The sequence below is a fragment of the Molossus molossus genome, unplaced genomic scaffold (assembly GCF_014108415.1).
Source record: "Molossus molossus isolate mMolMol1 unplaced genomic scaffold, mMolMol1.p scaffold_m16_p_4, whole genome shotgun sequence".
Classification (NCBI taxonomy): domain Eukaryota; kingdom Metazoa; phylum Chordata; class Mammalia; order Chiroptera; family Molossidae; genus Molossus; species Molossus molossus.
Window position 1 is genome coordinate 63039963 of NW_023425377.1, and position 140428 is coordinate 63180390.

Here is a 140428-nt window from a genome sequence, read left to right on the forward strand (position 1 = left end):
AGCCTTCCCCCGGGACCTCCCTGGCTGAGCATCCCTGACCCCACCTTCCTCTTTCCTCCCCGAAGTCCTTTCAGAGTCTCTTCCCAGCACTTGGGACTCCTCCCGGGCAGGGCAGGGGACAGAGTGGAGCAGTGCCGCTGGAGGAGGGCGGAACGCAGTCTCCCAGGCGAGGGCCTGCCTACTAATTCCTCTGCTCAGGGTGGAGGATGTGGAGGCCTCATTCAATTATGTCACATCCACTCAGCCGCTCCACCCAGATGATGCAGAGCAGGCCACTGGCCCTTCCCTGCCAGAACCTAATGGAGAGAGATCTCCTTGGGCCTGGCTAACCACAGGGTCCTCCTGAAATGGGGATGGGCCCGGCCTGTCTGGCCTGGGGGTTCTCAATCTGCTGTGATTCGCTGTTCACCCTAATTACACCCAACAGTTGGCCTCTGGAGTTTGTTTCTCTCACCTTAATGCTTGTGGAATTGGATCTCAGCGCCTCTCATTCCATTACTGTCGCTCCCAAAGCCCTCCCCCTCCACTTGGCCGCTGCCTGCAGGAGCCAGGCCAGCCCTGCCTCTCCAGTGAGGTGTGAGGCCCCGGGGGAGACCAGGGAGGTGACAGAGGGTCACAGGGCCTGGGATCCAGGCCAGGCTGCTCCTCTAGTCTGAAGTACAGACAGACAGACAGACAGACAGACAGACAGACAGACGGGCGTCGCTGTGGTGCTTATTCCAGGCAGCTGGTCTTCACTGACGAAGGCTATAGCAAGTACTGTGAGAGATCCCACAGAAGCCCCGAGTCCTGTCCCTTTCCTCACGGAGCTTAGCCGGGAGAGGAGGGCAACAGAGGAAGATGATTAAGGGCAGTGCCGCCCATAAATAGAACTGGATTCAGAGAGGGGAAGGTGGAATAACCGGAGAACAAACGTGTTGGGAATTTACTGAGCGGCAGACTCTCTCGTGTGTCACGTCATTAACTTCACACCAACCTGTGTGGAAGCCTTTGTCTCCATTTCCACGTGGGGAAACTGAGGCCCAGAGACACCAGGAGGCTTGTCTGACCTCCAGCAGCCGGTAAGTGACAGAGCCAGGGCTCAGGGCCTTGGGGCCAATCCTTTCTTTCCCACCGGCTCTCGGGCTGGGCTGGTTGGGGAAGGCTCTGGGGCAGAGGGAAGGAGAGAGGTCCCTCTGGTGGGAGGACAGCTTGAGCAGTTTAGTGACATCCTTGAGGACCCTGAGGGGAAGTGGGGGGACTGCTCTGGGGCATGCTGCGAGGACGGGGCCAGGCAGTGAGGTGGGGACCTGAAGTCGCGCACAGGGGAATCTGCACCTCAAAGTTTGGGAGAGGGCGTCACCTGCGGGAAGAGGACCGGTAGAACAATGTAGTGGAATGAATTGTGTCCCCCCCAAAGATATGTCCAAGTCCTAACTCCTTGTATCTGGGAATGTGACCTTATTTGGAAATAGGGTCTGTGTAGATACAATTAAGTATCTTGAAATAAGGTTACCCTGGATATAGGATGGGCCTTACATCCAATGACTGGTGTCCTTATAGGGAAAGACACAGAGCTGAGACACAGGGAAGGCCCTGTGAAGACAAAGGTAGAGACTGGGGTGATGCTGCCACTAGCTAAGGAATGCCGGGAGCCCCCGGAAGCTGGGGAGGCGAGCAACCATCCTCCCCGAGAGCCTTTGGAGGGAGCATGGCCTTGCCGATATTTTGATTTTGTACTTTTGGCCTCAAGCACTGTGAGGGAATAAATTTCTTTTTCTTCCACCCAGTTTGACGTGCTTTGTTACAGCGGTCACAGAAAACGAGTACAGCCAGGAATTCATCCGTCCAGCGTACGGAGAGTGACAAGGCCGAAGGCTGCTGGGAGCTGCTTCCCCGTGGGCAGTCTGGGACCCCACACTCCCCGCCAGAGACCCTGGATCCTGCAGGGTTCGCCCCCACCCCTGCCCCGTGGCAGCAGGACCCACCAGAGATTTCAGTCTCGTGCTCCTCTCCTCTGTCCAGGAGGACGCCCCGAGTGGAGAACAGGGAGCCCAGGGGGCCTTAGGAGGCAGTTTGAGACCGAACAAGGAAGCCCGCGCCCTTGAGAGGACTTGCTGGAAATGGAACCAGGTCCACTGAAGTCCACTCACTTGGCGGACGACGGTTCCATGGCGCGATACAAAAGGAAATAGAGGGCGTTCAGCATGAGAATGTGAGGAAGCGACCACCCCCACATACTCTCCCCAGCAGAAGGCACCCCTCAAGGCACCTGCTGCACCACTTACACCTGGGCTGGATCAGCAGGGTTTCACCTCAGACAACAAGTTCCGGGATCTGGTACAATGGTACCGACACAGTTGTTCTGTGAGAACTGCTCTTTTGTTTTGTTTTTTCCATTTTCCCTCCTCATGGGCCCTGACTGATGCACGGGCCTGGTGTCTACAAACTGCTCTCCCCAGTGGCTGCCGCACCCAGTCCAGGAGCTTAAATTCCACCAGGCAGGCTTGAGTTCCGCTTCCAGAGAAGTTTGTAATGAACTGAGACATGTCCACGGGGATTGATGCAGAGAGTGAGGCCTGGAGTATGTCTAAGAGTTAAGGGAATATAACTTAAAATGCTATTTTTAATATAGGAATTATATAAAAATACAGAGACCTAGGACTTGAGCTACGCTCAGAGGCGCCTCCTGTTGGGAGTTGGCAAGTGGAAACACACACCAGGAGCGTGAGGGGTGAGGCTGCCGGGCCGTCTCGGCACCCAGAGTGGTCCTCTCTGCTTCTGCTGGTGGCTCTGTTTGCTTGTGGCGTTTCCTTCGGTAAAGGGTGAGGTGTTTTCCAGCCCACCCTCCCCCTGAGTCATCTTCCTGCCCCTCCCTGCCACTCAATTAAAGTGAGACCCAGACCACAGTCAGCATTGGAGGCCTCTGACCTGCTTCTAGGTTTTTTTTTTTATCCTCACCCGAGGACATTTTTCCACTTTTTGTTCAGATAGAGTGGGAGAGAGAGAGGAAGAGAGAGAGAGAAAGAAACATCAACGTGAAAGGGACACATCTAGTGGCTGCCACCCACACGACCCAACCAGGGCCAGGGACAAACCACAACAGAGGCACATGCCCTTAGCGGGAACCGAACCCGGGTCTTTCCAGACCGCAGGGCAACGCTCTAACGGCTGAGCCAAACCGGCCAGGGCTATTTTTTAAAAGGATGCTCGTACTAAGGGCCGCCTCAGTTTCTGTCTATAAAATGGGGAAAGTGACATAGCTTTGTGCAAGACTGAAGCAGGAAGGGTCTCCCTGTGCCCTTCTGTCATTTCCCTCTCTGGAACTCCATCTTCTCGGGGAGCCCCTCTTTCCCCCTCAGCTGGGAAGGCATGGTCAAGGGGGTGAACCCCGGTTGCGTGTGCATGCGTCCATCATGTTAAGCACACCCTCTGTCTGCCAGCGGGCCACGTGCAAGGCCACTGTCCTGGCCTCCTACAGCACACCCTTATCAAGCCGTCGGAGCAGACAAGCCACAGCGAGGGTTCCTGGGCTTCGCCCAGCCAGCACGCTCTCTCACCGCCCAGCCCTCCCCCGCATCTGTCAGTCCCCCAGAAGGCCCACATTATGCCTAATGTCTTACAGCCGCCCCTCCCAGAACATTACTGCTGGGAGGGCCTGGCCCAGTCCTGGTGTTTCAGCCGATGCTGAGGCTGAAGGGGACGCAGCTGTCCAAGGTCACAGAGCAAATGCTAGGCAGTGCTGGGGCCAGGACCCCAGCCTGCACATACCTGTGCGAGTCCTGTTTTGGTGTCCTTCAGACAGGCTTTCTGAATTGTGCCCCACCGTTTTTAGGGAGGTTGGACATGGTGCCCAAGGGGAGCATTGTGGAGTTCCTGCCCAAACCCTGACCATGTTAGTGGAAGTGGGATCCAGTTACCAAAGAAAGGATCGGGCACTGTTTTACTTCTTCATCCCACTGGTGTTTCTGTGTCCTTTATAAATTCCTGCCCAGTTGACCTGCCCCTTAATGCAGCTGGTGGCACGAGAGCCCCGGGCCCCGCCCCACCTCTCAGAGCTCTTTCCCTAATGCCCAGCATCTCACTTAGGGCACGGGGACACTGTGTGCCCAGGGACCCCGGGCTCTCTCCACGTTGCCTTCTTGTCCTGTTACCCGCCTTTCCTCTTCTGGCTGCTTCTCCGACTCCTCCTCTTTCCTCTGACACCTACCTCTTAGAGCTCTGGGGCCTAGAATCTTTTTCTCTTGTTTGGTCTCTAAGGCTCGCTCCTCAGACCTCCCCTTTCCTGAGTGAGGACGGCTGCAGCCACGTGGAAGCCCAGCGCGTTTCCTGTTCCTCGGTGCTGGTTCTCTGGTGCCCACACCGGCACCTGCAGTCCCGCACGTGCCCTCGGGGGCGTGTGAACCCTGAGAGGGGCTGCTGAGCTGCTGGACAGTGTGAACGACCACCTGCAACCTTAAATGCAAATGCCCTTGGGAGTAGCCGCACATGAAGCCATTGCCAATGTTGGTGCTTGAAGGATGGGAAGGGCTTTATCAGTGAGAGGAGAGGGCGCCTCAGAGTCCCTGTGCCTCGGGCCGGGAACAAGAAGATGAGCATGGTGTCTGGGGAATCAGTAGCAACTTCTGATTGTGCACCTTGGGTTGGCAAGCATTTCCTGTCAAGGGCCAACAGTAAGTAGTCTGCAGATGGTAAAAGTCTGTCTCTGACAGTCGTGGAGGAACACGCGGGTTCTGTGGCAGCTGCAGCGTAGGTGACCTTATGGGCTGAGTTGTGTCCCCAAATCCATATGTTGAAGTCCTAACCCTCAGGACCTCAGAATTGGAGACAGAGTCTTTAAAGAGGTGATGAAGGTAAAATGACATCACTAGGTTGGGACCTAATCCAATATGACTGGGTCCCCACAGGAAGAGGAGATTAGGACACAGTCACACATGTGAGAAGGAGAAGGCCACCCTCCCCAAGCCAAGGGAGACACCTCAGGAGAAAACAGACCTGCTGTCACCTTAAGCTTGGATTTCCAGTTTCCAGACTGAGACAATCCGCCACTGTCGATTAAGCGCACCCCGACTATGATACTTGGTTTTGGCTGCCCTGGGAAGCTGATACAGACTTCATGTAAACAAATGTGTGTGTCTGTGGGCCAATAAAACTTTATTTATAAACATTGAAATTTGAATTTTTTATGCTTTTCACATGTCACAAAATATTCTTTTGATTTTGTTCTCATTATTAAAACAGTGTGAAAGCCATTCTTAAGTTGTGGGTTGTACAAAAACAGGCGGCGAGCTGCGCGGGCCTGGGGCTGCAGCTGGCCGACCTCTGGCTCAGCTTCGCCTGTGGCGGGATGGAGCGGAGCTGCGGCCGGAGGGCGAGAATGGGACAGTGGAAGGGGGTGTCACGGGACATTTTAAAGCTGGGTAGTGACAGAACTCAGACTGGATTTTCTGAACAAAGGCCGGTGTCCTTGATGTAGAAGGAGGTGGGAGCTTACTAATTCTGCTTTCCTGCCGGAGCCAGAGCTGGTTCTGCCAACATTGTTGTGTTCTTCAGATTCCTCTCTGCTCTCTCCCCGGGAACATTTAGCCGTCACACAGTGAGGCTTGTCTCCAGAAATTGCTACCCATCTCTCGCAAGCTGTCTTCCCCTTAGTCTTTGGTCACAGAATGGTAGACACCTTTTCTCCGACTGTCTGGAGATTAGGCTCCCGACGTCTTTGCACACATCCCTCTGCACCGCTGTTCTCCTTCTGGGCTGCTCTGAACTCCAAGATGACACGTTTGCCTTCTTCACAGCTCCCGTCCCTCCTGTGCATGGTGTCTGTCATTTTCAGCGCTCAGTAATTTCTTCCTGGAGGATCAGAATTAAGCTGCTGCCTTTGTCACCTTCTAAACCTTCTGGGATGAAATTGTGAGCAAGGTGATTCAAGAGGTTATGAAATGCTCTGTTTTGAGCAGAGTGAGATTATGTGTGTTTGAGTCATTGCTAATGTATCTTGATCCCGTGCTGGGTTTATGATCTGTGTTCGGAAAGCGTCATTTGCTCTGGCATCTCAAAGCTACAGAAGAAGAGAGCAGGGTCCAGGGACACTCCCTCTACCCCAAACCTGGCCTGTGGTACCATTTGGTGGTGATCTGGTCCTGAGAGGTAGGTTGTGGGGAGCAGGTGTGTGGTGAGCCACCCCACATCACAGAGGGAAGACAGCGTGGCTCAGAGGGGAGGCGGCCTGCCCAAGGCTAAGCGGCGTCCTGGTGAAGTGGGAAGCAGCACAGTCTGTGATGCTGTGTGCTCCACGTTCGCCAGCAGCCTAGAGCCCCTGCAGGGCCCACAGGACTCCAGGTTCCAGAGGAAGCCAGCCTCCACCTCTCACTAATGGGCATCTTCCTCCCACCCATTCTACCCCAACTTACTGACCCTCCTCTCTAGGCAGAAAGGCTTTCTCACTATTTCCTGTTCTCACCCTGTTTTTGGACCTTTGCATAGGGTTGAGACGCTTCCTTTGCCTCCCAGCTTTCTAGATCATATTAGCATTTGAGGCCCAGCACAGCCCTGGCCTCTCCACACAGCTCTTCCCGCCCACCCGGCTCCCCTTTCTCCGACTCCAAAGCTCCTGTTGTCCGGAGTCCTCGCTGGCACCAGCTGTACATCATCTCACTACATCCAGTGCAGGGACTCATCATTTCATAGTTCCCTCGTTTCCACCACAAGACCAGGGGCGGGAATTAAGTCTTGTAGGTCTTTGTATCCCATCACATGTAGAGCAGCCTAGAATGTGGAGGCTGCTCAGTGGGTTCTGGGGGCAGCCAGGAAAGAAGGAAGGAGGGAGGGAGGGAGGACGAGAAGGAGAGGGAGGAAGTAGAAAGGGGAGAAGGAAGAATGCTCGAAACCGTCATGCCTTTAGGCAGGCAAAGTGCTGTCTCTAGGAAAGGAAATGAGTGGGGACTTGGGGGTGTGTTGTGGGTGGGCGGCCAGGAGAGACGTTGGCTCTGGATGGCACGGGACCAGGAAAGACCGGCTCCATTCTGGCAGTGTGTGGGTGAGGGGAAGGCAGAGAGGGAGGTTCCCTTCCTCCAATCACTGTGTCTGTTGTATTTCTCCGAGTGGTGAGCAGAGCTGGGCTGGGTGCAGGAGGTGGTGGAGGGGTGGGTGTTGATGCCTTTGGTGACAGGAGATAAATGAATCCATCCTAAAGAGTGTCTCCTTTTCTAGGAATCTAGCAGTTCAGCTCTTGACTTCACTGCCTTGGGGTTTTAATTAAATGTCAAATATAATTTAGGGCCGGAGTGGTGATGGGCATGTGAACATGAGGTCCAGAACCTCACCTTTAAGGGTCTCCTTGGTATCTACCTGATTTGGGGGGTTAATTGAGCACTCTTTATTTGAATGCCACCAGAGAAAATATCTGATTTCTCTTCTTTCCTTGTTCTTGGTTTTGAAATAATAGTTGGAAGAATAAAACCAAACCAAACCAAACCCCTTGCATATATGTTATATAAGAGGAAGAGCCAAATTGGGATCTGGGTAATCTGAGACCTACAGACATATGTACACTTGATCAGCAGTTTTTCTTCCCCAAATTAGACTTGGGGACATAGCTATTGACCCATCTTCTCTGCTCAGCGTTTGGGGCCCCTGGACCTTGGTAAAGCCGTTCCACCCACTACCTTGCCCATTTCGTGGGAGGAAAGAGGAAGAAGCCCCACAACTTCTCCTGGCTGCTGACTGCAGTCAGCCAGTCCCCAGGATCACTGTAGAAAGTGATGCGAAGTTATACACTGATCTTGTGCAGATGAGGATGCTGAGGCCCAGAGGGAAGAGACACGGCCACAAACCTTGGTGGCAGAGCCAGAAGCACATCCAAGACCATTCTGAATCGCTTTAAGCCGTCGATTGAAGCTGTGTGTGTCACAGGCAAATACTTGGGGTGACTCCATTTCAATTAGATTCAACAGTGTTAAATGGCGACTGTCGTAGAGGCTGTAGAAGGTACAAAATCGTACAGGAGGCAGTGTGACACGAGGAAAGCAGCCTGGATTTCCGAGCTTCTGCATGGAGCTGGCCCAGGGTGGACACAGCTTACGGATCATCTGTGTCTGTGAGGCGGTGACAGGCCTTCTTTACGGAACCCAGACACTTATTTCCTAAAACACAGATATGACCACCTTCCTCCTTCGTCCGAAGTTCTCAAAGCTCTCTTTTGACCTCCTCTGCATGGCAAAGAGGGCCTTTATGTTCCGTTCCTGACCTTTCCTGGCAGCCTCTTTTCCTCAGTCTCTAATGCACACTCCGTCCTGCAGACGCCGAACCTCTCACAGCCCCAGGCACGACTCACTGCGCAGAGGTCCCTCTGCCCGAAGTCACCACTTGGGCTGGCTGGGTGGTGTTGGGCTGCAAGGAAAGGGTATTGGAGTAAAGGGGGCTAAAGTCTGCGCACCTTAAAATTTCTCATGACAAGAAGAAATACAGTTGCCAGACACTGTTCTGTGATACGGTCAGTACTCCAAGTCCCTTCTCCATCTCCACTCTGCCATCTTTAGCTGGTTGGCATTGTGTCCTCCTGCTCAGCATTGGTGGTCACAGGATGGCTCCAGTGGCTCCAGGCATCATGTTTGCATTCAGGGCAAGAGGAAAGGAAGGGACAGCAACAAACCCATCTGTTCTCTTGCTTAGGAAAGTAAATTCTGCTTCAGAACTCTCCTCAGAAGAACTCTTTCCCTTCTCACTGGCCAGAACCAGGCTACGTGACCACTGCTCCATACAAGAGGGGCTGGGAGACTGTGAATCTGGAGAGGGAGATGAGGATTTCATGACTGGCTTATGGAATGGGTTGATAACTCCCTCAGTTCCTTGGCTCAGGGTCTACTTTCAGGGTGATCCAATTTAGAGCACTGTCTTAGTCATCTCTGTATTTCCAGAGCTCAGGACAGGGCTTACTTTAGAGCAGACCCCAGATGTGGTGTGGAATGACTAACGGTGCCCGGGGAGGAAGGCACACACAGAGCTGAGCACAGCTAAGGAAGAGGTAAACGGCTCACGCCATGTGGTTGTAGAGATGTTCACTGCTCCCCCGATTTTACGTGCTTCTCTGCATTTCCCACCCTTTGGGAGTTCGGTGGGGGCCGCGTGACAAGGCTGGGCCAGTGGCCGGAGGGTATGGATACGTGTCCCCACGTGCAGCCCTCTAACTCTCTTTCCTGCCCCGCTGCCTGGAATCCATGCGTTTCTACAGTAGGCAGTGTGACATGAGGCAAACAGCCTAGATTTCTGAGCTCCTGCGTGGAGCTGACCCAGAGTGGACCTCGCATGAATGGGAAATAAACCGTGTTCAGCAGTGCAGATGTTCTTTTTTGTTATCCTAACTTGTGCCATCCATTACTAGCTGCAAGTAAAGTTCTAGGTGCTGGGGAGAGAGGTAAGCGAAGAGGCCAAGTTCCTGTCCTCGAGAGCGTCCACCTCATCACATGCCAGGTGCTGGGCAGGCCTGACAGTGTTTGGCCAGTTCATGCTTTCTCTTCCGGCAGGAGTGGCTCCATCTTGGCCCCCACACCCTTTCCTGATCTTCTGGTAGATTCTTCTGTTGGAGAAGCTGGGTAGATTATATGTTCATGGTACCATTGAGGATGGAAGGCATTAATATCCAATATTTAAAAATAAGTTTTGACTGAAACTCACAGTGAGAACTATATTCTACGTGCATCAGTATGCAACAAACATATGTGTATCTGCAGAGATATGCCGGGACCCATGCTGAGCACTGGCAATATATTCTGATACTTCATAGTCTATTCAGTTTTGTTAAAGAATGCTCATTATGACCACCGAATTGGTTCTCATTACCCTCTAATGATACACAACCTGCAGTTTGAAAAAAATCAGTCTACACAATAGAGACTTTGGGGAGCTAGAAAATGATAGTAAACACTGTGGGCTACCGATGGCCTAGGAGGGCTTCCTGTAAGAAAAGGCCCTTGACCAGGGTCTCAGAGGATCAGCAAAGGAAAGTCATTCTGGGAGAGCAGAGTGACCAAGACCTTGGAGCACAAGCCTAGATGTTTGGGGAGTGGTGGACCTACCTGTAGGGGAGTAGGCATAGGTGAAGGGATTGTGGAAACAGGGAGGGATGGTATTCAGAATAGCTAATATGTGGAGCAGCTCTGATGTCTGGAAGAACATGAGCTGTGACCCCCCACCCCAACCCCAGACCACTTGTACCAGTGAAAGCCTGAGTATCTTTCTGGAAGCAGGATAGGCAAGGAAAGGGGTTAGCTGGGAATGGGGGGTGAAGGTGGAGCTGGGAATGGCAGGGTTGGAGCCCAGGAGCCCTGGCAGGATGGAAAAACATGTCTGCATCATGCTCCTTTTAGAAGAGCAGTCTTAACACATTTGCATACGATTTCAGACTCCTCAAGGTTATGAACATCTTATTCCCAGGTGATGATTCTATTGGCTGAAGTCTGGGAGAAATGCAGGACTCGGTGAAGGTCAGGGGCAGGTCACAAGTAGGAACGCCGTGTGTGCTGGGGCAGGCAGCCTGTCTGGGCTCAGTGTTGCTGGACCGAGGGCTGTGAGAGGCATTGGCTGTAGGTCCAGCCAATAAAATTCCTCCACCATGAGTGTCAAGACCTAATATAGAGTGTAACAACGTATGCCCCATTGACCTCAGGGTTATACTGTGAGCATATGATGAGAAGCAGTTAGAAATCACCTTGAAATGAAAAAGTGTTTTATTGAGCACAAACACTACTTTGGAGTGGTAGAGAAAGCACTTTCCTCCTAACTTGCCCGAGAAGAAAATTTTTTTGTTTAAATAACAGAAATGCAATAGAACTGTCCACAATACAAGATTTTGGCAATGAAATTTGTGGGATCTAACTCGTGGTCCTCTTAATTTTATAGCACTGTAAAAATAATAAATTTTTCATCAAGATAGAGATAAAAACAATAATAAAAATCTAACATTTATTGTGTGCTCATTACGTACCAGCAGGTACTTTGCATCTGATTTAATTCTCACAACCAACCTGTGCGGTGCATACTATTATCATCCTCCTTTGGCAAAGACAAACGAAGAGCAAGTTGGTGTAACTCAGCTGACGATGACGTGGCGATTGTTCTCACGCAGAGCTGAGAGAGCAGCGTCCCGCACCTGCGAGCATTTGGGCTGTGCTGTGACCAAGTCCACAAAGGCCAGGCATTAAGGGACAGGCCAACCCGCTGCCCATTCCCAGTCTGTGCAGGGCTGTGTCATCCTGACCAACAGCCACTTTCTGTTCCCACTGCATTCTCTCTGTCCCCTGATTTCTCTCTGCAAAGCCTCTTAACTTCCCAAGAGCTTGGGTAGGAGCTTGGTATATGGAACTAGGCTCTAGGAACACAGTAATTGTCACCTTCTCTGAGGTCTGGTCAAGTCTCCTGTCAATTCAAGGGTGAGGGAGGGTGGAGAATGGGGAGGACGAGCTAGGCTGAGAATCTGCATCACTTCTCTCTCTCATAGAAACAGCCACCAATACCCAAGGAAGCTAATTGGTCTTACTAGGTCCTCCTTGAGATTCCCTCAGTTCCAGGGTCCTCCCTTCTTTCCTCGGCCTTCCCAGATCCTCCTCCAGGCAACCTTTTCCAGGAGTCCTGTCTCATCTCTGACACGCAGGTGCCATGTTTGCTGACAGCGGCCACACGTGGTCCTTACTGTGAAGGACATATTAAGTTGATGTTATCAATGGAGATCCAACGCTGGGGCATTCCAATAGGTAGCTTCCAGAACTTCTCCCACCGGGACACACTCACGTGTTCACAAACCCACTTAGACTTGATTCTTTCTGCCGCTGATGGACATTTATGAGAAAGAATGGTGTAATGAGCTTGAATCTCTCGTCTACCACTTTCTCTCTGCCTGCCCCTGGGCAAATCACTCCATTTTCTCAACCCCAAAATGGGGTGGGGGATATGATATCTCAAATTAGATGTAATTTGTGTAAAGTACTTGCCCAGTGCCTGGCTTCACTAACCGGCCCTGGGGTAGTGGAATAAACCAGGAGTCAGGAGAACCGAGTCCTGATCCTGGCTCTGTGACTTGAGCAAGTTACTTACTTCTCTCTTCAGAGCCTCAGTTTCCTCATTTGTGGAATGAGCAGGTCTGGATGGTATCTGAGGTCTCTCCCAGTTCTGACAGTGTCTCTGACCCAGTCCCCAGAGCCCCCAAGGCCTAGACGAGCCCAGCAGGACTCAGCTGGCTCCCAAGAGCTGCATTTCCAAGGTGCCTGCTTTCCCGGGAACCTGGTTAGCCTCTCATCTGTGATTGAGGAAAGTTGGGCCCTTGGCTGTGTGGGCCTGGCTTGGGGAGGACAGAAAGGGCGGGAAGGAAAGAGGGAGGGCACTGGGAGGGGGACAGAGAGAACCTGAGTCAGAGCCCTGTTGTCAGCCCGGAAGTGACAGGTGGAGGGGGTTCTGGCATGCTGCTCTCCTCAGCTGTAATTACTATAATTCTGAGAAGACTCAAGTCTGTGCCTTAGAATTCCGCCACTGAAGACTGTCTTTGCAGCGTCCGCAGACAAGGACGTTAGCAAACTGGCGTCAATGCTCCTTCAACTCCCCACGCAGGGAGGGCCACACTGACAGATGGAGGTGTGTTTGTGGCCTGGGTCACAGCCCTCCGAGCACCTTCTCTCGTGCCCGGCTCCCCTTTCTGTGGGGTCACATGCCGACTCAGCCACAGTCACAATTACAGAGATAGGAAGTTGGCTGTTACCTCTGGTGGAGGGGTGGGGTGGTGGAGAGAAAGGACAGAGCAATTCTAAATGAGGTGGAAAGAAGAATCAGAGATGTTGACTTTGGGCGTCTCTAAGCTGGATGGCATGTCCATGTTAGAGGGGCTGCAGGGTCCTCTGAGTGCAGTCTGGGGTGTCCTCTGCATGTGCACGTGTGTGTGTGTGCCCGTGCATGCATGTCTGTGTGTGTGTGCATGCATGTGATTATGATGGTGAGCGAGAGAGGAAGGGACAGCCGCTGGGCTTGTAGAAGTCTGGCTTCCATGTGAGGCTCTCACTCATTCATCGACCCCAGATAGCCTAGGACCTTTCCTGATTCTGGAAATGATTATTCAGTAATTTCAATGTTGACTCTGCAAAATTCCAAAAAAAGATGACTGAAACTGATGATCTGTGAGTTCTTAGAAAAGAAAGGTGATTGCTAGAAGCTAGCATGAGTTCACTTTGAACAAAGCTGATCAACCCACGTTCTTTCTTCTTCTTCTTTTTTTTAATCTTCACCCGAGGACATTTTTTTCTTTTTTGTTTGCATTCATCTTCAGATAGAGCAGGAGGGAGAGAGGGAGGAAGAGAGAGAGAGAAATATCAATGTGAGAGAGACACATTGAGTGGCCACCACCCACACAACCCCAACCAAGGCCGGGGAAAAACTGCAACTGAGGTATGTGCCCTTAGGGGGAACCAACGGGGGCCTTTCTGGGCCAACACTCTAACCACTGAGCCACACCGGCCAGGATCTTTCTTTTTTTTTCAATCCTCATCCGAGGATATTTTTACATTTATCTTCAGATCGAGTGGGAGGGAGAGAGAGAAACATCAACATGAGAGAAACACATTGATTGGCTGCCTCCCTCACGACCCTGACCAGAGCCAGGGACTGAACCACAACCGAGGTACGTGCCCTTGACCGGAATCAAACACAGGACTTTTCAGTCCGCGGGCTGACACTCTAAACACTGAGCAAAACCAGCCAGGGCTACCCTTTCTGTTCACTTTTTTTGGTTAATTCTCTACCAAGGATATTTTTCTACTGATTTCTAGATAGATTGGGAGGGAGGGAGGGAGGGAGGGAGGGAGGGAGAGAAACATTGATGTGAGAGACACACAGATTGGTTGCCTCCTGCATCACCCAGACTGGGGCCAGGGATCAAACCTGCAACCCAAGTATGTGCCCTTGACTGAGAATTGAAGCTGCGACTCTCCGGTCTGCAGGCTAATGCTGCAACTGCCGAGCCAAACTGTCCAGGGCTCTGTTCCCTTTTTGACAGCTGTTAGGCTAATACTCAGTGTAGCCTGGTGCTTCTCTTCAGCCAGGGCATGGGGGTGGGTGGATGAGGAATTGCCCTTCTCCTGATATTCCCCAGGTGCACGTAGAATTTGGAGGTTGTGGGGTGGCCTTGTGGCCTGTCCTCTTATTTCTGTATTTTGATCCTGGATGTACACAGGAACAGAAGGATCCCCACAGAGACTGGGAATGGGCCCCCACACCCGCAGCGATGTCCTGATGGCTGCAACCAAGGCGAGCAGGCAGGAAGGAACAGCATGGCTCCACAGGTGGACACTCACCAGCAGAGAAGGGACATCAGGTCTCCAGGGCCCTCAGTGCAAGGTTGGGGGTTGGGGGTAGCTCAAGTGGCCCATCGGCTAAATTAGAACCCTGATGGGCCTAGGGAAAAGCCGCATATTTCCAATCACAGGTGCACAGTGTGGGTCCTGGCAGGTGTTGTGTGCTTCCTCCCACCTTGGAGAGCCATTATGGCCCAGCAAACCAGGCAGAGGTCTGCGTCCAGGACAGTGAGCCGAGCTGGCTTCTGAGTTCTGCTTTCTTTGTAGGTTGCAGCCAGGTAGCCTTGAGGATGGCTGACTTTTAGACAAGTGTATACAAACTGGGAATACATGTCTGGGAATCAGATCCTTAGTTAGGTGTCTGGGAACTCAAAGCCGTTTAAACTTGGGCATGAAAAGAAAAGGGACCACCTTTTATACGCAGAGGTTGGTGAGGCCCAGCTACTCGGGTTGGTCAGTTTGAGCTGCTGTACAACCACCCGTGGCAGCCTTTGAGTAAATGAAGAAAATGAAACCCAGCGGAGAGAGCACTTGGGTGGACTTACTTGTCCCAAAGGGGATGGCTTAAATCTCAACTCTCAGTCTAGAAGGGGGCATCCTCCTTATGCCACAGAATTCGGTACTAAATCACATTCAACAATTTCATCTATGACGTGGGTGAAGACACAGAGAGCAAGATTATTAAATTTTTAGATGACAGTTAGAAGGGATAATTGAGGTCCAGAGAGATAGCTGAGGGTTTGAAAACATCCTGATAAGCTGAAATGATGCCTAAAACAAACACGATGAAATTTAACAGGGACAAATATTGAGCCGTATATTTAGGTAATCAAAATGAATTATGTAGGTACAGTACAGGAAGCATGACTTGGGAGAATTTCAAATAAAAATTCTGTGGCCCCAGGCACTTTGAGTGGCAGATTGCCTGATGGGGGCAGCAGAGAGCTGCTGCTTCACAGTGGGCGGGGCTGGGGCGGGGCTGGGGCCCGTGGGGGTGGGGGGAGTGCACCACCCAGGTAAAGGACCCTGTCCAGGGCAGCAAGAGGAATGGAGGCAGCATGGGACAGGAGTGATCGGGCAGGCCCAGAACGGGCAGGTGAAGACTGGTTTGTGGCACACAGGCTCCAGGTATGTGGGTTGTCTGAACCCATGCAAGGCTGGGCGCCATGTGCCTTGGGCCACTTCTTTCCCAGGCCTGCCTGCTCTGGCAGTCCTCCTCTCAGGGGGGGTCTACCCAGTCTCTGAGGTGCTTTTTAATGACCACCAGTCCAGTGGGGGGAAAGACTGGAAATGATACACTTACAGAGATGGGAAACAGATTAATGATCATTTGGGGTTGGGGAGGAGAAGGAGAGGAGATGTGTTCCAGGCGGAGGAGTGGATGAGGGGCATTTGTGGCAATGGAACAATTCTGTATCTTGAGTGCAGTGGCAGGTGCACCTGTGCCTAAAGGCACAGAACTATACATGCATTTGTACCTTGTCAATTTCCAGGTTTTGATCTACTGGTATAGTTATGTAAATTGTAACCGTTGATGGTGGGGATTGCATGAGGGTCTATGAGACCAATCTAGACTATATTTTACAAGTTCCTGTGAATCCGTAATCATTTTTTTAAGTTTAAGAAAACAAAACAAAGCTAAGCCAGAGTTTGCAATGAGTGCCCTAGGAGTGGCGGTGGAGGGGCAGTCCATTCACTTCTGGATGAAATTAGCTGTTAGGACAGCCTATGGGACCTGCCATGCTTCTGCTCACTTGGAGCCCATTTCGTTTGTATCCTCAGCGTGCCAAGGATCTGGCACCACGTGGCCACAGATTTTGATCTATGCTGTTAGAAAACGCCCAAGAAGGACTTTGGGGAGTGGAAGGACTTGAAAAGACTGGAAACATCAGTATAGACAAAAAGCAACTCTAAGGCTCCAGACCAATGAGGGTAGGGGAGAGAGAGAGGGAGGCTGACCACACCCCAGCTAGAGAGACATACCTGGGAAGGAGGTGTGGAGAAAGACTGTATGTTTTGGGTGGCTTCCATTCCCAGAGTTCAGGGCTATGGACAACAGCAGGGAGCCTGTTTGGGTACCTGTGTTCAGAGAAGAAAGCCGGCAGGAGGTGGCAGTGGTGCTGGTTGGAGGGCTGGTGTCATCTGCTATGTGCTTATGTATTTGGCCTTTATGGAACCTGTGGGGCTCACAAATTCTCCTTGTTGAGCTGAGCTGGGGGGAGACCAAGGCTTCTTAATTCTGTGCCTATTTCACATCATGTGTTGGAAGCTGATCAGGGACGATAAAAATGTGGTCCACTTATGCCCAGGACCGTCAGAGAAGCAGCATCTGGGGTTGAAGGCACCAGCCCCCATCATCCACTGCAGGGTCTGTCTGACCTTGACAGAATCACTTGCTGGGTGAGGGGGTGCAGTTTGCACGTGGTGTCCGCTCACTTTCCTTCCTAAGCCCGGTTTTGTACCTAAAGATCTCACCTGTCCCTGGCATCCGGTAGGCTGCTGTTCACAGACCAAATGGGGTTGCAAGTTCAAAAGCCTTTAGCATCCAGATGGCAACATAAACACGGAGGGACGACTGATACAGGAGGGTGTGGTAGAGCCTGGGGGTGACTCTGCACCCCAACTGAAATCATTCAGATATAAATTGTTCAAAAAGTCTGTGTTTGCCAGAGAAGGGGTATCTGTAGACAGAACCTGGCAACTGCTGGCGCAGACGTCATGTTTTCATCCTGCCCTCAGGAGGGGTTTTTCCCGGCAGTTCCTCTGGGTCTCTTCACACCAATCCAGTGACTTCGAGGAAAGGGCATGGGCGTGAGCCAAAGCCAGGTCATTACCTGCTCCTTGTATGACTTTGGACAAACATTTGACCTCTCTCTGCCTTGCTTTACTCATCTGCCAAATGGGTATAATATTCTTATCCACTTTATCCAGTGAGGCATTGTTCTAAGGGTGAAGTTAAAAAAATTTATATCCTGCTCCAATCCACAATGGATTTGAGGCAGCTTCTAAAAATACCTTTGATACAAAGGGGTAAAAATAAACAATCTGTGAAATCATTTTTGCAGCTGTACTGTAAACACATTTTCCTTATTGTTGGTGAGAAAATGATAATAGATATATTATTTCCCAGACTCATTTTCAGTTGAACCTTGTCCTTCAGGGCTTTAAGTGAAAATCAGGCTGGCATGAAGACCTGACACCAAAGCCGGTCATCTGCTTGGCTCTTGGGCTGGTTTTGCTTGAGTGTACTTGGGGTCGGGGGCTGGTAGTGGTCAGTTCTGACTCTTCAGCCTCTTGCTGCTCTGGTTCAAGGCTCTACAGCCAGCTCATTATTGCTAACGCCAGACCTCCCCGAGGATCCCTTCCACGCCTGACCCTGGCTGGGTGCTCAGACAGGGAAGAGAATGACTGAATCCATGCTATAGGGATATGCAAGGAAGGGACCTGGAGTGAAAGCCACACACTAGGCTTAGCTTGATGTGGGAAAGTAGATGGATTCCTTATTTCAATTCTTCGTCCATAAGATGGACATCGGAACCCTCCCCTCCTCCTCACAGCAAGGCTGGAAGCCTAAACTGAGCACATGCTCTGATGAGAACAATTGCTGTGCAAATACAGAAGGTCACCATCTCTGTTCAGTGCTCCAAAGTGATTTCAAAAATAACTGAGCTATTAGGATTTGGGAGCTGACATGACTCAGAAGGTTTGCCTTAAACACTCCACCCTGGAAGTTTTCGGGGATCTGGGTAGGACTGGGAGCCCGTGCCACGCAGATGAGCCCTTCCGCTGGAGAAAACAAAATGCCTGTTAACTCTGGGGCATGCATTGCATATTTAATATTGCCCAGCACTGAGCAGGCGTTGTGAGGTGAGAAGTTGTCACTGGCTAAATGGTTCCCTTGACCCCACTTCTTATGTTGAAGTCCCAACCCCCAGTGCCTCAGAATGTGACTGTATTTGAAGAAAAGGTCTTTAAAGAGGTAATTAAGTTAACATGAGGTTATTAGGGTGGATCCTGATGCAGTCTTTTAAGGGCGCCTTTACAAAAGAGGACATGTGGACACACAGAGAGACACTAGACCTGCACACGCAGAGAGGCCTTGTGAGGACACAGAGAATAGGTCACCTGCAAGCCCAGGAGAGAGGCCTCAGGAGAAACTAACCCTGCTGCCACCTTAACCTTGAACTTCCAACCTCAAGAAAGTGAGAAAATAGTTTGTGTTGTTGAAGTCACCCAATCTGTGGTATTCTGTTCTGGAAGTCCGAGCAGATGAATACAGATTTATACAGAAAGTATGAACTGTCCACTCCTTTAATCCCTACTTATCGAGCTGGGCACTGTGTGGTAGAGGAGAGACAGGCTGAAGAAGTAAGATGTGGGTTCTGCTCTTAGGACATCTCCAACGGGGAGGCTGTGGCTGTCTTCAAGATCGGGAGACGAGACCAGCACTTGGGGAGAACATGGTAGCGTATATTTATCTGTGTATATGTAAAATTTAAACTGGGTTGTATTGAAACTGGGTTGTGTGGAAACTCAACGGAAATAAAAATAAGAGAAAGTCAAGAGGGGAGGTTTTGTGAAGAGGGGGCTTGAAAGATTTGGGGGATGACGATCTGGTTGCCATGGGCATTTGTGAAGAACTTACAAGTCCAGCGAAAAGTGGCCCATCAGTGCCATCTCCCCTGGAAGGTGTCACTCCCTGGGGACCTCTCAGTGACTGGCCAAGGCAGGCTTTTGCCCAGGGAGCCACTGCCCCCACCCTCTCAGGCTGAAGGCACCTGCTCATGGCCCTTCTGTGGCTATTTGCTGCTATTTCTCCAGGCAGATGGAGCCTGTTGGCTGTTCATCAAATTAGCAATTAATAAGTAATTCATTAGGCGCCTAATGAACAAATTATTAACCTGGAAAGCCATGTCTAGCCTCTGACTGTGGGGATAAATGGCTATTAATACGGCCTTAGAGTGGCCGCTGTGGGTTAGTGGTTAAGGCATGGGCTGGGCGACAGAAGACATGGGTTCTGGACTCTTGGGCTAAATCGCTTTGCCTCTCTAGGCCTTAGTTTGGCTGTTCATGGGATAGGAGTGATAAAACCTTATTAGTGGGTAAGTTAAATGTCAGAGACAGTGAGCAAGGCATTGGGTTATATCAACTCCATAACTCCTTCATTCTAACTTCTTACGATTCCACCTCCCCAGGCCCTGTAAGGTAAACCATGGCGTCCCTGGGACCCTGAAATCAGTCTGCTCACTGCCAACTTAGTATTGCCTGGAGCCCCAATTGGCACGAAGGGTGAGGCATGGTAGGGAGATGCATGCCATGTGCACCTGCTCTCACAGTGCTTACAGTTTGGCTGTGGATGTTAGACGTTCACACACAGCAAACTAACCATAGAGTACAAAACAGTCTGTGATAGGCCATGAGCTACAGCATTTCGGAGGAGAAAGATAACTATAAACTGGGATGCGGAGGGCCTTGCTAGAGGGCAGGGACTTGAAGAATGACTTAATTGTGTTTTTCTGATTATAAAAATAACATGTGCTTATCCCTCCAAATCTCCAAATAGAGGAAATTGGAAAGAAGGAGATAATCTGTAATCTCATCACCCAGAGATAACTGCTGTTGACATTTCTGTGTGTATCTGGGAGGATTTTGACAGGCAGAGGTGGTGGGAGGATATTCTAGGCAGAAGAAATGTCTTGAGTGGAAGCTCTGGGTTGGGGAAGGGTAGGACCTGTAGTGGGTACCATGTGGGTTGGACCTGTGGACTGGGTCCTGGGTCCTGGAGCGGAACGGAATTGGAGGCCGGGGAAGGGGAAAATGGCTGGAGAGGGCAGAGGGGAGTGTGTGTGTGTGTGTGTGTGTGTGTGTGTGTGTGTAATAGTGCCTTGTGCATTGGACCAGAAGCCCCAGCCAGCAAGCCAGACACTCTGCTCTTCAACCACACTTGTGATGCAATGGAGCTTATTGATAGAGCTGTCCCACTTAGGAGAAATACTGCAAAAACCTCTGCAGGAAAAACAAATGAGTATAAAGCTATGGTAGAGTTGTCAAAGGGAGTGTGAGACGAGAGGAAGAGGCCAGGAAGGCCTACATCTAATCCTAGTGGCTGGGCTGTCTCAGGTGTGTCAGCAAGACTCCCCGGGCATAAGGGACTGCTCTGCCCGCCACCCACCAGGTCCTCCTTTCAGACCCACGCCTCGTCCCTAGGGGGTGTCTAATCCATTTTTTGGTCATGAAACAGGAGAAAAGTTTGCAGTTGACAAAACTCTTTTCTATAAGATAATTATGAGATAATCATGAGATAATTTTTTTATTCTTTCAACAAACCCTTGAGATAGGTATTTCTGTTCTATAGTTTGAGGAAGTGGAGGTTCAGAGAGGTGAAGTGACATAGCCAAGGCCACAAAGCTGGTGACAGAACAAGGCTGAGAATCTAGATCTTGGAACTGCAGAGAGAGAGAGAGAGAGAGAGAGAGAGATTAGTTCTGCTATGGGAGGTAGTATAGCTTGATGGTAAAGTGAATGGTGTTTGAAGACAGGATAGTTCTGCATTCAGTTTTCTGCTCTGTTATTTTCTTCACTGAAGAGTCTGAAGAACCTTTGACTTCTTCATAGATCAACTGGGGCTAACAATACCATTTACCTCTCTGGGTCAATGCAAGGCTAAATGAAGCAACACAGGTGATATGGACTTAGCATATAGTAAGTGCTCAATAAATGTTAGCTATGATTATTATAGTTTTAACTCTGGGCTCATCTGAGTCACAGAAGTAAGCGCAATCTTGTGGTTGTTCCTTAGTTCTCGCCATGTACAGTCACTTCAGAGTTAGGAAGAATGCGAGTTCAGCCCCAGGCCTCACAGACTGCGTGGCCCTGCGGAGCCAGACCCAGAGTTCCCTCAAGAACTCTCTGATTGGCCAAACACCAGGTTGTGCAGGATGCAGAGAGTGTTTCTTTGGCCCCTGTGATAAAGACATTGATGCCCACCAGACATCCCATCTCTTTCCTCGCCTCTACAAGCCCTAGTGCCCTTAGAAGACCATGTAATTGGTTCAGGCCAATGGGTTGCGGGTGAAAGCAATATGTCTTCCTCTGGCCATCTCCCTCTCCTCCTGCCTCAGTGACTGAGGAGGTTTTGTGTTCTGGGAGATGGAAGGGGATGGTGCATCAGTCAGCCTGGATCCTGAGTGGCTGTGTGGAGCAGAACCCCCTGCGAACCTACATAGAGCTTATTGCGTGAAGAAGAAGTAAACCTCTGTGGTATAACCCTAGGAGCCTCTGCAGATATTGACTATAGCATAGCTTGGCTAATACAACTCATTTGATTGACTGAGAGCTGACATGTTACATTAACAGTAAAACTCATACCTTGCACAGTACAGCTTTCCACAGTTTATTATAGAGCAGGTTCATACCTATCATCTTTTTTGATCCTTGGAACAATTACCTTTATGGGAATTCCCACTGCTAAGAGCTCACTGTTATTTCTTCATGTAATGACTTCTCTAATATCCCATTTCTACACATACCTGTTTTTCAATCTATTATCCCCTGCCCCCAAACCCTACTTCTTCCACTGTAGCTTCCAAACTTTGTTGTACTCACTGGTTCATGCATTTGTGTCCCCCACCAGGCTGGAGCTCCTCAACACTGTCTTATTCGAGACAGAGGCAATATTTGTTGATTTTGTGTGTTTATGTCTATTGCAACAGGTGCTTTAATGAGTGTGAGGTGGGCAGGGCAGGCCTACTGTCTCCATTTGGAGGCACATCACGAGGTTAAAGGACCAGCTCAAGGTGGCAGGGCCAGGAGTGAGTCCTGTCTCCATAACCAACAATCCCGCCCTGCTGCTGCACAGGCAGTTTTGAGGATCAAATGCGATCAGATTGCCAGGACACAGTGTAAGGCCTTCCTGCTATATTTGCATCTCCGACTTCCAAAGACCAGAGGGAACCCTACATGGCGGTGTCACACTGAGGAAGGGACTGGTTGGACTGAGGCCATATGCTGAAGGGAGAACTGGGAGGAACACTCCCTGAGGGAGGGCCTTGTCTGCCCTCAGTAGCAGGACGGGCTGGAGCATAGTAGGTCTCAATACAGAGCCCCTGGAACAAATGGGAGGGAGGAAGCAGGTGAAGGTGGCAGGAAAGGAAGCTCTAACTTGAATTCTAAAGGCATGGGTCTATGATGGTGGTGTGCAGGGTGGGACCATGCATCCCCTGGGGCCCACGTGGTGTCTGTCTCCTGCCCCTGTGGAGACGCAGGTGCTGGGTTGGCTGCATTGTCACATTGTGCGTGGCTGGCTTGCTGTGGTGCTTGTGCGGCCCGTTTAAGCACTCCCAAATGCTCATGAGCAAACACAGTATCAGCGGAGCCCTCCCACACTCCTGACTCCGCAGGGGAGATTCCTGGGGGGAGGCCCTTCTTGTCCTCCGATGGCCTGGGTCTTATCCAGGAGCAGATGGTTGGTGCACCGAGTGGTGGTGTAGCAGGGCCTGTGAGCAGCACCTCAGGAAGGAAAGCTCCTCCTGAGAAATAACAGGAGGCAGAGCCCTTCTGTAGCACAGATTTGTTCTAATTGGTCATCAGATTCTAACAGGGGCTGATCCTTTTTCTTGGCACAGTAGGTCTCCTCCAATAAACCTCTTTCCTGTCCTCCTTCGGGGAATGGGAAGGCCTCTCTCTTTTGAAAAGTCTTTTGGACACCCCCACTGGACACTCCCGGCATGACCAGGTAGCGTGAGGTCAGCACATAGTGTTATTTGAAGGGTGGAGGGAGCAGCCTCCCTGTACCTCCCAGAACCCCACATCTTAGAACTGGAGGGCACTCAGAACTCATCTAGCCAATACAAGCAAATGGATCAGATGGACCTGTGTGCCCACCACAAGTGACTGGTTGTGGCTGCCCAGAGCGTTGCGCTGAGAAGGCTCCGCTGCTGTCAATGAACAGCACCTGCTGTGCTTAGGAGAGGGGAGTGGCACCTGAGTGCCATGGATTCGCCATCTGGATCTCATCTGAATCCCTTTTTCCTGGTGCCTGATTTCCACCATTAGAGAGCCATTACCTTGCATTAAGACCTTGTCTCTCTGTTCATATTTCTTTAAAATGAATGTGTGTCGGAGAGGAGTATCAAGAATATGTTGAAGAATTCAATAATTGATTGATTGGGATTGGTTGCTAGTTCTGGAAAGTACAATGCATTGGCAACTCTTAAAATCCTTAGATGATCACTTGGCTTAGGGTCAGTTTATCAGGTTGCCTTCCAAAGTGGCAGGTGACTGAGAGGAAATGGGAGAGCAGGTCAGTTTGGTGGAAGGCAGGTTTGGAAACTAGAGGTCCTCCCCATCAGGGTGCACACTGCAGTGGGGACACAGGAGGCCAGAGGTAGGAGGTGCTGAGCACTTGTGGGAGGCTTGAGAACAACTCTGCTCCTTCCTCTGTTCAGAAGCTCTTTCTTGGGGAGCTCGTGTTCCTGGCATTGACACCCATTCCCTGAGGGCTGTGCCTCTGTCACCCACTTTGGGGGGTTGGGGTGGGTCAGGCTGGGGAGAACTGAGGTTGCAGCTGCTTTGTTTCTTGAGACTAAAACTTATTGGGGGTGACTGAGCTGGAGTGCAGAGTGCAGGGACTTACATGCCAACAAGTAGGAGCTGGACAGTTCACTGTGTTGCTCAAGAATTCTAAAAAGTCCAACTCCTGTCAATGTACTAAGTCTTGATAGAATTAGACTTTAAAGTGAAGAGCATTAGCCAATCTAGTCTTAATTAAAAGAACTTAAATGGCAGAAAAAAGTCCTCTGGTCATATTTATTAATTTTTCCTAAGGAGAACAAAATGGCAGGAAAGAGAAGCTTTCATATATGGGTCAGAGACACTCTTGTGAGTCCAGTAACAGGGGTTCATGCTTTGAACCAGGTAGCGATTCCAGCCGGAATCCTTGGGCTAAGGTCATATCAGGTAACAGGCATCATTCATTCATTCATTCATTCAACAAGCACTTACTGAGGACTTACAATGTGCCAACCTCTACGATTCAGGGATGAAGATGACGTGAGTCCTGTCCACATAGAGCTTTGTGTCAAGTGAGGCAAACAGATAAGAAAACAAGTATTTTCAGCTCTGAGTGCTGAGCATTGGAGGCCTCCATTCTCCCATATGTGGAAAAGGAATGTCCCTCATTACCATGGAACTCAAGTCACTAGAGTATCAAGAGTTGTCCCAAGCTGTGCACTGGGTGGGGGCTGCCCAGTCCTGAAGCAGAATCACCATGGGATGTGGGCTGCCTCCCAGCGGCACGGTTGCTTCTTGAATCTGCGGAGTGTCTTGTACATTCCAAAGACTGTCACCTTCAATGTCTCATTGATCTTCCTTCTCCTCTGTGAGGCAGGGAGGGTGGGAATGACTACTCCAGAGGAGCTAAGGTGACACAGATGGCTGAGGGCAGAACTGGGCACTAGAACCCAAGTATATTTTCCCCACTCATTCCATTGGGTGAATAGGGCGGAAGATGAACTGGGAGTTAGGATGGAGCATGAAGACAAGGAGAGGACAGATACCGATAGTACATTTGACCTTCCCTCCCTCCTCCCGACCTTCCTTCTTTCTTTTGTTCTTTCTTTCAAGGAGGACATGCTTACTGAAGGTCGACTATGTGCACTGTGCTACCCCAAGCCGTACTGACCTCTTTTCTGACCAGGTCAAAGCGGAAACTTAAACCCTCTCCAGGTCTCTTTCCACAATGCCACACTTGCAGTTGGGGTGTTGCCTGGGAGCCCGGTGGCAGAAATATAGAGAGATGGGACCACCCAGGGCTGGGGAGATGGCAGAATCCTTGAGCTCCCATTGCTCTCAGCAGTGTAGAACCCCCTCCCCCCAGCACAGCCATCCCCTCTCCTCCAGGGAGCAAGGACTTACCATTTAGCAGTAAGGAGGCAGCAGGTGCCTGGCCCCTGAGAATGGCCCTTCCTGGAGTCTGCTTTGCAGATGCAGTGCTGTCTTCCTTGCAGTGACTCAGGCTGGGAAGTGGGACGTGGGCAGTGCACCTGCTGGCTTTGATGGGAGCAGCTTCTGTCTGCTCTGCTAAAAGCAAACGGCATCCAGACAGGCCTTTGGCCAGGGAGGTTGATGGCAGCTGGCTGTCCATGGGTGTGTGTAGTCTGAGGGACTCCTGGAAGACTCCCACACTTCCCATCCTTGTGGACAGCGGAGTCACGGGGACAAAATTCCATCTTGGCATAAGGAAGAACTCAATTATCCCAGCTGCCTGGACCATGGAACGGGGGCCCCGGGGAGAAACAAGCACCCTGTCATGGGTAGTTTCTGTGAAGTTGTCTTAAAGTTTTTACTTTTTACAATTAAAAAGTATTTTATTTCATTTTTCTGAAGTGTTTAAGCAAAGGCCACCTCACAGGTAAGGATGTGCATCGGAGCACCTGGGTCCAAGTCCTGAGTCAGTGACTCACTGACTATGCGATCATGGACAAGTCCCTCGATATTTGATTTTGAGTTTTCTCATCTAAAATATGCCTACCTCAGAGGCTGCGTGGAAGGCCTACAGAGACAATTTATAGAAAAATGCTTTGTAAGCTGTTGAGTGCTGTGTCCTCATTGGCTGTTTATTATTATTGTCCTGGAACTTTTCTTCCAACCCTCGGAGCCTGAAGGCCCATGATGATTGAAATTCTACCCTTGACAATTAGTTCCTTTGGGTTAAACATTGCCCTTCCCACGTTTCCCACTGTTATAAAAAAGAGATAGGATAGCAGGCCGGGGGTGGGGTGTAAGGGGAGGACATTGTGGATGATGGGAAAAGAAGTTTCCAGAGTTTGAGGTCAGGATGAGGGAGGTGGGCATGCAGGTAATGTGCTCATTTGGCCAGACTATAGCTTGGACTCAGGGAATGCAGGTTGCTCAGAGAGGGACACTCTGGTCCCGATTTTCTGTCCAGAGCCCCTTGTGAGCTTCCTTCTAGCCTTTGGAAACTGAGGAGACTGAGCAGGGCCCTTCAAGTGACAGTCCATCTCAGATCTAACTCTGATGTTCCACCCACCTTGCCAGGCTTGGCTAAATAAAGACATGGTCCCTGTGGGAGCTGCTGGGGCTGAGAGCTCTCCTGGGGGCTCTAGGCAGCAGGCGCCGGCTCCCCACAGTGTGGCAGCAGTGATCACTGCCCTCTCCCTGGCTTCTGCCTCCGATCTTCGGTAACCTGGCAGATGGCCAGCTCTGAGAGCTGGGGTAGTGTGGGTGCTCAGCAGAGAGGCTGTGGGGTTGTTCCAGGCAGCTTGGGTTTGCCCAAAGCAGTGCTGGCAACAGGACAATGCCGGGGCGTGGCCGGGATGGTGCCAGCTCCGGTGGAACACTGTAGTCAGGGCCAGCAGGGAGGAGGCTTGATAGTGAGCTGGAATTTTAAGCTGATAGTAGCTCACCTAAGGACAGCTACTGCGGCCACGGGGAGTTGTGAGGGCGGGGGCGGGGGGAGTGGGGGGGGCTGAGGCTTCACAGTTTTCTCAGGACACCTGTGACTTCTGAGGCAAGAGCAGTTTAGAGAAACAGCCCTTTCCAGGCCCGTGAGTGAAACGCAGCCGGTGCCCTCACCGTTGGGTGTGTTCTCCCTCTCCTCCGTGATCTCCCAGGAGGGAGAGGCTGGGCAGCAGATGGATGCTGGATTTCTGCGTGAGAGAGGACAGTTCCCTAAATGGAGATGTGGGAGGACCTGCTCTGCTGCTTGCTGGCTGCGTTGTGACCTTGGCATCTTTAAGCCTGAATTTGTTCACGTGGAAAGGAAGGTAACTGCGCCCTGCCTTCCTCCCGGGAAGTTGTGAGGGCTCCAGACCTTGAGGAGGAGGCTGTGGAACTGTAAGGTGCTGGATCCAGTAAGGTGGTGCTGACAGCCATTCCCTCTGCATTCCTGCCTCCTTTCCCTCTAATGCGCTTCCCTGGGGCTGGGGGGGGGGGGGGGGGCTCGGCATGGGTGGGGCTGCAGAGAGGTTTCTGAGGCCCTGGGGACAGGCTAAGTAAAGCCAGATTCCCGCCTCCTGTGGTGCCTACCCTAAAGAGAATGATGAAGCAGGAGAACATGGACTGAAATCAATGAGAGGAATCAATGCCCCTGAGTGCAGTGGTATGCATTTCTTCCCAGTCCCACCCACCTCGCCACCCAGCCCTGCTCACTCTTTGGGACTCAAATGGTTTAGTTAAATCCCTGCTGGTCTCCAGCCAGCTGGGCCTTGGGGTCTGGAGTGGCCATGGGGAGAGGGAATGTTAGTGAGGGGGTCAGCCTGCCATTGGGAGGGAGACAGGGGTGGCACGAGGCTAGGAAAGACCACGGAGGAGCTGGGCACAGTAGAGCAGCACTGTGCTAGACAGGTTCCTTTCTGGGTTCTAGACTTGGACTCTAAGGATTAGGCCAAACAAGGCCCACAGGACAGATAAAGAGAAATTTCAGTTTTCTTGATTTCTTTACACTGATGCTCTACAGGAGAGGGAGAAAGAGTATTTAAGGCGTTCCAAATGGGGACATGAACATTTATAGACTAGAGAGCCTCCACTTTATGTATTCAGCCCAGGTGGGACCCTGCATCCCAACTGCCAGAGTTTGAATCCTGATTCAGCCACTTAAAATATGACCTCAGGCAACTTAAATCACCTTTCTTGCTTCAATTTTCTCATTTGTAAGTAGGGCTATTAATAGTACCTACCCCATGGAGTTATTGTAAGAATTAAAGGAACATTAACATGTATCTTGCCAAAAAGTTGGCTACTTTATTTTTGCCAATGACAAAGCCTGAGAGGCCTGGGCTGGTCACTTTATCTTTGCAATTTCCCTGTCCTCTGTGTGACATCTGTCACCAACATCTTGTTGATCCATCTTTACAGTACCTCTTTCGTCCATGCCCACCATCTCCTGTTTTGGGCCCTCACTGCCCCCAGCCAAGACGGTTATAGTTGCCTCCTAACTGGTCCCCTGTCTCCATCCTTCACAGAGCTGTCAGATCAATCTTCCTGGAACACCATTCTTGTCATGTCACTCGCTTGCTCAAAAACCTTCAGTGACTCCTAGGGGAGCCAGCCCGAAGCCTTCACTGTTTGTCCTCCCTGTACCTCCCATTCCCACCTTCCAGACCCTCTCAACCCAAGCCCCGCCCACCCGTGTGCTTGGTTCCTCCCAACTCTTGCCCGTTTCTCAAGCCCTTCTTACCACTTTCTTACCATGTGCTTACGCTGCCTCCTTCCCAGGCTGTTCTCCTCTGTGCTCGGCCACATTCTACTATCCCTCCGGGTCCAGCTTGGATCCTGCCTCCCCCACAAGTCCTTCTGAAACCCAATGGTGCTAACTCTTCCTTTCACTCGGCCCGTGTGCCCTACAGTAGCTCACTCTTTTCACGGGTACCTGACATATTCTACCTGTACATGGTAGGGGCATGGGGCAGGCCTGCTGAGGGTATATTCCCCACGGCCCTGGTACTGTGCTGGGGACAGATCAATAAGTTTGTTGGTTGACTGATTGTGGGAGGGCCTGGTCAGCTGCTGTCCCATGGCACCTCCGCTTGCTGGGTTCATGGTTCCTGACACGTCTTAGTTGGCACCTTCTTTTTACTCCTGTTTTTTTTTTCCCCTTCTTCTTCTTCTTTATTGATTTTAAAGAGAGAAGAAGGGAGAGGGAGAGAGAGATAGAAACATCGATGACAGACAACATTGACTGGCTGCCTCCTGAATGCCCCCCACTGGGGATCGAGCCCACAACCTGGGCATGTGCCCTGACTGGGACTCAAACCGGTGACCATTTTGTGCATGGGTCGATGCTCAACCACTGAGCCACACCAGCCGGGTTACACCTGTTTTTTTATTTTTGTTTTTATCTCTGGGGCATCCCTCAGCCTTCCTCCCTCCACCAAAGAAAGGGCAGGGATGAGATTTTGCTGGGAGCAGCACAAGTCTGCTCAGCGAGCTGTGTAGCTAATGTGTGTGTGTCTCTGCTGGGGTAAGGCTGCAACCCTCTCCCCTTCCACTAGCCCTTCTTCCCTCTCTGCTTCTCTACCACTCTTGTTCCCCCCCAGAACCCACCCCATAACACGAGCCGGCAGGCCTAGAGAGATGAGAGAGAGGAAAGAAACTGAAGGCCTCAGTGCCCTCTTCCCTGCTCCTGCACATGACAACTCCTGGATCCGTAATGGAGAAGGGCTGTCTTGGGTGGACAGGAGGCTCATCTGCAGTGAGCTCAGGACCAGCTGGGATGAGCCCTTGAAGGTGGTTTGAAGGATGTAGTACCTGAAGGCCCGTGAAAGCATATCAGGGAACTGAATGCTTTTGTTCACACCTGCTGACCCTCCTTTCTCCCGTGACTTCCTCTTGTAAGATCTCTTAGGCTTGGTCCTCTACCAGGTAGTCTCTATTTCCCTTGAACCCCCGTAGCTTTTTCTCTCTGCTTCTCTGTTATCACTTAGGTTTTATATCTTATCATGGGTTCCCAATATTTCTGGATTCAAGGGAAAGAGATGACATTTTATGAGCAACTATCTATGAACCAGGTGTTTGACTAGCTGCTGTGTACAGTATCTCATCTAATCTCTATAAGGTTGGGTTTTTCTAAAATCCCCATTTTACAGCTGAGACAACTGAGGTTCAGTGAGCTTAAGTTGCCTATGTAGGTGTTCATCTGTGTTTCCTCTGCAGATCCTGGCATGGGGTGGGGAGCACGGTTACACATAGCGGATGCTCAGAAAATACTGGTATGACACTTGGACTCTGCCATATCTAAGGGCAGCTCAGGTTGAGGGTTGGGGTTGGTAGAGGAGGGTAGGGTGGGAGAGGTTTATACAGACAGGAGAAAAGAGACGGCCCAAGGTCAGAGTGCCCTAGAGCCATAACAAAATGAATGTTTGTCTGGTTAGTGGTGGGAACAAGGCAAAGCTCCCATATATATATTTCAGAGGCTTTTCCTCCTTATGCCCAGCGAGGGTTAAAAGACATTTAAAAACATTTTTGGAGGAGGGAGAGGGATGTGCTAAGCAGTAACTTTGGACTTTTTGAGTAGGGCCCTTGGAAGAGGAAAAAGCTGCCTGGGATACAAAGTGTGGGGGTGGTGGAGGACATCTGGGCCACTGGGAAGTCCCAGACGTAGGGGAGGGAAGAGGAGAGAGAAAGGGTATATAGGATAGGGTCTCAGCCTCTGGTCAATTACTCAGCAGTGTAATTCCTTTGGGGTTCTAATCCTTTTACCTACACTTTTCTGAGTTTTCTGCAGGCGGTTCCTTAAGTCGCCCAATGTTTGGGAAGAAGGCAGGAGACCTTGTCAGATGCGAACGCACTTCCTAGAACCCGAGAGGAACGACAGCAGGCCAACCCGAAGGGGGCTCTTCCCCAGCTCCACTCCCCAAGCCTTCTTGGCCCAGGTCCAACACAACAGGGTGTGGCCACGCCTTCAATGGACACCATTCAATGGTTCGGGACAGAGTAGAGCGAGGGCCAACGCCCCAGTATGCCCCAAATGATGAGGCGTTCGTAGGAGACCCGCGCTCTGCGCTTCCAAGCCGCGTTCCCGCCTAAATCCGCAAGATGGAAGTTGCTCCCTCTAGCTTTCCCACTAGTGAAGGCTGCTGGTTTTGTGAGTGATCCCTCCTTTCACGCCCAGGTCGATTTCTAGCATTTACTCTTTGCTAGAGTCTCGTTCATTTTAAAATGCATCTTAAAAGGCACCGCCAACTACGCCTTGGATCGAGCTCAGATCCGATTTTGGGTAAGGCGGAAAGTTTACGAGGCACTGCGCGTACCCCACCACAGAACACGGGGTGCGCGCGGAGCTGCATGAAGGAATGTGTGCGCCAGAGCCCAGGGATGCGGGCAGCGCTAACGCAGCTAAGGATGTGTCAGGAGGGAGCGTGAAACTGGGGTGCCCGGCGTGCGTGGGTGTGTGCCTCCGTGTGTCCACAGCCCCGCTGCCTCGCCCTTCTTGCTGGAACGTGTCTGCAGCCTTACCTCTCCTTCAGCCCTTTCCCAGCCAGACGCTTCCTTTTTGGCGTTTCTGCTCATTTATTGTAAATTCCGTGCCTAAAACACGCCGGTAAGCCCGGCCCATCGACAGATGGATCAATCAACCCCTTCCCGGCTGGAGGAAGGGGACCCCACTCGGAGCCTCGTAAGCGGGGAGCTGTCGGCTGCCTCGGGAGAGCTACCTACAGCCCAGCCAGCCGAAGCCTGGCGGGGTGGTTTCGGGGCGCTCCGGCCGTGGTAGGGTCCACATCTGACCTCTTCGGCGCGGTTGGGCCAGGTTCGCCGGCCTCGGAGGCGGCAGCGAGGGCGTCCGGGCTCGGCAGCCTTCTGCCCGAGCCGAGGAGGGGAGACTTCGGGGAAGGGGTCTCAAAGGGCTGCGACAATGGGTGTGCGAGGGGCGAGCGCGCCGCGGGCGTTCGGGGAAAGTTCTCGAGCTCCGTGTGGAGCTCACACGTGTGTGCGTGCGAGGGGCTCGACCCGGGCCGGCTGGCGCCCTAGGGGGTCCTTCTTTTCCTTGGCGCTTCGGGGAGGCGCTCGGCTTCAGTTCCCCGGCCAACGATGCATTCGCCCGCGGAGGGAGCAGCCTTTCCCTAGACCCAGGCCACCAAAATGGTTATTTCCCCCCAGCGCCCCTCCCCCAGCCCCTCGAAGGCTCGGGCGCCCCGGACTCCACGCCCTCGGGCCTCCGCTCAGCCTCAGCCGGCGTCCAAGACCCGGCGGCACGGGAGGCGGGGCAGGGCCCACAGGGGTTGGAGGGGGAAGCCTTCCTACGGCTGGGGGGGGTGGGGTGCGACGGGGGGAGGAGGCTGGCGCGGAGGCTTTGGAGGGTTTGCGCCGCAGGCGGGGGAGTCCGTGAGTTTCCGGCCCAGGCAGCAGGTCAGTCCGAGGAAGGGCGGGCGGGCGGCCGAGCTCTCCTTCGGCCAGCGTTCCCGGCGCCGCCGCCGCAGAGTGCCACTGCTCCGCCGCGAGCCCGCGCCCGGCGCCGCCAGCCGCCTGGGAGCCCGAGCGCCGAGCCCCGGGCGGAGGAGAGGGGCGCGGGCGCGAGAGCCGCGGCGAGGGAGCTGCGAAGGGGGAAGGGGGCGGGCGAAGGGAGGAGCGGGAGAGAGGGAGAGGGGAGGGAGAGGCGAGCGAGGGAGAGCTGGGAGAGCGAGCAGAGAGCGAGAGCCCGGAGAGGAGCGGGAGGGAGAGGGGAAGACAGACGCACGCCGAGGCTCGGGCACTGGAATTCCATTAGAAAAAAGTGAGCCGGCCAAGGGGTAGCGGGAGAAGGTTTTTTGAAAATTTCCTTCGTCTTGGAGCGAAAGAAGCGACTCTGGTCTCTCGTCCTCCACCCAGGCTCCCGCTGGATTGTTCCCTGACACTTACCCCCGTCGGTGGATCGCTTATCTGTTTGCATTTTATTCTGACCCTCGCCCTCGTCGTTTCCTTCCAACCCCCTACACTCCCGTCGCCTCTCCCCTACCTCCCCAGGCCCCTCCACAGGAGCGCAGGGGACCGGACCCGCGGGGACTCGCGCCTCCTGGACCAGCGGAGGGACCGCAGAGCTCAGGACCGCTCTCGGCTGGGAAGCAGACATCCACAGATATACCTGTGTATTTAATTTTAGTGGGCGAGGGGGCGTCGAGAGGCGTCCACCGCCATTCTTCCCCACCCCCTCCAGCCAGAGACGAGAATCGCCAGACTCAGGATCTTCATCGGGTGGACTAGCTGGGATCTCCACATTGGATTTGGGGTTGATTATCACTCCTTGGCTATTATTATTATTTTTACCCAGGGGAGAAAGACAAAAAAACAAAACTGTGGGATTTATTTAACATGATCTTGGCAAACGCCTTCTGCCTCTTCTTCTTTCTAGGTGAGTACCTGCGGGCAGCGAGGGCAGCGGGTACGCCGGAGCCAGGAGGGGCTGCGCAGGGGGAATGCGAGCAGCCGGGGATGAGGGGGACGAGTGGGGCGCGGGGGTGGCCGGCAGGGCGACCGGTGGGAGAGCGCGACGCGGAGCGAGCCAGTCCGGCGCTGCTGGGCGCGAGCCGTGGCTGTCTGGTTACTAGGAGGGATTGGGAAGGAGACTTAGAACACCCAAGCCATGTCCCCCCACCCACCCCACGCGCGCGCGCGCGCGCACACACGTACATATACACACACACACCCGCCACTCACACACAATGATGTACTCATTTCTCTCAAAATAATGGGTTCAAATGGCGGCAACTTAAAAGAAAAACAAACCCAACTCTCGGTCTGGAAGAGAGGAGGGTGGAGAAAGGCTCAGTATAGGTGAGGAGATTCCAGTTCCACCTTTCCCGGCTCCCAGAATCGATTGTGGTGGAGGGCACGGGTTTCTCCAGGTGCTCCTTGTTGGACATCTGTGGGGGGCAGCGGGCGCGCTGGTAACCATCCCTCACCTGCCAATCAGCCGCTGGAAGATGCACCCCATTTCCAACTCCCGGAACCCCTTTCTGCAGCTCTGCTCCCTGGAACACTTTTCAAGTTTCTCCCCACCTTTTGCCCTCTCTGCTGCTCAGGCTCAGCCAGATGGGTGGGCGGGAATGGAGGGTTGTGAGGAGTGCTCCCTGCTTTTCCTTCCTCATCTCTGGGGGCTGGGGACCCTCTAGCTAGCTGGTGGGAAGAGAAGGGAGGAGGCCAAAGTTTTCTTCCTTGGGTGATTGGAGGAGAGAGGAGTGATGAAAAAACCAGGTCTGAACAAAGACCACTACTCATTTTGTAAGCCCCCTTCCCCAAGCGCCGGGAGGAGGGGTTGCCTGGTGCCCCTAACCCTAGGCAGGCTCTTTCTCACCCGGAATTCCCAACCCTGGCTCACTTTTATGCTATGTGGCATCTCAGCTGCTTGTGAAGTGGGTATAGAGAGAACATTCTGGGAGTGGAGGTGAGGAAAAGAGGGTGTTTGCAAGCGCTGACTGGGAGTCCCAGGCAAGACTGCTGTCCCAGAGCAGATGCTCCAGAGGGAGCTGGTGACCAGTTTGTTTGAGTGTGTGTGTATGTGTATGACACATCTGCTTCAGTGTGGGCGCTATTCCTGCCACCCTGGCCTGCTGTGTGGCTGGTGGTGAGCCAGGCTGCCCAGCTGGGTCATGAGTGCACTTTGTTCCTCTTGAAGGAGGGGACAGGGGAAAGCCTGGGGAAGGAGGTGCTGGTCTCAGAAAGATGTGGGTGGTCTAATAAGTGCCTCCTGTCTAAGACAAGGGATTTCAGTCAATGTTGGCCTTGCTTGGGCCCTTTGTCCACCCCCTCTCCGACCCCCTTCTCCAGCATGAGTTGGCCCTGCTCTAGGGTGTGGCCTTCACTGTCCTGCTGCCCAAAGCCAGAGTCAGCTTCTCTCCAGAGTAGGACGGGCTGAGGTAGGAAGCTGGTAGGTGCTCTGGGCCCACCAGATCCTGCAGCCCATCCCTGCAACCTTTGCAAGTGGACTCTCATTCTGCAGGGGCTGTTATAAAACCTGACCTTTCCTCCCAGCGGTTTGAAAAGCCAGCTTTCTGGGGCCAAGAAGAAAAGAAAACTGTAATTTGTAGAAAAGCAGTCAAATTGCACACTGATGAGCTGCACACACCCCAGGCCTGTAGGACTCCCAGGTGTGGGCACCCTCTGAGGTCCTCCAGTGGAGGAGAACAATGTGGGATCCTTAGTCAGTCACCTCCAGGCCCAGACCCCATGTTGCAGGCAAGCCTTTCCCAGCTGAAAGGAATGTTCTCAAGGTGCGTGTGGGGGGGTGAGGTGGTGTGCTGGTCAGAGATGCCCACCCTGGTGTCTGTGACCCTGGGGCCGGAGTGGTGAGAACATAGGAGAGTAAGGTCAGCAGCCCCTTCGGTTAGAGCCCTACAGTTCCCTACCCTCGAGAAGCCCCTTTCCAGAGCTGGGTGAGGTGTTAACTGAGTGACCACAGAGCATTGAAAAGGTCTGGGTTAGGCCAGTCAAGAAGGAAGGGATAGGTAGGTGTTACGGAAACTTCAACCCCAGGCCCCTTTCCTGGCAAGGAGCCTCACAGTTGGGAGTTGGTTGGAAATTCCACTTGGGGGGAGAGGTTTTTCCTGGAGCTTTGGTTGGGGGCATGGTGAAGTGTGTTCCCAGGAATAGGGCCTTCAATGTGCCTCTCCCAAGGTTCAGAATGAGGTCTAGGTGTGGGGAGGCCTTCCTGGCCCAGCCACCCTGCCCCCCAGTGTTGCCATGCCCCGGGAGACGGTGAGATGGGGAAAGCCACTTGCGGGTGGGGTCTGGTCAGAGGCCAACCTCACATTGGCAGCTCAGGGCTGGCAGGGACTCGGTGCAGGAGAGTTACAGCTGTGTAGTCGCTCAGTCCCCTGGGTCTCTAGAAGCTCTTCTACACCTCTTTTCTTTCTTTCTTTCTTTCTTTCTTTCTTTCTTTCTTTCTTTCTTTCTTTCTTTCTTTTTTTTTTTCCTCACCTGAGGACATTTTTCCATTTTTTGTTCAGATAGAGCAGGAGGGAGAGAGGAAGAGAGAGAGAGAGAGAAACATCGACGTGAAGGGACACATCGAGTGGCTGCCACCCGCACGACCAACCAGGGCCGGGGACAAACTGCAACCGAGGTGTGTGCCCTTAGCGGGAATCGAACCTGGGTCTCTCTGTACCGCAGGCCGACGCTCCAACCGCTGAGCCAAACGGGCCAGGGCTACACCTCTTTTCTTGATGGATCTGAGTTTCCTCTAGATCTAGAACTTGGAAATGCCACCAGGACACCTTCTGACCTTTATTGTCATAGAATTCTTGGTCCTGAGTTGCCATGATTTCTTTCTCTGGTTGGGCTTGATTGCTTCCGGGGGTCATGACATCAAGAGTCAGGGACAGGTGGCAGTCAGGCAGTTTGGTGAGAGGATGCACCTGGCCTCTGCGGAGTATCTCCCACCTGGTCACGTGCCAGCTGGCAGGATGGGGGAAGCCCTTGCTTTTGGTACAGGAGCCAGGATTCTGTACAGATCATCTCTGGGGCTCTAGGCCCCACCTGTAGGGCAGGCAGGGTAAGTGTCCTTATTGCCCCAATCCTCTGGGCCAGTGTCCTGATCAGCAGTCCTGCTGAGGGTGCCCCTTTCTCAGTCAACTTCAAATACGGTCAGTGTGGGAGGGGAGAAACCTGCGGGGACACTGGGTTGGTGATCAAAGTCAGTGGAAGGCCAGGAGCTGGGTTGGGCTTAAGGCTCCGGCTGGCTGACTGGCTGGCGAGGTGGGGGCAGCAGGTGCAAGTGAGGCTAGGTCAGCTCAGCTGCTCCTGGGTGGCCCAGGTGCACCAAGTCCTGCTCAGGGACCTAGGAATTTGCTGAAGCCCGGAAGTAAAGCAGATGCCCCACTGTCTGCACCCATACTCCATGCTGATTGCTGATTTCTTCTCTGGTCTGTCAGCTTGGCTGGCCACAGCCTTTAGCTCTTCCTGTCTTGAAGCAAAATTATGGTTAGAGGGTGAAGGGAATGTCTTGCTCTTGCCCCCTGGCCTCTCCCCTCCAGGCTCACCCTCTGCTTCTCGTGGGCTTGTGGGTAGGCCTGGCCCCTCTAGGAGCAGATTCCTTTCCCCTCCTGGGCTCTGTTGGAAGGAACCAGCTCTCAGTGCAGCACTCTGCCTCTAGGTGTCGCTGTCTCCTTGCGGTAGCTGCCCCCTGAGCAGGGCCTCCAGGGGGGAAGGTTTGAGACCTGGCAGCTCTGGGCAGAGATGGGGGGATTCTTCCCCACTATGAGGAGAGGGCTTCTGGCCTAGGATCGTATTATGTTTTGTGGCAGGATGGAGTGGAGGAAGACTCCCAGGTCACTCCTTGGGTCTTGGAAAAGGCAGTCTTGTCTCTAAGCCATGTTATGGACTTTTTCTGGGGCAGAATCTGGAGTGAGGGGCTTGGAGAGGACAGCAAGATGTCTGTGATAGATGAAACCAGCTTGATCTTGAAAGGATCAGGTGGGCTTCTCCCTGCCCTTCACCTCTTCAAGGATGCCCTGTCTCCTAAGGACTGTGGGTGTGGACCTTCTAGGGTTGTGAATAGAAGGAGGACATCAGTTTCCTGCCTGTTCACTTTTGGGGAAGCTGGACTCCATGTGTGAGACAAAGACCTAGGAGGGACCTGCAAGTGACTTATTATTTGGCTTTTGGAAAGGAAAGAAAGGAGAGACAGTGGGGGAAGGTTTCAGAGGAGGGTGGGAGGAGAGGAAAGAAAGAAAAATAGGAGAAAGAGAGAGAGAGAGAGGACATGGTTTGCTTAGAGCATTTTTTTGGAGGGGTTGGGGTGGAGACTGTCTCTGGAAGGCACTGTTTTAGGTCTTGGCTTCTGTGAAGTTGAACTGGGTATGTGGAGGGGCTGGGCTGGAAAGGGGTAGGTCCTTTCAGGCACACCTCAGACCACAGGTCAGGCTTGGCTCCAGTCTTCGCTTGCTCTCGCTCTTTTTTAAATGCCCCGCCCCCCCCATTACAGAACTCAGAATCAATAGGCTAGGGGTCCAAGAAGCCCCTTCAGCTTGTGTGTTATCTTCACTTGTCATCTTCCTTCTTTGGGCCTCAGTTTTCCTATGGTAAAATCTGGGGCCTGGACTCTGGTGCTTAAGGTTCTAACAGGCCACGAAAATTAAATTACTATCTGCTGTTTACATGGCTTAACCAATGCTTTGGTGGACCTCTTGCTGGAATGGAAGCTGATAGGCCTGGAGGGTACTAATGGGATCCCCTCGGCACACCCCCAACCCCAGCAGCCCCCAGCTCTCTGCTGAGGCTGTCACGTTCTTCTTTGGCCTCCTGGCATCTTTGACAGTCTGTGGTCTTGCTCCAGGGCTGTCTGGCTGGGCCCGTGCTGAGGGGTGACAGGGTAGAGAGAAGAGAATCTGATAGAGCCAGGGCAGAATTGCAGCTTGAATTCTCTCTAAGGTTTGAGGAGGAATGTTGGTGCCTTGGGGTCAGCAGCCCTTCTGACCTGCTTTGTTGGGGAGGTGGCATTGAGTGGACCCTGATGTGCTTTGGAGTAAATGGGTGTGAATTTCCAGAGGGGCTGACCCTCAGCCCTGCATCTCTGTGGGAGATTGTGGTGGCCCTCACTCATGCTTGTCTTCCCTCCTCACCACCCCAGACGAGACCCTCCGCTCTTTGGCCAGCCCTTCCTCCCTGCAGGGCCCCGAGCTGCACGGCTGGCGCCCCCCAGTGGACTGTGTCCGGGCCAATGAGCTGTGTGCCGCTGAATCCAACTGCAGCTCCCGCTACCGCACGCTTAGGCAGTGCCTGGCCGGCCGGGACCGCAACACCATGCTGGCCAACAAGGAGTGCCAGGCAGCCCTGGAGGTCCTGCAGGAGAGCCCGCTGTATGACTGTCGCTGCAAGAGGGGCATGAAGAAGGAGCTGCAGTGCCTGCAGATCTACTGGAGCATCCACCTGGGGCTGACGGAGGGTGAGCCTGGGGGGGTGGTGGTGGTGGTGAGGGGAGTGGGGGCCCAGGTTCAGGGGCAGGGCTCAGTGATGGAGGGAACTGGCCAGTTAGCTCTCTGTCCCTCCCTGCTCGGGGAAACAAGAGCCCAGAAGAAGCAACCTCCTGATCTAGGAGGGTAGCCGAGGAGGAGAGAAGGCACGGTGGTGGGAGGAGAACACGGCTGGGGCAGGGTGGAGGGACCGGAAGTAAATCAGGACAGAAGGACCTGTGACCGTGTGAAGTGGTCACAAGGGAAGGTGAGGTAAGAGTCCCAGGCAGATGGAGAGAAGGCCAGGCCGGCCGTGTGCATGCAGAGCTGCGCGGCGAGCACCCAGCTCCTGCCACTGCCACCGCCGGGCACCGAGTGAGGGCTGGCCCCGCCAGCTCTGCCTGCTCCCAGGAGGCCTACTCTTCAGTGGCTTCCTGACCCCACGGCTGTCCGAGGCACCTTCTACAGGGCTTGGCGCAGCGTGAGGGCAGCAGGTCCATGCTCCTCGATAGGCCTGCTCCCAAGTCCCCAGGCAGAACCTGTAACCATCCCCACCAAAGTCTGCCTCCCCTCTTCCTCCCCTTGCAGACTGGAGTGCCGAGGATTTGCACATATTGTGGGAGGTTTGGCCATCTAGGTCAGACGTTCATTTCTTAATTCAACAACTGTTTATTGAGAGTTTACCATCTATTAGGCATTGTGGGAACTGTTTAGCGCAAGCTGGGGCAGCCTCTGCCTTCGGGGAGCTCCTCATCTGGGGTTGCAGAGAGGTGAGGGCTTTCTGTCCTTTGGGGTTTGAGAGCTGTGGGAAGCACTGGGTGCTGTGAGCACTGAGGAGGGGCATCTGACTCCTTGCTACAAAATCTTGAGAGCCTTTTTGGAGGAGGCGGCCTCCCAGCTGAGCTGCAGTTACATGGTGAAGAGCTGTAGGAAGTGTGGGAGGTGCAGGGAGGCTGGGCAAAGGCCTGCAGGGGGAGAGCGAAGTCTCTATGGACCCAGGTACCAGACCACAGCAGGGGGAGCTGGAAGTGGGGTGGGGGGAGGAGTTGTAGAGGGGGTACATGTTCCGGTGGGCAGCCGGGCTCCCGAGCAGCTTTAAGTGAGATCATCCTTGCTCTCTGCTTCAGGACACCATCCATGTGGTTTCGCGAAGAGAGCAGACGGAGATACTGGACAGCACTGTGTGACCGGCCAGGGATCATGGTGTCTGAATGAGGCAGGGCAGGAAAGGAGGAGGATGTAAGAGCTTGGTGAAGGGAGCAAAAAGTCAAGGAGGCCACCCAGTTTCTGTCTTGGGAGACTGGGTGGGAAGTGGCTCTGATCACAAAAAGCAGCAAAGGATTTGAGTGGGGGGAGGGCAGAAGATGATGAGCTTATTTGGGGGCATATGCCTCTCATTGGCCATGCCCTGCAGGTAGTTGGGTGTGCAGGGCTGTCGCTCAGGTGACAGATTTAGGAGTCGCCATCAGCCTGTAGGTGGGAACCAGGCCAAGGGAGTGGGTGCCATCACCATGGGAGGGGGGCAGGGACAGAGCCCCAGGACCACCAACATTTAAAGTGGTGCAGGGGAGGAATGGGGCCTGCAGGGGTGACTGAGGAGTCTCAGGGAGAGATGCTGGACAGCAGGAAACCAGGGGAGGAGCTCACTCTCCCAAGAAAGGAGTGTACTTTAGGTCAAGCAGAAGAGGGTGGGGGAGGGCCCTGGATGCCCTGGGTGAGCGGCTTAGGCAGCTGGCTGCTGGCAGCAGGAGCCTAGTTAGGGAGTGCATGGCAGCAGGAGCCTGGTTAGGGAGTGCATGGCAGCAGGAGCCTGGTTAGGGAGTGCATGGCAGCAGGAGCCTGGTTAGGGAGTGCATGGCAGCAGGAGCCTGGTTAGGGAGTGCATGGCAGCTGGAGCCTGGTTAGGGAGTGCATGGCGGCTGGAGCCTGGTTAGAGAGTGCATGGCGGCAGGAGCCTGGTTAGGGAGTGCATGGCAGCAGGAGCCTGGTTAGGGAGTGCATGGCAGCAGGAGCCTGGTTAGGGAGTGCATGGCAGCAGGAGCCTGGTTAGGGAGTGCATGGCAGCAGGAGCCTGGTTAGGGAGTGCATGGCAGCTGGAGCCTGGTTAGGGAGTGCATGGCGGCTGGAGCCTGGTTAGAGAGTGCATGGCGGCAGGAGCCTGGTTAGGGAGTGCATGGCAGCAGGAGCCTGGTTAGGGAGTGCATGGCAGCAGGAGCCTGGTTAGGGAGTGCATGGCAGCAGGAGCCTGGTTAGGGAGTGCATGGCGGCTGGAGCCTGGTTAGGGAGTGCATGGCAGCAGGAGCCTGGTTAGGGAGTGCATGGCAGCAGGAGCCTGGTTAGGGAGTGCATGGCAGCAGGAGCCTGGTTAGGGAGTGCCTGGCAGCTGGAGCCTGGTTAGGGAGTGCATGGCAGCAGGAGCCTGGTTAGGGAGTGCATGGCGGCTGGAGCCTGGTTAGGGAGTGCATGGCAGCAGGAGCCTGGTTAGGGAGTGCATGGTAGCTGGAGCCTGGTTAGGGAGTGCATGGCAGCAGGAGCCTGGTTAGGGAGTGCATGGCAGCTGGAGCCTGGTTAGGGAGTGCATGGCAGCAGGAGCCTGGTTAGGGAGTGCATGGCAGCAGGAGCCTGGTTAGGGAGTGCATGGGCAGCAGGAGCCTGGTTAGGGAGTGCATGGCGGCTGGAGCCTGGTTAGGGAATGCATGGCGGCTGGAGCCTGGTTAGGGAGTGCATGGCAGCAGGAGCCTGGTTAGGGAGTGCATGGCGGCTGGAGCCTGGTTAGGGAGTGCATGGCGGCTGGAGCCTGGTTAGGGAGTGCATGGCGGCAGGAGCCTGGTTAGGGAGTGCATGGCGGCTGGAGCCTGGTTAGGGCGTGCATGGCAGCAGGAGCCTGGTTAGGGAGTGCATGGCGGCTGGAGCCTGGTTAGGGAGTGCATGGCAGCAGGAGCCTGGTTAGGGAGTGCATGGCAGCAGGAGCCTGGTTAGGGAGTGCATGGCGGCTGGAGCCTGGTTAGGGAGTGCATGGCAGCAGGAGCCTGGTTAGGGAGTGCATGGCGGCTGGAGCCTGGTTAGGGAGTGCATGGCAGCAGGAGCCTGGTTAGGGAGTGCATGGCGGCTGGAGCCTGGTTAGGGAGTGCATGGCAGCAGGAGCCTGGTTAGGGAGTGCATGGCAGCAGGAGCCTGGTTAGGGAGTGCATGGCAGCAGGAGCCTGGTTAGGGAGTGCATGGCAGCAGGAGCCTGGTTAGGGAGTGCATGGCGGCTGGAGCCTGGTTAGGGAGTGCATGGCAGCAGGAGCCTGGTTAGGGAGTGCATGGCGGCTGGAGCCTGGTTAGGGAGTGCATGGCAGCAGGAGCCTGGTTAGGGAGTGCATGGCAGCAGGAGCCTGGTTAGGGAGTGCATGGCGGCTGGAGCCTGGTTAGGGAGTGCATGGCAGCAGGAGCCTGGTTAGGGAGTGCATGGCGGCTGGAGCCTGGTTAGGGAGTGCATGGCAGCAGGAGCCTGGTTAGGGAGTGCATGGCGGCTGGAGCCTGGTTAGGGAGTGCATGGCAGCAGGAGCCTGGTTAGGGAGTGCATGGCAGCAGGAGCCTGGTTAGGGAGTGCATGGCAGCAGGAGCCTGGTTAGGGAGTGCATGGCAGCAGGAGCCTGGTTAGGGAGTGCATGGCAGCAGGAGCCTGGTTAGGGAGTGCATGGCAGCTGGAGCCTGGTTAGGGAGTGCATGGCAGCAGGAGCCTGGTTAGGGAGTGCATGGCAGCAGGAGCCTGGTTAGGGAGTGCATGGCAGCAGGAGCCTGGTTAGGGAGTGCATGGCAGCAGGAGCCTGGTTAGGGAGTGCATGGCAGCAGGAGCCTGGTTAGGGAGTGCATGGCAGCAGGAGCCTGGTTAGGGAGTGCATGGCAGCAGGAGCCTGGTTAGGGAGTGCATGGCAGCTGGAGCCTGGTTAGGGAGTGCATGGTGGCTGGAGCCTGGTTAGGGAGTGCATGGCAGCAGGAGCCTGGTTAGGGAGTGCATGGCGGCTGGAGCCTGGTTAGGGAGTGCATGGCAGCAGGAGCCTGGTTAGGGAGTGCATGGCAGCAGGAGCCTGGTTAGGGAGTGCATGGCAGCAGGAGCCTGGTTAGGGAGTGCATGGCAGCTGGAGCCTGGTTAGGGAGTGCATGGCAGCAGGAGCCTGGTTAGGGAGTGCATGGCAGCAGGAGCCTGGTTAGGGAGTGCATGGCAGCTGGAGCCTGGTTAGGGAGTGCATGGCAGCAGGAGCCTGGTTAGGGAGTGCATGGCAGCTGGAGCCTGGTTAGGGAGTGCATGGCGGCTGGAGCCTGGTTAGGGAGTGCATGGCGGCTGGAGCCTGGTTAGGGAGTGCATGGCGGCTGGAGCCTGGTTAGGGAGTGCATGGCGGCTGGAGCCTGGTTAGGGAGTGCATGGCGGCTGGAGCCTGGTTAGGGAGTGCATGGCGGCTGGAGCCTGGTTAGGGAGTGCATGGCAGCAAGAGGGAGGAAACGCATCAGGTGTGGAGACGGGATAGGGAGGGGTTCCTGACCAGCGGCCAGGAGAGTTCACCTCTGCCCGCTATAGGAATATGCTGTGCTAATTATCTACAGCACTATGGCCATTAGTAACAAAGTGATTCCTCATGCATCAGGCATTCCTCCTCCCATTTCTAGCCACCTTGCATTCTGGAACTAGACATGAGCAACGAGCGGGGCCCAGGCGGCCTCTGCTGCCCAGGAGACGGAGGTCTCGGATTCAGTGAGCTGGGTCCTTTAGCTCCTTGTTTTCTTTTTTTAAATCCTCACCAGACAGAGTGGGAGGGAGGGAGGAAGGAAGAGAGAGAGAAACATCGATGTGAGAGAGACACATGGAGTGGTTGCCACCCACACGACCACAGCCGGGGCCACGCAGTACGTGCCCTTCGTGGGAATCGAACCCCGGACTCTCTGGTCCATGGGCTGATGCTCTAACCGCTGAGCCAAACTGGCCAGGGCAAGCTCCTTGCTTTCTTTCCAGCAGCCTTCCATTTCAACCCCACGAAGATGGGCAGCAGGTCGGGTTGGGCAGGCTGGGGCACGCCTAGGGGAGGGACAGAACTGCCTGCTGGAAGAGCCAGTGCGCTGCCCAGAGAACCTTCCCACCTGAGGGCTCCCTCTGGAGGACCTGACTGGAGCTGGGCAGTGAGGGGTTAGGAGGATAACAGTAAGCACAGTGTGTGTTTGTGTTGCACACTGCGGACTGCACCGTGGTCTTGCAGGTCCTTTTGACCCAGGAATGCCTGGCTGGCTGGAGGCAGCTCAGCTCCAAATCTTGAGCTGTTGTTGGTGTATTTACTCAACAAATGCCTGTTAAGTTTAACAGAACACCTGCTGTGTGCTTCAAAGGGTTGGGCCCTGGCCTGTTTGCTCAGCGGTTAGAGCGTGGGCCTGTGGCCCAGAGGGACCCAGGTTCCGTTCCTGCTAGGGGCACGTACCTCGGTTGCAGTTTGTACCCGGCCCCCGTTGGGGTTGTGTGGGTGGCAACCACTCGATGTGTCTCTCTCACATTGATTTTTCTCCCTCTCTCCCACCCGCTATATCTGAAGATAAATGCAAAAAAAAAAAAAGTCCTCACGTGAGGATTAAAAACAAAAAAGAAGTCATGATTGATCCCTATGCTGGCCAGTGTAGGGCTGGGAGACTCTTCCCCTGGGCCCACTCTAGAAAAGTAGACCCCATGCTTTTCTCATTCCTCAGAACCCTGCCCCCCCAACCTATCCTCAGGACCCCACAATCCCCTTTCCCTGGGTCTTGGGGCCAGAGGTAGTTTCTGTTAAGAGCTGACCAAGGGAAGCCTGGAGGCCTTTTAACAGCAGGTACTGTTCCTGTGAGTAAGAGGATCTACCTGACAGTCAATTACTCATGGTGTGGGGAGCGGTCCCCTGAGCACTTCCTCTCCATTCCTAATAACATCTAATAACCTGGCTTGGTCCCTTGAGCAGGAGGATTGGGAAAGGGGAGACCAGTATAGGTCTGGACTTCAGATTCTTGTCTTCTCCTTGGCCCCTGCCAGGGGGTGAGTGTCGCTAGGAGACTTGGTCCCACTTTCTCCCTCCGCCTGAGGCGGAGGCCCTCAGCCTGTGGAGGGAGCTGGTGGGGGCAGGAATGCGGTCCCTGCTGAACTTCTAGAGTCCAGCTGCAAGGACCTGGGGATATTTAGCCCCACGCCCACTGTGGTGGGGAAGCTGACGTGTCCGGAGGAGGGGTGGTATCTCAGGGCACACAGCAAGCTAGTGGCGGCACAGGCCCCTGATTCCTTATTCAGCCCCTTCCCGCTGCTCTGGGGAGGTCCTGTGGCTTTGGGCCCATTTCTCCATCTACCATCGCTCTTGGTGTTTACAGGGTGGAACTGTTGTTGTTGGCTGCATGGGGTCTTGAGAGCAGGTGACAGTGAAGTTCAGGGTTACCCTGGTCCTTCAGATATGAAGAGCAGAGGCCTCTCCCATGAGTCCTTCCAGGTCATGGCCCAGCAACCTGATGTCCTCATTTGGCTTTAGTCTGGCTGCCGGGGATGCCCAAGTATAGCTGGGCCTCGGTTTCCACTGGTAAGTTCTGTTGACAAGTAGGATAGCTCCCCTCAGCCAATCCCGGGAGAGGCTGTTCCCCCCAGACACCTGGCTGAGCACACTGCCTTGCCCAGGTGCAGGGCTGCCCTGGCAGCAGCGAAGGACACGCCCTGCTGCCCTGCTCCCCTGCTGCCCTGCTCCGGTGAGCATTCCGCAGGCAGAAGACTGATCCTGTAGCAGTTAAACCACAGCAGAACTTGTTTAAGAACCGTTTGGTTTCAGTAACACTTTATTCTTACAGGCAGCATTCATAACGGTTAGTACTTGGATCCTCCTGGACCAACTGTCTGTGTTTGGAGCCTGACTCTGCCACTTACCAACTGTGTGGCTTTGGGCAAGTTACTTAGTGTCTCTGTGCCCTGGTTCCTCATCAGTAAAACAGGGAGACTAATGCCTACCTCACAGATAAATTTAAGAGGATGAAATGAGTTAGGACATCTAAAGCACTTTCAGTAGGGCCGGCATGTGGAAGACACAGTATAACATCATTTTCATTACAAAACTACTTCCTAAGCTCTCATGTTATTTGGTCTCCACAACTAGCACCGGCTGGCTGCCCTCCGCAGGGAGCTTCTGCTGGTGTGAGGTGTGGAGGACGAAGATCACCAGGCCCCAGGGGGAGGTGGGGTGGAGACAGGCCTGAAGGGATGACGAATGTTTGGCTCAGGCCAAACGGCAAACACCAGTCAGGCCCCCAGTGTGCAGAAGGCTGTGTGTGGGGCATGAGGGGTGCTCCTAGGAGGTCCGGTGAAGGGGGGGCATTTGTCTAGGGGGATGCACTTCTGGTGTTGTCTGGGGTCTGTATCCTTTTCGGGGGTCTGCCAGTATAGCAGACAGGAGGCTTTGCTCCATGTGGCAGCAGGGGGCTGGTTATGCCTTCTAGTCCTAGCCTCTGGGTGACCTCATGGACTGGCTGACCGACCCTCTAACGGATTCCCACATCTGGATGGCTGGCACCTTCCTGCGTGTAGTCCCCTGGTGCCGCCCACATGGGGTCTCCTTAGGCCGGAGGTGTCTGCCCACAGCTCTGGCCTGGGTGGGGGGAGATCACTGTGTGAGGCTGTGGGTCATCATTCTCTCCCCTGTCCCTGAACACACACGAACAGCCCGAGTGATTATTCACTGGTTTCTTCTCACGGGAATGCCTCAGGAGGATATTTCCTTTCCTGCAAAGCATTGGCAGAGGGGGTGGGAGTCTGATGGGGTGGTAGGGGGTTTCTGGGGCAGCCCTGCACCATTTATTTCCCATCACTCCTTTGCTTTTCCTGTCACTGAGCCTCTGCACCCAAAGGTCTGAGAAGCTAGCAGGTAGGTAGGGAGTGTAGGAGGGGTCAGGCTGACGGGCTGGGGTCAGGTCTCCATTCAGCAGACCTTTGGCTCTCCAGCCACACCCTTCAGGTGTCCTGATGGGAAGCAAGGAAAACCTTCATCCCCTCAAGGGGCCTGGGCAGAGCCAGCCTGCCGCGATGGGAGAGGAGGCTGCTGTAGGGCTGGGAGGCCAGAGTCCACTGTAGCACTGCCGTGGGGAGCTGTGTGAGCTCAGGCAGGTTGCTTCCTCTCTCTGGGCCACCTCCATGCCCTGTCTTGTGAATTGAGGACATTGTACTGAATGATGGGACCTGGCCTTCTATGGGCCATCATGGTTCCAACTCCCCAGTGCCTTCTATCCAGAGCATTTGGATGTCCTTAGAAGGGGCAGGTCATGCCAGGAGGTTGCGAGGGAGAGTTAGACAGTCTGACTCTAGCTGGAGGAAATGACCATGTGACCTGTCCAACGTCACCTGCCCCCTGGCTTTCGGAATGGGCCCTGTGCCTGATGGTGTTCTCTTTTCCAGGGGAAGAGTTTTACGAGGCCTCGCCCTACGAGCCGGTGACCTCCCGCCTCTCTGACATCTTCAGGCTCGCTTCAATCTTCTCAGGTAAGCGGGTTTGCGCCGGGGCCTCTCAGGCTCTCCACCGGTCCTGGTGGGGCAGAGAGAGCCCGGGCGTGGCTCGGGTGTCCTGGCCTCAACGTCTGAGGTCAGATCCTCATTTGTAAATGAGGCGGCACCACGCCCACCCCTGAGGCTGTATGTGGAGTGAAGCATTTATGGGAATTGTCCGGCCCGCCAGGCAGCAGGCTTCCAGTCTGAAACCTGGTGTCACTTTTCTCTGCTCTCACCTGTCTTGCCCCAGTGGGTCCGCCTTTCCAGTTCCCCAGCTCTTCCGTCCGTTCCAGTTGTTGAAGCTCTTTGTGCCTCAGTTTCCCCAGCTGTGCAATGGGGAGCATGCCTACCTCAAGGATTGTCGTGAGATCTGAATGAGCCATGGTTACGGGCTCCACGAGCTGTGGGTGGGCCTTTAGGAGCACTCACATACTGCTATCCATCCTGTCGTGGGGTTCTCTCTCCCCGGAGGGAGGGGCCCCTGAGGGGGCTCTGAGCCCCAGCTCCTCCCTCCTGCTGCCCCAGGGAGGGAGAGGGGCCAGGTTAGACACTAGCTTTGCTTGCAGTGGTCCACGGCTAGGAGCCCGATGAGTACTTTGGTTCTTTTTTCTTGGCCTTGTTCCTCTGCCATTTGGGGGCCCAGTGGGCCCAGGGCAGTCTGCCTCTGCCTGGGTACTGGGGGGTGGCTTCTGGTCTTGGAACTGCTCTGTGGGGCTGGGGGGCTCTGGTGAGCTCCTCCTGGAGTCACCACTGGTGCTCAAAGGTGCAGTGTGGGCTTGTTCCTGGGCTCCCTGCGGACAGCGCCCCAGGTTTCCAGGTGGTTTGTGGCAGTATTTGAGGCCTTCAGAGGTTTCTTTTGCTCTAAGCAGGGTTTCTCAACAGCACCACTACTGACATTTTGGCCTGGGTAAATCTTGTGGGAGAAACCGTCCACCCTGTGCCTCCTAGGATGTGCAGCAGCGTCCCTGGCTCTGCCCACAAGGTGCCAGTAGCACCCCCTGTCCAAGTTGTGACAACCCCAAATGTCTCCAGACACGGCCGGGCACAGGTGCGGCCGGCCGGAAGCGGTGCTCTAGGCTGTGACTCGGAGGGCTTTAGGAAGCCCTGGGCCCTATCGAATGAAGAATTGTCTGGGACAGTGTTGCTCAAGCCTTTCTCCCCATTAATAGCCCCTAAGGAGAAGAATTAATTCTCTCCAGCTAGAGAAATACTATCTCAGTCCTCTTGCGCTGCCATAACAAACTAGCACAGACTGAGTGGCTTAAACAATTTAAATTTTTTATCTTACAGTTCCGGAGGCTGGAAGTTCAAGATCTAGGTTTGGCAGGGCTTGGTTTCTGGTGCGAGCTCTCCCTCTGACTGGCAGGCGGCCGCCTCTCACTGTCCCACAGGGTGGGTGGGGCAGGAGAGCTGGTGAGGCGAGGGGGGAAGAGAGAGGGTCTCTCTTATAAGGCCACAGCACTCTCAGATTAGGACCCCACCCTTATAAACTCACTTAATCTTAATTCCTCCTAAAAGCCCAGGTAGGGTCACAGCGGGGGTCACAGTTCTTTGAGGGGCACAATTAGTCCATAACAAATGCCAAGAAATGAAGCTTTGTCAGATAGGGTTGGGGTTTGGAGGGCCCCAAGCCATTGTAATGTCTATTTTTTTGCCAAACCAAGAGCCAATTTTTATTCCCTTGAGGGCCACACTGTCCCCTCCTGTTGGGGACAATATGCCTGTCCCTGGTGAGAGATCCTGGCTGCCTGTGGAGGGAGGCACTGCCAAGGGGCGACGGTGCAGACGTGCCCGTGGCCCTGGTGGTAAAGGGAGTGGAGGCATCGCGTGGGCTGTGTGTTGCCCGGGCTCTCACCATTGCAGCCCCCGTGGGGTAATGGCAGAGGTGCTGGACTCCGCAGGTTCTCATCCGGTGCTGCCTGTGGGCACTGTGGTAAGGCTACACTGTGCCCATCCGACGGGCTGCGCTGGTGAGGGGGGACTGAAGGGCCCCTGGCACACATTCTGATCCTCTCCTTTCCTGAGTCATTTGGGGTAGAAATGCCCCTCGGACCGCTCCCCGGAGACGGTGCTCAGGACACAGTGCTGTGCTGGGGATGCCCTCGAGGCTCCGAGGTACCCATGTCCCGCCTGGCCAGCCGCTCAGGTGCCCGCAAGTACTGCTGCGTGGTGGGAGCCTCTGGGTTAATGCCAGGAAAGCAGTAGCCTTGGCTCACTCCCTGAAGGTGGAGGTCAGAAGTCCTCGTCTTAGTTGGCCCCTGCTGCTTCCCAGGCTCACATTAAGTATCTTCTTAGCAGAAAATCTGCACGTAATGGACCTGACACTGTGGAACAAGGATGTTGACAAGACAAATGAGGGAATTACTGGGTCTGCAGCTCACTGAGGCAGCTTCCTTCACCTGCTGCCCTGGATGCTGGGCTCTGGGGACCCTCCCCGCGGGGAAGGCAAGGCTTCGGGTCTGACAGCTTCCTCCTCCGCACCCCACAGCAGCCCCAGAGTTGGTGCACGGGCGGCTCTGTCTGAGGAAACTTGGGTAATAGCTGGGTGAGGAGGCCCTAGCTTGGCCACCCAGAGACCAAGCGGGCCGTGGTAGGCTCAACAGAGAGAAGGCTGGATGGGGAGCTGGAAGGCCCAGGTTCCAGTGCATTGTCTGCCACCAATCAGCTGAAGGGCTTGGGCAGGTCACTTCCTCTCCAGACCTTACATTTCCTTCCTGAAGAAAGGAGCCATGAACTTGGAGCAGTGCGCCCCAGCCTTCCCAGGAGGGCACCCAGATAATGGCAGTATTGTTTGGCTTACTAGGATGAGCTTGGAGCTCAGTGGTGGCCAGCCCCTGCCAGGCTGCCCTGCCAGCGGAGGGGCAGTATCTGGGTACAGGTGTCACCCCCCTGTAGCTCGCTGGTGGGAAGGCCTGGCTTGGATGACCGAAGGTCTCGCACTGATGTTTTGAGATGATCAGAGGGCTGCTCTGTAGGGCAGTGTGGAGCCCCTCCCACTCCCACACACCCGTGTTCGGCTGTGTGCTGCCCCCTCCTGGTGGCCTCCTGTGGGCCCCGCTGCCCCAGCTGGGCCTCAGGGCCTGTGAGCAGGGTGCTGCCGTGAGGCTCAGCTGCCATCTTCTCTTACTGATAGCTCAGGGCCCTGGTGCAGGGAGTCCTGGAACATGTGTTCTCTCTCCCTCCCTCCCCCCCCCCCGGTGGGGTTCTTGGAGAGTCCTGCTGGGATTTTGTTGGCAAAGAAAGCTGCCACGATCCCTCAACAGTCAGGGCCCCGGGGAAAGGGTGAGCCCTCCCCTCCTCTCTGCCCAGTTCAGACACAAGCCCTGGGCTCAGTGACTGGGTCTGGGATTCCTGTGTCCAGTTAGTCCCAAGTCCAAGGCCAGGAGAGCAGTCTGGCTCCACCCTGAGCCAAGGTGACAGGGATGTCAGAGGCATCCAGGGTTCGGCCCTAGCCTTGCAGATGGGAAAGGCAATTTTATGGAGAAGAAATGACGTTTATCCTATGCCTAGCAATTCAAACTGCCCTTGGAAACATGAGATGGAATGTTTAGTGCACCAGTTAGCTGCACCTGGTGCATGGGGAGAATGTGTGGGCCTCGAGCCACGGGGTGCTGGGTTTGAATCCCAACTGGTCCACTTAGGATCTGGGCCACGTTTTGGTCTTTTGGAGCTGTAGTGCCTGAGTCTGTCAAATGGGAGTGCGACCCCCGCTGCTGGGGTTGATAGGGGCCTTCAGGAGAGTGGACACAGGCAGAGGAGCCGTGAGTAGTCCTCTCTGCCGAGGATGCTCAGGTGTGTGAGGGTGCCTTCTAGAGGGGATGCCGGGGTGGAGGAGCTAAAGTTGCAAGTCCCTCTGTCCCCAAGCATCTGTGACCTTATGAATACTGGGTCCCGGATGGTTTCATCTGGGAAGGCAGGAGAGGATGGGGTAAGGTGGAGGGAGACTGGAAGTCTTCTGAACAAAAGAAGAGATCGTCCAGGCGGAGAGAGGTCACGGAGGGACGATGTGGGGAGCGAGGGGAGCAGAGACGCCCTGTCCTCCTGGAGGCAGGCCTTCCAAGTGAGGACGAAGGGCCTCAGCGGGCCGGGCAGTGCTCTCCCCACAGCTGCAGTCCATGCCTCAGGGCAGGGAGAAACTTGGGTGCAGAGCTGGGCAGATGACCTCAGCTGGCTGTCAGCAGGCGCTACCGTGGCGTTCTTGGCGAGAGGCTGGGCTCAGGCACTTTTCTGGGTTGGAGGAAGAAGGGGTGGATGGACGGTGTCTGCCTTAGTTGGCCAGCAGGCCTCTGGAATGGGCCATCTTGCTTGGATGGAGCCAGGAGAGGTCCAGAGATGTTCTATTTTTTAATCCTCACTCGAGAATATATTTACTGATTTGAGAGAGGGGGGGGGGGGGGAGAGAGAGAGAAAGAGAGAAACATTGATGTGAGAAAAACATGATCTGTTGCCTCTTGTACGTGCCCTGACCGAGGATTAAATTTGCAACCTGGGCATGTGCTTTGGCCGGGAATCAAACCCACCACCATCTGGGGCCAGAGATGTTCTTGTTGGAGGCTCTGGTGGTCTCCTTTTTGGGGCCTTAGGACAGGAGGGAGCCTGCCCTGTCAAGACCCTGCAGGTGGCCCATGGGAGGTGAGCCCCGCCTGCCCTGGGTGCCAGGGCACTCGGTCCACTTGGTCCTTTATCACGATGCCCACTGTCGCCTGTCGGGGACACGTGGGATCGTGGTGTGGGCCCGTGCCAGTGCTGTGCCCCGGCTGCAGCTCCGGGGATCCTGGATAGTGGGTAGGGTGTGGACTCTGAGGCCTGCTGCTTCTAGTTTTGAATCTGGTCTTGTCCTACCAGCTGGGTGATCACAGTGTGGGTCCCTTGACCCCTCTACATTTCATTTTTTTCATCTGTAAAATGGAGCAGTTTGGTCTGCACTGCAAGGATTGGTGAGGATACGTGCCCAGCTCCTTACACAGTGCCGGAGCACAGGGCCCCCGAGGTGGTGGCCATGGCGGCGTTGCTGGGGGCGGGTGGGGGAAATGGTCTAGAGAGAGGTGTTAGACCTGCACAGGAGAGGTGATGGAGAGGCCCGGCAAGTCTGCGCTGTCCTGTGTGTCACAGGGGTGTCTGAGGTTCAGAGTGGGGCTCATGGTGCCCGTGGAAGAGGTGGGGCTGGGCCATTTCTGAAGGTCCACGTTTTGTTCCGTGAACGTTGAGTGCTCAGCACGTCCCACGTAGGACACAGCTTTACGATGAGTCAGACTCACGTCCTCACTGTCCATGGGGCTGGCAGACACTCAGACACCACTAGGCGGGTTGTTGGTGGTGGCAGTGTAGACAGAATGCTGCCCCAGGAGTCCCGAGGAGGCTGCAGTTGGCAGTGCCTGGGGAAATAGGAAAGTCTGGGAAGAGGAAGGAGTGGGGTCTGGGAATGGCGTCTTGGCAGCAGCATGGCTTGGTGGCCTGGCCACGCTCAGGGTGTTGACGGAACCACACCTCTCTGCACCTCATGGGCCCAGAGAACACTGAATAGAAACCCTTGTGGCAGATAGGAGATCGGTCTCTCTGGGATCTCCTCCCTGGGGGCTTGTGCCAGGCCTTATCCAGAGGACACAGCTCAGGGTGACTGCTTGACGAGAGTGCTCGGGTCCTTGGGGAGAAACCGAGCTGCCCTTGGGCGGGGAGGGCTTCAGTCTCCCATAATGGTTGCCTCAGTGGCCCTAGCAGGGGTTGGGTGGGGAGGGATTGGGTCTGGCTCAGCTCTGCTGGGTGCCTCGGGGGCCTCTCCCTTCCCTGGCTCTCCTGAGGGGCGTCTGACCTCTGAGCCCGCAGCCCCTCCTGCCTTGGGTTGCTGAGCAGACCTGTGAGTGAGAACTGTCCTGCTTCAGCAGGTGGCCGCCTCTGGGAGACCCCTCTGTGGGGCAGCCCCGTGAGGAGGTGCGGGGCGCTGGGGTGCAGGGCAGGGGAGGGAGTGAAGCAACAGGCGGCCCCTCTCCCTGCCCTGCACGGTGGCTCAGACGATCAACTGCTTATCCTCAGGTTGTCTCTGAGCCGAATGCAGAAGCGTGTTATTTAAATTTCAAAACCACATTCTTCTTCTAACAGCTGTCAGAGACTCTGAGTGTCAATGAAAATTGGGCTTTAGCTGCGGCTCTGTCACCTTTCAGAGACGTCATCTGATGGCCAAGGAGAGGGTGTGGGGTGGGGAGAAGACTGGGCATAGGAGAAGTGAGGCATCTGGGAGGAAGGGGCCAGGGGACCAGGACTCTTGCCCTGCCCAGGTGGGACTGAGTGAGAGGAGGCCAGCTTCCCCATCATGGGGTGCTGAGGCTTCTGAGGGGACTGGAGAAGTCTGCATCCCCCTTGTGTCATGCTCCCCTCTTCCATCAGTGGCTGAGACCTCAGGCTCCTGTCAGTGTGTAGAATTTGCTCCCACCAAGGTGTGAGCAGATGTTGGTGAGTTCCTGTCTGGTTGCCTTTGTGCATAAGGAAGAAATGGCTATAAAAAAGGGGGTGAGAAAAAAATTAACCCCAAACAAGGCCTTTTAGTGGTAGAATTTCAGGTTTCATCACTGGGATGAGGTATTTGGGGTGAAGATATTTTTCAGTACCCTTCACATGACATCTTCTAGGGCACCTCCTGGCCTGCTCCACTGTGGGTAGTGAGACAGGCTGTGCAGCAGCGGGGCGCGGGGTGTCTGAGCCAGGTCTTCCTGCTCTTAGCAGCTCCTGCATGGCTCTGTGTCGTCTGTCCCCCGGGTATGCTCCTGAGCTCGCCATGAGCTGTATTCACCTTACTTACCCAGGTAGGAGGCAGGGTTTAAATAACAGCCTGGGAATGCCCCTCCTCAGCGTATCTGCCCGCTTACCCCAGGGTGGACATAGCAAGGGATGTGTCTGAGAGAGGTGCGAGTGTGCACGTGTGCAGTGCATAGGTGGGGAGTGTAAGTTTGCTTGGTACATGCTTCAGTAATGTGTGTGGTGTATGTATGTATGTGGGGTGATGTGTGTATGCGTATCATGTACTAGATGATGTGTGTATGGGGGATGGTGTGTGTATGTGGGGGATGTGTGTGTGTGGTGTGTCTATGTGTATATAGTGTGTGTGTGGTTTTGTGTGTGTGTGGTGGTATGTGTGTGGTTTTGTCTATATGTGGGGTGTTGTGTGTGGTGTGTGTGTGTGTTGGGTGGTGTGTGTGTGTGGGGTCTGTGTGGTGGTGTGTGTGTGTTGGGAGGTGTGTGTGGTATGTGTGTGTGTGTGTGGTTCTGTGTGTAGGGTCTGTGTGGTGGTGTGTGTGTGTTGGGTGGTGTATGTGTGTGTGTATGTGGTTCTGTGTGGTGGTGTGTGTGTGTTGGGTGGTGTGTGTGGGGTGTGTGGTTCTGTGTGTAGGGTCTGTGTGGTGGTGTGTGTGTGTTGGGAGGTGTGTGTGGTATGTGTGTGTGTGGTTCTGTGTGTGGGGTCTGTGTGGTGGTGTGTGTGTGTTGGGAGGTGTGTGTGGTGGTGTGTGTGTGTGTATGTGGTTCTGTGTGGTGGTGTGTGTGTATTGGGTGGTGTGTGTGGTGTGTGTGTGTGTGTGTGGTTCTGTGTGTAGGGTCTGTGTGGTGGTGTGTGTGTGTTGGGAGGTGTGTGTGGTATGTGTGTGTGTGTGTGTGGTTCTGTGTGTGGGGTCTGTGTGGTGGTGTGTGTGTGTTGGGAGGTGTGTGTGGTATGTGTGTGTGTGTGTGGTTCTGTGTGTGGGGTCTGTGTGGTGGTGTGTGTGTGTTGGGAGGTGTGTGTGGTGGTGTGTGTGTGTGTGTGTATGTGGTTCTGTGTGTGGGGTCTTTGTGGTGTTGTGTGTGTGTGGATATGTGCCCAGATTCTCACTGAGCATTCCCTCTGTGCCAAGTGTGGACCTAGGTGCTGAGTACACGTCTGTGAACAAGACAGAGGGATCTGTTGCTTGTGGCCCTTAGGTTTGATTAGCTTGAGACAGTGAAAAGCAGAAAACAAACCCGCAGACAAATTAACAACGCAAATGTAGCATAGTGATGAATGCTAAGCAGAGACATACAACTGGATGCCGAGACAGAGGTGACTGGTGCTCTCCGGATTGGGAACTCCCGTGAAGGGTCCAGCCACGGGAGGGTCTGGGGAATGGCCGAGGGAACAGCAGAGAGAGGCCCCAGGTGAGGACGCATGCTGGAGGGCGGGGCTGTGCGGCGGGGCCCAGGGAACCAGGCGGAGGCCATGGCTTGGGTGGTGGGCACAGAGGCAGCAAGGCTGGTTCTTGGGTCATGGGCCAGATACTGCAGGCAAGTGATGGAGTTTGGATTTCATGCTAGGAGTGATGAGACCTTTGGAGGATTTGGACACTGGAGTAGCACCCTGGGAGTGAATCACAGGGCGGGAGGGGCGCAGCCCGGCCGGAAGCGGGAGAGCGTTAGAGGCTGCTGCAGCGGCCACGTTCCAGGACCGCAGGGGACACGGAGAGGATGCTCGGATCTGGGGTCTGTGGTGGAGCAGCGTTGAGAGGAGTTTGGCTGGAGTTAAGGTGAACTCTGATCATTTAGGCTCAAGCAACAATGATACCGCCATGCACTAGGACGGAGAAGAGGGAAGGCCACGCTGGGGTTGAGATGCTCCTTAGACGCCCCTGGCAATGCCAAGTAGGCCGGTAGCTGTGAGCCTGATCCTGAGGAGCCGTCAGGTTGGAGTATGGATTGAGAGTCGTTAGCATGTAGATGGTGGTGAGAGCTAGGGAACTGTGAGGTCACCTGTACAGTGTTAGAAGGAAAGGGAGGCCCAAGCTAGGGCCAATGAGGAAGGGAAGCCAAGTCAAGGGTGCCAGGTGGGGGGTGCCAAGAGATGCACGGGTCTCCAGACAGAGGAGGTGGTCCGCTGTGCCAGTGCAGCCCCAGAGAAGTGACACTGGGTTTGGTACCATGGAGGTCAAGGATGACCTTGACTGGAGAATCCCTTAGTGGGGTGGTGGATTGGAAGCTTGATCTGTGTGGGGTGGAGAAGAGGAGGTGAGGTGCGAAGTAAAAACAGCAGCCATCCCTGGCTTTGGAGTTTCTCCGTGAAGGGGCAGTGAAGTAGTAGGATGTGGGGTCGCAGGAGGGCTGGTGTGTTCTGAGCTGGGCAGTGGTGGTGGCTTGTGGGATGCTGTTGGGAGTGATCCTCTGGAGAGGGGCAGTTGAACGGCAGAGAGAAAAGAGGTAATTTCAGGAGTGATGTCCCTGAGAGGAGGAGGGACGGGCCCTTTCCTCCCTGGGATCAGAGGGGCAGAACAGAAGGGTGGGAGCCTCTGGGAAGGGGAGGGCAGGAGGCCGGCCGGCCAGCTCATTTCCAAGGGCAGGCAGTGGGGGTGGTGCAGGTGAGGAGTGACAGGCCCAAGGAGTAGTAGGCGGTGGACTAGTGGCAAGAATCCCACCAGAGGAGAAATAGCACAGAGATGGCGGTGAGGAGACTGCCCGGCCCCGCCAGCCCTGGGCCCAGAGGTCAGCTGTCCATGAGCTGTCCCGTGGTCACTGCTTTTAAACTCAGTATGCTACATGACCACACCACCAGTTTTACCAAATTTATTGATTTACCAAAACTTGTTTCTTTTGTTATTTTTAAAGCTTTTAGAAATGCATGTTGAATGGTTTTTGTGGCTGTATTTTAAGGTATATTGAGTTTGGGGGATCTGAGGGTCATGATTGATGTAGAATTCTTCTGGCAAGAAAAGTATATTTATTATCAGTAAAAAAAAATTTAGTTTATGATTGGTGCCTCCAATGCTACTTCCATTCACACAAATAAAAAATGTAGATGAAGGATTTAGTATCACATCAATACAAAATGTCTTCATTTTGATTTTGAATTGTTATAAATACAAAATTAAAGCTCATATTCCATTGTGGGGATTGGTGTGAATATGATAAAAATCCTAAGTATTAAAAAAACCCACCCAAACTATATTTAAAAGGACATGGAGCCCTGGCCAGTTTGGTTCAGTGGTTAGAGCATCGGCATGCGGTCCAGAGAGACCTGGGTTCGGTTCCCGCTAAGGGCATGTACCTTGGTTGCAGTTTGTCCCCGGCCCTGGTTGGGTCGTGCGGGTGGCAGCCACTCGATGTGTCCCTTTCATGTCGATGTTTCTCTCTCTCTCCCTCCCTCTCTCACTCTCACTCTATCTGAACAAAAAATGGAAAAATGTCCTCAGGTGAGGATTAAAAATAAAAAATAAATAAAAATAAAAATAAAAATAAAAAAGGACATGGATTCCTCAAAAGTGGCTGAAGAAGTCCCTTGAAATGTGAAATAATGGAATTTTAATAGTTAAAAACACAAAAAAAGATGAATATGCTTTTTTTTTTAAGAATTAGAGAAAGAATTCTGGCTGGTTAAAATTTGACAAGATATAAAATGGTATTAAAAAATAATGGATTTTTTTCCCCAAATTGATTTTCCGTGAATTTGCCATTCATCAGATTGACTTTTGGTGGGTTGGCCTGCTTCCAAAATGCAGGTGCCCTGGCAAGTGCTGCTGCGGCTGGGCTGTGAGGGCTGGAGGGGGGCAGTTTGAAAGGAGACCCAGGATATGAGGATATAAGGGAGCCTGGACTACACCCTGGTCAAACAGGGATCCCTGTGCCTGGGTGAGGGCAGAGGCCTGGAATGCTAGGGGATCTGAGGCGCTGCTTCATGCTCGGCGCTGGTCATCCAAGGGGAGTAAGGCCCTCGCCTGCTCTCTTAGGCTTCCTGAGTGAGCAGAGGGAGCTCTGAAGGCCGCCTCTTATTCACTGATGGGGAGACTGGGGACCGTTTATTTTTGGGGGGGGTGGTATGTGAGGCTGGAGCAACAGGCACATGGGACAGGCCTCTGCTGGCAGGGCCATCTGAAAACCAAGAGACGGAGGGGAGGAGCTTCCAGCCAGGAAACTCGCTCTTAAATAAGCATTTGTAGCACACATGCTGTGGGCTGGAAATGGCGTGCGCACTTTACCGAATGTTCCGGTGTAGTCTTTAGCATGGTCCTGTGTGTAGGCAGGGCAGGTGACATAGCCCCATCTGCAGACGAGGAGGACGAGGCTCCGAGGTTGCATACCGGCCCAGCCAGGTTCTCCGCCTCCCAAGCCACTGGGAGGCCAGAGTCCCTGCTCTTAATCACAAGCCCAGCCTGAAGCAGGGATGCGTGTGAAGCCAGGCAGGTGAGCCTCAGGCCAGGGGAGAGTTTCTGTGTGTCACTTGATTTACTGTCACCTGCACTAGAATGGAACCCCACGAGGGCGGGAGTGTTGGCAGATCTGTTAGTCTTTCCCACAGTGGGTGCTCAGGACCCAACCGCTGTGACAGGCGGTGAACCCTGAGGCAGAGCAGGTATGGATGGCCCTCTGAGGGCAGGAGGTGTGTAGGTGTTGGTTGGTTTTGGTCAGGGCAGCTACAGCCCAAAAGGGAAGGCGGGCCCCTTGCTCTTCCTCCCAGGCTCCTGCCCTCCGTCCAGCCCTGTTGGAGTTGGCTCCCTCTTACCCCACTGTTGATTGCTCCTCTGCTCATCCTTACGACCCTCATTGTTTGGACTCAGTTACTGCCTCCTTCATGAAGTTCTTGTCCTGGTTTTCATGACACCAGCGTCTCCTGATTTCCACCACCTAATGGTCCACATCTTCCTGTCCCCACCAAGAGATGGCACCTGGAGCTCTGTCCTGACCCTTCCCTCTTCCCCACCCTCAGCACCTCGGTTAGTTATGTGCCTTTAAATAGCCTCCAGTCAGTTAGGCTCAGCCCCCTCTCCTGCACTCCAGACATTTTGTCCTTTTGCGTTTACAGCATCTCCACTTGGGCGTCTAGTGGGTGTCTCAACCTTAAGTCGAAACAGAATTATCCACTTAGTCAGCCTTCCTTCTTCTCAAATCTTGCTGTTTCACAAAAGTTTCACCGTCTTGGTGCTCAGGTCAGAAACCTGGGGCTTTTCCTTGAGTTCTCGTTCTTCTCATTCAGCATCTAACCCACCCCGTTGGCTTCATCTCTAAATACAGGATGGACACAGGTAGGTTTACAGTTGTTTGCATGGAAAGTAATACAGTAATTTACAAATGATAACAATGTAAGAATAAACTCGCAACTGTAACGTACGTTTGCCCTACCCTGTATGTGAAGGATGGGCTCAGTGTTTGCCCTCCCAGCAGTCACCATTCCTCCAAGCTACCACCGTGTTCCACCTGCTACTGCAACATCCATAGATGGTTTCCCTTTAGCCGGGATCCCTCGTGTGTCCTCAGTCTTCCATGTCAGCACATAAGTAAGGTCAGGAGACTCCCTCCTTAGAACCCTCCAGGAACTTTACATGTTATAATAAATCTGCAGTTCTTATCCCACCCTCCAAAATCTCCCCTGACTGTCCCTCCTCTTCATTTTGCTTCATTCAGGATGCTCCAGCCACCTTACCCTTCCTTCTGCCTGTGAACATGCCAGGCTCATGGCTGTCTCAGGACCTTTGCACCTGCTCTTCCTGTTGCTTGGAATTTTCCTACCTTGGATGTTTTGCCGGTTTCACTCCTGCTCATCATTCAGTCTCAATTTGGCATATGTGAAAAGACTTTTTTTTTGTACGTGCCCCTAGTGGGAACCGAACCCGGGACTCTCTGCTCCAGAGGCTGATGCTCTAACCGCTGAGCCAAACCAGCCAGGACTCTCTCAATTTGGATGTCACCTCCTAGGACAGGCTCTCCCACATCCCCCCAGTCATTCTTTTCTGAATTCCCTTATTTTATTTTTTTTATAGCATGTATCACACTTTAAATTACCTTATTTATTTATGTGTTCATTGCCAGTCTTCTCAAAGTTCCTGGAGAGCTGGGACTCTGTCTTTCTAGCTCACAGCTGGATTTCCAGGGCATGTAGTCAGTACATGAAAATGTTTGCTGACTGATGGCTGTTTGACTAGCTGCTAATTGACAGGGACATGGTGCCGTGTACGGAGGAGGCAGGTGTGGTTGTGAGCTCTGTGTGTGTGTGGATATTGGCTGTGTTTGCACAGGGCTGGGATAGACTTTTTTTAGCCTGCTGATAGAAAAAGGGGTAGGCTGAGGAGCTTTCTCCCTGCAGCTGGCAGTCGTGTGTGTGTGTGTGTGTGTGTGTGTGTGTGTGTAGGGGGAGGTGGGTAGGCAGGAAAGACACAAAATGCAGGAGACCATGTAGTTTGAGGTGAGGACGTCAGGTGCAGAGAGGTAAATCTGTCCGAGGTTTCACACAGCTGGGCGAGGCAGCGCAGAATCAGGGCCCAGGTCTCTGCCTGCTGCTTTAGTGGGAGAGCTGCAGAGGCGCCCCAGGAGCCCAGGGTAGGCTTGGGCATGGGCGTTACCGCTGGAAACTGGAAAGGAACAAGCAACCAGACTGGTAGTTTTCTAGAAGGCCAGAAGGGGAGCTGCAACACCTGGGGTCCCATGGGTCTGGGGGTGTCACAGATACTCTTTCTGCTCCTGCAGGGAGAGACCTGCTTATGGTTGGAAAGTCTGCCTTGATGACCCTCCCTGTGGGTTGCTCTGAGGGCTATGCTCCGGTGACACCACCAGCCACAACCACCTTATTCAGAGGGTGATTTGGTACATTGTGTGCTGGGTGGGGTGTGCACATGTTAGGGGAGCAAGCCACGGGTAGCTCAGCCTCTTCCCTGTGTCTCTGGTTCTCTGACTTTGGAGGCCTCAGAATTGTGGGGAGCTTTGGGAATGCAGAGTCCCAGGCACCAGCCATGGAGTGCCCAACATAGTGGGGCGGGCCTGTGCATCTGTGTGCAGGACGCCGTTCTAGTGCATCTCAGTGCACCAGAGCTCAAGAGCCTCAGCTGTAACTCAGCGCCCTGCGAGTGCACACGCACTGCTGCTGGAGCCGGCCACGAGCATGAGAGGAAGTACTTGTGTGTGTGTGTTTAATCCTCACCTGAGGATACTTTTCCATTTATCTTCAGATAGAGTGGGAAGGAGGGGGGAGGAGGAAGAAACATCAGTGCGAGAGAGACACATCGATTGGTTGCCTCCTGCACGCTCAACCAGGGCTGGGGACAAACTGCAACCAAGGTACGTGCCCTTGACTGGAATCAGAACCGAGACTCTTTGGTTTATGGGCTGATGCTCTGACCGCTGAACCAAATCGGCCAGGGCAGTACTTGTGTTTGTTTTTTTTTTAATTTTTTTTCTTTATTAATTTTTAGAGAGACAAGAAGGGAGAGGGAGAGGGAGAGAAACTTTGATGAGATAGAACATCGATTGGCCGCCTCCTGCATGCTTCCTCTGGGGATTTGGCCCACAACCTGGGCATGTGCCCTGATTGAACTCTTGGTGCATGGGGTTGACACTCATCCACTGAGCCACACTGGTTGGGCAGTACTTGTGTTTTAATAGCAGTGCATTTGAACACACATTAGAAAAATTCAGAACTGGCATAGACCTTATCATTTTGTACAAATCTGGGTGGGTATTAAAAATTTTTAAAGTGAGTCTATTGAAGAAAGTTAAACATTTCATTTTATTCAAGAAGTAAGGGGTTTGCCCTTATAGGTTTGCCTCAGCGGTTTGAGTGTCTGCCCGCAGACAGAAGGGTCACAGGTTCAATTCCCAGTCAAGAGCACGTGCCTGGGTTGCAGGTTCGATCCTTGGCCCCATCAGGGTTGTGCAGGAGGCAGTCAGTTGATGTTTCTCTCTCTCTCTCCCTTCCTCCCTTCCACCTTATCTAAAAATCAATGGAAAAGTGTCCTCAGGTGAGGATTAACAACAGCAAAAGGAACTAAGAGGTTTAAACAATACAATAATTAAATGTTAGTACAAGTTGTACTGGGAACGTGGCCAAAGTGATCTAGGAGGTGCCGGGGGCCTGAAGCTCTGTGTGTGTGAAACAGATCTCAAGGATACTCAGTTTGAAGTTCTAGGGACAGATGTCATTGGCCCAGGGTAGCACCCCAAGAGGGAAGAGGGGAGGTGGGCGAGTCTTGCTGGGGTGAGGCCCCCCTTCTGTTGGTTATCTGTCCTCCTTCCCCACCCTTCCCTCACCAAGAAGCCAGAATGTGTCCCCAGGGGCTGGAGCTGGTAGGTTTTGGCAAGTGCCAGGCCTGGTAAATCCCACCTCACACTCCTGGGGTAGCTGTTACCAGTTACTCCTTGGCTGAGTCTGTCCATCTGGCTCCTGTCAGAGGCCTGGGAAACCACGTGGGTAGGAGTGGGAAGGAATCTGGAGGGTGCGTCTGCCCAGGCTGTGATGAATTTATAACTCCTGAGTCCCTGGCAATTTCCTGTGTGGTCTCATCTCTCTGCACAGGGATGGGGTGGGGTATGGGAGTATGTGTGTGGGGGCCAGCAGGGGCCTCCATCCTGCTTTTTGGACATTCTAGTTTAGGGGCTGGGGCCCACGCTGGTCGAGGCTGGTGTTTGGAACCCAGCCCCTCCTCCTTGCTTCCCAGTGGGCCTCTTGAAGAGGAAAACAAAGTCTTCTGGGCCTTAGTGTAGAAGGAGAAGCAGTGATGGGCGGGGAAGGGGCTGTCTGGTCGGCCTTCCTGCCCCCTGGCTCATACCTCCCCGCAGACAGCCCAGGCCCACTCCTGGGGCCTTTCTGCACGGTGGAGTGAGGGCCTGTCATCGGGCCCACTCACCCCTGTACCTACTCTGGGAGGTTCAGAGGAGACATCTTCCTGGTAACTAGGCAATTACTGTTATTATTGGCACATTTTTTTGTTTCTTGTCTTTTTTTTTTTCTAGGAAATTTACCAAGTTTTGGCCCAGGGGTTTACATCTGCCAGCCTGTAGCAAAAGCTTTCGCTATTCAAGCTGCAAATGGAAGCCACTGAGGCTATAATTACACCGGCATTAGCTCAGAAACATGCTGAGAGGAGCGGAACGGAGCACCTGGGGACCTAAAAGTAGCCGCGGGCCCAAATTAGCTGCTGTTCTGCTTGTGGTTGTCACCCTGCCCCTCTCTGGGGTCTCTTTCTGTCCGTGATCTCCTCCACCTCGGCCCAGGTTGCTTCACTCTTCCCTTCTGTCAGCGTCCAGACAGGTGCACTGAGCGCAGAAGAACCACCTGGCGGGTCAGGGAGAACCTGCCTCAGAGGCCCTGCCTCCAGAACAGTCTGTGTAGACAGGGTCCTAAGGTCCTTGCCTGGTCGGGGCAGAATGGTTTGGCAGCAGCTCAGGGAACTGCTAGGAGGCCACGTGCCCCACTGTGAGTAGAAAGCCATTGCTCCGCCTCCAGAGTCATCTCTGCTGGTCCCTCCTCCAGTCTCCACCTGCGGACACCTGAGTGCTGTCAGCTCCTCCCCTGCTGTCAGCTCCCTCTGTGTGGGACCCCTTTCCACTCTCTTTTCTACCTCTGACTCATCCTGTAGGTTTCAAGAGAGAGGTCACTGCTTCTCTGACCCTGGTGGGCCCCTTCCTCCCTGCCCCCACAGCACCTGCCTTCCTCTGTACACGGCCTGTCTCTGGGGAAATGCTGGCACAGAGTAGGCCTTCAGTAAAGATTTGTTCGATCAATGAGTAGGAAAACAAACCTTGATTCCCTCCCTGCCTTAACTCTCTTTTTTGTTTTCACAAGATGAGAGGGAGTTTGCTCTTTCTTCCTTTGTAGGGCTGTTGTTGGCAAGGCAGGGCGTTGGGTGATGGCTCGGTCTCCATCCACCAACTTCTGAGCACTTCTGGGCTGGGCCTCACACTGATACCTGACCAGACATGGTCTTGTATGGATCACTGTTACCACCCTCTCTCACTTTATCTTCCTTAATTATGTTAACCAACACTTTTTGAGCACTTACTATGAACTAGATACTGTTCTCAGTACATGTATTCTTTCCCTCATCAAATGCTTGTTCAGCACCCCCCCACCCCCCAATGTATCAGGCACTGGGAAATATGGATACAGCACAGTGAGCACAACTGGCAAAGCCCCTGCCTTCATGGAACTTATACTTGATACAAGCAAACAAACAAATGAGTAAATAAGTATATACTGTGGCAGATGATGGTGAGTGCTGTGGGAAAAATAGATCAGAGTAGGGGTAAAGGGAGTGACTTGTTATTATGTATAGGGTGGTCAGGAAGGACTACAGATAAAGTAATATTTGAGCAGAGACCTTGCAGAAATGAGGAATGGAGTTGTGTGGTCATGGGGGTGGGGAAGAGCTTTCCAGAAGAGGAAGCAGCAAGTGTAAAGGCCCTGAGGTCAGGGCATCTTCCAGGGAAACCAAGGAGACCAGCATGGCTGGAATGGAGTGAGTGAGCAGGGGAAGCAGTAGATCAAGTCATATAGAGCTAATAGAAATACAGGGCGGGGCGCAAGTAGGGTTACAGTTGTGAGTATGTGAAACAGTTTATTCTTGTTATTATTTACTAATTATTGTATTGTTTTCCACATGAACAACTGTAAACCTACTTTTGTCCTACCCTGTATAATGTCACATGTATTTCTAAATTTTCTAGTAGTCACATTACAAAAGTAAAAGGAAACACATGAAATTAATTTTTTAATAATACATTTGTTGCCCTGGTTGGTTTTGCTCAGTGGTTAGAGCGTTGGCCTGTGGACCAGAGAGTCCTGGGTTCAGTTCCCACTAAGGGCATGTACCTCAGTTGCAGTTTGTCCCCAGACCCTGTTGGGGTCGTGTGGGTGGCAACTAGTCGATGTGTCTCTCTCACATTGATGTTTCTCTCTCTCTCTTCCTCTGTCTCTTCCTCCCGCTCTATCTGAAGATAAATGCAAAAATGTCCTTGGGTGAGGATAAAAAATAATAATAATACATTTGTTTAACATAGGATCTCCAAAATATCATTTCAACATGTGGTCAAAGTAAAATATTATTAGTGAAATGCTTTACATTTTTTTCTTATAAAGTACTCAAAATCTGGTGTGGACATCTCATCTTAGGCTGGTCACATTTCCAGCTCAGTGGCCATGTGTGACTTGTGTTGCCCAGCACCGTCATAGAGGCCACCGGCCAGGCCAAGGCCTCTGAATGAGATGGGAAATCACTGGAAGCTTTGGAGACCAGGCTCCTTATCTGTCTGCATCAGGGTCTAGAAGGTTTGCTTTATCTGTGATGAAAGAATTGTTTGGAGGTGAAGGGTAGATTCAAAGACAGAGCAGGGAGCCGGGGAGGAGGCCCTCACCAGCACACAGTGATGGTGGCTTGGGCCAAGGTAGTAGCAGTGGTGGTGAGAAGTGGTTGGATTCGGGATGTATTTTGAAGATGTAATTGCTAAATTTTCCTGACGTGCTATATGAATGAGAGAGGAGTCAAGAAGCACCAAGATTTTCGGCCTGAGCTCTGGAAGGGTGTGGTTTTCAGAGACTAGGCATGGGCTTAGTCTTGGGGGAACATATGGGTTTTGGTTTGGGGCATGTTAAGTTTGGGATGTGGGTGTCAGCCTTTCAGAGGGAACTAGCAAGAAGGCAGGTGGACATATGAATCTGGGGTTCAGTGGGGAGATCTAGTTGGGGATATACATTTGGGAGTTATGGATGGCAGTTAAGACCACGAGGTGATCTGAGGGCCCTGGGGAGCGGGTGCATGTAGAGAAGGGGGTGAGCTCTGGTGGAGAAGACAGAACCAGCAGAGCAGGCTGAGGCGGAGGGCACAGGGAGGCAGCAGGAGGGTCAGCAGCCACAAGGAGAGAGGGGGAGGGAGTGAATGGCTATGTCCAGTGTGCTGATGGGTTCCTGACCACTGACATGGGAGGGGACAAACACCAGGTTCAGAAGAGAGAATAGGAAAGGAGAAAGAGACGGCTGGTATAGATGATTTGTTTGAGGGGCTTTGCCTCCAAGGCGAGCAGAAAAATAGGGTGGCAGCTTAGCCATGAGGCGGTCTTTTTTTTTCCTTCAAGATGGACAATGTCATAGCTGATGAGGATGTTCTAGCAGATGGGGCAAAATGATCACACGGGGGAGAAAACGAGAGATCTCCTTCGTGCTTGCAAAACGCTGTGATGTAGGTACTCCTGTAGACAGGGAAACTGACCGAATGAAGCTTCAGTCACTTGCCCAAGGCCACACAGCTAATAAGTAGCAAGGCCAGGAGTGAACAGAGACCGCTCAGTGCTAGAACTCCTGGTCTTCACCACTCTGCTGTTCTGCCTCTTGGTTTCCTGGCTAGCTTTATGAGCTCTCGAGAATGGGGGCTCCTCTTACACTTCTATATCCAACACGGCACCGGGAGGGAGGGGCTGGGCAGAGGTGGGACGGGGCAGATCTTTAATGGCCTGTGTTGGCAGTGCACAGGTGCCGGGGCTGGCTGTGGGAGGGGAGGCGTGGTGTCTGCGTGCCTCACCCATGTCCTTCCACCTTGCAGGGCCGCGAATGCCGAGGGTGGTGCTCAGTGCATATTGGAAAACATTTGTTGTGTGGAGAATGGATGAAAAGATATGGCTTGTCCTAAAACCTAAGCCGCTGGTTCTCTCTGGTCTGCCCGGTTGCTGATGGGATCTGGGCTCCTCCTCTGGTTTTCGACCAGCATGCTGGGTGACTTGGGCAAGCCCTCCATCCACTCAGTGCCTCAGTTTCTTTACTTGAGAAATGAAAATGTAGAGTTACATGATCGCCCATGGGTTTCACCAGAATGTCTCGAGGGGGCATGTGCAGACCGGATTCCTGGCTCCCTGTCCGTCATCAGGATGGACCAGCGGTGCTCGGGAAGTGGGAGCTGGCGGCAGTGGAGAGCCGGTGGCCCCTGTGCTGTGTGTCCCCCTGGAACAGCTGAGACTTGTGGGGTGGAATAGCCAGCAGAGGGGAACCTGCCGATTCCTGGGAATCCTGCTTTGTGCCCATGGGCAGTGGCATGAAACTCAAGACTGTGGCACTGACGCCAGCGTCCCAGCATCCAGCATGTCTGCCCTGCCTGGTGATGCACTCAGCCCCGAGAGTCCAGGGCTCGCCTCCAGCCAGCCCCTCGCACTGCCAGATGCCCCTCCCAGAGACTTCCTGTTAGTGGGTCTCCACATGGACTGGCAGCCGCAGCGCCCCTCCCCCACCGCTGGGGACAGTTCCAGTGGACAAGGTGGTGGTGGGTGAGGGTGGTGGCAGTGGTGCTGTTTGTGCCTGGGCTGCTGCAGCTCCCATAGGAGAACTGTCCCTTCCTAAATGCCAGCGGTGTCCCCGCCACAGCCTTGCTCACGTGTGCTGCTGCCGGTGCGCAGGGCCCGTGGCCCGTCTGGGCTCAGCTGCTGCCTCGTCGTGCGATCTTGAGCCAGTCACTCTACTTCCCCGTTTTCCATGTATGAACAGTCGTGAACACTTAGTTGGTCACCTTTTCTGCTTTTGATAAGTCTTAAATAGTAAGACATCATGATCACTCCCTCACCTGCGTACTCTGCCAGATGCTGCCATGGCACTTGATGGACACATTCACACATTTAACCCTCGGCACACCTGAGGAGGAAGGGCCTGTCAAGTGACCTCATTTCACAGACGAGGCAGCTGAGGCAGAGCATAGGGAATGCCGGGAGGTGTCCCAGCTGAGCGGGCAGGGTGCATCTCGTGACTGTGCGGCTCCTGACGGCTCTTGCCCTCCCTGTCCAGGGACCGGGGCGGACCCGGCGGTCAGTGCCAAGAGCAACCACTGCCTGGATGCTGCCAAGGCCTGCAACCTGAACGAAAACTGCAAGAAGCTGCGCTCCTCTTACATCTCCATCTGCAACCGCGAGATCTCGCCCACCGAGCGCTGCAACCGCCGCAAGTGCCACAAGGCCCTGCGCCAGTTCTTCGATCGGGTGCCCAGTGAGTACACCTACCGCATGCTCTTCTGCTCCTGCCAGGACCAGGCGTGTGCTGAGCGCCGGAGGCAGACCATCCTGCCCAGCTGCTCCTACGAGGACAAGGAGAAGCCCAACTGCCTGGACCTGCGCAGCGTGTGCCGGACCGACCACCTGTGCCGGTAAGAGCATCCGATGCCCTGCGGGGTGTCACAGGCGGGAGCCCTCCCTTCCGGCATCCCTGGGTCTGCCGGGTTATGGTCCTGGGCCCAGCAAAGACTTGGACATGTGCAGAGTAAGCTGCCATTCTTCCCTGCCTCCCTCCTTCCTTCCTCCAGCACAAGCTTATTGTTTGCCTTCTCTGTGCCCAGCCTCACGCTAGGCACTGTGAGGAAACCAAGACGAAACCCGAGGAGCTTGTAATTTAAATCAGAGACCCCCAGAGCCAGGAAGAGGTCTTCAGTAAATTCAGCTCCACCTCTAACAGAAGCCCCCGCCTCATATCCCATGAGGTCATGTGGCCATCAGGAAGGGGCTCTCCTGAGGGACACAGGCAGGTCCTTGCACATCAAGAACTGATTCGAGTGCTGGGGTGGAACATGGTCTGGAGTCTGAATCCAGACTTTCCACTTCCTGTCTGCCACTGGAACAAGTCTGTTAGATGTCCTGAGTCTCCATCTCTGTACCCGTAAAACAGGAATGAAAAGACCCGTATCCCAGGTTTGCTGTGACTACATAGGGTGTGTTCAAAGCTTAGCACAGAGACGGTGAATAGTATATGATTAAAAAGTGTAGCCTTGCCCTGGCCAGTTTGGCTCAGCTGTTAAAGAGTGTCGGCCTGCGGTCCAGAGAGACCCGGGTTTGGTTCCCACTAAGGGCATGTACCTCGGTTGCAGCTTGTCCCCAGCCCTGGTTGGGTTGTGAGGGTGGCAACCTCTCGATATGTCCCTTTCACGTTGATGTTTCTCTCTCTCTCTCTTCCTCTCTCTCCCTCCTACTCTATCTGAACAACAAGAACAACAACAACAAAAACAACAAAACGAAAAAATGTCCTCAGGTGAGGATAAAAAAAAAAAGTGTAGCCTAATTATTAGGAGGGTTGTTTTTGTTTGTTTGTTAATCCTTACTGGAGGATATTTTTCTCACTGATTTTTTTTTTTTTAGATAGAGTGGAAGGGATTGAGAGAGAGAGAGGGAGAGACATCGATGTGAGAGAGACAAATTGATTGGTTGCCTCCCCCACATACCCTGACTGGGGTTGTGGATCGAATCTGCAACCCAGGTACGTGCCCTTGATTGGGAATCAAATCTGTGACCCTTTGGTGCCTGGGCTGACGCTTTATCCACTGAGCCACACCAGCCACAGCAAGGAGGGTGTTGTTGGTACAGTGAGTTGAAATTTGCCTCTTTATGATTCTCTCGTTTTCTGTTTGTTGCTAAACATTTATTGAACCCTCTCTCATCCAGAGCTGGGTTCTAAGGCCTGGGCATGCAGAGGTGCTCTAGCCCAGAGAGGAAGACAGACAGGAGAGCGGTGATCCCAGCGCAGTGGGACCCGGGCAGAGGGCACCCTGGGGAGGGGCCAGGGGCGGGACTTACGCCTCAGCATGGGGTTCAGAGGAGGGTCTTGAGCTCAGCCTCAGAAAATGAGAAGGAGAAAGCCAGAGGATAAATCAGCCGGAAAAGCACATGCAAAGGTTGCAGGGTAGGAGAGAACCTGGACAGGTGGTGGGCACATACGGAGTGTGGGCCCCGGCGTGGGGCAGCCGGAGGCGAGGCTGCTGGAGAAACAGGGCTCACCATGGTGCAGAAGGAGAGTGCCTACTGTATACCAGACACTGGTCTTTACAGGCGGCCCTCGTTTATTGCGGCTAATCAGTTACAGACTCTACCACAATAAACCAATTTCTGCGAAGTAGGATTCTTTCTTTATATACAGTCGTCCCTCGCCACTTTGTGCTTTGACTCTCGCGGCTTCACTCTATCTCAAAGAAAGCAAACAAAACAAAAAACCATGAAGTGGCGAGGGACAACTGTACATGGTTTATCTTATGTCATCCTTGCACCAAGACCACATGTGAGGTTGGTACTGTCATCATCTCTGTATACAAAATAAGGGCCCAGAGACCCAGAAAGTAACCTGCCCACGGTCACACAGCTCACGCACTCAGAGCTGGGCTGCGGTCCATACTGCCTTTGTCCCAGTAAAGCATGCTGGCCGGGGCTGAGAGAGCAGGCATGGCGATGGAGGGAGGGGTGTCATTTCAGAGACCCTTGGTAAGGAGACTTGACAGGCCTGGGTGACTGGTCGGAGTTCCCCGGAGGCAGAGCCGTTTCTGTGTTCTTCATGCCCCTCCTGCACACAGAGCCTGGCTCGTGGTGAGCGTGCCACACACATGGCTTGAACGGTTAAACACTGGTGATCACATGTTTCCTGGTTGACTAGTGACAGGCGATGGAGCTGTTCAGTGTGGGGGGTGTTGGAGGTGCCTGGGGGCCCATGTCACCCCCTGGCAGTGCCTGGGGGCACCTGGACTGGTGGGCTTAGGCTCAGTGAAGGGGCAGAGTAGGGAAGTGGCTGGGACTTGCTGGATGCCTTGCCACAGCAGTGAATGAGATGGTGTAGGAAGGTTGGCAGAGCCCACGAGGGATTCTGGGTAGGAGATGCCTGCAGCTGTGGGCATCTTCCGTGTTTAGGTGAAAGAGAAGCCATTGGTGTGCGGCAGAACTCTCCTGGGAACACCAGGTCTTCAGGGAGGGACAGAGGAAGAGGCCTGTGACAGGGAGGTTCGAGGACAACCAGGGGACAGTGGGCCAGAGTCCAGAAGAGAAGGGGTTCCTGAGGGAGGGGGGTGTGAGTATGTGTATGAGTGTGTGTAAGGGAGTGTGTGTGAGTGTGTAAGGGAGTATATGAGAGTGTGTGTGAAGGTGTGAGTGTTTGAAAATATATAGGTGTGTGTATGTATATGTGTGTGTGTATGTGTGTGTGTGTGTGAGAGCATGTGAGGGTGTGAATGTATGAAAGTATGCATATGGTAACGTGTATGTATGTGTGAGTGAGAGGGTGTGAGGAGTGTGTGTGTGTGTGTGTGTGTGTGTGTGTAGGGTGGAAACCTATTCCGGTGGGAGGCCTAGCAGGAAGGCAGAGTGGACAGTGGGAACAGACCACCATGTTGAGCAGGACTGGGCAGGCAGGTAGGGATGGGGGCTGCAGAAGAATGGGACGTCTTTGTCCCAGGGGGGCGCTGGGCCATGTGTACAGGGAAGGGGATGCACGCCTTTGTTTTGGAACAGGTGCTGCAGGAGTTGAGGGAAGAGCTGATCCCCACTGCTGGCTGCAGGTCTTGGGAAAACTGGGAAGAAGGGAGACTCTTCTCTTTTGCTTACTTAAAAATAAACACCCTATCGCAAAAAAACCCAAAACGAATAGAGGCAACTTAAAAATCAAACTATGTGCCTGGCCGGTGAGGCTCAGTGGTTGAGCGTCGACACATGCATCAAGAGGTCGCCGGTTCGATTCCAGATCAGGGCACATGCCCAGGTGGCAGGCCAAGTCCCCGGTGGGGCACGCAGGACGCGGCCAGTCAATGTTTTCTCTCATCGATGTTTCTGTCTCTCTCTCCCTTTCCCTTTCTCTCTCTAAAAGTCAATAAAGAAAAAAAAAAATCAAACTATGCGTAAACAGTAGGGTAGTGAGTAGCAGAAACCCAGAGCCTGAAGCAGGAGGGGCAGCACATGCCACAGGCGCTCTGAGCTTCCCGGTAGCGGGAAAGAGCAGAGCCTGACGGGCAGCTCGACTTCCAGACTCGGGGGAAGGGAGCATGTAATTCTGGATCAAGACCATTCTCCCCTTGTTTAGGTGCTCCGTGCTGTTAGGCCGCCTCACATCCAGCATATGTGAGATGACAGGATGGATGAGGAACTGGGCCCCAAGGGAGCTGGAGGGCCAGCCTGAGGCCAGGCCTAGTGATGACAAGTGGTGCCTTCAGGACTCAGTGAGCACCTGTGGGCCCCCAGGCGCTTCCACAGGGCGAGTGGGCTGCTGGGGCCTGGAGCCAAGCCCACGCGGGTGTCACCGAGGAGCCCTGAGCAGAGAACAGCATGGACCCAGCGCCCTTTACCACGGTGCCTCAAGGAGGGCAGAATGTGCGGCTCCTGGGCCTGGGCCTGGGTGAGACCCGAGAGCTTGAAGCAGGCTGATTTTGGTGGCTTGTAGAACATCTGTGTCTGTTTAAAGAGCCAGAGGGGTTTCTTGTTTTTCTGGAGGTGGGGGAGCCAGGAGCAGGAGAATTGGGGGATAAACTTCACAGCATAGAATGAGGAAAGGTGTTCAGATGGGCCTCAGTTTTGGGAGAGTCAGAAAGACTTCTCAGGAGCTGGGGGTGGACAGTCTCGGGGAGGTGCCGAGTGACATGCATCGGGACATGAATTTAAACAGCAGCCACGGCAGGACCCACGAACAGTGCGGTCTCTAGATGTTTGAACTGGTCCTGGATGAGAAGTCCAGGTGCTCCTGGCTGTGGTCAGGTGACCCCCTGCTCTGGAACCAGGATACTCTTCTAACGTGTCACTCAGCTCCACGGTCCTGCAAGTGGTGAGGCAGGGATGAGGCTGGTAGGACCTGGGGGACTGTGACAGAACGGCCACATTCCTGTAGGGAGCTTTGCCTGTGATGCAGAGTTGAGGCTTGAGGAGGGGTGAGAGAGGTGCACTATGGAGAGACAGAGGGTGGTGGGGGGGCAGGTGGTCGCCACAGTGGCCCTGGAGCCAGGAGACCTGTCTTCTGGGCTCGCTCTGCTCCTGTCTCTCAAGTGTTGTGGATGGATCATTTTACTCCTTATGGCCTTGGTTTCTTCACTGATCACACAAGGATGCTCACCTGTCCCCAAGAACCCTTCCTGGTCTATGGCTGAGTCTCTCGAAGCAGCTTTCTAGTCGGCCTTCTCCCCCTGTGCCTCCACTTGAGATCATGCACCTGGAGAGATGAGCTCTTGGTACAGAGGAAATGAGATGGTGTGGGAGGGTGGGTTTGAAGGGGAGGAGCTGACTTCTTTCCACATGCTTGCAGGCCTGACTTATTGACCGACCCATGGGCCCTGGGGATGTTCTCCAATATGCCCAAGAGGGAGCGTCCTCCCTCCCTTCCAGGCCTTGGCTTCCTCCAGCTTTTGCCCACTCAAGGTGGGTACCACAGGCGGAAACCTCGACTGTGGAAATGGGAGAGCCCAGTGCCACGCTGTTTGGAGCAAGAACTGGGACCCTCTAAGCCTTCCTTTCCTGGATACTTTAAAAGCAAAGCTGGCCTGACGAGGTCGCGGGAGAGCCTCTCCGGCCGACTCTTGGGGAACGAGGCCCTCGAGGCCCTCGAGGCCCTCGTACTGGGTCCCCTCTCAGAATAGACCCCACACTCCAGTGCTGCAGTGCCCAGCCCTGCTTGGCCCCCCTCACCCTTCTGCTCAGGGAGTTGGCCCGGCTATGCCCCGCTTCTCTCTGAGGGAAACTTGGCCCAGGAGTCCCGGGGAGCAGCATGGCCAGAGTCCACCTCAACAGGCACTGTATGGAAGGCAGTGCGGGGACACATGGAGGGTGGTGTGGGGACACGGTCTGCTGCGCCCTCAGTGGTGGCCTGGTGCACCCCAGCAATGTGTTTAACAGACCCCTTGAGATGTCACTGATGACAAAGCATTGGGGTTTGAAGACTGAGGTTACACAGGATGTCTCTTTGCTGGGGCCCCGGTTATTGGAAGCACTTCCAAATCCCCCTTTCGACCAGCATCCGTTTGGGGAGAGAGTGGACGCTTCCTGCCTTAGCCGCGGTTCCAACTGGTCCTGAAGGAGCCGCCTGGGAGCCCGTGCTCTGCTTTTCGCTTTTGTGTGGCTCCCAGCCCACGAGCCCTCAGGACTGTGGACTTAAGACCAGGACAGGCTTTTCCTTTGGAAAGTTTGGATACGGAGTCTGGGAAGCCCAGAGAGACTCTTGGAATGAATTCGTGGGATTTGGCCGAATTCTCTCGCCCCAGCCCCCAGTGGGCTGTGACCTACTTTTTCTTTTTTCCCTTTGGTTTCTCTCAGCTGACACTCACTACAAGGATGAATGTACACTTCCAGTTCGTGGTGTGTGTTGTGGTTGGGGAGCTGTGGGAAAGAGGTTCTGTTGTCCTGTAAACTGTGTTCCTTCTAGGCCTCTTTTGGCAGAGGCCCCCTGAAATGCCCTGGCCCTCTTGTCTGCCAAGGATATAAATAGCTCCACTCTGGCCCCGCGCCATATCCTGGGCTGCAGCTTACCCTCTGGGTGCGGAGGGTGGATATAAGTAGATTCTATCCTGGGGCGACCCTGGCTGCCTGGACCCCTTCCTGCAGTGGACACTATCTTTGTCTGAGAGGTCTGCTGAGAAGGCAGAGAGCTTGGGGTCCTCTCCCCTCCCGGAAGGCTGTCTGCGGGTGGTAGGAGAGACCCCATCAAGCACGGCCCTCTTGCTTGGCTGGGGGCTCGTCTGGTGTGTGTAGGCAGTGTGGGTGGGCAGGTCTGGGTTTGATTGCTGGCTCCTTGGGGCTGTCCCTCAGCTGGTTTTGGACTCTGTAGACCCTATTGGCTGATGTTTTTAGCAGGTTGTCTCTGAATAGCAGTAAACGATTATTGGCATGGGGGCAGGTAGGCTGTGGGGCTTCCGCGCCTTCAGTCCTGCGAAAGGGGAGGGTCTTGCCTGCTGGAATCCAGGCAGGAGTCCGGGGCCAGGGCCTTACCTGCCGCAGGAGGAATGAGCGTCTTTATTTAGTTATTGGTCACCCACGCTGGGCCATGCCTTCTGTTGGGATTGGAGAGTTAAGGAAGTAGATGTCCTGGCCCACAGTGCACTCACAGTCTAGTGGCCGGACACTGTGTTTATGGCCTTTGTGCTGGGAAGAGAGCCGCACAATAAACTAGATGATAATATTTCCACTCAGGTTCTCTTGAAATCCCGGTTTCGTTTTGCTACCTACTGGATCTTCCCTGGGTCACTCTGGTAGCATAGGAGAGCAGCCCCTTCTTGGGGGACATGAGCCATAGACAGATGAACCTTGCTCAGGGGCCAGCCTGGACTTGACAGCACCCAGAGCCCAACATCCCCATGTAGCCCGAGACTAAAGCTGTGTCCAGGGGTGCCACAGGGTAAAGAAGTCACCAGCTTCCTGAGGAAACCCCAACCAGCAAGGTTGCCAGGGGAGGGATCCTCTGCATGTGGGGAGAGGCTGTGGGATTCTCAGCCCTGCCAGAGACCCCAAGACCCATCTTCCCTTTGGGGATCCTGTGCTGCCTCCTGCTGCTGGCCTCCCTCAGCAGGGACCCTGCTCACCCTTGAACTCTGGGCCAAGGGTACTCAAAGGACTCTTCTTAGAATTTCCTGTGGCAAGTTGAGATAAGGTTGGAATGTTGAATATTTCTTTACTAAAAATCCTGGGAAAATAAACACAGAGAAGCTGCAATCTAGATGTCTAGCTTGCAAGCTCTGGTTGCTGCATTTTCCTGCTCTGGCCATGACAGGGACATCACAGAGTGCCTTCCACCTTCACCATTCAGACCGCTCTCTGGCATCTGGGCTCCACAAAGCTCACGCCCACAAAGACGAGGCGCACCCACTGGTGGAGTTCTGTGTGAGCACCCCCTCCACCGGGCGAGTGGCAGGAGGACTGACCTATTTGGAGAGATGCCACTTATGCAGAAATAGTCAGGATACAATCAGTGAGGTCTGGTCAGGCCTGAGGCAGGCCGTGTGTCACCTGTGGTGGTGTGTGCTTGCCAGTGTCTTAGTCTGTTGGCTGCTATAACCAAATACCTTAGACTGGGGGTTTTAAACAACAGACATTTCTTTTTTACAGTGCTGGAGGCTGGAAGCCCAAGATCAGGGTGCCAGCATGGTTGTGTTCCTGGTGAGGGCCCTCGTCACATGGCCTTTCTTGGGGGTGCGTGCAGGGAGAGAGGTCTGGTGTCGCGTTTTCTTTTATAAGGGCAGTAATTCTATCTTGGGGGCTCCACCCTCACCTTTCAAAGGCTCCACCTCCAAATACTATCCCATTGGGGATTAGGGTCTCAACACGTCCACATGGGGGGCCACAACCATCTCGTCCACAGAACCTAGACTTGCGCTTCATTCAAAGCCAGTTTCGTCCGGAGCCCTCACTTAGCCGCACCCCCCACCAATGCTTTCTTGAACTTGTTTGTGTCCCTCGTGGGCCACTGACCACGTGGCTTTCCTTTAACACGTTACCTTCCCATTTAGGTCTCTGATTTTTAATATTCTTGTATTAATGACTACCATGTCGACTTATTTAACAAAAGTCTGCAGTCAGGCACTGTGCTAGCCTCTGGATACTTCCTGTGAGAACACAGTGGAGATGGTTCCCGCCCCTTGAGCTAGTCGTATGGGGGAGACAGACAACAGTCCAGTGAAGGGACAGGTACACAGCTAACACTTTCAAAATGAGCAGGATGTAGAAATAGAGATACTGGGGGAAGGAGAAGAGACCCACTTAGAAAAGGGGTTTGCCAGGAAAGTTTTGTCTGAGGGGATGATGTTTAAGCCGAGACCTGAAGAATGAGGAGCCAGGGATAAGGCAGAGAGGAGAAAGGACACCACGCGGAGGGAGCAGCCTGGGCGGGGGTTTGCGGGACGGAAGGAACAGCCTTTCTGGGGAGGACAGGAGGCCATTGTGGTGAGAGCAGAGGGGACTAGGGAGGGGGCTGCAGAGGGAGGTTGGGGGCAGGCAGGGCCAGGTCACACAGGGCCTTGCCGGCCACAGTGAGGAGTTTGGATTTTACTTTAAGTATAGTTAGAAGGAAGCTTCTGAAGCCAACTAGTAACATTGTTACAGTTGTGATATAAAAAGATTGTTCTGGCCACTGTGGAGAATGAAGGGCGGAGGCCAATGGCCTGGAAGACATGGGGAGGAGGTTATTTTGTGTCGCTAGGTCAGAGATGATGGGAGCTCGGGCTAGGTCAGAGATGATGGGAGCTCGGGCGGGGGTAGACATGTGGACAGACAAGTGGGTACATTTGAGATATTTGGGGATGGAAATGATATGGTGGGATGTGGGAGTGAGGTAGATGGAGGAACTCAAGGGTAACTCAGGCTCTGTCTTGAGCAACTTGGGGACGGTGCCATTTTCAGAGGTGGTGACGGCTTGGTGGGGGAGATAAATGAGGAATTGCACTTTAGGCATGTTAATTTGGAGATGCCTTTGACATACTCTTATCTGGAGCTTGACTGGAGCTGTGCAGTCGTTGGCGTGCTCACGGTGTTTAAGGCTCGGGGAGTGGTGGGGTCCCCTAGGGAGAGGCTGGCATGAGAGAGCACTGAGAATATCCTTGGCCCGGACGTGCCCCGTGAGTGTTTGGTGGTCTTATTATGGCACCTCAGGAGTCAAACGGAGAGTTTTGAAAAAGAGGGGGTGGCGAGCTATGCTGGATGCTGCCGAGAGATCCAGAAAGATGAGGGTAACCGTTGGATTTGGGGAAGTGGTGAGCATTGGTGACCCCTTCCAGAGCAGTTCTGATGAAGTAGTGATGACAGACACCTGATCAGAGCTAAAGGAATGTCTGTTAGCTGGTCAGAGCTCCCTGGGAAAGCTCCTCTTAGACAGGGATTATCCAGTGTGGAGAGTGTCCATCAGTCCCGCCAGTGGAAAAAAGACTGAGGGGACCCCAACACTGGCTTGGTTTTGGAAAGTGCCAAGTGGGGTCACTGCCACTGTGGCCAGTCCCAGGTGCTCCGCTCTGATGCTCTGCAGGTCCTCGGCCCCCGCCCTTGGCGGCCAGGGTCCATCTGTGGTCCTGAGGTCCCAGCCTCAGGGGCAGCCCATGGTGTGGCCCCAGGTGCCCGATGGTCTCTGATGCTGACACACTGCAATGTGCTTAGGACCGCAAACATCGCCACCTCCCATGGCCCTGGGCTCTCAGGAGCCATCATATGGTCACCACTGACTCACCTTCTCCGGCCACAGCCAGAAGAGTCCTGTGGGAAGAGAGCGTCCTCTAGGCCCCATGCCCTCTGGGCAGCCTAGATGGCCTGCGCTCCAGGGAAGGCAGCCTGGGCTGCGCAGAAGCCTTGCTGGTTCCACCTTCCGCACGGAGGAGGCACTTGGAATAGTGCTGAGGGGTGCTTGGGAGGTGCCCCTGGCCACCTGCACTGAGTTCCTTCCCGTGGTGTTTCAGGGGCGGGATTGGCTTTCTGGAGGCCACCCAGGATGTGTTCTTTGTCTTCCTGGGGCCGTGTCCACAGAGATGAGGCAGCCCTGCTCCCTCTCCTCTTACGTAGCATCAGCCCGTGTCCTAGAGCCAGCTGCCGTCCTCAGGGCCCCGTCGGGGGCTGTCTTGAAGACAGGGAGACCTGCGGGTAGCTCTGTCATCCCAGGTCTCTGAGTGGGCAGGCATATCAGACCACCACCGGCGCCCTCCCACCGGGAGTAGACCAGGATATTGAGTTACACACAAAGGAGCAGTAAGGCATTTGCTCCTGATGTCCAGCGGGAGGGAAATTTTGGAAGAGTGCTCACAACCCGCCTGGCCCGAGATTATTGCTTTGGTCTGGCAGGTGTCCTCCTGGGGTGCGGTTCTCCCTCCCTGGGCCCACTGGGGGTGCTCTCTGAGCACCGTGACGTCCCTCACATGTGTTCTTCAGAGGGTATTGAACAGGCTGGAGTCACAGTCCTGGCTTCAGATCCTCCCTCCACAGTTGTGTGAGCTTGGGCAGGTCTTTACGTGGCAGAACCTCTATGCATCTTGTCGAAAGGGCAGAAGTCTGGTGCCCCATTCCACGGGACTGTCATGCAGCTGCATTTCCAGGTGCTCAGCACCCAGGATCCTGAGGTGAGCCACAGGCCTGCCCTGAGCAGCCCACAGGCTGGTATTGGCCAGGAGGTGGAGGCCAGTCCCAAGAGGCTGGTGGGGCAAGGGGGCAGGCGGCTCGGAGGAGATGTCTGGGCGGCGTTGGGCAAGGAGTGGGCCTGAACTAGGAGACGGCCCTTCTGGACCTTGCAGAGAGGATGCTTGTTAGAAGGGGGGCCCGAGGGAGGCGGGGGAACCAGCTCATAGAACCTAATAGAGTTTTCCGTGGGCTTTGCTTTTCCCGGGAAGACGGTGAAGTATTTTGGGCAAGAGAATGGCTCAATCCAGTGAGTGTTTTAGAAAAACCACTTTGGCTGCTGTGTGCACAGTGGTCAGAGGAGAGCAAGCCTGGAGCTGGGAAGTCCTGCTGGAGACCCACTGTGATCGGGTTGAGGCAGGGAGTGAGTGGCGAGGGCCCTGATCTGAGACACACTGCAGACACCTGCAGAGGTCTGTTCCTGGGGACTCACTGGGTATGTTCTGTGAGGGAGATGCCAAGGTGTCTGGCCCGGTGTCCAGCTGGCTGGTGAAATCATTACGCGAGAGAAGGGAGGAGGAGGTCTGAGCATAGAGGGAAGACATTTGGGTTCGAACCTGTTGTGGAATTGTCAGTGCAGTCTTTGTATACGTGGGAGTTGAGGAGAGAGGCCAGGGCTCGAGATGGAGATTATAGGATTAGGTGAGATAATGCAGGAGGAGCAGAGAGCAGAGGGCCCAGCACACAGGCACATGGTAAACATTGCTTCCTTCAAAGCACTCATAAGCTCATTTGGGGAGACAAGTCTCACCGTGTGGAAACATTAAATACGAAGAGGAGGCCCTCCTTAATTAAGTGTTGTAAGGATTAAACCACTTGCTGTGGGCATTCCGGGAAGGGGAGTGGATGGCTGGACGGGCCACGGTGGGTGCTGGGGAGACAGGGTCTTCGGCTGGGGGCAGGGGCGGGGGAGGGTAGAGCATCTGTGGGTAGAGCCTTCCAGGAGAAGGGACATGAGGGGGAAGCAGGACTGGGCATGGCTTGTCCCAGGCAGGGAGAGATGTCCTGCTTGGAGCAGAAGGTGCTAGAGAGAGGGAGGGAAGGAGAAACTGGAGTTTTGAGGTGCTCTAGGGAGACACTGAGCAGATAGGGTCTCTCCCGCCTTCTGGCCTCCCACCTGTCGGTTCCCAGCCCCAGCAGGCTCAGGGTTCTCCAAACTTGTTGCTTAATAAGAGGGAGAAACAGTCAGGTGGAAAGAGTTATACTAAATCGTAACACTACTGCAGTCCTAATAATGCCTCTGCCTATAACTGACTCTGAGCTACTTGAAAACTGGAATGATTTGCCTTGTTAGGTAGTGAGTTCCCCATCCTCAGAGGTACTGAGCAGAGGCTGGAGGCCCCTGGCCAGGCCTCAGATGAGTGTCAGATTAGTGACCTTTTTAGGTCCCTTTGAGCAGGTGTGATAAGGATCTCCGGCCTCAGGGTCAGGTGAAGGGAATGGATTAGCGATCTGGGAGGCGTCCTCCCTTCCCCTCCCTGGCACTCTCTCCCCAAGTCCCTCCTTCTTTTTTCTCTTTGTTCTTCCTTTTTTCCTAATTGTCAAAATGAAGTTCACTTTACTGGTTATACAAACTATCCGTGCTCAATATAAAACATAACTGGATGGTACACCAGAGAAAATAGAAGTCACCCACAATCCTACCACCCTGAAAGAAGCCAGGGTTAACATTTTGGAGAATGTCTGTACACGTGCAGACTTTTAAAATATGCATGCACAGACTTTAACAAAAACGATGTCATTCAGGACGTGCTGGTTTGTAAACTATTTTTTTTCTCTAAATACATTTTGTTAACATTCAGTCTTTGTTAACATCTCCATACATGCAGGTTTACAGTTTCTTTTTTTTTTTATCCTCACCTGAGGACATTCTTTTGCATTTATCTTCAGACAGAGTGGGAGTGAGAGAGGGGGGAAGAGAGAGAGAGAGAAACATCAATGTGAGAGAGACACATGGAGTGGTCGCCACCTACACGACTCCAACAGGGGCCAGGGACAAACCGCAACTGAAGTACGTGCCCTTAGCGGGAACCGAACCCAGGACTCTCTGGTCCGCAGGCCGACACTCTAACCGCTTGCCACCCGGCCAGGGCCAGGTTTACTGGTTTTTAATGGTGGTCTAGTGTTCCCTGTGGGTTTGTGTCTCTGTAGGTAATATGCACAGCTTGTCTTTATACATGTTCATTCACTCTTATCGTGTGAGACACTCATGTCTGGACCGGAGCCTGACCCGTGGTGGGGACAGCACATTCTAGGCCTCGAGGGAAGGGACACTCAGGCAACAAGACCCCCAGATAGCTTTTGGCTCCTGTCTCTGGACTTCCTCGAGGTGACGGGATGGGGTGGCTGGAATGGAGCAGTGTCTTCACAGTGGGCGGGGAGTTTCAGGGGAGTTTCCTCACGTGGGTTTGGGCTGCTGTTTGCTGGGCTGGGTCGTTCATTAGAGAGTGTGGTCTGTTCCCTCCAGCGTCTTGTGGCGGTGTACAGGGTGAGGACTGCGGGGGCCAGTGGATTTAGAATGGGCCATCCGAAGACAGGAGAGATGATGCTCCACGGGGAGAGTGTCAGGAATCGGTCTGTGTTGGCATTATTAAAACACAAGCTGGCTGGTAATGCTGAGAGCGGGGCCATAGGCACATTGGAGAGTGTTGGGGGGCTGAACCTGGAGGGCCTGGGGCAGTGGCGTATTCTCGCTACGTGGTTTTCCTTAGTGTTTTGTTTCTCTGGAGGAGCTTTAAATAAATCAAGCAGGATCATTGCCTGCTGCCTGCTGAGCCTCTAGTTCCAGTAGGGGCAGGTGGAAATCCCTACAAAATCAGCTAGTGGCTACTAAGTGGTAACCAGTGAGCGCAGAGGGCTTGGAGTGGGGTGTAGAGCCGTGCTGGGAGGACAGGTGGGCTCTTACCTCCGAGGGTAGGTTGGCAAGAAGAAAGCTGGGCAGATGAACGGGTCTGGGGGCCTCCGGGAGAGAACCAACCAGAGCCCCTGCATGGGGCCTGCAGGGGGGAAGGGACAGCCTTTGAGATCCTGCCCACTGGCCTGAATGCCCCGCTTCCCCTGTGCTGCCTGAAGGAGAGCCCCTGGTGTGGTGGGGATCCTCTGTCCCTAGGGGTTCCGTCTTAGGACGGGAGAGAGACGTGCGTCGGGAAAGGTGGTGGCTGTGGGCAGAGCAAGACGTCACCGTGCCTGAGAGTGTGTCTGGGTGGAGCCCGAGGACTCACAGTTTCACTCTGAAACAGCCGGGGGAGATCTTGAAGCTCCCAACATTCATTTTATAGATGAAGAAGCTGAGGCCCAGAGACCTTTAAGTTATTTGCCCAAAGTCACACAGCTAGGGAGTGGCAAGACCCGGACGAAAGGCTGGGCCCTGACGCCCTGGCTGTGCCCTGTTCTGAGAGGCAGCTTGGCATGGCAGAGGGCGGACTGGACAGTCAGAACCGGGTCCCAGCCCTGGCCGGTGTGGCTCAGTGTGTTGGGTGTCACCCTTGTCCGGCGGTTGCCAGTTCGATTCCCAGTCAAGGGCACATGCCTAGGTTTCAGGCTTGATCCCTGGTGGGGGCATGCGGGAGGCAGCTGACTGATGTTGGGCTCTCACATTGTGTTTCTCTCTCTCCCTTCTCCTTTCCCTCTCTCTGAAAATCAGTGATCTATTAAAAACAAACAAGCAAACAAACAAACAAAAAAACGGGGTCCCAGACTTGGGACATGGAACATCTCTGAACCTCGGTTATTTAATAAAATGGCAGAATCAGATCTGCCCGTTTGCCTCATGGGGCTGTTGTTGAAAACGAGAGATCCATGAATGCTGCCCTGCACCCTCTTTCCTGTGTTTGAAAGTGTGATGTCCTGGGCTGCTGGCCCATGCACCTGTGGTGGGTGGAGCCGCCCAAGGGGGCCGGGCAGAAGGTCAGGGAAGGCTTGGTACTTGAGTACATCAGAGCCCTAGCCCTGGAGATGGCTTTTGGCTTCTGGCCATGGACCAGTCTCAGCCCAGTTGGATCACAGGCCAGACCAGACCTCTGCTTCCTTCTTTTTCCTTCCAGCTCTTTCCCTGGAGCCTGTCCCATAGTCTTGTCAAGAGCCAACCGGTCCATGGGCAGGAAGGGGTGGGGGCAGGGGGTGTTCATCACAGCGTCTCCAGTCCAGAGCCCCCTCCTTCACCCCCTTTCTCCGTAGGACTCATGCCTGCGTTGCTGTGGTCCCCTCTCCCGACCCTCCCTCCCCTTTGGATCAACCTCCCGAAGGTCGGTGGCAGAAAGGAGGGGGAGAGACAGAAATGATGATGACTTTGATTTTTCCTTCTGCCGGAGCCTGGGGAGGGTGGTTGTTTTGCTTCCTGGACCTCAGCGGAGAATTCTCTGCCAGACAATCATCTCGGCACTTTCGCTGCTTTCTGATGCTCTGCTAACTGCACAGGGTCGGCTATTAAACGGTCATCAAACCTCAGCCTCTATCCCATCAATAGTCATAAAGTGGGGGAGATAAAAGCCATCAGTTTTCCATTATAGCTGAAAGCAATACTGTAGATAGCTATTTTCTGAATGCTGCAGATAGATGTATTTTAACTAGATCAGGGTTCCAGTGGCCCCAGCTCAGCCATGGGCCCTGCTGGGCCTGGGATCACCTGTCAGGTGGTTAAAGTGGAGTAGGGCCAGGCTTTCTCTTCCTTTGCCTCCCTTCTCCGTGGAGCACTGAAGGGACACACCCTCAGGAGGGAGGTGCCGGGTGCACGCTGGCAGTGGGACTGTGGGCTTTGACCCTTCATTCTGACCAGATACTGTGTATAATGCCAGGCTTGTGACCTGCTCATTCTAGAAAGAGACCACTCTCCTCCCTCACTGCGGCTTCGGGCAGGCCAGGGGTGGGCCGGGGCAGGTGCCTGGTGATGTGGGGGCATCGGGCCTGCCATCTGCACCCGGAGAAATCTGGGAGGTGGATGTGGAACGTCAGGGGGTGGCTGTTCCTGATACACAGTCTCGGGAGCTTCCCGCAGATGAGCAGGCCATTTGGAAATGGACTTTGCAATCAAGCAGCTGGCAGAGAGCAGCCGGCAGGTGAGTCTTCAGAATGAACTTTTCAAAGTGCTCAGATCCAGGACCTCCTGCCTCTGGTTCCAGGAGAATCTGGGGTCTGAGCCCCGTGCCTGGTGCTCCTCTCAGGTGCCCGAGCTCAAGTCCCCGAGATGGTCACTTGCCTCTGCTCTTCCTGCCCCTGGGATCTTCAGGGACAGGTCCCTGCCCAGAACGGAAAGTGCCCATTCGTCCGAGAAGACCCTTCGAGGTCAGCACCTCTCCGCAGTGTCTCCTCCCTCGCCCTGTACCCGCCCCGCATCGCTCTGTCCCAGCCAGCAGAGCTGTTCTCAGGGTGACTGTGCCTGTGAAATGTGTGGACTTGACTCCGCAGCATTCTGGGGTCAGACCACATTTCCTGATTTTCCCAAACCAATTACAGGAACTGTCTTCCTCCCCAGGCAGCAGGAAATGCGATTCCAGTGGATTGAGCTTCCCGGTTGTGGCCCGCGGGTCCCGGCCACCAGCAGGGGAAACTGCTAGGTGCGCGGCCCACCGACCGTCAGCCCGAGGGGCTGCTCCGCGGCCGCCTCACGCGGGGCTGGGCCTGCAGCACCTCTGGGCACTCCCGTGTCCCCGCGGTGTAAGCTCCACTGACCCTGACTTGCCTAGAGAGAGCCTTCAGCCTTGGGGCTCCGGGTTCAGCAGCGCCTGGGAGCCCAGGTGTCCTCTGCCTCGGGGAAGGCCTCTCCGCCCAGTGGCCTTCTCTGCCCTCCTCCTCCAGCCCTGGGCATCGCCAGCTCTTGGCCAGCCTTCACGAAGCTTCTGAAAATAAGGCCTCTTCTCAGTGACAGGCACACCCAGGCCTCCTGCCTCAAAATCCGAAGGAAAAGACCTCCCAGCAGTTTAATTCTTGTCGTGTGCCGCGAGGAAGGCGAAACAGCCGCCTTCTCTGCCAGGTTACCCTGTGGCAGGCAGCTCGCCTCGCGACGGGGATGCGCCCCGCCTGGACCCAGCCCGGCACACTGAGGGTGTGGTGACGCTGGGGAGTTCTTGAAGGCTCTGCTCCCTAAACGGAGGCTGTAGGCAGTAACTGCCTGTCCTTGATGACACGTGCTGCCCTTGACTACCTGTTAGGGTGCACAGGGGGCGCTGGCGACGCCTTCCAGGGTTACCGCCTCGGAGCTGTCTGCCCCCGCGGTGGCCCCGGAGCCTGAGTTTGGAGTCACTGTGTTTTGCTCCTTTGGTGTTTCTGGCTCCTTCACCGGGTTGGCGGCCACGTCTTGAAGGCTGTGTCTGCCCCGGGAGTTTGGCTGGTTTTTCGTGGAAGGGAAACAGCACCTGTGTGTTAGAACCAGGCCTGCTCTAGGAGCCGGCAGACTTCGGGTGAGGAGAGGGGGTTTTCTTGGCGGCGAATGGGCTGTTTCCGGGCGTGGGCACTCTGTGCCGTGGGCCCCACGCTCTGCGGTGCTTCTGCGAGAGCCCATCAGGTAAACAGCTTCTAAAATGACTTTGGAAAAGGGGCAGAGAGCATACGAAGGTCCTTTGGAATTAGAGTTGGCTGTTGGGGTGGATAAGGATAAGGAAACTTTGTTTTCTCCACACACACACACAAAATAACCAAATCCTCATGATCTTCAGTTTGCCTGACTTTGGGTTACAACACAATTTTACCATTTTATTGTCATTGACCGTGGGCCCAGGGATTCAGATCAGTATGGCTGTGGTCTCGGGTGGGTGTCTCTCACCCTGGAGCTGTCACTTCATCAGCGTGTGGCACGGAGCACGGGTTGGGTGATGGGGACAGTGATGCCAGTCCTCAGCAGGGGCGCCGGGAGGCCCAGGTAGACCTTCTGTTCAAATACAGGGGAGATGGAGCTGGGACAGCGTCAGTAGCTCAAAGGCGGGGATGAGCCCTGGGCCAGAATTCTTGGGTCCTGCCCCCAAATCAGTCTGCACCCCCCTGGGAAACCTCAGGAGCATGCTTGGGGTTTGCCCTTTATCTGAACCGACGCTGAATGAAGTGATACTTATCCCAGCTGTTGTGTTTCATGAACTGTGACTTGCCTTATTTCTGGAATTTGGGGCTGGGGCAGGGAGGATATGGTCTGAGGAGAATGTGGGCTCAGGGCATCAGTGAAGTTCCTGCCACCAGCCAGGTCTGTGCACTCTGTCTTATGGGTCAGTAAGTTTGCATGAGAAGATGCAGGTGTGTGTGTGGGTGTGGGGGGGTGCTGCATACATGCATGTGGCTGAAAGGGGTGGGGGACAGAGATACCGAGGAGCCATGGCATGTGGATGGTGTGAGTGGCTGAGGATTAGGAGGGGCTTGCACATGGTGGGGATGCACTGGTCTCCCCTCCCTCCCCTCCCCTCCCCACTCTGGCACACAGATGGGCTGGGGGGTTGTGGTGCCCCACGCCCTCTGGGCGGCAGCTGGGCCACAACACAGAGCTGTCCAGATACCTTTACAATTTCCCTTCTCCCCCCAGAGGGGATGTAGGGTGTGCCTGGCCCGAGCCCCCTTGGATTCTCTGGTGGGGGGTTGGTGTATGACAGTGTTTCTCTGCGGCGCAGCCTGGACGCTGCACCTCTGTGTCTAGATTACTGAGGCCTGAGGGCAGGACTCTTCTGTGTGGCATCCGGTCTTCCCAGGCTCAGGGACACGGGGGCCAGGCTGGGACATGGCTTCAAAATTTCTGTGGTTGGAAGTGCAGAAAGGAGAGTCATTTCTTGGTGACAGCGCCTAGGTCACCGAGCCCTTTGGGGGTGGCAGTGGGGAGGGGAGACTGAGTGTGTTCTTTGGGGGCTGAGTGTGCACTCACACAGGACTGCAGAGTGAGTGCATGTGTGTGTAGCTGTGCACGAGGGGTTCTGTATGTGAGCAGGTCTACGTGTTGTCTGTGGGTTTTGTCAGCGGGCCCTGCCCCAGTGTTTCTGAGCTATAGATGCTATTTCTATAAAGAAATTGCCTTCTTCAGTAATAATGAACCCAGGTTTTGCACAATTGTGAAAGGGAAAACCTGTAAGTGGAAGGACGGGCAGGCGGGGACCCCCCCCCCCCCAAAGGACCCCTGCTACTCCCTACAGGCCTGAAGGGTGGCACAGCCCGGTTCCCTGCCAGACTCAGGCTCCAGTGCAAATGCCTCTCCCCCACAGCACAGCCGGATCAGACCAAGATCTTTGTTGACAATAAAGGCTCAGAGGAGACAAAGGGGATAAACACAGGGAATAACCTGCCCCATTGACCATCCCCTGCTGCATTTGCTCCCTGGGGCTAGCTGCCCCGCCCTGCTCTGGTCTTGGTCCGCCCACGCAGTGGGTGCACTGGGATTGGCTGGGCTCTTTGCTGCCCAGACCCCAGAGAGCAGGGCTGCCGGGGAGCCTCCCCTGGCCGCGCCGCTGGCACGGGAATGCCACTCCCTCAGGAGGCAGGCTTGCCCAGAAGGGTGACCTTCCCAGGCAGGTGACACTGCCGGAGCTCTCCTGAGAGGCACCGTGTCGCCGTTAGAATGCTCACGCCTGACCTCACGTGTCCTTTACAACCCTTTAAGGCGGGCACTATGATTATTCCGTGTTCAGATTAGGACACTGAGCACCAGAGATTTTAAGTGACTTGCCCAAGACCACACAGCTTCTGAGGGGGAGCAGAAGCCGGAGGCAGGGTGGCTGCACAGGCTGCCTTTGCACGGTTCCTCTGCTTTCTCTCCCCCAGCGGCCCGTCAGCTGCTGGGCTCGTGAAACTGACCCGGTCTCTCCGAACTCCGATGGAAACGGAGTCCCTAGGTTTGGGGCGCAGGAATCCAGTTCTCCCCGGCTCCGGGGGTGGTCACAGTGAGGCTGACAGCAGAGGTGTGCGGCACATCCGCTGGTGGGGCTGGACTCAGCATGGCGCAGGGCCTGTGGAGATGGTCCTGGAACATGCAGCCTGACAGACTAGTCTGCTTTGTGGAGCCACCTGTGGGGGGGACGTTGCTGGTGCCGTCACCTTGTCTGCGTTCTTGTGAATCTTTCCAGGGGGAGATGGAGTGCCGGGCTGGAGTGGCCCAGATCTATCTGCTGTTTACTTGTGTGGAACATCCAAACACTTTCGTTTTAATGTCCAGCTGGCATTTGTACTATTAAAATGACCCCTGTGTGTTTATCCTCTGGAAACAATGAAAGTATTTGCTGTGAATCCAGACAGCCATTGGAAATGGGACATTAGAGTGGAGAGACCACTGTGGCGTGCACGGGACAGACGGGTGGGCCTGAGCCTCAGAGGCTGAGTTAAAGCAGCCGTGGTTGGGCAGGAGTGGCAGAGCCCTGTGCAGGTTGGCTGACCCCATTACAGTGTCCTGCGTGGCCTCTCTTACTCCTGCTGGGGCACAGCTGGCCCGGGGACCTAGGAGTGCTCTGGGGTCCTGAGGAAGTGAGGCAAAGGCCCCACAGCTGCCCTGGCCTGACCCGTACAGGGAGGGGGAGAGCACAGTAGGAATTGTTCCCCCAGGGCTGTCGCTGCAGGTGTAGGTCCTGGGAACCTGATGCTGGAGGTGTCTTAGTCCTCTCCCCCGGCAGCCCAGGGGACCTACCCAGAGGAGGCCCCAGTAAGGGTGGAAGAGACCCTGCCTGTGTCCTGTGGGAGCTAGCCCCAACACTGGGCGGGCAGCAAAGACCGAGACCGTGGAGAGTGAAAGCCTGTCCTTGGCAGAGTGGCTGCCCCCCTGGACACACAGAGGGTCTCAGCCTACATCTGAACCCAGCGGGGGTGGGGGTGGGGTGAGGTCAAGGGCCTGCTGCAAGGAGAAGGCTATGGATGTGCGTGAGTGGGTTGAACATTGTTCCTTCCAAAATGCATGTCCACCTGGGACCTCAGAACGCGGCCTGCTTTGAACAGGGTCTTTGCAGGTATAAGTAGTTGAGACGAGGTCATCCTGCAGTAGGGTGGGTCCTGAGCTCAGTGACCAGCGTCCTTATAATAAGGGGAGCGCACACAGACACAGGGAGAAGGTCACGTGAAGGCGGAGGCCGAGACTGGAGTGACGTGGCTACAGTCCGCGGAATGCTGGGAACCGGCCGTTGGGAGAGGCAAGGGGGGCGCCTCCCTGGCTCCTTCTCGGGGAGCAGGGCCCAGCTAACACCTGGAGCTCAGACTTCCAGCCTTCGGGATGTGTGAGAATTAAGTCTTTTGTTTGTATTGTGGCACTAAATCCACTGAGGAGGCCCCCACACTTCCCAGGGGCTCACCGGCCAGAGAAGGGTGGTCTGGCTGCTGTTACTGTTGCCCCAAGGCTGGGGGCTCTACAGAGTTCATGATGGGGGTATCCCCTGGGAGGCGGGTAGGAGAGGACTCGAATGAGTAGCTGTTACTCAGGAAAGGCTGGGCGAGGCTGAGGGGGCTCTCTGAGGAGAGGGAGGGAGGGACGGTGGGCACAGGCTCTCGGTGGGGAAGGGTGGGCGGGGTCTGCTCTGGCGGAGGGAGTGCTGAGGTTTCCGGGGCAGAGAGCAGAGCTGGAGAAAGACCATGGACTGGGGCAGAGACAAGCTGGACAGTAGGCTTGAGGGGGCCAGCCTTCCTCATGGCAGCAACGCCATGGGTGGAGCCTGGATGTCATTCTCAAGGGCAAGGGGGCAGAGCGGGGTCAAGGTCAGGCAGCACTGCCTCTGTCCTTGTGACTGTCATTCCACCTTGGGCCTCTCGGATTCTGCTGCCACCATCAAACCCCAGAGGGCGATGCTCGCCTCCCGCGGGAACAGGGGCTCCACCTGTCCACACTCCGAGAGGACTGGTGGCCGTGGGCCTGGCTGCAGTCCCGCCCAGCACTTTCCAGCCAGGCCACAGCCACGTCTTCTGTCCAAGCCACGTTTCCGTCTCTGTGCAGTGGGGAGCTTTGCGGCACCCGTCCCGGGGTGTTTGTGAGGTTCACCGTGTTGATGCTGTGAGCGGTGCTTGGCGGGCGTGCAGTGAGCAGCCCAGACCGCTAGCTGTGCTTGTTTAGTATTGGCGCTAGGTCTCAGGCCATGCAAAGGCAGGGCTGAAAGGAAATAGTTATAGAAACATGAACAGCATACAGCACGGGTTTCCATGGTACAGGTTTCGGACCCTGAGCGTCTGGGCTGACTCAGCACCCTGACGGCTCTGTGTGGGCTGGGCTGTGGGCTTCGGTGAGGGCTTCTTCCCTGGTCCCTGCCCCGGGAGTCCCAGCCTCCCCAGTCCCCCGTGGCCAGCAGCACTGGTCCCTGCCCCGGAGTCCCAGCCTCCCCAGTCCCCCGTGGCCAGCAGCACTGGTCCCTGCCCCGGAGTCCCAGCCTCCCCAGTCCCCCGTGGCCAGCAGCACTGGTCCCTGCCCCGGAGTCCCAGCCTCCCCAGTCCCCCGTGGCCAGCAGCACTGGTCCCTGCCCCGGGAGTCCCAGCCTCCCCAGTCCCCCGTGGCCGGCAGCACTGGTCCCTGCCCCGGAGTCCCAGCCTCCCCAGTCCCCCATGGCCAGCAGCACTGGTCCCTGCCCCGGAGTCCCAGCCTCCCCAGTCCCCCGTGGCCGGCAGCACTGGTCCCTGCCCCGGGAGTCCCAGCCTCCCCAGTCCCCCGTGGCCAGCAGCACTGGCCCCTGCCCCGGAGTCCCAGCCTCCCCAGTCCCCCGTGGCCAGCAGCACTGGTCCCTGCCCCGGGAGCCCAGCCTCCCCAGTCCCCCGTGGCCAGCAGCACTGGCCCCTGCCCCGGAGTCCCAGCCTCCCCAGTCCCCCGTGGCCAGCAGCACTGGTCCCTGCCCCGGAGTCCCAGCCTCCGCAGTCCCCCGTGGCCAGCAGCACTGGTCCCTGCCCCGGAGTCCCAGCCTCCCCAGTCCCCCGTGGCCAGCAGCACTGGTCCCTGCCCCGGGAGCCCAGCCTCCCCAGTCCCCCGTGGCCAGCAGCACTGGTCCCTGCCCCGGAGTCCCAGCCTCCCCAGTCCCCCGTGGCCAGCAGCACTGGTCCCTGCCCCAGAGTCCCAGCCTCCCCAGTCCCCCGTGGCCAGCAGCACTGGTCCCTGCCCCGGAGTCCCAGCCTCCCCAGTCCCCCGTGGCCAGCAGCACTGGTCCCTGCCCCGGAGTCCCAGCCTCCGCAGTCCCCCGTGGCCAGCAGCACTGGTCCCTGCCCCGGAGTCCCAGCCTCCCCAGTCCCCCGTGGCCAGCAGCACTGGTCCCTGCCCCGGGAGTCCCAGCCTCCCCAGTCCCGTTGCTGGCGGCAGCAGCAGCGTGTGTCCGTGTGATGGGAGCATGACTGTGGGCCTTGCCCCTTGGCAGGGGCTGGATTGGAAGCCCCAGCTCTGAGGTCTCTGTTAGGGAGAAGCTCAGAAATCTCCTTCGGGATGATCACTCTGACTTCTCAACCTCTCCAAGCTGCTGGCTCTGAAGATGGAAGCTTGGGTGGCACTCTGTTCTCCCTTGTGACTGCTGCTTTCAGAGCGGGAGGGTCCAAAGGCATAGGTTTAGAGAAGGTTGCTGTATGAGGGTGAGTGGGAGTAAGTCCTAGCCTGGGGGCTGACGTCCAGAGAATGTGCATGGGCTGTGACTCTAGTCATTGCAGCCTGGTCCAGACACTGACTTTCATTCCTGTGGTACCATGACACGTGTACCTGTATTTGAGCCCAAGGTGGGCTGGGGACCAAGGAGACTATTGCATCTTATGCCAACTCCTGAACGCCCCTGGGATATAGTTATTTTTTATTTCATTTATGTTCAGTTCTATGCACACAGACTTTTTTTTTATCTTCACCCGCGGAATTTTTTGTTATTTGTTCAGATAGAGTGGGAGGGAGAGAGAGAGAAACATCAATGTGAAAGGGACACATCAAGTGGTCGCCACCCACACGACCCAACCAGGGCCGGGGACAGACTGCAACCGAGGTACATGCCCTTAGTGGGAACCGAACCCGGGTCTCTCTGGACCACAGGCCGACGCTCTAACCACTGAGTTAAACCGGCCAGGGCTATGCACACAGACTTTTATTGTCATGGAGTCCTGGACACCTTCTTTAATGTCAGTCTTCACCCCTTGCTGACCCTTTGCCCACAGCTCATCAGGCACCAGCTGTCGGCTTGCTATTCCCAGTTTGCTTCCTGGTTTGGGGCCGTGGACCTCTCCACGATTTGCAGATGCACTGCCGCAGAGGAGTGTAGTAGCTGGGCATTCAAAGGAGACACCTCCCACCCGCTGCACAGCTGGTCTGCCTTCCTCACTGCCACGGACTCACGTGTCAAAACTCAGTCAGTACACCCCACTCCAGTGCAACAGTAGACTCTACTCTCTTTCCTTTGAACACCAACATCTCTACCACCAGCAAAATGCAGATGAAATTCAGGTCACCAATAAAGACATCCAGTGCATATCTAGTAGGCCATGGGGCCGTGAGGAGGAGCACCATGAATCACCAGCCCCCGTGCAAGGCCACCCACTGGCTTACCTCCTGTGTCAGCAGGACAGTTCCTTGGGCCCTGGGGTCAGCTGTCATCAGCCTGGTTGGCCTCTCTCCCTTCAGGCTCGGTGTCTCTTGGGGTGTAGTCCTCTTAGGGCTCTCTTTGAGTGGACGCTGACTGCCCACGGCCCCTCTTGTGTCGTGGTGGGTCCGGGCCATGGCTGGAGGCTTTCCACCCACTGTGTCTGACCAGCCTTCATTTCTTCTGCCTTGTTTGACTCCCTGCAAGGGGCCTTGTCTGTTGCCCTGCCAGCTGCTGTGCTTCCACCTGGGCCGACACACTGGGATGCTGCTTCCCACCTGGCACCCCAGAGGTACCCCAGGCGCAGCATTAGGAAACTAGAGTTAGTTTTACAGGGTGTGCTGGGCGTCCAGCGGTGTTACGGCCAACTCACGGTATAGCCTGCTGGGACGAGGACTACCGCCTTCCAGTTCCAGTTCCCCTGGGGGCTTTAAGCTTTGCCAGTGGACCTGGGGAGTCCTCCACCCAGTGGACAGAAAGGAGGTTGGTGGTGGACTGTGTCTGTCTTAGTCCACCCAGCTGCTGTAACAGAAATGGGTGGCTTATGAACAACAGGAATTCATTACACAGTTGGAGGCTGAAAGTCCAAGATCAAGGCGTTGGCACACTCAGTGTCTGGTGGGAGCCTGCTTCCTGGTTCATAGATGGCCTCCCATTGTGTCCTGGGGCCGGTGCTCTGTGGCGTCTCTCTGTGGCCCTGACCCCATCAGGAGAACTCCGCCTTCATGACCTGATCATCCTCCCAACAAGTACACATTGTGGATCAAGTTTCAACATGAATTTTGGGGGACACAAACATTCCGTCTACAGCAGACCCTCAGGGGCTCCTCCTGCTCAAACTGGAGCACAGGTGTCCTGGGAAGGCTTCTGCTCTTTGCATCCAGACTCTGGACCTCACTGTAGACTCTGCCTCAAGAACCCACTGTGTGCCTTCCCGTGGCTGGACCCCTGCCTGCTTTCTGTCGCACCATTGGCCATGATGGACTTCCCTCTCTCCCTGGCCTGCCCCCGCCGGTGTCTCAGTGTCCAGCCAGGCGTATCTCCCTCTGTACCCTGTGCCCCTTGGCAGAGCCCTGCAGGGCACGGTGAGAGACTTGGTAGGAAGAGTGAGGAACTTGACTGGGCCCCAGAATCTGCTCGTTCTAAGATAAATGCATCCAAATGCTTGATGAGCTAAGAGTCTTCTTGCTCCTCGCCTGGTTGTACGTCAGATGGGAGTCACCATCTTTTTCCTGCCTCATGGGAATGAATGGTCTACCTGTACACTTTATCTTCTCCTTGGTGGAAGCCAGAGGCTCCAGTTCCAATTCTCAGAAGCTCCAGGTCCTGATGCCTCACTGGTTTATAGCAGAGGTTTTTAGAGGGCCAATGACTGCTGTCCCCGAGTGGTTGCTGTGTCCCCTCTGATTCCCATCCAGCCCACACCCTGGAAGGCACGGTGGAAGCTGAGCCTTTGCAGGACTGTAGCTTCGAGTACTCAGTGTTGGTGCGGTACCAGGCACGACTCCCAGCCCTCTGATTGCAAGAGGGTTCCTGAGGTTGTTGCTTGCTTTGGAGTTGGAGAGAACCCACACAAGATTTAGGACTTAGGGGGAGGGCCAATGATTGGAGGAAGGAGGACTGTACCCGAGGGGCTCCGGTCTGTGTCTGTCAGGGTACAGGGCCCTTGCGCAGGCGTGTGTGTGCTCACATGAGTGAGCGCCCTGCTTGTAGGCGAGACAGAGCTGTGTTCTCTCCTCCCTGGACGCTGCCTCTGTGTGCTTGACCTTAGCTGGCAGGTTGGAACCCCCAGTTTATAGATTTTACTTTTTTAAAGCCCTTTTTGTGAAACACTAACCTCAGCGAAGGAGAAAGAAGGAAGAAAAGGAAAAAAGCTGAGTTCAGCAGCTGCAGTTTGCTGTATTTTTCATCTTGCCTCAGCAAGTTGGGGCCACAAATAATCTGGTCTTACATGCTTCAGCAATGCCGCTGCGTGCAACTCCCTCTCCTCCGAGGGCAGCGATCCCTGGCGCCGGCGCCCCTCCCCGGCCACCCCACCGCCAGGGCCCTGTGGCCAGGATAGGAGCTCCCAGTGGGAGGCGGGAGCACAGGGGCAGGTGATTAACTTTGCGATGGTTTCTGGAATCAGCTAAATATTTCCCTTTAACCAGTTTCCCCAGCCTGCATCCTTTGTCAGTTCAGGGAAAAGGTCATTGACCATGGACGTCGCCTTGACGAGCTGGTCCAGAGAAGCACAGTACTCCTTAGTCTACATAGTGAGAAAGACTCCTAGTGATGGCGCAGCGGTCCCCGTACTTGGCAGGAGGAATGGTCTGTGTGGTCTGTCCTAGAAGGCCCGGAAGAGAGACTGAGGGTCCTGAGGGGGCTTGCCCAGTGCTCTCCGAAGCAGGCCCACCCACACCTGGCCCTTCCTGCTTCCCCGTGGGTGGAGCTGTGGTGTGCAGGCTCCCACACCAGCCTCCTGTCCTGCTTCGGGGTGGTGCTGGGGCTGGTCTGTCCAGTCAGCTGAGGAAGAGAATTGGGTGTCACAGTCCTGCCTCATTCTGTCTCTCCTTCTCATGTTCCTAAGGAGAAAGGACTAGACAGGCAGATGTGAACTCTGTTTTCCAAAACTGCCTTTGCGGATGTGGCTTCATTCCAGATAGTCCTCTGTGCAGGTAGCAGTTGGGCCCCGAGGGGCAGGGGTGTTTCCAGGCCACGGCCTGTGTGCAGCGGGTGTTTGACCCAAATACTGTGGCCTGGCACTGACCCCCCTCTCCGCGGCTCGAGAACGGACAGCTCCCCGGCCTTTCTCCACAGGGCCCGCTGGACTCCCTCTGTGGCGCCTTCATCTTCAGAGTGGTGCTTGAGGATGTGTGTTGATTCTTGCAGGCCCCTGGGGCCTCCTTTGGAGAATGGCTATTACCAGAGATAGCAAAGATGCGTTCCCAAGTTCCCAACAACTGCCAGGCGGGACCTGAGGAGGAGAGGAAGACAGGCCCACAGGGCACCGTGGGGCGGAGCTGTCTTGTTGCCAGGCTAATGTGGCGTTGATGCATCGGGCTGTGCTTCCTGCTGGAACTCGGCTCGCAGTTTCATTTTTCAAGGGGAGGTGTTAGGATGGTCCTTGACTCTCCTCCTGCCTAGAGGAAAGTCTTCTGTGCCTTTAGATATAGTCCTCATCCACCACCCGCCCACCACCCACTCATCCAGCCACCCGCCCACTCATCCACCCATCTACTCACCCATCCCTCCATCCTTCTCCCATCTCTCCTCCTCCCATTCAATGGCTGCTGAGCTCCTGTTTGGTGTCCAGCCCTACTCTGGGCACTGAAGACTCAGACGCGAATTGAATGGCTTCTATTCTGAACAATGGTTCTTCCCAGTTGGGAGAAACAGATATTAAAAATATAACTTATATGTGGTTGGTGGTGTAAGTGCAGTCATCAGAGTTTGTGCAACATGTTTCGAGTTGGGGCAAGGCACTCAGAGGTTTCTGGGAGAGCTGGTGTTGGAAATGGGCTCGAAGGGTAGACAGGAAGAGGTTTACAGAGGACATGGCGGGGGGCAGGATTCCCGGGAGCAGTAGCACCGGGAGGTAAGGATTGGAAACACCCTGGTCGGGAGCATGTGATCCAGTATTGCTATAGGGTTTGGGGTGGGAGAGAGGAGGAGGAGTGTGAGGACCGAGAAGATGACAGGGAGCCGCAGGGGGCCAGTGATAGGTAGGGATCCGGGTGGCAAATGAGGGGTTGTTGAAGCCCAGGGAGTCCTCCTTTGGGGTGTTAGTGGGGCTGTAGTCGCCAGGGTAGCAAGTGGGCACAGTCCTAGGAGCTGTATAGGAATCTCCATTACTGTTGCCAGCGATGACTAGACCACTGTTAGGGATGAGGACGCTTCCGGAGGGCAAGGAATGTATCCCGCTTGTGGCCCTGTAATGGCAGAGCTGGGGTTTTGACTACAATCACTGTGCCTCTCCTGTTGGTCTGCAGTTTAGGCTAAGCATGCAGCTCTGCCCCCCCCCCCCCAATGTTATGTTTCAGGAAAGGTGATTTGATGTAAGAACCTAGTGGAATCTCTAAGAATATGCTGGAGAATACTAGGGTTTGGATGGATTGCGAAGGCTGGGAAACATTCCCTGGGGGCGGACGAGGGGACGTGCTGAGTGACAAGGGTGGGGAGGGAACTGATCTCTGAGTGGGAGGTCCTTGGCGTCTGGAACAGGAACAGGAAGGTCAGAGCAGCTAGACCTAAGAACAGAAAAACTAAGCTAATGAGAGCCCAGGTGTCAGGGTTTCGGGCTAATTACCAGGGTCAGGAAGACCATGTGAGAGGCCGACCACTGGCCTCTGGGACCTTGCCCGCTCCTTGGCCACCACAGAATCACCTGCTCCCCAGACTTGAGGGTGGGAGTCCTGCGGCAGGGGGGGAGCTGGTGGCAGGAGGGAGAGAGGGACGGAATCTAACCTCATACCACCAGCAAGAGTCATATCAGCGTTCAGAGAAAGTTGAAAGAAATCTTTCAGCTTGCTGGCTACCTAGCTCAAGGCTAACCACACTCTTAACACAATAATAAGTCAATCCTTGCTAAATAATTAAATAGAGAGCCTTCATAAGTATTGACTTAATGTGACAGCAAGTCTATAGTGACTTGGGGTTTGCTTATGTAAACACAATCTCTTGTTCAGCTTACTTAGCAGTTCAATGAAATAGAACAGTCCTTCAATTAAAATCAAATGATGCGTACATTTAATTCTTTTCTCTTTTTACTGGGTAATAATAGATTTGGAACACAGGTGAAGGGCTTGGGGACGAATGGAGAAAAGGCTGCCTGCCCACATGCCTGTGTGTCAGGGGACTTCAGGCCTGTGTCCAGCGGGGGTCTCCAGAAGAAGGAAGCGGCCTGACTCCGTCTCTGGCCCCAGGAGGGAGATCCACGCGGGCTTCCGTGGGCGGCCCTGCCAGACCGCCCTGACCCTCTCCCAGAGCGGGCTTCGGTTGGCCACTGTGGTTGGTGTGTCGGGTTCTTGCGGGTGGCCTGGGTCTAATTTATTGCTTCTGGTCAGCTGGGTCCCATGGCTCAAACCACAGCCTCTTCAGGTCATATTCTATGGACGCTCTCATGGCTCATCTGGAGGAGAGAGGGGCTGCCGGGTGAGCTCCAGACTGCGTGGAGAAGGACAAGGGGGCAGGTGGCACCCCACTGGCTCCCTTGGATACTGCCAGAGGAGAAGCAAACCTCCCTGGTTCTGTGGCCACCACGTGGGGATTGGGGGAGCGTGGTGGGCTGGGAAGGAGATAGCTGGGGCCCAGCCAGTGGCTCAGTGGATTGAGCGTCATCCCACGGACTGAGAGGTCACGGTTTGATTCCCAGTCAGGGCACAAGCCCGGGTGGTGGACTCGATCCCCAGGGGGGCTGCAGGAGGCAGCCGATGGATGTTTCTTTCTCATGTTGCTGTTTCTATCTCTCTTTCCCTTCCTCTCTGTCTAAAAAATCAATAAGAACATATTTTAAAAAATGATCAGACTTCAAAAAAAGAGGGGAGGGAGTGGCTGGGTAGGGCAGGGGCAGCATGGTGGCAGGGAAGACCCCTTGGCTCTGGAGCTGAGATTTGGAGCAGTCTGTCGCCCTGCTGCGATGTTGAATGAGGGCGTTAACCTCTCCAGGCTTCTGTGTCCTTATCTGTAAAGCAGGACAGTAATGCCACTTTCAGAGGCTTGTTGTCGGAGTACAACGTGGTGATGTCAGTGGAAGCGCTTTGGGTGACTCTGCGTAAGTGCAGGAGGTGCTTGTTAATAGATGAGAGATATTATGTCCCTTGTCCTGAGGGGAAAGCGCTGTGCCTTCTCCAGTGTTCCATGCTCAGGAGTGGTTAGCGGTGCCCCCTGATCTCAGTAACGGCAGCAGACATCGATGGGCACCCGCTACCTACCAGGCACTGTCCAGGCACTTACGTACATTTGCTCACTGGGCATCTCATTCTGTCCTCACCATGACCTTGGGAGGCAGGTGAGGCAGCGGAGGCCTGGAGAGGTGTAATGAACTACTCAAGGTCACACAGCTAGTGAGTAGCTGAGCCAGGGCTCAAACCCAGTCAGCACGACATGATGTTGGAAGTCGGCCCCCATGACTAGGTGTGCTTCTGTGGAGGGGCTGGGCCGGGGGAAGAATTCAGGGGCTCTTGTGAGTGGAGAGCAAACCGGAGTGCAGCAGCCTGCCTGAGGTCTTGGTCATGTCCAGAGCGTTAGACCGTGGCACAGGCTCTGTCTCCACCCTGCCAGCTCCCAGGAATCGGAGCCGCCCTGACGGGGAGCCTGTTCTCTGAGCTGGTGGCTTTTCTCTCGCAACCCTTTGTCTTGTTGATGCTTCTGGAACCAATAACATTTTCTCTAACTGAAGGCCAGAAATCATTGTTTATAATAAGCCCTGTACAATTCAATTTAAAGAAATAATTACAATCTTAGAGCAACTTTATTAAAAGAGAGCATAATGGACAGCGTAGTATATCAGCATCTTTTGAAATTTCCTTCTGGATCTTGTCATACACTCACCATTTCCCCAGATGGTGATCAGGTGCAAAAACTGTGTTGTCTCCTGCTTTTTATCCCTTAACGTGATTTCAGGTTTGAATTTTTATATATTGGCACAATCCACATCCTTGTCAATTTTAATAACGATGTAGCTTTCTGTGGCTTCTCTGTCAGCCGGTCCTCTCCAGGCCAGCGGGGGATGGACCCGAGGCCAGCCGCGTCGTCCTGAATCTTACCGTCATTCCTGTCCAAGTTGCTCTCCTGAGGTGCTTCTGCACCTTTGGCTCTTTCACGTGGGTTGGTCAGACCCACTATGGGTTTGGGTTTGGGTCTGTGTCCTTTCCAGTGTGGGCCTTTCCTGGTTGCTTTGAACTTGGACAGAAAAGATTATATCAAAGCAGAAAGTGAAGCTAAATAGTAATTGTGTTTTTTTTTTATCCTCACCCGAGGACATTTTTCCATTTTTTGTTCAGATAGAGCGGGAGGGAGAGAGAGGAAGAGAGAGAGAGAGAGAAACATTGATGTGAAGGGACACATCAAGTGGCTGCCACCCGCACGACCAACCAGGGCCGGGGACAAACTGCAACCGAGGTACATGCCCTTAGCAGGAACCGAACCCGGATCTCTCTGGACCGCAGGCCGACGCTCCAAGCGCTGAGCCAAACCGGCCAGGCTAAATAGTAATGTTTTTACTGTTTTAAGTGACAGAGACCCAATTAGCTTAAGAAAAATGAAAAAGGAATTTATTGGTTCCCAATAAAATACAGAAGTGTGCAGGGGACTATTCCAGGACCCAAAGAAATAGGTCCCCCCCCCCACCTGCTTGTTTCTGCTTCTCTTCAGTTTAGCTACTATTTTTGTTGTACCATGAGGTTAGAACTATGGTCCCCAGTTCTCTGGGCTCACATCTGTGCTGTCTCAAAACCAGAAAGACACCTTGGCTGGACTGGCTCAGCAGCTAGAGCCAAAAAGAATGTTCTCCTATGCCTGCTCCCTTTGAAAGATCTCGGGGAAGAGGCCTGTTTGGCCTGGTTTGTGTTACTTCCTTCTCCCTGGACCAGTCAGTGTGGCCAGGAAAAGAACTGTGTGGCTGGTCCCGCCTGGGTCATGTATCCCCCTGCAGCCCAGGAGGGTGGGGTGCCTGGTTGACCACCTGGCTGGAGGAGGAAGTTCCCAGCACATCCCCAGGGGAGCAGATCTTCTGGGCAGAAAGAATAAGCACCCAGGGTGCGCTTTTGGAAAGCACAGGAGGCAGGAAGCACCTGCCGTGAGGCAAGGCTGCCGTGTCCTGGAGGAGGCAAGACAGGCTGGAGGGCCAGGCCGTCCACAGTGAGCCCCGGAGGTGGGTGAAATCCACCTCCCCTTTGTCAGTGTCACTTAACTCAGCCCTGCACTGCTGGAGGGGACCCAGAAAGCCGTCCCAGAGGCACATGGGCCTATTAAAGCCATTTGCTCTGCGGTCCCATAAATGAGCTGTGAGCCCGTTATGAGTCATTTGCTCTTCTTGGTAACCCTTGTTGGCCTCCATGAAATGTTCAAGTGTCCTGTTGGTTTACGTGAGGCAGTGCTGGTGGCTACACTGGAAGCCATGGTGGCCCGTGTCCGCGAGCGGGAGACAGGACCCTGTCCTCATTGCCATGTGCCTGGCCCAGGGTGCCAGCCACGGGGATGTGTCTGCGTGTGTGGCCTCTCGGAGCTACCCTGTCTTCACTGTGAAGTCAGGAAACCTATCTGCTTTACGAGGTGGTTCAGAGAAGTCAATGAGAATAGTGTCCAGCGCAGAGTAGGTTCTCAGTAAACATCCGTTCTCTCTCCTCTTTCTCCACTTCTCCAACTAGAACAATGGTTTCCTAAAAAATTGGAACTTGGGGAAGTTGACAATAACTTCAGGCCAAAAAGCCACATATCTGCTAGCTTTGGAATGTTTGGGGGTTCTGTGGGAACAATGCACCCCAATTTTATATGAGGTCAGACAGATTTGAGAAAGTAGGTGTTTGGTTAAGGTGCTTACAGTCTGGACCACGGGAGTGTCTCGTTCATGACTGGTACCTGTACTTTCTCTTGACGAAGACCAAAGCATGGAACTCAGAGGTGTGTCCAAGTGTGACTGTGTTAATGTGGCGACAGTGTGTGTGTAAACATGCGTATTTTTTGCCATGTAACCATGAGCTATGGCCTGAAGCATTGCTTTCTTCGTTGTCTGGGCCACGGAGTGGGGGTAGTGCAAGCTGAGACCAGCTCCGAGCCTGTGCAGACCTCAGCTGCAGCCTGCCCGGGTCACCTGAGGCTCGGTAAAGGTCAGATTGCTGGGCCACGCTCTGGAGTGTCAGATCTGCTAGGTCTCCGTGGGGCCCGAGGGTTTGCTTCTCTACCAAATTCCAAGCTGATATTGATGCTTTGGTCTTCAGACCACACTGTGAGAACCACTGACCTGTAGGAAGTCCATGCTCCCCCTCCACCCAATCTGGATGATTTCTGCTTGTGAGGATTGGTCTTCACAAATCTCCTTGACTTTGCACATCTGCCCATCAGATAGGATAAGGTGCAGGATACCCAGTTCAGTGTGAATTCCAGACCAGCAGTGGAAAACTGGTTAATACAAGTATGTTCCAAATATGGCATGGGGCATACTTATACTAAAAAAGTGTGTTATCACTTATCTGAAGTTCAAATGAAATGGATGTCCTGTATTTAATCTGGCAACTGTTTAATCAAATTGGGAGTCAAGTGTCTCTGCCTCTCCTGCTGCCTCTCTGTGAGTGAATGGGCCACAGCTGTGGTGAAACAGCCCAAAGAGGGTCCGCGTTGGGGCAGACCCACCTGCTGCCGGGCTCATCTGGCCGACTTCACTCGACCCCTGCGAGAGGACGTGGCTGCTGTTCACTTGGTTCTCTTGCTGGCTGTTTTTTTTTTTTACCTGTCTGTCTTTCTCTCATGCTTTCTTTTATCCCATCTCTCTCTTATGGGGGCTTTTAAAGGTAGAAATCCGTGAAGTTCTGGGGCTGCTCCAGGGAAGTCTGTCCTGGCAGCGAGAGCAGAGTCCAGGGGACAGGTGACATCAGGGCTTCTGCAGGGCACAGCGGCCTCTGGCCCAGAGATGGCCCAGAGATCCCCAGCTGCTCGCTGTACACCGGGAAAAGGATAACATTGACTTTGGAGACCACACCTGCCAGGGCTGGGCTGGGAGCAGCCACGTGGCTGGCGTGTTGTGGTTGGAGTTGAGTGTGTCACGGGCTTGAAGGAAGTTGACACCGTGTGGTCTCTGATGCTGACAGAGGGCTCCGGCTGCCCTGGACTTCAGTGTGTCTTGAGGGGTAGAGAGGACCTGAGCAGTCACAGGCCTCTGGAGACTTGGGTGGGACATCCTCCTAAATGGCCTGTGTGCCACTCTCGCCTGCCAAAGCTCCTGGACACCGGCGGTGGAGGGATGGAGGGACAGAAGGCTCAGCTTTACTACACCCGTCCGCGGGGCCAGCTGCTGGTCTCGGGCCTGCTTCCTCCCCTCCCGGTGCTCTGCGCAGAGCTGCGGCCCCAGCCTCGGGAGCAAGAGGGCCCTTCCCCGCTGGTGCCGGGGTGCTGGTGTCTGGCCAAGGGGCCTTGTGTGTGTTGCTGGCTTTGGGGACCTGTGCCCCTCCTGTGTCCTCAGCGTGGCATGAAAGTGACTTTGGTGTAGGAAGGACATCGTTCTCCTGCAAGGTGACTCGAGCCTGGTGGCGAGGGAGGGGTGAAGGAGTTACCTCTCCCTGATACGTTCACTCTGCCCTGCATGGGGCCCAGATCCACCTTGGCAGGGTGAACAGGTATTTTTTTCTCCTTTTAGACACAGGGAAAGCTGTTCCCTGTTTGTCCGTCCAGTGCAGGCACAGTGCTGGGGACGAGGCGCCTAGGTAGAGATAGAGGGAAGGGAAGGTGATTGATGCCTCTTCTCTGGCCCCACCTCTCTCGTGTCCCCGTGCAGGAGGCAGGCAGCATGGCTCACCCCGTTTGGTAACTGTGGACACTGAGCGCAGGTCACGTCATGGGCAAGGGATGGGCGGAGCGTGGCCTTGGAACAGGCCTCTTCTCCTGGCAGCGGGACTGCCCCCCCACTGAGGGGTCCCACTTCGTGTGAACTCTCTTACCTCTGCTCCCTGGCTGGCTTCCTCTACAGCCCCCCTCCTCTGATCGGGGTGTTGCTTCTTTCTGGGGCCGTCATGTTCTCCTTATTCACACTTTCACTTGAGCAGCCTGTGGCCCGGTGCCACCTTGAGAGCCCGTGGGTGGTGAGGCCAGTCAGGGTTCCTGGTGTCAGTGCTGGGGCACCCCTTGCAGCAGGGACCTGAGGCCTGCGTGCTGGGTGGGGGCGGAGCTGTCTGGGAGGCTCTGCACCCCAGAGGGGCCCTCAGGCCTGCTCAGGGGGCAGCGTGCCCCCACAGGACCCTGGTCTGCCCCCTGGGAACATGGGTTTCAGTTGGAGAGACCAAACAGGTTAACAGCAGTAAGTGTCTATGCCATTAAGTAAGGAATTGCCTGGTCCAGATGTCGTCTGCAGAATACAGAGTTGGGAGAAATCCATGCGAGTCGCGGTCAGAAGGGCTTCACTGCACACTGGGGAGGTAGCGCGAGGGAGCTGGGCCCTACCTGTGATCGGATGGCTTTGGAACAGGCTCCTGTGTGTTGGCTGAGAGATGGCATCTGGGCGCCCTCTTGGCAGAAGGAGATGGGAACCTTCAGCCCTGCAGAAGCTCAGGTCTGGCTTGATGCCGCCCACCTTGGTCCTCCTCAGTGCTGGGGCCTGGCCATAGCCTCCTGTGGAGGGAGACGTACTGAAGCCACCAATGTGGCCTTTGAAGGTGCAGGGTGAGCTTCCTGGAGCTGTTGTGACAAAGTGCCATGAGCTGGGGGGCTTAACACAGAAATGTACTCTCTCACGGTCTGGAGGCCAGATGTCTGAAACCGAGGTGTCCTCAGGGCCAGGCCCCCTCTGAAAGCTCGAAGTGTTGCCAGCATCCTTGGTGTGCCTGAGCTTGGGCACATCGTGGCAGCCTCTGCCTGCACCTGCCACGTGCCCGTGTCCCTTTTCCTCTTCTTACAAGGACACCCGTCATTGGATGGCAGGTCCACCCACTCCACTATTACCTCGTCGTGTTTACATCTGCAAAGAACTTCCGTCCAACCAGGGTCACGTTCACAGGTTCCAGGGATTAGGGCAATAACTCATCCTTTTGGGTGACACAAATCAACCCATAACAGGTGCTTAGAGACTGTGTTGTCTCCAGACCCCCTGACTCTGTTAAGGCCTCTGTGTCCTCCCAGGTCTGGGGTGTGGCAGAGACCACCCCTCGCCCTCTCCTAGCACCTGCCTCATTTGCTGGCTGCGGAGTGGGCAGATGCTGGCCTTCCCTTCAAGATGAAGCCTCCTGTGGGGCCGGAGGCTTGGCTGGGAAAGCTGCTATTCCCCGCTTCGGGGCTGGGTGGTGAGGAGCTAGCGGTGTCTTTATGGACAGGAGGCAGGGCGGAGATAACTGCGATCCCTGTCTTTTCCTGTGAAAGACAAAATACGTTTACAGTGCCAAGAACGCTGGCTCTGGAAGGCCCTGAGGGCTTTGCACAGGGGCAGTGGGGCCTGCCAGGCAGGGCGTGCCCCCGTGTTGGTCTGGGGCGCAGGCCACCGCCCAGCGGCCCGGCACCCAGCTTCCCTGAGGCTCAGATGATCACAACAGCCACCTGCCAGACCTCAGCGTTCCTGTGGGGTTCCGACAAGGGGGGCTGAGGAAGCACCTTGTGTGAAATCACCTCCCATTGTGGTGGATCACACCCGACACAGCAGTCACCGCTGCGTCCGTTCTCCGTGTCCAGTTCTGCAGCATGAAGGACATTCACGTCGTGCGGCCGTCACCGCCGTTCATTTCAGAGCCGTTCTATCTTCTTTGACTCTGAACACACCTTTCAAGCTGTAAACCAAGAGCATGTTTTATTTATTTGATAAATAAGGAAACCAAGTCCCTGAGAAGCAGGGATTCATCTAAGGTCAGCTGGGATTTGGGGGCACAGCTGACGGGAGAGCCCCGGGCCCCTGACACAGTTAGGCGCCCATGATCTTCCGTCTGCTCACCTCGCGGCCTCTGCAGGCGTCGGGGACACAGGAAACCTGTTGGGGTCCAGTCCCTCCAGAGAGCTTCTTCCCTCTCCCAGCCTCCGACCTCCAGGACCCTGGGCCCCGGGCAAACCTGTGGTGGGACCCACACAGCCACCTGCAGTGAGGGTGGCGCCTTCAGGCCGTCCAGGGCACGCTCTCTCGCTCTCTCTCTCTCTCCCCCCTCCTTCCTCGAATGGGACAGAGTCCCTGGAGAACCTGGGGGCTGAACTCAGGGTGACCTTTGGGATGATTTTGTGAGGTACCTCATGGCGTGGAAAGAGCGGGGGTAGGGAGTCAAGGGCTGGGTCCTGGTCCTTCTGTGGTCCTCTCCCTGAGCATGTGTCTGTTGAGGTCCTACTGTGTGCCGGCACTGGGGAACAGCAGTGAACGAGACCCATTACTCACTGCTTGCCGCTGCTGTGAGACCAGGGACAGGACGCGTGAGGACCCCGTGGAGGGAGGCAGTGACGGGGGAGGCGGCGCCCAGCCAGGCTGTGTCCAGGGCGCCAGAGTGGAGGGACAGAGCGGGAACTGCTGTGGTGCACTGGGCTCCATGTGACCCTCCACATCGGGGGTTGGGGACGAGGGACAGGTCGGGTCACACAGCGCCTGCCTCCAGGCAGCTCATGGCCACCGGGGAAACACAGGGTTGTGCTCAGATAAGAAGTGGTGTCACCGGAGCCCACAGAGGAATGGGTGATGGCAGGTTACGTCACCGGGGAGGAGAAGGCTGATTCTACTTGGTGGGACCCAGAAGCTGGTGGTTTGGGGCAGGGTGGGCTTTGCTCTGGATCGATGAAGAAAAGATGGGTCAGGAACGCCCTCTGGGTATCTCACTCCAGTGGGATTCTTGTGCCTCCCTGCGGCGGCCTCCTTGCACCTCCAAAGCATCCTGCAAGGCCGCCGGGGCAGGGTTCACGTACCCGTTCTGCGTGGGGGAGAGTGATGTGAGGAAGGACCTGGCAGGTGGCCAGGAGTGCAGCCAAGCAGAAGGTGGAGCCCAGCTTTCCTGCCTCAGTCCTGGACCTTTCTGGCAAACCCGCTGCACATTTTCTTCCCTGGCTGAACAATCTGCAGGGTAGAGGTACTTGAACGGCGTGTCTGGCTCCCAGGAGTCCTGTCCTCTAGGAGCCCCCAGCCTTAAGCCCCGACAGCTGGGGGCCCCCAGGCTCTTCCTCTCCCTCTCCCTGGCTTCCTCCATCCCAGGAAGCAGGAACCCCTCTGCCGAAGAGGAGGCGGGGAGGCAGCCGCGCTCATCCATTCTCTCCATGGGTCTTCTCCCGACACCAGGTCGCGGCTGGCAGACTTCCACGCCAATTGTCACGCCTCCTACCAGACGCTCACCGGCTGCCCAGCTGACAATTACCAGGCATGCCTGGGCTCCTATGCTGGCATGATTGGTAAGCCACCCCTGTGTGCTCAGGCTCACAGTGACTCTGTGCTGCCCAGTCTCAGCGGGCAGCGGCCGAGGCCCAGCTCAGGCCAGTGGGTGGACAGCCGGAGCTGGCCTTTCATCCGGGGCGGTTTCGGGCACAGCTCCATGGGAGACCAGAGGGAGGCTGGTTCTTTATGATGGGGGAGGAGGCCCCAGGGACCTTTTAAGTCTTTCAAAGTAAGAAGAAAAAGTAACATTGCGTGGTCTGACATTTCGGGTGCGTGACAGGCAGCTTACGTGACTGTCTAATTCTCATGGCAGCACTTCCTAGGGAGGTGCGGGGCTGTCCGCGTCACGATGGCCACCGAGGCTCAGAGGGGGAGGGGCTTGCATAGGTTCACCTCGCTGCTGAACGTTGGCGCTGAGATCCAAGCGCAGGGTGCGAGCCCAGTCGCGCTGACTCCGGAACACACCCCGCTTGGCCGAGGAGAAAGCAGGGGCCGTGCTCCAGGAGGGTGTTGGGCGTGTCTTTGCTGACCTGGCCTCTCCTCTGTGCGGTGGCCTCTGCCCCCTGCTGACCCCAGGGGTCCCTGGAGTAGTAGCCCTCGGAGTTTAGACTGTGAATTGGGATGTATGTGTGTTTTGGGGGCAGGTGGAAGCCGGGAAGATCCAAGCCTCTTGTCTGTGGTGCCTGAGGTTTGGGGGTCCAAGGAGAAAGTCTCACTGCTCCCCTCTTCTTCGCTTACCCTTCTCCCTGCCCAGGATTCGACATGACGCCCAACTACGTGGACTCCAGCCCCACTGGCATCGTGGTGTCCCCCTGGTGCAGCTGCCGTGGCAGTGGGAACATGGAGGAGGAGTGTGAGAAGTTCCTCAGGGACTTCACCGAGAACCCCTGCCTTCGTAAGTCCTCCCGGAGCCCCCCAGCCCTGCCGTCCGGGGGCCCTGAGGCTCCTCCGCGGGGCAGCGGGGTCTCTGCGGGCCTTCTCAGCATGCGCTCTTCGCTGCCTGTGGCTTGGGCTCCTGAGGGTCACGCGGGAGCTCCGAGGGCCAGCCTCTCTTCACCACTGGCCACCTCGAGCCTGTGGTAAGCGAAGGTGGGAGATTTCTGGTCTGTCATGCTGACAACCCCAGACAGGTTCCTTTGGGGACAGCCCTGGGGTGAGGATCTCGGCTGCCTGCCACTTCTCCCTTTAAGAATCTTTTTTTTTTTTTAATCCTCACCCAAGGACATTTTTCCATTTTTTGTTCAGATAGAGTGGGAGGGAGAGAGAGGAAGAGAGAGAGAAAGAGAGAGAAACATCGATGTGAAAGGGACACATCGAGTGGCTGCCACCCGCACAACCAACCAGGGCTGGGGACAAACTGCAACCGAGGTACGTGCCCTTAGCGGGAACCGAATCCAGGCTCTCTGGATCGCAGGCTGATGCTCTAACCACTGAGCCAGACCAACCAGGGCTAAGAATCTATTTTTAAGGACCCATTGGAATCAGTGACTTTTCTTTCCCATAATCCAAAGGCTAGACAGCAAGGTGGGTCACAAGCTGTCTGCCTTCAGCTCTGCAGACCAACTCTTTGCTACCCACACCTGAAGGTCTCCCCGCCCTTCCCGTCCCTCCGTCCTTCCTTCTGTCTGTCCATGCTCCTTTTCCGCATGGCACTGGAATTCAGACATGCGAGTCATGGGTTAGGGTCTGCACAGGGCTCTCAGGAGCAGGCGGGGTGCCCAACGCAGCCTGAAGTAGGAGCCCCTGGGGGCTTCTCAGAGGCTGCCCCACTGAGGGGCATGGCGTTGGCAGCCGAAGAGGGAGGGAGGGCATGCCCGTCCACCTGGGCAGAGTGGGCTGCGAGAACTGCAGACCAGAGCCCGGCTGCAGAGACGAGGATACCTGGAGTTGTCTGGACAAGAGGAGAGGGCCCCCTGAAGGGATCCTGTGGTCCCTGCAGGTGCTGGGTGGTGGCATGGGCCACTGCAGCGGGCAGCAGCTGGTGCTGGGGTCGGATCTGGGGTCAGATGGCTCGCTGGTCTGGTGTGGAGGGGTGGGTGGGGCGGTTAGGGATGTGGTTCTGACAGGTAACCCGCAGAGGGTCCCCTCTGAGGGAGCAGTGGCTGTCAGGGGAGAGGACAGCAATGGCTGAACTGGAGCGGGGTCAGGGAGCTGGAGGGGAGAGATCTTAGGAGGTGGGCTCAAATGGGCAAGTGGGTGGTTAGGGAGGTGTCCTGGGGAACCTGGGCGGGAGAGAGGAAACCTTCGAGATGGAAAACAGTGTCGAAATGGAGAGTGATGCCTAGTTCAGGGTAAACACGAGGGGTTTGAGGACATGGGTTTGAGGACGTTTCTTTAGGTATTTGGTTATGGGGTCAAGTCTTGGGGACAGAGTTTTGTCCAAGAGGTTCCATTACTTTAGTCATCAGTGAATTAGTGCTGCCTAATGGTGAGGCAGTCAGTGAGACCCAGCCCCCAGGGATGAGGGGGAGTCTGGGGCCCTTGGAATGCTCTTGGGGACCTAGAAGGATCTGAGGGGGCAAAGGAGCCAGGAGAGCCTGTGCCTAGGGGGTGGGGGCGGGGAACCCCTGAAGGGGCCGGGGTCTGCAGCCCAGAATGCCCAGGGCAGAGGGTGCTGCTGCCCTGGGCAGGGCTGTCCCTCCCTCCAGGCTTCTTGCTGCCACCCCAGCACCCCCTCCTCCCCTGCATTCCTCCACCTGACGTTTCTTCCTGTTTGGGTCTCTTGTCTCTTTCAATCTCCCTCTTGCTCTTATCTTCTGTACATGTGGGACCTTGTGTCTGAAGGAACTTCAGCGCAGTTTAGTCTGGACAAACTCCCCTCTGTCCCCGGGTTCGGGCTGTTCCAGGGAGCATAGTGGCTGAGACAGTGAGGGGCAGAAGTGATGGAGGTGGCCCTGATTTCTCTGCCTCCACCCGCTCTCTCCCTCTACAGGGAACGCCATCCAGGCCTTCGGCAACGGCACAGAGGTGAATCTGTCCCCTAAAAACCCCTCATTCCAGGCCACACAGGCCCCTAGGGTAGAGAAAACGCCTTCTTTGCCAGATGATCTCAGTGATAGCACCAACCTGGGGACCAGCATCATCACCACCTGCACATCTGTCGAGGTGAGGGGCGTGGCTTTGCAGCTGGGGAATGGAGATGGGCAGGCTGAGGGCCCAGAGAAGCACCATGACATCAGAGGTGGGTGTGGGAAATTAGCAAATGGGGTGCACAGGCACCTCTCTTTGGATCAGAGACCTAAGAGGTGGGGAGGAGCTGGTGGGGGTGACTGCCCACGTGTTCGTCCACGCGGCATTCACCGTGCAGGTCCCTGCCTCCTCCTGTCAGGTCTGTACTGGGAGGCACGGGCACAGGTCACATGTGTGCCAGTGCCTGTGTCGGCGTTCGCATTTTACTCACAGGAACTGACCTGGGAGGCTCAGGCCACGTGCCCAGTGTCACAGCCACTTAGGTAGCATAGGACCTCGCCTCCTGAGTCCAGACCATGACCATCATTTCTGTCTGTCCTTTTCTGTTCATCCCTTCGGCTTGTGTTACCTGCCCCGTGTGTGCCAGGTCTCATGTGAGGTGCTAGGGAGATGTCTGACGTCCAACACTCTAACCAGCTTAAGACCTGGTTTGCGGTCAGGGCCACAACAGGGGACACAGGAGGCACAGTGGCGGTCCCTCACAGGGCTCCCCACTGCGCTTCTCTGCTGACCCACCCTCATGCCCTCAACCGGGCGCTGCAGTAGAGCCTCTGCCCAGGAGGCTAGTTTCAGTCAGAATACACACTCTCAGTGACACTCACATATACTCATGGGTGCTCTCACACACTCATATTCTCTCTCTCACACACTCATATTCTCTCTCTCACACACACTCATATTCTCTCTCTCACACACTCATATTCTCTCTCTCACACACTCATATTCTCTCTCTCACACACTCATATTCTCTCTCGCACATACTCATTCTCACACACACTCATTCTCTCTCACACACACACTCATATTCTCTCTCGCACACTCATTCTCACACACACTCATTCTCACACACACACTCATATTCTCTCTCACACACACGCTCATATTCTCTCACAAACACACTCATTCTCTCTCACACACACTCATATTCTTTCACACACACTCATTCTCACACACACACTCATATTCTCTTGCACACACTCATATTCTCTCTCGCACACACGCTCATATTCTCTCACAAACACACTCATTCTCTCTCACACACACTCATATTCTTTCACACACACTCATTCTCACACACACTCATATTCTTTCACACACACTCATTCTCTCACACACACTCATATTCTCTCTCACACACATGCTCATATTCTCTTACAAACACACTCATTCTCTCACTTATATTCTCATGCACACACTCATTCTCATGCACACTCATTCTCACGCACACACTCAGATTCTCTCACACACTCATATTTTGTCTCACGCACACACATTCTCTTGCACACACTCATTCTCTTACGCACAGATACACACTCATTCTCTCACGCACACACTCATTCTCTCTTGCACACACTCCTTCTCATGCACACACATATTCTCTCATGCACACACTCATATTCTCTCTCTCTCTCTCTCACACACACACACACACACACACACTCTCTCTCTCTCTCATATTCTCTCTCACGCACACATACCTGGAACAAAGGGTCTAAAACAGGACCGAGTGCGGGATTTCAGGGAGAGCAGAGGCGGGAGCAGCGAGGTGGTGGTGCAGGTCGCCTCACATTGGCCCCGTCCCCATGCGTCCTGCTCGCTGCTCCTGGTGAGCATCCCTGGAGGACTGGCCACATCCCACCTGTGTGGCCCTGGGTGACCCAGTGCATGTGCTCAGCACGGAGCAGCACTCTGTGCGGGAGGGAAAGAGCCCAGAGTCCCCGATTCTTCTGCTCTGTTGGAACCTCTTGCTCTCCGTCTGGAAAGAGGTCTGCTCTGTCGTTTGCGGGCAGTTCTCTGTTCCGTTTCCTGCCTCCACTGCTGCCCTCTGGGTGTCATGGACGTGTGGAGGTGAAGTCTTTCTGTGGAGGATGCGGGTAACTTGGCTAGAAGGCCCTTTTGCCATACGATGGGCCTGGGCGCAGTGTGGACAGGGGGACTGGCAGTGGGTTAGCACCTTCCCTGGCCCTGGTTTGTTCCCAGTGTCCTTGGCACTCCCCGTGGGTGGCTCGTGGCCAGTTTTCAGGGCTCATCAGATCAACTGGAGCCTCACCCTTCCTTGTGCTAAGGGGCCCCAGCAACACAATCTCCTTTGCTTTCCATGTCTCCGCTGGCCCATGTCTGCTCTTACTGTGAAGCTGCCCATCACCTCGGGGGAACTAAAACTGAGCTTGGAGGGGTTGCTACAGCCCCTCACCACACACCTGCACGGGCTCAGCCGCCAGCAGCCACCTGCCTCGATCTGCTCGCACTCTGTGCGCAGGCCCGGCGGCGGCGCAGTGGGCCCACAGGCCTGTCATGTGTCCGTATGTCTAGTGGGCACAGTTGTGATGTATAAATATGGCTCATTTCGGAGCTTCCAGCAACGTGTGTGCATTCCTCCTTTTATCCCCTCCCTCAGCTTTCCCTCATGGTCATTCATTTATTCAGCCATCTGTGCATTCGTGCATAAATGCAACATAAGTTCTCTCTCTGTCGCTGTATTCCAGGCACTGAGGTGACATGCTGATGGGGCCCGTACCTGGTCCCCATACTGGTGGCACGGACATGCTTGGACAATCACGGGGGCGGGGGAGGGCAGCACCAAGAGGACTGCCCACGTGTGGGGGATCTAGAGGAGGGAGGCTGCTTTGGGTGGCAGTGGGCGTAAAGCTGCGGACAGGGTGCCGCTAGGCCTGGAAGAGAGGGAGGACTGACCCCGAGGAAGTGTGGGCTAGGCGCCCCGGCAGAGCGGCTGGCGGAGCGAGGTCGGGGGTCAGGGCAGCACCGGCAGGTTGAGTGGAGTGTGCTGGCCAATCTGCCTGCTGCCTGTTTGGATAAACTAGGTTTTACTGGATCAACACCACACCCTGTTTACACGGTGTCCGTGTGCACAGGCAGAGTGGAGTAGAGCACGTGGCCGACAGCCTGAGCTGGCTCCTGCCCGGTCCTCTGCAGAGGAGTGTGTGCTGCTCGGGATCCGGGGGACACGGGGCTGGGTTTAGGGGAGGCACAGAGCTGGAGTGAAGGTGGGGGTGGGAAGAAGCCTCACGAGCTGGCTGAAGCGAGTGTGGAGAGGCCACAGGGGCTTTTGAGCAGGGAGTGTCGTGATGAGAAGATGGGGACTGCGACGGGAAGACACCTGGCAGCTGGGGAGGTGGGCTGCAAAGGAGAGACCGAGGGCCTGTCAGAGACCTTGGGGGTAGTCAGGTAAGACAGGAGGCTTGACCTGCGGGGAGGAGTTGTGAGTGGTTGGGGGTGGGTGTGTCTCAGGGAGGTCCAAGGGCACTGAGATTTGGGGATGGTGCCAGACGTAGAAGCAGGGACACAGGAGAGAGCTGGCCGGCTCCAGCCAGCAGTTTTCCCATGGATACAAATGGCACCGGGCTTGGCCCCAGCACCTGGGCCAGACCGGCAAGACTGGGACTGCAGACAGAGGCGGGAAAAGAAGAGGAGCAAGATGATAATTTTCTTCCAGCTTTCTCTGGGAGAAATTTCTGGAAGGATAAACCTTCTGCTGCCATCCTCCCTCCATCTGTGCCCCTCCCCCCTTCAGGTCCCAGCGCCCCCTGCACAGCCGGCTCTTCCGTGCGCCTGGAGGTGTCCCAGTGTGGAAGAGCTCTTCCCACAGCCTGTGCCCACCTCCGTGCCAGGGCCGCCTCCTGTCCCAGCAGCCCAGGCCTGTGCCCTTGGTCCTCCTGAGTCAGAGCCCTGAGCTGTCCTCCAGGGGTGAGAGGCTGAGAGCAGGGTCAGGGTGGTGGCTGGACCAGCCCCCCCCCCCCCCCCCCCCACCCCCCCCCGTTCCCCTCCACTGGCCCCATTGGAGTTCAGGCAGTGAGAAGGCATCAGGGGCAGCTGGGTGGGGCGTGGCCGGGACAGTCTGCAGCCTGGGGGCCGGGAAGGGTGCAGCCTGTTCCCCAGCTCTTTACTGAACTGTGTGGAGGTGACAGTGTGCATGTGACTTCTCTCATGGGCTGTGAGCAGGGCTGTGACCATCCAGCTTTGGAAACCCATGGGGGAGGGAGCATTGACAGGGAGATGGCCAGGAATTTGAACCTCTTGTGGGTTTGAAGTAGGTAGTGGACCTTCTTTCTCTCCGCATCCCACCCCCTCCCACGTGCTGTTTTCAGACACGGGCAGCCGGTGGCAGGCGCCTGCGCTGTGCTGTGTTGGCACGGGTGAAGGTTTGCCTTCGGAGAGGCTCCCGCAGCCTCCCTGTCTGCTATTTTCTGGAAGTCAGGTGGGTCCCTGGGCAGACGTCCTCCAGTCTTTGCTTCCTGAGCTGCTGGGTGGAGGAGAGAGCAGGAGGACCTGGTTTCACTTCCAGCCTCTCCCCTGGCCCTCCTGCTTTCCCGGCCTCGGGCCAAACCGAGCTGCCTGCAGCCTGCCCTGTGGAGCTGAGCCCGTCTGTGCAGAGCTGTGCCGCACACCGTCAGGTGTCACGTGGGGCAGCCTGCCCTGCAGCCTGCCCTGTGGAGCTGTGCAGAGCTGTGCAGAGCTGTGCCGCACATCGTCAGGTGTCACGTGGGGTGGCCTGCCCTGCAGCCTGCCCTGTGGAGCTGAGCCCGTCTGTGCAGAGCTGTGCCGCACACCGTCAGGTGTCACGTGGGGCAGCGAGGTTCCTTTGTCGGTCTCCACTTCATAGACGAGGAAACTGAGGCTCCAAGAGACGGAGGGGCTGGTCTTGGGTCATTGCCGAAATAGACTGGGCCAGGGCTCTGGCCTCTCAGTCCTTCCTTCCTTTCTTGCCTGGGTCAAGGGTGATCCTGTTCGGGGCAGGCACCAAGGGTTAGGGCCCTCCAGTCTGGACGGACAGGCCAGAGGAGCCTGAGGACACACATCTATGCGCTGGACCTCGGGCACTTGCAGGAAGAACTGGCCAGAGGAGGTCCACCATCACCGCATTCACACAGGCGCCTGCGCCCTCAGCCAGTCTGCGGACGGCCCTGTCCTGGTGCAGGAGGACTTCCGGGCAGTGCCGTGAGAGGTGTACGTGTGACAGGGCACTGATGGGCCAAGGGGGACCTGGCCCTGATGTTCATGGAGGCCTGTGGCCCTTGTCAGAGACCACAGCTGCCCCGGAACCCCTTGGGGCTGACCCAGGACGGCGCTTGTGCTGTTTCACTGTGATGCAGGTCAGAGGAGAGGGCGAGGGGTCCGCCTCTGCTCCTTCTCCTCCTGCGTGCCCTCTCCCCTCCTCTGAGGCCCTCCCATTCCCTGCCCCTCCCCGCCCCTTTCTCCTTCTCCCCCTCTCCTCTTTAGAGGAGCCTGTGCAGTCCCACCCACTCTGAACTGCGAGATCCCCGCAGGCCAGGCTGCTCCGGAGGGAGGACGGAGTGTCCACATGTCTCCTCGGTCCGGGGCCCCTGTGGCATCTCGGGGTTCACCTGGGAGCAGCCTTCCAGGGCCAGCAGTGTCGAGGACCCTGAGCTCCCTGAGAGCTGGCATCTCATCTTAGAAGGTTGTGTGGCCAGGCCTAGAGGTCATCGAATTGTTTTCTCAGCCCTTACTTATTTTTAAGCAGTAGACGGTTTTTAAAGCAGGACATAGCTCCAGCGTGTAGACCAAAGCCGGAGCTGCGCTGGTTGAGTCCGGGTGAGAGCCTGGTCCCGGCTGTCTGCGCAGGCTCTGTATTCAGTGAGCACGGTGGGCGGGCCCACGGGGGAGACACGCCTGCCGCACCTGGAACAGTTAGTGTGGAAAGGATGCCAGGACGGCACCGAGCCGACAGCCCCGGACGTCACAGGTGGGGAGCTGGCAGGGGCCGGGAGCTGCTCAGGGGAGTGACCGAGTGGGGGTGAAGGTTGGGGGCAGTCGGACAGAAGACAGTGGGGACAGCATAGTCTCTGAGGGGGCGTCTGGGTCCTGGCACGGCTTCCACAGCCCGGGCTGGGGCAGGACTTGGTCCTAGGTCACAGGGCCTCGGAGCACACCCGTTTCCCAGGGTGCTGGCTGGTGCCCTGGCTGGGCTGGACCTTGGCTCCTGGGGTCACTGTGCTGTGGCCTTGAGCCCACTGTCCTGGGTCTGGGCCCTCGTTCCCTTCCCACTGCACTCGCCATCACCGTGGTCACATCACCTTGGCAGCCACGCTGCTCTTGGCCAGGCCTCTGTGTGACAGCTGGGGCTTTGTTTAACCGACCAGATGCCCTGGGTGGTAGATTGTCTGTGATGTCCAAGGGATTACGATATTCTGGCCAAGAGCAGCGATTTAGGCATAATTTGCCGGGCTTCCCAGTCGCTTCTGGTGGCCAGATATTCCCCGCAGGTACCTTGAGAGCCCAGCCATCGGAAGCCAGGACAGAAGCAGCACATGCCCCAGCTGGTTCTCATGATCTCTGTGATGATGATGACGATGATGAAGGACTGCTCTTCACGCACACCCTCTGGTCCTGCATCCCTGTGGTCATGCCAGGGGACAGAGCCCTGAATCACCAAGTCAGCTTCCCTTTCAGTCCTCATCTTAACCACCGAGCTCCCGGCTGCCACACATATGCTTCGGTGGAAAGGCTGATACTTGGCCCTGTTGCCAGATGTCTGCCTAACATGCACCGGTGGGAGACATCACTAATCAATCACAGCTCTCTTCCCCATGGACCCAAATGAAGACTCATGGTCTTCCTGGAGCTGGCGCTCAGATGCCGGTTCTGATCGGTGGCATGCATGCACTCATTTATCCATTCATTCGTGCTTCTAGTAAAACGTTTGCTGAGCTGCTGTCATGGCCAGACACTGCTCAGTGTAAGGACAGGAAGACGTGGTCCTTGCCTCGTTGACAGGTGCTCTGAGTGTGGGAGAGAGACCTGGGAGTAGCTATTGCTCTGCTGTGCTGTACAATGGGGAGCAGTTAGAACTCTTCGTCAGGAGCCCGGGGATGTCAGAAAGGGGCAGGGTCCTGTGCTGCAGGGCATGGAGCCTGCACTCTCCACGTGTGCCCTGTGCTTCATGGCGTCAACAGCAGGTGGCAGGGCCGTGGGGCCTCATCTGAGCAACAGGACAGGCTCAACCAGAGACCCAGCGTGGTGGCCCGTCCTTACCAGTGCCTTCTCTCCCACAGGAGCAGGGGCTGAAGGCCAACAGCTCCAAGGAGCTAAGCATGTGCTTCACAGAGGTGAGTGGGCAGAGGGGGTGCTGCAGGGGACTGGCTGCAGGAGGCTGTTTCTAGGTGACCTCAGACTCCGAGCCCTCAGATCCCATTGCAGGCCGGGCCGTCGGAGCTCCTGGCCCCCCTGGACCTGGCTGGGCAGCGCTGTGCTGTGGGGCAGGTGCAGGGCCGCGCCAGGGCTCTTGGCTGTCTCTGGGAGAGACACAAGTGGCGGCTGTGAGCAAAGGCCCTTCCGGGCCTTCCTGACTCTAGGACAAGCGTCCAGAGCACCTGCTCTGAGCTGGTTCTGGTCTCGAGGAGATGAAGGTGGAGGACACAGTCCCTTCCCAGAAGGAGCCCCAGTGCAGGAGGGGTCTGACCACACGTAGTCTGTCTGGAATTTAGCTGAGAAAAAAGGCCACTGAGATTCTACAGCAGGAGGAGAACGCAGTCAGAGATGTGCAGGGGATGCTTCAGGGAGGAGGGACTCAACCAGGAAGGAGGAGGGAACAGGAAGAGCAACCTCTCTCCGCTCTCTCCTCAAGAAGGTCCTTGTGGACCCTGGAAGCTGCTTCTCCTTGAGATCTGGCCTGTGTCTGCAGACTTTCTTCTCTCTGGGCAGTGTCAGCCAGGTTGCCCTGGGGACCGTGGTCCTGCCCTCCCCAGCGGGGGGCTCAGCCCAGCTCCCTGGAAGCCTGGCTCTGCCTCCAAGCGAAAGGACAAAGGCGTGTCCCGGGTGGGCTGGGAGGGCAAGGGCGTGGGAGTCCTTTTCTTTGTCTGTTCCCAGCCCTGCTGACTCATTTGGTCTGTTTGTCTTTCATGTTCTCTTTGCTTCTGTCTTCCCTTCTGCCGGGGCCTCAGCTCACCACCAACATCATCCCAGGGAGTAACAAGGTGATCAGACCTAGCTCGGGCTCCTGCAGGGCCAGACCACCGGCCGCCTTGACCGCTGTCTCCTTCCTGATGTTGAAGCTGGCCTTGTAAACTCTGGGCACCCCGTCTGGAGATTTCTAAAAGCTATGTGGATGAGAGCACCCACCTGACGAGATGGAAACACACACACACACACACACACACACACACCCCTTGCAAAAAAATTTTTTCCCACTTTGTCTCTGAACCTGTCCCCAGGTTTCTTCTCTGGAGAAGTTTTTCTAAACCAAACAGACAGTAGGTGGGCAGCCTGAGAGCTGCCTGGAGGTCCCCTGGGAAGGGCACCCCAGCATCGAGGAGAGCATGAGGGTGCAGACTTGCCCTGTACTTTCTCTTGGTGTTTTCCTCTCTGGCCCCTGCTGCTGAAAGAAACCAAGAAGAGCCCCCTGCGGCCAAGGGACTTGCAGCCGTGCCTGATGTGGTCTGAGGCAGGACAGTGGCCGCTGCTCTTCTCAAGTCGCCCACTCTGGGGACTTGCCAGGGATGGCAGGGGTGGCAGGTGGCAGGGCAGTGAGGCTGGCCCCTGGGGTCCAACTGGGCTCCTGTAGCATCTCCATGTGGCTTCAAGGGAGGAGTTTATTTTGCCCTCCCTCTGGCTGGGTAAGTCTGCTTCTGACTGTGGAGGGTGGTGACACTGAGGCCCCCTCCCCCAGCTGTAGCATGGGGCTAGGCAGCTCCAGGGGCTTGGGAGCTCAGCCTACCTGGGGACCTCTCAGGAGGAGGGAGCAACATTTGGGCCCCAGCTTAAGTCTACTGCTTCCTTCTTGGTGGCAGGAATTCTGAAATCAAAGAGAAATGATTCTTTGGGTCCCTTTGGAGAAGGGGGATGCTGAGAGGGGCAGAGGGGACCACAGTTGGACGTCCGCTGCTCCACACTCTGGTCTCTGCAGCTCTTTCCCCCCTTCCACCTTATCGCTTCTCATTTCCGAGACGTAAGCCAACTGTATGTACACTACATGTTTCCCTTCTCGGCATATATGTATATACACATCCATATACATATATTGTGTGGTTTCCCCTTTCTTTCCTTTTTTTAAGAAACAAAACTGTTGAAATAATACCCCAACAGATGAGCGAACTGTATTATTGTAAAGTTTATTTTTTTTATAACATTGTCTATAATGGGATCTAAGGAGATTGACTCCGTGTCCCGGCCCGTGGGGCTGCGGGGCCGTGGAAGGGGCTCCTGGTCGTACTCACGCTGGCCCAGGCTCCAATAAATGTCCTAGGAAGCAGCTTGTTTTCTGCCTCACTCCGGCGTGCCTTCTCTCCTGCTTGGTTCCTGGCCCAGTGCCGCACCTTGGCTGCTCACCTGGGGCCCCAGTGGCCGCCCATCGTGTGTGCTGTGTGGGTGTGACGCTCCAGTAGGAGGTACTTAGACACTTGGTGGGTCTGAGGGTCCCACTGTGCTGAGTCTGTTGGGCCACTTACCTGTCTGTCCCACCTCCTTTTCCCGATCAGCGCCAGTGCCCTTTGGTGGTTGGTCCCAGTGTGGAGGGGAACAGAAGTGGCCATGAGGACAGAGGTGGGAGGACAGCTTGATGTCCTACTTGGAGTATGGTTTGTTTTAAGGCTGCCTGGGTGATCCTGTAGTTGGCCCTGTCTGTCTTACGCAGAGCGCTGGTGTCTCCCTGCTGGGACTCCGGTTTACTTAAGATACGTGCTTGTGAAGGCAGGGACCCTGGGGAGGAAGACGGCTGTGGTCCACCCCGTCTCGTTTTTTCCACTTACCACCCAGCTTGCTCCAGACACAGGCCTGCCGTGTTCTCCTGGAGGGAGTCTCCCTGGAGAGGACCAGGGGGATGCCTGCCAGCTGAGTGTGTGCACGCATGTGTGGGCTTGCAGGTGTTCACGTGCGTGTGCAAATGCACATGGTCAGAGAGGAAGAGTGCCAGGTGCGGGCTGTTCCCACTGTCAGCATTTTCTTCAGGGATTCACGTGATCCCATCCTGTCACCTCTGGGAGATGGGGTGCCGTTCTCCACTCTCCCAGTCCTGGGTTCCTCCGAGTGGCTCTTGTTTCTGGTCACTCATGCACCACGTCCACGGCGGTGGTCACTGGTCTACCGTGTTCCAGCCCCTGCGTGGAGGGGGGCAGTGAGCCAGCCAGCCAGCCCTCTCCCCATCCTCACTGGCCTGACTGTAGAGGCAGCTGTGGGGGCCACTTGGGATCCATGTGTTGTGCCAACAGCAAAGTCTGGTTAACTTAAAGGCCTGGGGGGAGGTGGCTCACAGCATCGGGGGAGTAGGAGACCAAGGACGATAGGACAGGCGCTAAAGAATGTCTGCAAGGCAAATGGCAGGATCTGTAGGGTCAGCACGCTGCCACCTCTGTGATGAACACCCAGCAGCCGTCATCCATCCAGCTGTCTGCGCTGGGACCCTGCGCCTGCCTCCCATCATTCTGGGAGCAAGGGTGTGTCACGTCTGCGTCCCTACTGGGAAGTAAGCCCTTGGATTGCACAGTGGGGGCAGAGGAAGTTTCCCAGGAAGAAGTGGAGGTGCCACAATGAAGGGAGGAATGGATTCTGGGCAGGTTCACCCTTTACTCTGCCTTACATCTCCCGGGGACCACACGGCTAACATTTTACCATTAAAATGCATCATTTTGGTTGAGACAACTCTCATTCTCTGTGATCTTCTCAAAATGTGTTAATAAAACTGGGAAGAATAAAATGTTACTATTTGATGTTAATTAGATTAATGGTTTGAATGAGTTTTAGTAGCATTAAGACTTTGGGCCTAGACATCGAGCTTGGGCTCGGGGAGACAAGGGAGGGAAACGGGAAAGAAGTCAGGAGACGGGTAGGGACTGCCAGAGCTGGACCGGAGATGACCCTGGGGTTCTGGGGCCAGCGCAGCGGGGCGGGCTCACGTGCCTTTGCCCAGAGTCAGCCAAGTCTAGGGAATGAGCCTTGGCCCTGCGGACTTGCCTGGGGCACGCTCGGCTGCAAGGCTGTGCTCCCTGTGCTGCACTGGTCAGGTCGAACCACGCGGGAGGCTGCTCCCTCCCGGGGAGAGCTTCCTGCCTGGGATGCTTTCCTCAGCCAAGAACGTCAGCCTCCCACCTGGCTCGTGCCCTGCTGCCCGCCTCTCAATGCCGCTAGGGCCCCACTTGGACCTGTCTACAGGCCCAGCTGAACTCCAACCCCCCCAGCAGCTGGGGATGCAAGGAGGCAGCTTAGGAGCTCAGGGCATTCAGCACCGGTCAAGCTACTCCCTGGTCCTATGCTGACCCACACGGAGTCGTTTCTCAGTTTCCTGTACCCTGCCCCTGCCTTTATAACCTGCTCGGCAACACAGGTTTCCCAAGACAGCCCAACCCTGTTCTTGTGAGTTCTTCCAAGACACTAGCCCCGACTTGATCCTCAGGCCCTAGCTGGGCCCTGCTACCTCCTCCAGGCCTGCCAGGGTGGCTGCCTCTTGCCTGCTACCCGGCTTATACTCACAGCTCGTCTGCTCGCTGAGATATCTACCCCGGGGCCTGGTGCAACCTCCCAGTGCTGGCTAACTGCTGTCCCCGGGCTCCCAGGGTCTGATGGTCACCAGCAGTGGCTTCTCTTCATGCCAGTGGGCCTTGTGTGTGTGTGTGTGTGCGCGCGTGCTCGCGTGCACACGCACCTGTCTGTCCCAGCTCGCAGCCCTGTCCCACGGACCGCTGGGCACCTGTGTACGTCAGACTTTCCTTCACTCACAGAAGGGCAAAGCCCCCGTGTGGCCTGCTGGCTAGAGAAAGTCTTTGCCAGCCTCTTCTAATCTGTGATGTGAATTTAAGTTGGGCCTTTCCTCCAAGTGGGCTAGGATGCCAAGGGGACAAACGGTCACAAGAAAATGTATTCACAGCCTGTTGCCCATTCCTTTAAGTCTCATTGGTTGTCATTTGGAACCAAAAGTGGTAAATAAGTTTGGTGACATTCTTAGTGGTTGGTTTACGTGGTGGAGAGGCTGGTTTCCAGCCTTCATTAGCCACCTGTGAAGTTATATTAGGTGATCATTAAGGTCCTTCTAAACACCAGACAAGCTGCGGAGGGGAGGGGGCGGGAGGGGAGACAGACGCTGAGGTGGTTTCCTGCCCAGTGCCTCCGGTCTGAATAACGGGCCCCGACCTGCCCGGGCGACCACTTGGACTTTCTCGGTTCTGAGGTGTTTCCTAAATCCCAGCCACATCACTTCCCTGTACGCCTCCCACGTTAAAACAGGCACGTGAACAGGAATGTGTCGGACTCTTCACAAAAACGCTGTCTACAGAGTCAGGTGTGCGGACCGTCCATCAACCGGACCTCGCGCCACAGTCCGCTCCCAGGGCGAATTCCTTGTTTATCTCTGTGCTGTACTTTGCAGAGCAGAAAAAGGGGAGTGGACATTTTAGAAGGGTTTTCACAGCACTACGGAAAACCAAAACCAAATGTAGGTATTTAAATATACAGGTATTTAAGATTTAACGAATGCTTCCATAGACCTCACACTGTACTGGGCGTCGTTCCAAACTGCCTCATGCCCTGGGGTGTGGCCAGCTCTGCTCCGTGTCCCCATTCCACAGAAGGACAGATTGAAGCGCAGAGAAGTTATCATCTTGCCCACGAGGGTACAGATGGCCCTGGCCAGTGGCTCAGTGGTTAGAGCATCGGTCTGCGGACCAACAAGTCACGGGTTCAATTCCGGTCAAAGGCACATACCTCAGTTGCAGTTCATCCCAGCCCTGGACGAGGTTGTGTGGGAGGCAACCAGTCGATGTGTCCCTCTCATATCGATCGATGTTTCTCGCTCTCTCCCTTTCCCTCTCTCCCCCTCCCACTCTATCTGAAGATAAATGGAGAAATATCCTCAGGTGAGGATTAAAAAAAAGGGTACAGATGGGTGGGGGCAGCACTCAGACGCAAACCCAGGCGGGCGGGCTGGCAGGACTGTGCTTTAACCGCCAGGCCGGGCTGCCCACCCTCACCGTCTGCCACGCTGTGCCCTGCCGGTGTGGCCTGGGGCTGCCCTTGGGGGGCTTCGGTCAATCTGGGCCCCACTGCTTCCTTCTCCGCTCCCTCCCCAGCCTGCAGGGCAGGTGGCGAGGCAGTTCTGTAAAACGAGTTCAGTAATCAAGTGTGGTGTGGACTCAAGAAGGGAGAGAAGTGCGAGGAAGATGCTGCCCCCGACATGGCCCCTGCCCAGGCCTTCCTGGTGGAGGACGGGGGTGAGCATCCGACCTGGGTGCTTGCCACCCTGATTTCCCTGGGCTAGATGATGCCATGTCAGAAGATGGCTTTGACTGGAAGACGGGCTCTCCAGGGCGAAGACGGGCCAGCGTGAAACTGCGCACTGGACTCTGAACTGCTCTTGCCTGGGGGGCACTGTGATGATGAGGAAAGAGGATACATTTGGGGGCCAGGCAGACCTGGGTTTGAATTCCAGATCTTTCATTGACCAGCTGGGTGACCACGTCCAATCTGGGCTTTGGTTTTCGCGTCTATAAATGAGGATGGCAGACCCTTCCTCACAGGCCGCTGCTGAGAGCGACGGGATACCTGAGTGTCCAGCATGCCATGCTGCTCCCTTCACCCTCTGGGCATGCTACCCGGCCTCCGCGGATTCTCAGCACTGCCTGGCCGGCGGGATTCCTGCTCCTGGCAGTGGGAGGAGCTGAGCTGGGTTCCACCCTCGGAGCTTCTCCCTTCCTCCTCCTGAGCCCCGAGGAGGTTTCATGGATTCCCTGTGGCAGACACAAGAACACGGCCATCCTCAGGTCCCGCACTGTGATCTTGGAAGCATTGCCGAGTGAAGTGGAGAGGGCAGGAGGGGTCAGGAGAAAGAAAAAGGGAACCTCCTCGTATTTGCAAATCGCAGTTGATTTGATCTGCCAGTCACTGGGGACGGAGGCTGCAGAACATCCAGATGTTATTCTCTGGAGCGCCTCTGATTGGCCACCCTCTCTCCACTCATGAAAACGGGATATGCCACTGCAATGAGCGCACCAGCTCAAAACCCAGGATGCGAGGCACTGATTGGCCCTGGAGCTACAGCAATGTTAGCGCCATTGGGAGGCAGCTGGTGTGGTCCCAGTGGGCCCAAGAGCAGAGTGGCTAAGCTCCCACAGGTTCTCAGAATGTTCTCCAGGGAGGGAGCCTCCGGCCCCCAAGTCCAGCTTTTGGGAATGAGTTCAGAGTCACCTGGATGCTGTCTGAGCAGAATTGCCTCTCCCTTGTGATTTCCCTACAGAAAAAACCTGGCAATAAGCTGAGCAGCTGATTAAGTCCAAGTCCATTTTCTTTCTGCAGGAAGTCCGGGGTACACTGGAATGAACATCAGGACACCAGGTTTAAAGTCTGGCTTGGCCACCCATCAGCTAGTGAGACTAGCTAAATCACCGAACTTTTCTGAGCCTCAGAAAGTTGCTTTAGATCAGCCAGTGGCAAACATTTTATCTGAAGGACCAGCTGATAAGATTAGACTGTGGACCATGCCATGATGGCTGCGATCAATGTGGCCCTCGTTTGAAAACAGTCGTAGCACGACAATGATGGGACACTGACTGTGTTCTGTAATACTGTTCTTACAGAAACAGGCCCAGGCTGGATTTGGTCCCTGGGCTGCAGTTTGCCATCCCTTCTCTAAATGATTTCTGAGACCAACCTCTCATTCCCAGGCTGTCTGACACACGTTTGGTGGCAACCATGGATGTTGGGGCTTAAGTCATCCATAGATTGGAGGAAAAGAAAGAGAAGGTTACCACCCTGATGGTCGAGGTGAACTCGCAGAGTTGGTGGGAGAGAAAGCTGGGAGTCAAGGTCCTACCGTTGGAGAGAAACCAGGCGGCCTGCGGACCACACACACATACGTGTGGTCTGGAGCGTGGGGGCTGCATGTAGATGGTGAAGTTGTGCTCTCCATGGGGTCTTCAGGCAAGGAGGGAGAATGGGACTAACATTCACCTGCACCCAGCCAGGGCCTCCTCCCTGAGGAGGGGCACTGTTCCCTGATCTGCACAAAGGTGTCTGCATGTACCGAAGCAGGACCTGTGGCTGAGAGCAAGGGGTGGGGGTGGGGGGAGAAGGTCCGCTGTGCACGCGCAGAAGGCCGAGGTGTGGTGACAGAGCCCCTGAGAGCCCCTGTGTGGCTGTCAGCAGGTCACTTACCCTCACTCTCCTCCTCCACAACAGGAAGAGTCAGAGGTCGTTGCTCTCCAAGGTGCCTTTCCACCTGGGATTCAGTGGGGCTATGACTGCCGGCTATTTCTGAACTGAGGAGCTCAGCACATAATGACTTAGTACTTGGAAGGAGATGGAATTCACTTCTCTCAACAAACACCGCTGCCCGCTCGGTTGCTCCAGTCCTTCAGCAAGTGTCTTGTGCGGAGCTGTGGAGAGCAGTGTGGGCTCATTCTGCATTTGGCTGACCGTGCGCCCCTCACTCTCTGCCCGCGCCTGCCTCTGGCAAGGCAGCCTTTGCTGGAAAGCCAACACCTGCTGGGCCACACGGAGCAATGACTTACTCAGTCCCGCTTCCCTCCCTGGGGGGGCACGCTCCAGTTTCACCCTTGACCTGGTTGCTGCTCATGGCGCCCCTACACCTGGACCGACCACCCAGACCGGAAGTGACTACTTCTCACTAACTTCTCCGCAGGAGTGTGCACAATCCCCATGGCCATCACCGTCCAGGCTTCCGGGAAAACCTCCCTCTGACTTCCGGGCCTGCACAGTAGACTGCTCCTCCCCTCCCCCACCCACCCACCCACCCACATGAGGAGGTGGACAATTTTAAATAAATGTCACAGTTCTCATCCTGCTCCATTTAGAAACCAGAGTCAGCCTAGCTGGCCAAACAAATCCTTCTGGGATGACATTTCGGCCCAGGCGCTCTTCACTTTTATCCTCAGTGGAAGATGAAAGGCTTTTTTCAGGGGCCCAGCAACCTGAAATCACTCATCTGTGTTAAAAAGCTGGGTGAGTGTGAGGCCACAGCGACCCGAAGGGGTCATATTAACATTCCAGGAAGGGTGTTGATAGCCTGTCTCTTCTGAATGGAGGAGTCTGGACTGGACTGTTGATTGGAAATGGTCCGGAGATGCTGTATTCCGGGTGACAGGGATGGCTCCTTACCAGACTCGCAAACTCGCCTAAACCCGGCCAGATCCGTGTGTCTCCCCGCTCCGCCCAGAGCAGCTGTGCAGGGGACAGGTCCTGGGCATTCTGAGGAACATTTGTCAAGCAGCCACACTGCCAGGCCCTCATTTGGGAATGGGACTGAGGTGGTGCTGAGGGCCACATTACTCTGGCAGGACTTCCTCACACCACCCAACAGTCTGCCCAAGAAAAGGATCCACTCAGAGCCGCCCATAGGGGCTGCCTTCCCTGTGCGTGGCAGGTACAGGACCTGGGCATCTCCATGTAGGCTGGTGAGTCCAGAGCTTCAGCATGAAGGGTAACGGTAGCATGAGAGAGGGGGGACCCCGGGCTGCCTCCTGAATTATTGTGACTGGTCACATGATTGATTTCCAGTGGAAAGTGGGTACTCCCAGGGGATCCCCTCAGGTCCTGTCCATCCTGTGCAAGAACTCTGATGGCCACTTCTGGGGGTTGCTCCTGTCAATCAATGGTCATTGCTGCCAGTTCAAATGCCAACAGGAGTCCCCAATTCAGGGTGTCGTGGAGAAAATAAATTATTCAGTGCCAACAGCTCAGTAGTGCTACAGCATGGCCTTGGGACGTGGACCAGCTTGTAGTGCTATAGCAGGCTGTTTTGCACAGCTGTGAGGCTGCCCCTGGGCCAGGCAGCTTTGGGGCCAGACTCCTCTTCAGTTGGGTAGCTCTGCGATAGTCCTCTTAGCTCTGCTGTACCCTGCTTTGTACCCTTCTGCTCCCCTATGGTCTGCTCCACCAAGACATTTTCTGTGTTTTCCTGGCTAGTATCTGGTAGAAAAGTGTACTCGCTGAGCCAGAGGTGAGCTGGTTTATATAGACAGAAGCCCCAGACCCTGGTTCCTGATTGGCCCATCCTCATGTAAATGAGGATGCTGAATCCTCAGTTTGATTGATCCTAAGCACTGTCCTGATTGGTCAGAATAGAGGCACTGTGATTGGTCTGCACAGCTCTGATTGGATGGGGAAAGCTTCAGTCTTCAGTCCTGTTGGTTGAAATAGGGCTCCTTGACAAGGAGCTCCTGTATAAGGGCTGGCGCACAAGGCAGAAGCACAGCGCAGGCAGCCGGTTAGGGTGCAGGCAGCAGGTTAGGGTGCAGGCAGGCCGTCTAGCGCAGTGGCTTCTCCTGAAGTGCAGTTGGAGTGAGAGGCCCCTGTGCAGAAATGGCTGTGAGACTGTTTTTGTTTTTTAAATTTGAGCCTAGTTAGCCACCAGGATCCCTTCCTAGTAGGTGTCTTTTTCCCCACTCAGCATTCACAGTATGAAGTATAGAGCCAAGTTTATCTCTTTCCCAAAGTGGCTAGCCTGTTGTCCCCAAACCCTTTCTTTAGAAATAATTTTTACCACATTGATTTGAGATGCTGCCTGTGTTTCATTTACTAATTCTTTACATGTTCTGGGCCCATCTTGGGATTGCCTGTGCCCCTGGTTCACTGATCTCTTCCAATGACACACCGTTTTAATCACTGAGGCTGTATACTGTTTTCAAATCGGTAGGGCTAGTCTCCCCTCATTGCTCTTCTTTTAAAAATTATTTCTCAGGTTTCATTTGCTTGTTTATTTTTTCATATAAACTTTAAAATACTGGGTCTAGTTCTGGGGTGTGTGTGTGTGTGTGTAAAACCATTGATATATGATTGGGATTGTGTTGAATCTCCGCATCCAAGAACACAGGTGGGGCTGGGGGTGGGGAGAAGGAGCTCCAGCTGCAGGGTCTTGGGGCAGATGCTCCATGGGGTGGCAGCACAGTGAGTCTCAACACTGAGTCTGAAGCACCATGTCCCCCAGCCACTCTCCAGTTGTTCCTAGTTCACAGCTATTACTTAAGATTTTATGAAAGGACATAAGGGGCTCCGAGGAATTTTATTTAGCAAAATGCAATAAACCTGTGACCTCATTTCATAATCTCCTGAACATCCATTTAGGATTAGGGTTGTTCAATGACACGGTGGGGGTGGGGTGGGGAGACAAGTTGTGCGTTTAGTGGGTGCTTCCTATGTGCTAAGACTGGGGAGGCGTTTTACAAGGAGCTAAAGATTTCCAGGTGCCCCAGAGCATATAGCTGGGTTCAGCAGTTTGCAACTGCTTAATGCAGGGGGTGAAACCCTATGACACTGATCCAAAGAGCGCATGCAAAACGGGCTTTACGTTTTCAAGGTTAGAGAGAAAGCCATTTGCAGATAGCAGAGACAGCCTCAGCAAGATGCTGACATGAAATTGCCCCTTGTCTTTCCAGGTACACCCTTCCCTCCATTCAGATTAGCCTCCCATTGGCATTGGAACCATCATAATCCAGCCACACCCAATATCTCGCAATGATCAGAGGTGGCAGCAGCTCTTCTCAATCTGTGCTTCGCACATGCTGTGCCTCCTGCTGGGATGCCCTTTTCAAAGTTGGCTGCCTGGCATCGCTTGCCCATTCTTCCAGACTCATCTCAAGCACTCACCACCGCCATGAAGTACCCTTACCCTTTCCGGTAGCCAACAATCACTGACATTTAGCCAGCCTCCTGGGGGCGCTCCAGTGCTGCCTGCTCTGTGTCCCCTATCTGAGTTCTTCCCCAGGCCACACCCACAGGGCGAGCTTCAACAAAGGCCTCCCCATTAGACGCTGAGCTTCTCCAGGCAAGGACTTCAGCTGAATTTCGGTGCTGGATGCATACAAACATCCAATATGTGTCTGTAACCATAGACAGGCTAACAGAGCAGTAAGCAGGAGGCCCAGGTTCCAGTCCTAGTCCTTCACCACCACTTACCACAACCAAGTGATCTTGGACGAGGTTTTAAACCTCCGATAGCCTCACTGCCCATTCTTACAAAATGGAGAGAGTATGACACCTCCTCACAGGACTGTTAATAGGATTAAATGAGATGCCACAGGTAAGATGACTATAAGCCACTCAATTAACTTTAGGTAGTTTGTTGGTCACCAATGAGATTTTATTTAATGAGGTTTGCAGCTTGAGCTGTACATTTAACAAAAGGATCAGGATTGGGCTGGGGCTCACTTTTTTATATTTTTTTGAAATCCTCACCTGAGGATACTTTTCCATTGATCCTCAGACAGGGGAGGAGGGAGGAGGGAGGGAGAGAGAGAGAGAGAAACATTGATGTGAGAAAGACACATTGGTTAATTGCCTCCCGCACAACCCCCACCAGGGCTGGGGATCAAACCTCAACTGAGGTATGTGCCCTTGACCGGAATCGAACCCGAAATTCCCTGGTCTGTGGGCCAACACTCCAACCACTGAGCCAAACCAGCCAGGGCTGGGGCTCACGTATTTTATAGGAGAGCTATTTCTACCACACTCTGCCCCTTCCAATAGATGGTCCTGCTTCAGCTGGGCAGAGCTTGGTGTGCTGGGCCTGCCTGTGGACACAGAGAGTGTCTCAAGCAAGTGTCCTTTGGAGGCTCTGCAGTCAGGGTAGCGCCTGGTGGCACTCGGGGCCCAGCAGGGCAGAAGCACAATGACAGCTCCATGGGCTCTCTGGAGAATTCACCTGAAGTGCTTACTGAACACCAAACCCCAGCTTTACTGGGTCCCATCAGAAGAGTGCTGACAAAGGCCTGGTTATGTAATTGAGGCAGCAAATAATAAGCACATGAGCTGCCCTGCAGCGGAGGAGACGCCCTGTCAGGCCCAGGTCACTCTGCAGAAGGAGACCGCAGAGGCCGCTGCTTGCGTTAGCCCCAGTGCAGGGAACGGGTTTTCCTCCTCAGAACAGATGCCATCGAAAATCTTCAAGCCAGCCAGTGACACAAAGGAGCAAGGCCAAGGCCTGAGGATCTTCCCAGGGGCTGGGGGCTGGGGGGACGGGGGGCTGCCAAGTCTTTCTTCACTCCCTAGGAAGGTGTGGGGAGGGGTTGGGGTAACAAGAGTGTACGGGCACCAGTCCCCCACACATGGTAAGGAGGAGCCCATGCTGCGGGCTGGCCTGTCAGGACTCTAAGGCAGTTCTTCTCTGGGCTCCCCTGCGGTCCACACATAGCAGGCTCTGGATAAGTGGTGTTGAATGAATACATTGGTGCTGCATCTCAGGCTCTGAGCCTGCAGGGATTCCCAGAGGACCAGGAGAAGTAGGGCATCAGCGTGGAGGGGAGGGTGGCGGGCAGATCACTCTCCTTTCCAGGTGCCCGCTTGCCTCCCTGAGTCAGCAGCGCCCTGGGCCGCCTCTGTCCTGTGTGCCCAGGTTGCTGAGCCCAGCTTGGTCCGGGAGAGCCGTGTTCTCTCAGCAATGTGGAGCCAGTTACCGCATGGATGATAAATCATAAAGAGCTGCTGAATAAATAGGCTATGCGTTAAAAGCCCTTAATGTAAAATTAAATTTATATTGCAATTCGCATTTGCAAAGTTGCTGAATGCCAATCAGGCATGTGTCTGGCGGCTGCTCTGAGTGGAGGTGCGTGCATGGACCGGATACAGGTCCAGAGGCAGACCTCACAGCCTGGCCTCTCCACATGGCCCTTCCACGCCCACCATGTTGGTAACGCTGTGTTTGGCAATGCTGCCTGTTGGAGCTTTTATCTCTGAGACCAGTCCAGGATACAAGGTAAGGCCTTCAAAGGTAGCACCCCCTCTGCCCCTGATTCTATCAGCCGTGGAAGCCGCCGGCAAAGGCCGCCTCACCAAAAGGCCAGGCCCTCTCAGACCCAGGACTGGACTCAGTGGGATTCAGCCTCTGACCTTCTCCAGAGCAAACTTGAAAGCTGGTACTAAGTACTCGACACAGCCCCTGGCAGCGTGCCCACTGGGCCCCGGGCAAAGAACATTGTTCCTCCCCCAGCTGAGTCGTCAGTGATGGAGAGTGAGGGGCACTGGTGAAGCCAAGGCCAGGGGCAAAGGCAGCAGTTCCTCCGCTTCCAGTCAGGGGTCCCAAAGCTGCTAACTGTCTTTAAAAGACAAGGAAGAAGGTAGGGACCAGGGAGCTCTACCCACCTCTTCATCTCTGTGGCCCTCAAGCTTCTCACCGTGTGTACAGAGGAAAACACCTGCCGTCGGCTTCACATCGTCCCTGCGAGGGTACAATGAGATCACAGCTGTGAAGAGCGCTTTGGCAACATAACGCTCCAGGCCTGCACCATGGCCAATTACTGCAGCTTCAAGACAGTGCCTGAAGGTGTGTACTCAGAGGGCTGAAACCCTGGGCCCGGCTGTGTTTCCCTGTGAGCATGTCTGCCAACAGCCAGGAAGAGCAACATGACGGAGGGGAAGGTGTGCTTGCCTGATGTCAGGATCCTGGGCTTCTGGCCAGCCTGGCCACCCAGTACCTCCCTGGACCCAGTTTCTCCCACAGTGAAATGGGGTTAAACCACCTGACTGCAAAGGCCCCTCCCATATCTATGTGCTCTGAGTTCATAAAGCAGACTAATGTTTGCCTGGACACTCCCTCCACAGATGTTTAGAAGTTTATTCAGAGATTTGCAGAGCCAGTGTGCCCAGCATTGAGCCAGGTGGCCAGGTTTCCACAGGAGGAGCATCCGGCAAGATGCCCGAGCTCCAGGAGCTGAAAGCTAAGTCAGAACAGCAGGACACATCAGGCACCTCACTCTGCCAGGCACGTTCTTGCATCATAAATATTCGCTGAGCACTTACTATGGGCCAAGTGCTCTGCTATTCACTTTACTGACCAGGTCTTGTTTAATCTTCCACTACCCTATGAGGGAAATTTTATTGCCTTTGTTTTTATAAATAAGGCAGCAAAAGGTCAGAGAGCCAAAGCAGCAGGCCTGAGACCACACGGTTCTTCAGCGACAGAGCCAGGAAAGCAGTTCCTGCTTCATTCCCAAGTCTGTTCCTGAGCTCAGGGCGCGGCTGGCTGGAGCTGCCACAGAAGGCTCTGGGGGAGAGAGGCTTATTTACTTCTTTATCTATTTAGGCCCCACCCGCATAATTTCAAAAACCGTTAAGGTTGTTTGTAATAAAAGGTGTATCATACTTGTAAAAGATCAAAACCCACAGAGTAGAAGGGGAAGATGATTATATTGGACCCTTGAACTAAAATGCTTAATTTAACCATTGGTTCATTCATTCGTCTCTCCATTCAGCAAGCGTTTATTATCTCATAAGTTTCAGACACCAGGTGTTCGTGTGGGGTGTACTGAGCCGATCACACTCCCTGGCCTCACTGTTGTATGTGTGTGTGTTGTGTGTGTGTGTTGAGAGAGGGAATGAAATAGCGTTCCGTTGGAGAAAAACATGAATGCCAGAAGCACTGAAGCGGGCCCCTTCCCCAGACTTGGGGAGCCAGAGGTCTCCTTGAAGGAGGTGTAGAAGATGTTGGGTAATTCCACATTTCAGACATTATGGCTCCTAAGCATCAACTGTAATAGAGTTTTCTGGCAACCAAGGCAAAAGGGAAGTATGATCTTTTCCATAGTGGTCTAACATCAAGAAGACTTCATTTTTCCTGTACTAAAATCTCACATCATACATACCCGCCACTCAGAGACACCGTCTATCACAGGCAGTGTCTCCCAGAATGGACGTGCGGACAGTGCCCACCTTCGTCGAGTGCCTGAGATTTCCAGCAATCCCCTGAGAGAGCTGGGAGGAGGTGCTGGAATGTCCCCCACATTTATGCAGGGAATCAAAATAATGCAGCTGCCTGTGTGGTTTTCCAATTCTCAGACTTGGTGCAGCGATCGAGCGAGAAGAATGTGGGTGCGAGTGAGGAAATGGAAAATGAGGAGGAAACCTGTTTTCTAAGGGGCTACTCTGTCCCGGTCCCTGCACTGGGCACTTCACACACATTAGCTCACTCAGTACTCTCTTCAAAGTGTCACTTAGCCCCCTTTACAGGTGACACATTGAGACGTACAGAGGTTAAGTGGCTTCCAGGGTCACGTAGCTGGAGCCTATAGTTGAAGGACCTAGAAACTGAGCTGACCCACACTGAGGCAGCCCACCTGCTCACGGTGGCCATGCACAGCTCTCTCATTCCACTCCTTCCAGACTGCCTGCTCGCCTGCTCACCCACTCAGGAGGGCAGCCTGGCCTTCCTGACTCCCGTACCCGAACAGGCAAGACCTTGTCCGTCCTGGTGGAGCGGCCAGCCGGGAGCCCACTACTGACCATTTCTCAGTCGTGGGACCTCGTTAGGCCCCGTGCCCTTGGCCTGCCCTCCATCTCAAGGACTCGGACCCCTCAGTACAGCCCTGCAGCCCATGCACAGAATTCCCCACAGGGGCACACATCGTGGACCTCATCCACAGGACGCAGTGTGCAAAGTCCCATCCGTCCCATCCCATAAGCCATCCCCACCGTGCGCAGGGAGGCCAAGGAAAGGGAGAGCAGAAATCTTTCTGCCAGACTCCTCTGTGGATGCTCCTCTCTTTCCATCCACTCTCTGCCTTTGATTTCTCTGAATTCATGTGCAAATAGTTATTGACATTTTTCAAAAGCCAAATGAGGGGCTTAGTAAAATTCTTCACTGCTGCAGATTATCACAGGAAGAATGTCATCATGGGGGCCATTGAGGGAAATGGCCCTGGACTGACAGGCTCTCAGTCAGAGTCTGAGACAGGAAGGCAGCAGACAGGCAGCGGGACCTACCTGCAAAGTGGGCTACCCCCAGCCCACTGCCAGGCCCAGACACGGTCCTGTGGTCACCTGAGACCCCAAGCAGCTGGGTCGATGCAGGGCAGCGCCAACGAGGCCACTTCTATGGTCATTTCTCAGTCTACTTTCCTTTGATTGGTTAGTCAGCTTCCCACACAGGAACTCAGGGTGCAGTCAGAGAACTGTGAAAGTAAACAATTCCGTCCCCTCTGTGTTCTGTGAACCAGAAACTTCTACGTGTGTGCATATGTATACACCCACCGTACGCACACGTTCTACCCCCCTCACTGTGGAGTGGGGACACGGGGAGGGACATTGCGTGTGGCCCTCAGCCCTGATGCCAGCTCCTCTGGTCTGCAGCCCTGCAGCCCTGCAGCCCCGTGTGTGGGCCTCTTAGACTCGCCCTCCCGACAGGGGAGCACAGTGTTCTGCACACATTGAGCATTTTTAAAGTAGAAGACTGTTAGTAAACTTAGTGACACTTAAGACCCAGGGCCTGCCAATCCTGGTCCCTCCCTTCTGCCTTATCTTTAACAGTCAGTGGCTTTGGGGCCCTTGACTAGAGGGGAGAAACCTCTGTTTCTTTCCCCCTTTGTCTGACCAGTGCCCCTCACTCTCCATCACTGATGGCCGGGAACAGTCACCCTAAGGACGCTGCTCACCCAGACTTTCCGTGCACTGGGGCACATTGGAATCTTTCCGTTTTATGCTCCTCCTGAGATTGTATCTATTTCCTCTTCATTTCCAGAGGCAGCTGCTGATCTGGGCTACAATGGCCTGGTGATTTTTAACAAGGTCCTCGTCCCTCTGCTGATGGCCTTTCTCAATCACATACCTGAACAAGCAAGACTTAATTTCCCTTTTATTACCAGCGGCCCCATGTGGTAAATAAGTCCCCTCCCCGCCTTCTCCCTCTCGATCCAGGCCCCCTGTAACCCTTCCATGCTCAGGCTCTGCACTGGGTGGATTTTTCCTCACTATTTCCCAGTGTATTTACCAGACATCTGGCCGCAGTGCAGAGTGAGCACACACTCTTGGTGCAAACTCACAGAGAGACTGTGGCGCCCGGCTTTTTGAACTGGAACGTCATTGTTTTTTAACTAGGAGGGTGAACCTGCGTAAACCAAGACAGGATGGAGAAATCCAGACGACTGTCAGTTTGATGATAAGATAAGCTTCCTGCAGAGGAACTCAGCTGAACTCGCACGAACAGATGTCCAGAGCCTCTCCCTCAGGGCTCTCTTCAAACACCCCCATCAAATCCGACCAGGTCTAAATCCACCGAAAGTTCCCTTTGTTCTTTCTATCCACCAGAAGAGAGTTTGATAAGCAAATTATCTTTTCAAATGCGATTGCAGGGTATGTATGCAACCACCTGAGAGAAGAAGCCATCTGCCACGGTGGAAAGTAGGAGGACTGGGCCAGGGTACTAGTGCCAGCCCCGACGTGGAGGACGCGCTGTGTGGCTGGGGTGAGGGGTGGGCCCTGGACTTCCTCAGGGACAAGGAAAGGTATCCCAGGCCCAACTCTCAGGGCTTCTGCTTTGATGTGCAAATTCAAGATTCTCTCTCTTCCTCCCCCTACTCCATGTTCCCTCAATGTGCCACCCGTACCCTCTCCTGGGACCCACTAGAACTCCATACCTACTTTCTTTCAGTCATCAACAAACACTTGCTAAAGTCCCTGTTTCTGCCAGGCACTGTTCTAGGTGCTAAGGATGCAGCAGCGAAAATAACAACGACAGGGGAAGCTCTCCCCCTCCTGGAGCTCACATCCTGATGACAGGAGGGGGATCATAAACAAATACCCAACACGCCCCCCCAACATATATCATATATGTATATATATTTAGTCTGTCCGAATGTGGTAAATGTTTTGGAAAAGTGCTAGGGAATGGGAGTCCTGAAATAGGGACAGGGTTCCCTGGATGGAGGTCTCTTTAATTAGCCGACATTTGAGTAGGGACCCGAAGGAAGGAAGGAGATAGCTGTAATAACCAGGAAAGAGTCCTAAACAGGTGGAATAGCACTGCAAAGACCCTGAAGCGTGAGCCAGGTGGGGGTGTTCGAAGAGGCCCCTCTCACGGAGACCACTGTGCCTACAGAGAGTGGGCGGGGAAGAGCAGGTGGAGAGGGGGTGCGAATGACAGCTGGGCCACCTCATAGACCTTACGAGCCATTGCAAGGGTGTTTGCCTACCTTAGAAGGATTACACTGCATTTGTTAAGCGAGATTCTACAGTTTAGATTTTTTATTTATTTAGATGAATCTCCCTTGATTTCCCAGTTAATTCAGATGAGAGGTGTTTTGCCCCAGATTGATGGAGTGATGCAAGAAAAACACAATGAAATCTGAAGAGGCGAATACTGCTGGGAATTGCAGCACTCGGGCGACCATGAGCGTGGGCGAGGCTGTCTAACTGATGTGCACCTCCTAGGTTTCTGTTCTCAACACCATTGCCCGTGGAGGGCCAGGGCCCGTGAAGGGGTGAACCATATGGGGGGAGAGTGCAGATGGGCTGCTGACCATGGAAACGGAGGGCAGCTGGTTTAGGGACTTTGGGTGGACAGGTCCCCAGGATGCTGCTCAGTCAGGTCCAGCCACCGAAAGGAAGCACAGCCTGACCTGAAGCAGGGGACCTGGAGGAAGAAAGGTCTTACTCCTCTAGGGCAGACAAATGCTGAACAAAATACCTGCGCAGGCAGGTGACACTGGAGAAAACAAACCAGGCAGAGAAGGCTTGAAGGGAGGAGGAAAGATGGAGTTCCTGGAAGAGAGTCCAAGTCTGTGCCGAGCTGAGTTCCTAACAGAACATGGCCACTGGGCCACGGCTTATCTGTGCACCCAGAACCACACCCAGAGCCCATACCTGTCGCCAAAGCCCCACCCTGGCCTTCCTGAGGTATGGGCTCCGGACTGGTTCAGCAATGAGGAAGGTGTCCAAGGCCACAGCCCTAGCCTGACAACAGAGGGTGGAGGGAGGAGGGGAAAACAGGAGGGTCTCTGGGTAGTGTGAACAATGAGAAAAAGGGATGCCTGCTGAGAAGGGCTCCTGGTGGGTAACTGGGCTCAAATTCTAAGGCTGGCAGTCATTTCTGCACAGGGGGTCTCACACCACCACCCTCCCTGCAGAAACCCTGCCCTGGACGGCCTGCCTGCACTGCACAGGGGGTCTCACACCACCGCCCTCCCTGCAGAAACCCCTGCCCTGGACGGCCTGCCTGCACTGCACAGGGGGTCTCACACCACCGCCCTCCCTGCAGAAACCTCTGCCCTGGACGGCCTGCCTGCACTGCACAGGGGGTCTCACACCACCACCCTCCCTGCAGAAACCCCTGCCCTGGACGGCCTGCCTGCACTGCACAGGGGGTCTCACACCACCACCCTCCCTGCAGAAACCCTGCCCTGGACGGCCTGCCTGCACTGCACAGGGGGTCTCACACCACCACCCTCCCTGCAGAAACCCCTGCCCTGGACGGCCTGCCTGCACTGCACAGGGGGTCTCACACCACCGCCCTCCCTGGAGAAACCCCTGCCCTGGACGGCCTGCCTGCACTGCACAGGGGGTCCCACACCACCGCCCTCCCTGGAGAAACCCCTGCCCTGGACGGCCTGCCTGCACTGCACAGGGGGTCTCACACCACCGCCCTCCCTGGAGAAACCCCTGCCCTGGACGGCCTGCCTGCACTGCACAGGGGGTCTCACACCACCACCCTCCCTGCAGAAACCCCTGCCCTGGACGGCCTGCCTGCACTGCACAGGGGGTCTCACACCACCCCCTCCCTGGAGAAACCCTGTCCTGGACGGCCTGCCTGCACTGCACAGGGGGTCTCACACCACCACCCTCCCTGCAGAAACCCCTGCCCTGGACGGCCTGCCTGCACTGCACAGGGGGTCTCACACCACCGCCCTCCCTGCAGAAACCCCTGCCCTGGACGGCCTGCCTGCACTGCACAGGGGGTCTCACACCACCCCCCTCCCTGGAGAAACCCTGCCCTGGACGGCCTGCCTGCACTGCACAGGGGGTCTCACACCACCGCCCTCCCTGGAGAAACCCCTGCCCTGGACGGCCTGCCTGCACTGCACAGGGGGTCTCACACCACCCCCCTCCCTGGAGAAACCCTGCCCTGGACGGCCTGCCTGCACTGCGCCTCTGCCCTCCCAGCCAGTCCTTACCCAGAAGCTCCTGGAGCCCTATTTCAACCAACAGGATGAGGCTCTCCCCGTCCATCAGAGCTGCACACTCCAACCAATCAGCGTGGCTCTATTCTGACCAATCAGGAACCAGGGTGGGGCTTCTGTCTATATAAGCCAGCTCCCCTCAAGCTGGACAAGTGCACTTTCCCTGGAAGAGCAAAGTGTGTTTCAGGCTGGAGCTGAAACACCAAAGACTTATCACTGGAGCAGAATGGTGCAGAAGAGTGTGGAGCGGGGCAGAGCCAAGCTGCCTGGCTGAAGAGGGGCTCGGCCCAGGAGCAGCCTGACGCCTGTGCTGTCACCATCAAGCTGTTTGTACTAAATAGTTTCCAAATTGGGGTTTCCTGTTGGTGTTTGAACTGGTGCCAACAACCATCGGTGGACAATACCAGTATCGTGAAAATCTCTAAATGGAACAAAGACTTAAATGTTAAACACAAACATACAAGTGCTGTAAAAAAACATGGGGGTCTCTTGGGTGGAGATGGCCTCTCCAACTATCATTCAACATCTAGATGCCAAAGAAAATATGGATAAATCTGAGGGTGCAAAATAAGAGTTCATGCAGGCCCCAAACACCATAAGCAGAGCAAAAAGGCAAACGACAAACCAGGGAAAAGAGTGTATACAACACATACCACAAAGAGCTGGTTCCTCTAACAGAACAAGAATTTTTTTAGCCCTGGCCGGTTTGGCTCAGCGGTTAGAGCGTCGACCTGCGGTCCTGAGAGACCTGGGTTCGATTCCTGCTAAGGGCACATACCTCGGTTGCAGTTTGTTCCCGGCTCTGGTCGGTCGTGCGGGTGGCAGCCACTCGATGTGTTCCTTTCACATCGATGTTTCTCTCTCTCTCTCTGTTCCTCTCTCTCCCTCCCACTCTACCTGAACAACAAAAAAAAAGAATTTTGTTGTTGTTGTTGTTAATTCTCACCCGAGGACATTTTTTTGATTGATTTATTTTCAGACAGAGTGGGAGGGAGGGAGGGAGGAGAGAGAAATATCAATGTGAGAGAGACATGTTGACTGGTTGCCTCCCTCACAACCCCGACCAGGGCCAGGGACGAACCGCAACTGAGGTACGTGCCCTTGACCGGAATCAAACCTGTGACTCATTGGTCCATGAGCTCACACTCTAACTTCGGTCCAGAGAGACCTGGGTTCGGTTCCCGCTAAGGGCATGTACCTCGGTTGCAGTTTGTCCCCAGCCATGGTTGGGTCGTGCGGGTGGCAGCCACTTGATGTGTCCCTTTCACGTCAATGTTTCTCTCTCTCTCCCTCTTCCTCTCTCTCCCTCCCACTCTATCTTATCTGAACAAAAAAATGGAAAAAAAATGTCCTCGGGTGAGGATAAAAAAGAAACAAACAAACAAACAAACAAACAAACAAACAAAAGCAACACTGAGAGACACCAGTTATCCCCACTCGGATTTGAAGGAAATCCAAAGTCTGGACAAAACACAGTGCTGGCAAAGTTGTGGGAAGCACGCGGTCTCGGTCTCTGCTGGTGCTGGCAGAGTGGGGGGGGGGGCATAATTCCTTAGAAGTAACACAGGTGATGTCTACCGACAAAAAGGGGTGTTTACCTTGCACCAGTGAGCCCACCTCTGGAAATCTGTCCTACAGGTACAGCTGCATAAGTGTGACTCACACGTGCATAGTCCGTCATTACGGTGTTGCTCGTGGTAGCGAAAGACTGGACACGACGCAGGGTCTGGAACAGGGCTGGATGAATGTCAGCTGCGTGGACCTGGAGGAAACTGCCTGGAAAGACAGAAAGAGGAAACGGCACGTGTGAATACGTAGAGAACTGCACGTGTGAATATATGTAGGATATTTCTGCGAAGTGAAGAAAGCCAGGCACAGAGCGTGTAAAGAGTATCGCATCTTTTGTGAAAGGACGGGAAGAAATAAGACTTATATTCATTTGTGCTTGTATGTACATAAGGAAACATTGGAGAGACAGACAAGAAATGGATCAAAGGACTGTGTGTGCTGGGGGCTGGGCAGGTTGTTGGCTAGGCTCCTCTGGGCGTATCTTTCTATTTAGCTTGGGCTTTTGATGAATGCAGACGTATTTACTGACTGGTCCTGTAAGTCCATGCGTCCCGATCCGCCTGATCAGAAGACCCACTTGGACTACTTGTTAAATTTCATCCAGATCCCAGGCCCCTGGCGTTAGGCTATCCCTGAGGGGGGTTTGGGAAAGTGCTAAAGCTCATTCTTGACCACAAGGAGCCAATCAGAAGAGACCATCCCTCTGAAGGACCCGATACAGGGTCACAACCCAGGTTCTGAAAATCAGGTCCAGTGATGGAAATGAAATGCTTCCTCCTTCCCCTGGGCTCCTGCCCTGCCCTCCACGGGGTTGTCCCATCTTGCCCAGAGCCACCACATGATTTGATCCTGTCTCCAGACACCAGAAGCATGTTGTTGGATTTTATTTTCTACAATTTGTCTTATGAAAATGACATAAACTTATTTTTGTTTTTAAGAATAAAATTATGTTATACTCCTGAATATACCTTTTCCAACTACCCTGTGCCCTGCCCCCTTCCCAGGAAATTCTGGGAGCTGATGGAAATCCCTGTCTACCAACAGAGAAACCCTCTCCCACTCCCAAGCCTGTTCACGAAGCACAGTGATGGAAGATGCTTCAAAGAGATGCCTCTGGTCCTGCCTCTTCCTCTAGGAAACACCCCTCCACTTCTGCAGAGGAGATAACGCAGAGGGGACCAGAGTCCTGAGCGGCGGCTCAGGGTCCCTCTGGGCGTTCTTCGTCCCAGCCTATCTCCCCCTCCCTCCTCCTGCAGCTCTCCCCTCTGCCCTTTGGCTGTGTGTCCCGCAGGCAGGTCATCTCTGTTGCTCCCGTCCTCAGTGACCCTGCAGCTGGGCACATATGCCTTTTTCTTTTTTAAAAAATGTTTTTATTGATTATTATTAGAGAGAGAGAGAAACATTGATGTGAGAGAGACACATCAACTGGCTGCCTCCTGCACCCCTCCACCTGGGGATGGGCCCACAACCCGGGCCTGTGCCCTGATGGAGAATCGAACCAGGACCTCAGTCCAGGGGACTACGCTCAATCCACTGAGCCACACCAGCCGGGGCCGCCTTTTTCTTTTT

The 140428-nt window shown here is 54.9% G+C and overlaps 1 protein-coding gene across 1 annotated transcript; it reads left to right on the forward strand.

The window, feature by feature from the left end:
- The first annotated feature begins 32635 nt into the window (after positions 1–32635).
- On the forward strand, positions 32636–117913 carry GFRA2 (GDNF family receptor alpha 2). Its single transcript, XM_036240463.1, has 9 exons — positions 32636–33153; positions 38368–38682; positions 47106–47189; positions 67705–68059; positions 106155–106264; positions 107002–107142; positions 109180–109352; positions 116468–116521; positions 117356–117913. Exons 1-9 carry the CDS (start codon positions 33114–33116, stop codon positions 117476–117478), a joined length of 1395 nt encoding a protein of 464 aa, XP_036096356.1. The 5' UTR covers positions 32636–33113; the 3' UTR covers positions 117479–117913.
- The last annotated feature ends 22515 nt before the right edge of the window (positions 117914–140428 follow it).

Bases quoted from the DNA above. Each gene is read 5' to 3' on its own strand.
- GFRA2 (XM_036240463.1), top strand. From the start codon at position 33,114: ATGATCTTGGCAAACGCCTTCTGCCTCTTCTTCTTTCTAG. The intron at 33,154-38,367 runs GTGAGTACCTGC...TCACCACCCCAG, and splicing joins CTGCCTCTTCTTCTTTCTAG to ACGAGACCCTCCGCTCTTTG. The intron at 116,522-117,355 runs GTGAGTGGGCAG...CCGGGGCCTCAG, and splicing joins TAAGCATGTGCTTCACAGAG to CTCACCACCAACATCATCCC.